Source organism: Pyrgilauda ruficollis, unplaced genomic scaffold (assembly GCF_017590135.1).
Source record: "Pyrgilauda ruficollis isolate IOZ18807 unplaced genomic scaffold, ASM1759013v1 scaffold44, whole genome shotgun sequence".
Lineage (NCBI taxonomy): Eukaryota > Metazoa > Chordata > Aves > Passeriformes > Passeridae > Pyrgilauda > Pyrgilauda ruficollis.
This window is the reverse complement of record NW_024525934.1, coordinates 4760513-4901161: the sequence shown is the minus strand read 5'-3', so window position 1 is coordinate 4901161 and position 140649 is coordinate 4760513. Positions and strand designations below refer to the sequence as shown.

Sequence of the window (140649 nt, the reverse complement as noted above, 5' to 3'; positions counted from 1 at the left end):
CGGGGGCGGGCGGCCGAGCGCCGAGCGCAGCGCCGTGTGGGGGCCCGGGCTGCGCGCCGCGGCCGCGCTCCCCGCGCGGTACTTCTATGTGCAGGCCGTGGACGCCCGAGGGCTGAGGTGAGGGCGGCGGCGGCTTTTCGGGGAGATTCTGGGCACGGTCAAGCCGAGAGGCTTGCGATTTGCTCGTAGAAGGTGCAGGCTAAAAGCTCCCTCTACGTGACTCTGCATATCACTTGGCAAGAGCTAATTAATCTTTTCAAGGAGTATCAAATAACGGCGCGAGGGGATGAGATGAGAGGATGAAAACGTTCAGCAGCAAAGCGTACGTGTTAGTCAGTGGAAAAATTCATGATTTATTCTCCTTTGTCAAAACTTTAGCAGTGACTAATACATTTAATTTGTTAGGCTCAGGCATCCTGCTTGTTTCCACCGTTGGGAACATTAATATTTCTCCTACGTGCCGAGGCACAAGATCAGTAGAATAATTTAGGAATTACTCCATAAGCCAATAGGTAAACTTATTTGGAATGAAATAGGACGATGAGCAATAGCCATAAACTGGAATACAGGAAATTTCACCTCACCATGAGGAAAAACTTTCCCTGAGGGTTGCAGAGGACTGGAACGGGCTGCCGAGGGAGGCTGTGGAGTCTCCCTCTCTGGAGACATTGCAAACCCCCCTGGACATGTGCCTGTGTCCCCTGCTGCAGGTGACCCTGCTTTGGCAGGGGGGTTGGACTAGATGGTCTCCCGTGGTCCTGTCCACCCCTAACAACTCTGTGATTCTGTGATTTTCAGAGGATACTCATTGCTTTCCATTTATGTAGGAAAACTGGTCATGCAACATAGATAGGTGCTCAGAATGCTCCATCAAGGTCATCCAGATTAGGTGCACCATGGCTTGTGTGAGTATGGAAGCTGCCAATTTAGCTTTACTTGGATGGTAAATATTTCTTGCATTTAATTGAACTGGCAGCTCTTGAGTATGTCCGGACAAGTTTCAAGAAAGGTGGTAGGAGTAGCTGAACTAAGGAGTTACAGCCCAAGAGTCTGGTCACTGCCTGGAAGAAAAGTGAAAGGAAGCTGACAGCATTTTGACTGCACCAGCTTTGTTGATACCTCAATGATATGTGATAACTTCATGATTATTCAAATTATTTTATTTGAGTTTTATAGAGGTTTTTCTGTTTTGGTGTATGTTTAATTATACCAAAACATCTCATTTACACACTGAATTACGTGATCCCTGTATAATTTTTTTCCCTGGTTTTTTTTCCCATATAAGGTACCATAATGATTAAGAAGTATAACTTTGTTCTTTACTTCCTTAAATAATACCTGGAAAATAAGGTCATCTGAAAACATTTTGCTTCTGAATGTAAAATAATAGACTTATTAATCTGTTAAAGTGAACATTCGGATGTGCTCGTAGAGGTCTAACATGGCTCAGATGAAACCATGGCTAACATGGCTCTCTGGAAATCTGTTGACTTGCAAAGGAATGGACCAGACTAAGAAATCTGTTGTGTGTTTCCTTTGTTTATTAAGCTCCCACTTATTCTCTGGGTAGGTTCACTTCATCACCAGGTGAAAATGCATTCCAGGTGAAGATCACTGCTCCTGAAGAACAGTTCACTCGTGTTGGTGTGCAAGTATTGGACAGGAAAGATGGTTCCTTCCTCGTGAGGTACAGGATGTATGCGAGCTACATGAGCCTGAGGATAGAAGTCAAAACTGGAGAAAAGCATGTTGCAAAGTCTCCATATATTTTAAAAGGTAAGAGGCACCACTATACACAGGTTTCCTGTCATGGCTGACAAAGTGTGTCTCAGAATGTCTTCTACTAGAAGCATAGGTTTCTTTGGGACCTCATACTTCTCTAGACTATCAAATCCCATTGGAATTATGGATTCATTATATGTGTCCTACAGATAGTATTCAAAATAATGAAGGAAGTGCTATGACACTGTTGCCTAATAAATACAGGTGGAAGGCTCACACATAAGCTGATGTAGGTTGACATGACTCCATTAGAGTTAAAAAAAAAAATTCAGACATATCCATTTAGAGTTGCTGAAGTTTTGACCCTAAGCAATGAATGTTCAGTGCTTGACCCTGTTCTGTGATCTCAACAGCTCAATATTATGACTTATTAAAAGTAAAATAATAATTTTGTTCCCAATAGGACCTATTTACCATGAAAACTGTGACTGCCCTCAGGAGGAAAGCAGTGCATGGCTGGAAGAGATGAACTGCCCTCAAACCTTTCCACAGATTCAGAGAGATCTAGCAAATTTTCCCATTGTTGACCCAGATAAGATTGCAAAAGAAATTCCACAGAGGTTTGGACAAAGACAGAGTTTGTGTCACTACACTATCAAAGACAATGAGGTATGGAATCTGGTTGATCTGAAGTCCATATGGGAATTTGGTGGTAAGCCATGAGCAGTTTGGTTGTTCCCAATTGTAAAAGCTTCTTGTAGTGTATTCTTTAAGAACAAGACTTTGCTTGCTTCTCTGTCCTTGAATACACTGCAGTTTGTGTACGAGCTCAGCAATGTCTGTCCTACATTGTAAGTGCTTTTTTGTCCACGCTACAGCTGAAACACAGTGAAAGCAAATTACTTTCCAGGCAATCAATATGAGTACTGGGCACACACCCAAGTCTCCTAAATGCTAATTCAGTTTCCTGTTCTCTGAGCAATACTGCTGTGATGTGTCACAATCATCTAATTTGAAGTACATCAATAAATTACATCATGCATAGTTCTGGGATACCACTTTTAGCTGAACTGAGGATCAGAGCTACAATTCTTTATAAAAAAGAATTGTATATACTATACTTATTTCAGTGGAGTTTTATATGGAATTAGAAGAATGGAACACCACAAAAATAGGCAACAGTTTCTGCTTCCATGAAACAGACCTCAAACATCTGCAAAAGCAAACAAAGCTTGTAATTGTTTTTTCATCATTTTTCTGTGATGAGATTTCTATTGCTTCCCAGCTGATTCATAAATCTGTACATGTATATACTCTGTCTGAGTAGCTACTATGCGATTAAAAGAGCTCTGAATTGTGCCAGCCGTTCTCTGAAATGAAATCACCCAGTAAAAGCTTTGTTTATTTTCAGGTTTATATAAAGACATACGGGGAACATGTTGGCTTCAGAATTTTCATGGATGCCATACTGCTTTCTTTGACCAGAAAAGTGAGTACATCTGTACAGCCACTTCTTCTGGATGTCCTAATTTATAGAAGCCTGGCCTTAAATACACATCAGCATATTTGTTGCTCTTACTGTTAAAAAACTCTTGCTCTTTGATTAATTATGGAGAGGTCATGGATTTTCCTTGTTTGAAGCTGTCATGTTCTAGAATGCCATCTGATTGAGTATCATAGAAGTTAATTGAATAAGCAGGATTTTATATGTGAGTTTGATAAGCCAACAGGGTATGTTTTGGGGTTTTTTTTCTGTAAAATAAATAAATCATGCTGTAGCATCTAGCAGAAGATTATGCAGGTACATTGCTGCAAAAAGCTGAACACAAGTTAACATAACATGTTAAAGAAATATGAAGTAACCTTTCCACTGTCCTCAGGATTAGTAATGGGTCGGTTATGCTACTCTGTGTGCCTTTGGGTGTCGTGCTTTAAGGATTGCTCTGTTGCTAACATTGCTGAACTAACATTGCACAGGAAAATGGGAAAAATGACTAAATGTCCAAATGAACATTACTTTAAGTGGGGATTGTTTCATCTAACACTGCCTACAACCTGTAGCATCTAGCAGAAGATTATGTCTCTGCAGGTACATTGCTGCAAAAAGCTGAACACAAGTTAACATAACATGTTAAAGAAATATGAAGTAACCTGTCCTCAGGATTAGTAATGGGTCGGTTATGCTACTCTGTGTGCCTTTGGGTGTCGTGCTTTAAGGATTGCTCTGTTGCTAACATTGCTGAACTAACATTGCACAGGAAAATGGGAAAAATGACTAAATGTCCAAATGAACATTACTTTAAGTGGGGATTGTTTCATCTAACACTGCCTACAAGAGGACATGATGTCTAAGGGAAAACATGAATGTCGACTACAATTACCTAAAAGATTGTTCTCTGGAAGATGGAAGTAAACTGTCCTTGGTGTCAGTAGTGTTGGACAAGAAAAAATGGAGTTAAATTGCATCTAAGGACTTCAGACTAAAAGTTGAAAAAGAATTGCTAATTCTGTTTACAGATCTAGAAAACACAGTTTATATCATTCCCATTAAATACCATTAAATAAGAATGTTTATTAGGATAGTGCCACTGAGTGTCAGTAGATAGTTGGTTGGAGAAGATTCAAGCTGCTGATTGACTCTGGTGCTGAGGATGTGTAGAAAATACAATTTGTAGGGTTCATGCCCATTACAACCATTAGATGGCACCGTAGTAATGAAGTTTAGTGTTGAGCATTAGACTGTGTAGCAAGCACCCTTTGAAAGGAATAGAGTATCTTCCACCATTTGGAAGTGTTTGATACTTGGCAAATTATTAATTTATTTTGTTTTGAAAGAGGCAACTGAGAGGGATGTATTGGAGATGTATGTTTTTAAAAAATGAAATTAAGAGAGTGAACTGAGATACGACATTAGTTCTGCAATGACCTTATATGTGCCTTCAGGGTTCTGTAAAATGCAGCCATATGTCATGTTTTGCTCTCCAGACTGAACTGTCCCACCATTTTCAGTGTTTCCTCACAAGGCAGCTGGTCCTTTCTTTGGCAAAGTACAAAGCTGCCTTTCTTTCTACCTTTTCTTACTTCACTTGAAATCACAAACTCAATACAGGGGTGCATCACAGTTTCATAAAGCAGCAAAATTATGCCCTCTGTCCTGCTTCCTGGCCATCAGCAGTATTTTTCTTGCCTTTTGGCTGTGACAGTGATTTCAGGTATGGTTCCAAATATTATTAACAAGTGATGATGTTATGCTTAATAATTAACCAAAGCACTGACTAAATGTGGTCCTCCCATCATGGCTGTTTATTTCTGTTTCTTGTCTTCTGTTGGATTTAGGCATCCTGCAGACACGGGGTGAATCAGATCACTGATGTGACAAAAACTGATTTACCAGCCAGCATCAGTTTTCTATATACTAACAAGATGATCCAGCTTACCTTAGAACTATACAATTGCTGACTAGGTCCCAGTGCAAACATGATAAAAAGATTGTGGGGCCAATCATGTAAAGTATAGCAGAAACCATCCTCTAAAAAGTGTGCTCCTTTGCCTTATGTGACTTTGTACAAATCTTTTTAAAAAATACTATTCTGTAGGCTTTACTCTGTGGTCTCAGTACTTCTAACACATTTCTAAATGTCAGTGATTTATTACAGGTACATTAAGTATATTAGACACCTGGCTATTTTTCATCTTAGTGAGGTTATTTTCAAAATGCAAGATGCCAGCAGAATACTGTTTGTGCTAAACTGCATTTGTGCCTACTTTGCTTCTCTTTAGGTGAAAATGCCAGATGTAGAATTTTTTGTTAATTTGGGGGACTGGCCTTTGGAGAAAAGGAAGCCCCCACAGAACTTGCACCCGATCTTCTCATGGTGTGGGTCCAGTGAGTCAAAAGACATTGTCATGCCAACATATGACTTAACAGACTCCGTTTTGGAGACTATGGGACGGTAAGAAATGGCTTAAACTTTTCACAAAATTCACAATGAATGATCTTCCATAGAGATCTGTATGGTAACAGTTTATTAAATTTTTTCATTTACTCACTGAGACACTGGCATTCTAGGTAGACAGTAACTGTGTAATCAGTGTACTATTATGCTTCACTGTTTCATTTAAAAATCCAAATTTATCTAAACGTGGTCAAATCACTGAAAATAACACTTAAGAGTGTTTCAAGGCTAGGTATTTGATTTGTTTGCTTTGTTTTTCCCCCCATGAACTTGTTGACAACTAGCCAGGTGTCTTTCTTCCCTGATTTTGTTAGAATCTGGTTTTTTGTACCTTTCAAATCCCAACACAATTATTGGGAATTCTTGAACTAGGAGCTACCATCTCCCACTTTGATTACTACTGCAACTAGCCTTGGCAACTGCTCTTTTATGTCTTGAAACACTACAAAGACAGCTTGATTCTAAGAAATCTTTGTAATCCATCTTGAAGTTACCATTTCACTGCATTTAGTTCAGGTTCCTTTTTTTTCTCAAGAGTTTTTCTAATTTGCTATCCCTTGCCCTCTCAGTTTATGTGTTTAATTTCTTCACATTTTTAAGGATGTGCAATATGTTTTACTAAGCAAGTTACAGTACCTTGCATCACCTTCTCTGGCAACCATATCTACTTTTACCTATTTTTTTCCATGACAGCTGACAGGTACTGTTTCCTCATGCCATGTTGTTGAATGATGCCGTCATGCTACGTGCCTGTGAACTTAACATTCATTATCTGTTTCTATTGCTGCAAATGACTGATACAGTAACACATTATGAGGTGCTTATGACTTCCCTTCATCTTTGCTCTCTGCCTGTGGGTACTGTGAACCCTTAAGTAACTGCACTTTAAAAAGTTTCCAGTAGGCTTCACTATTGAACCAGTTCTTTCTGCTGTAGAGTCAGCCTGGATATGATGTCAGTCCAAGCAAACACTGGCCCATCGTGGGAAGACAAAAACACTACAGCCTTCTGGAGAGGACGTGACAGCCGCAAAGAGAGGCTTGAGCTTGTAAAACTCAGCAGGAAATATCCACAGATCATAGATGCTGCTTTCACAAACTTTTTTTTCTTTAAACACGATGAAAGCGTCTATGGCCCTATCGTTAAGCACATTTCATTTTTTGATTTTTTTAAGGTAAGCCACTAAGAATTTTTCGTAGAAGTCAGTTCTCATTGTTTCCAATTATCAAATAACTTAGTATGTATTATTGAAAATAAAGTGATTTTTAGTTTTTCAGGAGACCACCAGTAACAAGCATGACTAGACATCCCTCCAGTGGGATTAACTCCTATGTAGCTCTTACCCTCAGGATAATAATGTCTGATTTACATCTAAAGGTTCTGCAGAACCTCATGTAATCTATGTAATTTCAAGTTCCTTTTTTATCTCTTTTTCCTGATTCAGCGATCAGGACTACTAACATAACTAACATAGTGGGAAAATCAGTGGATGAAGTGGCACATCTACCCTCACATCCAAGGATAAGCACCTAAGAATTCCTGGAGAACTTAATTGATGAAGCTCTGTGTACCCTGCACTGTGATGAATTCCAGACTAGATAATAAAAGCTTCTTAGACATTGATGCTTGCCTAGCCAGTCCTACCTGTCTCAATATCGGCAAGTCAGTAACACCAGTGCCCTCAGAATATAACCTAACCAAGCCACTGGGATCTTGTGGTTTTTAATAACTTCTGGTCCTTTTCTTTCCAGTATAAATATCAAATTAATATTGATGGCACAGTGGCAGCATACAGATTGCCTTATCTACTAGCAGGAAACAGTGTGGTGCTAAAGCAAGACTCCATCTACTATGAGCACTTTTATAACGAGCTGCAGCCATGGAAACACTACATCCCATTTAAAAGTGACCTGAGTGATCTGCTAGAAAAACTACAGTGGGCAAAAGATCATGATGAAGAGGTAAAATATGCATTAAGAAGTATGCAGTAATGTTTCTAGAAGAGAACAGAAATTGAATTTCTTTAGAAAAAAGCAAAAAAAAATACTAGGAGAACTTGAAATTTGTTTTCATCAACTCTACAAAGAAGAAAAACCCTCAAAAATGCATAATATTGTCCTTAATTTGAAATCAAATTGAACTTCAGGAAACAAGGAGTATCTTCCTAACAAAACCTTAACTTTTAAAAAGAATTATTTGAGTTATCCTAAACTGTCAACTTCATTTGTAACTCCACAACCAACAGTAGCACCCTGAAATAAATACTAATTCTGGGCAATTAAAAAAATAAACCAAACTTTCATTTTCTTTGACAGGCAAAAAATATTGCAAAATCTGGACAAGAATTTGCAAGAAACAATCTCATGGGAGACCACATTTTTTGTTACTATTTCAAACTTTTCCAGGTCAGTATATTTTTAATGGCTACTGGCACAGAAATAGAAATCACACAGCAAGAATCTGGGGCAACAGAACTGCTGGACATTGGCCAGTCTGGTACTTGAAGCCATGAAGCAAGCATCAGCAATTAAAATCTTCATTTGGTTTTTACAAACATTGTATTCAATTTATATGCTATGAAACCCCTTCAGACAATGCTGGCTGTTTGAGAGGCAGTGGGATCCCATAAATCTTGATTTAATCTGCCAGAATATGTAGCCCACAATGATCAAAGAATTCCACATCAGACGCACACCCTGTGAACCACAGCTGAAAATATCTGTGCATTAGCACCAAGATACTGAACTCCAGGGAGGCACCCAAAGGGGCTCCCATCTGCAGCTGAGTGTTCCCTCACCCTGTCTGTGACAGTCTGAAGGAACAGATTGTGTAGCCCCAGAGTTTTTACAGAATTGCTCAGCTGATTTGGTACAATATTGGCAACTAGATGTACAATCTAAAAAATTCATGGATTAATGATACCTTCCTTTTCTAAAACTAGGAATATGCCAGCTTGCAAGTGAGTGAACCAAAAATCAGAGATGGGATGGAGAAGGTGCAGCAGCCTGATGATGACCTTTTCCCATGCACTTGCCACCGAAAAAAGGTACAGCCTATGCAGAGTTAAATGTAAAGTGCTGAGTGTCTTCAGTTCCTGCTCAGTCCCGCTGGAGCAGGGCTGCTCAGTGCTCCACAGTATCAGTTATCAGGCCAGGCCATTAACACCTGTCGAACTTAGAAACACTTCTTGATGTATTTGCAGGACTAGACAGTGAAAAATAGGCTTCCACTTAACTGAAACATGTTTCTTCTTTCTTGACTGCAGGCCAAAGATGAACTCTGACAGAAGTAAATAAATTTTTTCAGTATTTACCTAAATTCAGACTGTCTTCTTAAAGAAAAAAGAAAAATTCTGGGTTAGTATGCCTGTGGATAATGTCAGTGGATATTTTAAAGTTTACCATTTCATGATCTACGTATGGAAGAAAACAAAGCACCCCTGATTTCCTTTTCATCATGCAGTGGTGGCAGAGCCTTATTCAAACACATTTTTATAATTTTTTTAAAATAAAAAACATGTTTGTATCAGTCATGTGTTCCTGTCCTGAGTTACCTTGGAAATGCAGGTACTTTTTACTCATGCTTGTATATAGTAAGTCTTTTCACAAACATGAAGCTGTTCTGCAAAGAAGGGCTGATGAGAATTGTACATCGTGCCCCCTCTACTCTCCATCCATCCATTGGCATCTTTTTTCAGTCCACAACTTTGCTCCTTCTGAGAGACTCTCAAAGGCAATGCTGTGAGGTTCATAATAAATCTTGTTAACCTGAAGGAAAACCACAATTCCAATAGGGCTGTAAGCTTGGTTATACCAACAGGTTACTAACAAACAACCCACAATGAGAAAGGCTGCAGCTGCCAGTACACACTAAGTGTTTCATCCACGCTCCAGTGTCAGAGCTCAGACAGTGACCTGAGTTCCTCCTGTCACAATGGATGCAGAACTGGTTCCTGCTCCAGGAGCTCCTCCATCACTAAACTCAATTTGTCTACCAGTTTTTATTTATCAGAGAGTGTCTGTGATCAGTCCTTTAGACAAAGAACATGGGTGGACTCCTCAAAACTGAACCATGTTCTTTGTTCCACATGCCCAGCTGTGCCTGCATTACCTCCTCCTCCTCCCCACACAGGCAAAATCTGGCTCCCTAAAGTGGCAGACACTGTGACCAGCTAGGGATTCCTCTCCCTGCCTCATAGGTTTGGAAACACCTGGGAAGGCCAGCACACAACACCAAGGCAAAGCAGTACACCAGGCTTGCCAGCCTTAGGGGATGTGCTGGCAGAACCCTACCAATCAGAGGTTTTAATTGCAAGTGAGTACAGCATCAGTAATATACTCGGAAACTGAGGAACCTTAAAGATACTCTGTCCAAGTACATTTTTTTCCAGTATATTACTTCAAATACTAGTCAAAAGCATTACTTAATCCTCTGCATTCCCAAGTGTTGTATTTGGTTATTTGCATAGAAACACAGAGAACAATGCTGCCATGATATATTTTCTGTCCTTCTGGAAGTTCTTTATTGTTCTGCATTTTTTTTTCATTCATACAAAGCTTTATTTGCATTTGCACTTAGACCTCTGAAAACATCAGTTTTTAAAAAAATATGCCTCTAAAAAATAACAAACCCTTTATTTGCCACATGTAGGAAAAATGAAATTAAGATACTGCTTGAATACTGCAAATTATTTGTGCTGCAGCTGGACATGCTCTCTAAGCCAAGAAAAAACTTGTGCATTTACTTCTTCCATGACATCATCTGCTGTTCGTCCTTTGACTGCCATCCCATGGTTTGCTTTATCAATCCAATGGATTTTTTTAGGGGCTTTCATTTTGCTCACCACACCTTCTAGCAATTGCTGTGGAGAAAACAAGAATGCAAGTATTAGAGAATTGGCTGCTACCAACTCTGTAACTCCTAGATGGCTCTTGCTTTGCCTGTGTAATGCAAAATAAGAGGCTCCTAAAAAGCAGATGGATCTGTGTGCACATGAAAAACACCTTGCTAGGAAAATGGGATGTATTCTCTATTCAGGATACGAATACTGAGACCTGCTCAAAGCATTACCCTCACTCAGAGAACAGCAGAAAATCAGAACTTCAAAGGAGTCCATTTTTACTGTCAGAGGGTAGTGCTGGCAATAAAATGATAAAATTGAAGTCAGTGTGCAGAGGCTGAGTAGCAATGTAATTCCTTAGGGACTAGCTTTGACACTGTTGTAATTTCTCAGGAAACAGATCTAAGAACCAGCTCACAAAATCAAAGATTCCCCCATAAAGAGGGCACTCCAAGATCTACTTGCTGGTCACTAGCCTGACTTATTTTGGCAACAAATCCTCACAAAAGCATTATGACTCCTTAGAAACTGTCCAAGCATGGAAAATGCCAATTTTACATAGACCCAAATTCACACTGACCTGTTCAAGAGCAACAGATGCCTGTTTGCAAGGAAACATGGCAGAAAAGCACTGTTTCCCTCTCTCTGTACATCTGCTCTTCGTCTCTACAAAAATATCACTTTTTACCACAGAAGCCTGACTTGGGGGTAGAACCGCTTTGCTAGAAGAATTTGCCATGAAAAATGTCACATGTGACCAATGTGACATTGGTGGCACCGCACAGGTTTTGTAACTTGAAACGGATAAAAGAAAATAGCAAATAACTCACTCCTTCCATAGACCACTTTTAATTTATGCAATCCTATCGAAACCATTCAAATCAGGGGTATTTCAGTGACCCAAAGATGAGCTTGCTAAAGTGGAAGATCAAGCATGTTCCATTACGTTTTAAGCAGCAAAAGGAAGCACTGCCAGGCTTCCTTGTGTCTGATGAAGTTTTCTACCCAAGGCTTCCTTCAGAAGACACCTCTTTAGGCAAGGCTGTTAATCAGGTGAAATACAGGCATCACTGAGGCTCATTGCTGCTCCTCCAGACTGCCCTTTCACAGCAGGATTTACCAGGGTACTCACTTTTTCACACATCTCATCTGCTGATCCTGAGACAAACAGCACTGGACATGTGATCAGTAATAAATCCTCATCCCGGAGCTTGGACTGCAGTTTTGGTCGATGCAATGGGTAAGATAAACACACAAGACCTTGAATGAAGCCATCATCATCATCACCCTGGCTCAGCTGACGTATCACAGACGCAGCAGCTCGTGAGCCCATGGAACGGCCTTTCTCCCATGCAGAAATAAAGGAAAAAAGTATTATCTGCTGTCACCTCATCTACATTCTGGTTTAGTAAACAACTCCCCAAACCAATCCAACTGAGTGTATTTCACTGGCACAAAATTCTACGGATGGTCTACTTAATGAAAAACATTAATCCTAATTTCAACATTTTCTGCTAAGATAATTTGTCTAGTTGTAACATTTACACCCCTGTTTGAAAAAGAAGGGGAAAAGAAAGAAAATATAAATAGATAGGGATCCCTTGCAATGCTGGAAGGGACATGTCCATCCTGGGGACATGGGGAGAGGAGGACTGGTCCTATGCTCCAGAGCCTGGAAATTTGAAACAGCCATGACAGTATCCTGTATCATGATTTTCATGCAACCTCAATTTGCTCAACTTCAAAACAAAATTCTGTGCTTGATTTCACTTGGCTCACAAAACAAATCCAGCAAGAGTTTATGCACACCTTGAACTTCAGCCTAAAGGTAAAAGTAGAAGGAAGGGAAAAAAGTGTGAACTTGGAACATGAGGTCAGTCAGTAACAGCAAGGGAATATCAAAGTATCTCCTTAAAGAGGAGGCTTATGAGCTGACAATGCACTGCAATTGAGTGTCACAAGTTGCTAGTTCTTATAGCAGCACAGACATGGTTTCACTTAAGAGCAAACTTAAAATTTTCCCTATCAAGATATTCCTAACCACCCCCATCTATTCCCCTTTTCACAAAACATAGCTGACTTTTTTATCTGCCACTAGGTTTTAATTACCAAAACCTGTTTTGGGAAAACTGTTTTCCATTTATCAGGATTTTTCAAGACCTGCAGTTAAAAAGTACACATGGATAATCAGAAAACTCATGCCCTGTAAATTCTAAGTGACAAGGAAGTTTTCTCCCAAAGTACCTGGAAAATACAACTTTCTTTCCTCTTCTACAGTAAGATCTGTTGTACCATAAGGAGGGTTCACTTGCTTCTCACCAAAGTGGGACAGATTTGGAATACTTACAGATTGCTATTACTAGAGACAGTATAAGAGAGAAAATTATTGATAATAAAAACAATACCTGCAAGGAAAACACCAGAAAGTTTATAATCATCACAAAGTTTTAAGTATTCCTAAAGAAATAAGAGAAAGAGAAACATTGTAAGTCGGGAAGATGGCGATCTCTTCTGTTTGTAGCTACTACACAGAAAATGGGAAGCTCTTTCAGCACTGCAGATTAAAGAAAAGATACATACAAGGTGCTCTCTTGGGTTTTATGACATAAATGGTTTCATAACGTTTCGCAGCAACAACATAAACATAATCAATTTCACATTAGCTCTCAGCAAATCTAAAATATCAGATACCCTATAAAGTTACCAAAACATAAGTGATTACTATGTATCAACTCAGTTACAGTAACAGACCCCATTGTGTGAGGTGTGATGGGCACACTCTTGGCCCATCAAAAGGAAAAGCAGGTTTGCAAAAATGCCCTTCATTGAAATTATGTATTTGTGACACAATCAGTCATGTCCAACAGAAAAGATAAAATTCAGCAACACTTTTTCACGTTTTAGGAGATAACTAATCAGATGCTGTCTTATCAGATCATCTTAGCAGATGCCTTAAAATTACCTTTACATAGCAGCGTATTAACATAAATGCACTAACAACATTATGCTTCTTCCATAAAGACTGAAGATTCCCCTTAAAGACAGTAAAGTCTGACCTCAAATTAATGTACATATAATCATAATGACATTATACAAAATTCCTTTAGAACTGGACTTTGGTCCCCAATAAAAATGCCTCCTACTCAATGCAAGCAGATTGCCCATCCTAAATTCTTCACTCAGCTTGTTTCCATCCTAAATTCTTCCACTTTTTGCAAGCTGTAAGCTTTCCCATGAAACACCCTTGCTTTTTGTCAGGTTTTTCTTTGTCCCTGATCTCAAACCCGCACACTTGTGGCAGCTGCTCCAGCTGTTGCCCATCTAAGAACTGCTTCTGCTGTTTCTATTCACACACAGTGCTCCATTTACCTAAACATTGGTTCTCATTTTCCCACTGTTGCTTGACTAATCTCTGGCTGTAATTTGAGAAACCTGGAAGACAGCACCCATGGATCTAAGCTCTGGTCTAAGAATTTTTTCACTCCTTACCACAACTGCTTTGAAAGCCTTAGTCCTGTAAGCAACATTAAGGCCTTTACAAGTAAACCGCAGGCACAGAACTCCATGGGATGCAAGATAGGCTGCCAAGGACACTAAGTGAGGGAAATTCATGTCTCCTCCAGCTCCATGAGTAAGAATCACTCCATATGTTGGTTTCTTCTCTGGGACAGAAAAGATAGCATCAAGGTATTTGTTTCCAAAAGGTATTTTCACTTTAACCTAGAAATGAAACAAAACCCAATATTATTATTATAAAAAAACCAAAAAGCCCCCAAAAAAACCAAGGAAGTGTTGCCAGTCTCTACATCTACACATTATTATGAAAAAAACCCGAGACAATTAAGAAATAAACCCAAATTGCAAGCCTGTTTTTATTTCTTCTTGAGTAATTGAGTAACTGCACCTCTGGCTCAAAAAGTTTTCGTACAATAATGGGCAAGTCACTTTATGACTCCACACCTTATGTTCTGCATTAGAGAATGAAGCTTCAAAGCATAAAGTGAAATGATTCTGTCCCTACCTATACATCTATGTCTAGCTTTTCCAGACCTAACTAGCTGCCTAGACCATAATACGTGACATTAAGACATAGCCTAGCAAACATTTTGAAATCACACAGTGGTAACCACTGAGTGAAGCAGCAGACTGCACAGAGGCTCCAGGGGTACATCAGCACAGCCAACTGGAGGAGCTGACCCAGACACAAGACCTGCTCATGTTCTGCGGAATGAACGGGACTGGGCAACACAAGTGGCCCTGTGGCGGCTTCTGAGAGCAAAAAGGACACCCGGGGCTGGGATAAACTCAGCGTCCCGAAGGCGCTCCGTGGCAGCGCCCCGCAGAGGAGCTGCACAGGCCGAGGGAGGCGCTCAGCGGCCCCGCCGAGCCGCGGCCCCCGCAGCCCCCGGAGGGCTGGCAGATGCCAGAGCAGGAAGGGGATGGCGGAGCACGCGCGGGACAGCCAGAGGCCTGCACACAGGGACAGCCAGAGCTGCAGCCGCCACCAGCCACGGACACACCTCTCCTGGGAAGGCAGAGGCGGCAGCGCACCCACCCCGCCGCCCCTGCCCAGCTCCAGGGCCTCCTGAGAGGGGAAGGGCAGCTGTCCCGGGCTGCAGGAGCCCGCTCATCCCCACGGGCGGCAGGTGCACAGCCCAGCGCCGGCCATACCTCCGCCCGCCCGCTCATCCCGCCGTGACGTCACCGGAGTGACAGCCCCCCGCGCCAGTCCCGCCCCGCGGCCCGGCTGCCGCGGCGCTGATTGGTCAAAGCCAGCGAGGCCCCGCCCCCCTTGGGGGGGAGAGGTAGAGGCTTGCGCGGGGCACAGGGGGCTGTGGAGGGACGCGGGTTGGGCCGTGTTAAATACATGAAACACCCAGAAATAAATAAAGCCCCACGTAAATTGTTTTTATTCAGCCGTGGGTACAAAAACTCCACGGACTGCTAGGTGCTAATTCAGCACAAATAAAGCAAATTGCTTAGGGATTGTTCGGAAAGTCAGGGTTTTACTGACTTCAAGGAGTACAGATGAGATGCTTGGGATGAGTCACAGGGTCACAGAGTCATTTAGGTTGGAAACGACCCCTGAGACCATCGAGCCCAATCTATGACTGGAACCGCCATGTCAGCAAGCCACGGCACTGAGTGCTATATCCAGTCATTGCTTGAGCACCTTCCAGGGATGGCGACTCCACCACCTTCCTTGGGCAGTCCACTGTTTAGAAACCCTTTCCATGAAGAAATTGCTCCTGATGTCCAGCCTGAACCTCCCCTGGCACTGCTTGAGGCCATTTTCTCTCCCTTTTGCTGGTTGCTTGGGGGAAGACCACCCACCTGGCTACAGCCTCCTTTTAGGTGGTTGTAGAGAGCGATAAGGTCACCCTGATCCTCCTTTTCTCCCCTCCATCTCCCTCAGCTGCTCGTCCCGAGACTTGTACTCCAGACCCTTCAGCTGCTCCATCGCCCTTTTCTCCGTTGCCCTTGCTCAAGTGCCTCAATGTCTGTGTGGAAGTGAGGGCCCAGAATGGGACACAGCATTCAGGGTGGACTCGGCAGAGCCAAATACAGAGGGAAAGGTTAGATGTCCAGAGTGACATCAGGCAATTTTTTTTGGCAGCTGTCGGCACACTTGATCCATGTGACATTGACAAACGGGAGAGACACTGAATGGCTGGTTTTCTAGGTACACATCTGTCTCCAGGGCTGTGCTCTGTTGTACAGTAAATGACCTACTGTGTTCAAAATGCAGCCTTAATCTGGTGGAAGACAGCACCAACAATATATAACAGTGCTTGCAGTATTTCTATATTGAATATTTCACAGGCCAGTAAAAAAATTCCAAAATATTCTATTGCAAGGTATTTAGCCAGAGCTCATGTTTTCTTCCGGTGGTATCAGTGTATGAAGCTCACTCATATCAATTAAGATGCCCTATTACTTAGCTGATTGAAGATGTCATCACCCAGCAGAACTTTGTTTTTCATATGTTCGCCTGCTGGAAAATAAGCTCACTCTGGCTTGTGCTCCGAGTGTCTCACTGTCATCCTGCCAGCTGGACATTGTCAAACACTGGGATTGAAATATTGCAGCACTCTGAGAAGTGAACCTGGCAGGGTAGCTCAGGTTCTGAGCTGCTGTCTCAGTGACCATCCTGCCACCTCACAGGCCAATTCCCAGTCCAGGCATTATTGTAATAAGTGTGAAAGACAAAAGTGGAGAACCTGGGAGATTTACAGGGAGATTTATTTGTCTGGATTTCTACCTTGCCTAAAAGATGTCAAGCTAAAGTGAGATGCAGAAGTGTTCAGCTGAGTGAAAGTCAGGCACAGTCTGCGTGAGTTGTGCACCTTCCACTGAGTTGAGCCATAGATGGTGTCCAGGCAGTTGCTCCTGGAGCCATGGGTCCCATCTGGGGAGTCCAGCAGACTAGGGAAATGTCAGATTAATTTGTCTTGATTGGAGATCACACTATTCTAATTAGTAGTTCACACCAGTTAAGCCTTTGTAAATAAGATACTTGGCAAAAGTGGACTGAGAAGATTTGTTGTCCCAAAGTAGTTACAACCTCAACCTAGAAAACAGGCATGCAAGAAGAAGGTTAAGAAAATCTTCCTTCATATTAATTTCTGGCTTTTTTAATTACTGCTTTCATTTCTATATGTAATGGATATTTTTGTGCACTGGTGTAGTTTATATTTTTGGTGCTGTTTTGCTCCTTTCTTGGTCTGCCTTTTGCATTCTCTTTCTTTTTAATTTTTTCTCCCTCTTCAGTCTGCCTGCTGTATTTGTCCTGCTTTACTCACATACTGTCTCCAGAGCAGTCCTTGAGGAATATGTATCCCATTAAATCTACCCATGTGTTACCCCTTCCCACTGGAAAACTACTTTCTTATGCTTTCTGCTTTACAGCAAGCTGGTACCAGTTTACTTCCTATTTTTCTCTCTTCATTTTCTTGGCTCCAATCTCCTTTCAACACTTGAAACTCTTCTGTGCATAAGCACAGTCTTTGAGGTAGGGTAGCTAATACCCAGCAGAGTTGAGAACATCACAAATGCCAGGCTGGATGGGGCCCTGAGCAACCTGGTCTAGTGGAAAGTGTCCCTCTTCGTGGCAGAAGGGCTGGAACTGGGTGACCCTTAAGGTCCCTTCCAACCCAAACTGTTCTGTGATTCTGTGATGAAGAGAATGTGTGAGGAAGGAGGGACTCTGTCATTCTTTAATCCTCTGGTCCGTGGCAATGGGGTTGGACCAGTACATTCTTGCCGCACTTTTCCTGCTGTAGCTTTCTGTCTGGAGGATAATGACCCCAGGTATTGCTAGTATGTCAAAGGCAATTGAATTATAAATACATATACTGGATTCCAACTCATGGGCAAATTCTTTATGATGGATAAATTTTGGGTTTTATTGAGTTCTGCATATCTAATAAAATGCATTAATCAACATGCAAATGATTTTTTTTTAAAATTTGGCTTCATAAAGCAATTCTCATATCAAACTATTGCAAATTACGTCTTTCTGGGTTTAGGAGGACATTTAGATATTCATGTTGATTTTCAAGTGTGCTGAGTAACTATTCTGAAATCCTGTTGTATTCCTTTCCAGGAGTATTGAAAATCTTTTCTTTTTTTACACACTTAAATATTAATTAATATTGTAAGTTAAAGCTCTGCCAAAAACCCAAATATTAATCTTTTCTGAACTTCTGAATCAATGTTTTTAATTTAACATCTAAGAAAACATGGTTTCTTAGGAGCATGGCATAGTTTCATAACTTAACCTTACATCACTCCTGGAAATAGAAGTTGGTTCTGGAAACGACATAGTACATACATAATAATCTAAGTCTGTCACCAAATATGAAAATCATTTGAGGTATGTGATTTGCCATTTCTCAATGGGAATATATCTCGAGCGTTATAATCACCTATGCACTGCTGTAAGCACCTCTGACAGATTTGATATGCCAAAGGCAGCTGGGTTTGAAGAAACAGTGGCTGTTTACCAAAGAATGACATTATTCCTGGTCTAAACTTGGGACCTGATAACTTTCAGCAGCACATCAGACAATCCCTGTTCTTTTCTTTGGATTATAAATACAGCATTTCATACCAGAGGCTTAGATTAACACACAATGGGAACAATAGAGATGACCTTTTGCGTTAATCTTTTGTTGGAATATATTTGTTCAGAGAAATGCATAAAAATAAAAACATATGTTGGGGGGGGGGTCTGTATTTCAGTGTAAAATAAATAACAGCTTAAGGACATTAGGATCAGAAACATTTTTTTCTTTTCCTAAATTTTTTAATAGAAAACCATAAATATGTGTTTGTTTGTTTGTTTGTTTTCTTGTTTGTTTTAGGCTGGTAACCCAGATTTGTTCTAAAAGTTCAACTCTCCCTCTAAATTACAAACTTGACTTTTGAGCAAGAACCTTCTTGGGGTTTTGTTTTTGTTGGTTTTTTTTCCTGTGGATACACATCAGCACATGAACATGCTGTGTTCACAGGTGTCAAAAGTAACCTTTAATAATTTTCTGAAAGTGTTCAGCCAACTATTACCTGATTAGGCAGTATAGTTTCCTGTGTTTAAAAGTGGTGATATCCATAACACTGCTTAATTTTTAGCTATTGCATCATACTTATTGAGGGTCTGAAGAAGTTTTGAGTCCTCCATGAAAGAGGAAGTGATGGGCAGGCAATAAGCAGAAACACTTTCTCCAGGAAGGGTGAAGGAGTAAGCCCACCCATTTTTAGTCTATTCAGACTTACTATGTAAGTGTGTTACTGATATGCAATGTATAGTTTATAATAAATATATAATGTGTGTGTGCTAGGCACCTATTTTTATTAAATTATGTCATGTGCATGGTGCCTTTTGTAGCATTATATAGGTTACAAACTCTGGGAGCACTGATAACGTCAGGTGACAAATGTGCAGTGCATAAAAACTTCTCTCCATGGGCACGAGTCTCTTTGAGAACATTTCTGGCTTTGTAGTTGTGGTGCTAAATGAAATTTTCTTACTTTAATTAAGGAAGGTGTCATCATAACACATGCTTCTACATGACAAATTTGGATGCTATACATTTTTCAGAGTCTTTGTTAGGGACTTTGAATTCCCTCATTGTTCTTGATAAATGCAACCACTTTGTTTTCCAGTGGCAGCTGTTACAGTTTTTGCATGTGCTGGGACTGCACAGGGCACTGCTGGCAGGAGGTCGCTCTCATTATTCTCTCCCCTTGGCTGATGGTGAACTGAGCTGGCCAGGAGCCAGTGGAACAAACCATTCTGTTCTCAGTGCTGAAAGGAAAGAATAGTTTTGGCATGTTCATACAATCTTTGAGTGCTGAGCTTAATTCCATGTATGTTTTTGTTCTGAAGTTTCACTCTATCTGTTGCTTTTTAAAAAGGTTAGCATGGTTAGGGATGGTAAAAAACATCATTGCTGTTGCTAGGGTTTCTTTTGCTGTGAACACTCTTTCAAGATTTAAATCTCTTTAACATTTAATTCTCAGTTCAAAAATCAGATACCCTCTGCAGCTGTGTCATCAATCATTCAAGTAAGTTACTTATCTGGAGTTTATTGATCCTTATAATTGTAAACATTATGCTACAGCCCCTAAATATGGGCACTGTGTACATTTTGTATCTTGCTGCAAGATCCTAGGCCATTTTCACTTCTGTTAATATGATTATTATGAGATGCAGGAAGTGGCATTGCACTTCTCTTTGCCTTTAATTTCCACATAGGTTGACAGAAAATTAAGCCCTTTGTTTATCCAGAAGTTGTCAGAATGAGTAACTGCAGAGTCTCTGCAGATACGTGTTTTACCTTCTTCAATTATCATTCCTCCAGGTCACTTCTTTCATTTAAGCAGACAGAATTACAGAACCACAGAATCATTTAGGCTGGAAATGATCTCTGACACCATTGAGTCCAGCCTTTGGCTGAACACCATCACATCAACCAGACCATTGCACTGAGTGCCACATTCACTTGAAGAATTTCTGGGATGATGGCTCCACCACCTACCTGAGCACCTCATTATGTTTAACCACCCATTCAGTGAAGAATTCTTCCACATGTCCAACCTGAACCTCCCCTGATTCAGCCTGAGGCTGTGTCCTCTCATCCTGTCACTAGTTGCCAACCAACCCTCATTTGGCTACAGTGTCCTGTCATGTGGTTGCAGGGAGCAAGAAGGTCTCTTCTAAGCCTCCTTCTCTCCAGGCTAAACAACCCCAACTCCCACAGCTGCTCCTCATAAGACTAACTTAGGATGTTTCTAACTCTCTTTTCCAAAGCATTCCAGGAATTCCTTTTAGTCTCACATTACCTGTATTGTTAAGAAGTACCTTATCTATTCTGGAGTTCAAGATATTTCTAAGCATAGAGAATTCAAGAAAAGAGTGCAAGGAACTCTCTCTGATTTATTCTTCTGTTCCAACAGAATATTAGTCTCAGTTGCATTACTCAGAAATGTTTTCTGGTTTTGCATGTGTGCTGTTGAAAGTTAATTTATGCTATGACTCTCTAGTCTGATAGAAAGAAGCAGTGGAAAAGTGTAATAAAGTCAACATCATTGCTGTTCACAAAATCTATTACTCTGGGGTAGGTGGAGAAATTATTTGGTTTCACACAATTTATCAAATCCATTCTGGATATTGTTCAGTTGTTGGTAGATTTCAGTGTACACAGAGAGTGTGTATTTGCTTAGTGTATAGAACTGAAGTCAAACTGAAAGGTCTAATTGTTACCTTCTTATTTTCCCCTTTTATCTTACACACTGTCATGAATTTACATGTGTAACAGGATCTAGTTTGCTACCAGCTATATACTTTTGAATATAAACATTCCTACTCATATGCATGCACACCAGAAGTGTTAGCATGCAAGGAAATGAGCCTGGAGATTGACACATGTGGCTGTCAGTAGCCCCAAGCAGAATTTTTAAAGAACTGTTACTTCTCAGAGCAGTCTTCTAGCTCATTATGTGTTCGTAGGACAGTTCATACATCCTCTAACTGTGCTCAGGGAGTCTAAGGTGGACTAATGCTTGCAAGGCTGCCACCAGCTATTTTAAATCCTCCAGGTGTCCTGCAAAGCTGCACTCAGTGCTCAACCAGCTAGTGAATTCATCTCAGTTCCTGTGCTCCATGCATCAGTGCTTGAGTTGTTAGCATCTTGATGCACTTGGTAATCACAAAATCATGGAATGGCTTGGGTTGCAAGGGACCTTAAAGATCATCCAGTTCCAGCCCCCTTACCAAGGGCAGGGACATTTTCCACTATAGACCAGGTTGTTCAGAGCTCCATCCAGCCTGCCTGGCCTTCAACACTTCCAGTGATGGAACATCCACAACTTCTCTGGGCACCCTGTCCCAGTGCCTCAGCACCCTCACAATGAAGAATTTGTTCCTAATAGCCAATCTAAACCTAGTCACTTTCAGCTCAAAGCCATTGCCCTTTGTCCTATTACTCCATGCTGTTGCAAATCCAGGTAAGTGGACATTCTTAGTCTTGCATTTTGTGCTGTATCTAAAACCAATCTGAGCATATCTGGGCGGACGATATTTGACCACCCTTCTTTCTTATCTGCGATCTCCCTCCCAAGGAATGACCAGCCAGAAACATTTTTCAGGACCTTTCAGTCCTGATCAAGTATATTCCCAAGTTCTCAAAGTGTAAGCATTTCTTCACATCTTCTACAGCTTCCTGAAAAGCAATAATTAAGTGTGGCCTGAGTGATCTCTCCCCCACCTCTTCATGTTCTGCAGTTTTGGCTGTAAAATTTTCAACAGGGATGCATGGAAAGTATAGCATTAAATGGTGACAAAAGTGAGAATGCTCTTTGCTCTGACTAAACTGGTTTTTTTTTTGTGCCCTGCAGTTACTCAGCTGGAACTCAGTGGGAATTAATGGATCAAAGGTGTTATAAAACGGTATGGGTATGGCTCCTGCAGCCATTGCAAAGACTTTGATAGGCTGGAAGAGAAGACTCAGGAATGGTTCAGGTAGTAACACACCTGTTGTACCTGGACTCATTTAAAATCCATAATTTAAACAAAGATGAGCCTCATAAGTACTTCTCTGACATACCATTAAGAGTCCTGATCTATTTCTCCTCTGAGAATTTCTTGCTGGGTGAAATGAACCATGTCAGGTATCTGACCTCCACTTGAAGTTGTGTTGCATGTCACAAAGTGTACATTTCTTGTACACGGGCACTTTGATTGTCAAGTGGAAGATTTTTCATGAGATGCTGCAAGGGCAACAAATTGCTGAAGTCTACATGACAGCTTTCAGCCCCAGACGTGTTTGGCTCTTCTCCTCAGCTCTTGTAAAGCAATAGATTATATGACATGAATAAATTCAAGAAGATGACAAGAAGAAAGATGAAGCACAGGATTTCATCCACTGTGAGTACTCTTAAGACCCTGTAGCATTACAAGACTTTTATTTATGTGGGATTGGTCATCCCAGGGTTAACCTTTGAACTTCTGGACATGCAGCCTTGTCTTGATCACCTGAATACTTAGCATGCAAAGCCCTTTGGAGATTGGATCTAAAACCACAGGTCTCTCAAATGTCTGTTCCACAATTAATCTCATTAACTGAAAAACAAATACAAAAAAAGAAGATCATTACACTGCAGCATTCTGGGAAGACACTAAGGATAGTAACATTACACTCACAAGCTGGAGGACTTGTTTTCATGGGGAATTCGTAGGTCTTTGCCAATTGCAGCAAATCACACAGAGGATGTCTGAGCAATGACATCAGGCACACTATGGAGTCAAGAGGCAAGTTGGTGATAAAGTCAGAAGGAGGCAGACTTGGCAAACTGCGTCATGCTCATGCCAGCTTGTGCTGTGGCACACAGTGAGGTTTTGGCCTTGTGCTTGATAGCACGATGAACAGGTACAGAGATAATGAAAGGGGTGGTGAAAAGACGACCACGACCTAGGAAAAGGTCATATGCAGGATGGAATTTATGGTGCTATTTATTTTGTAGTTTAATTGCTGCTTCCAGTTTTAGATGCAGGTTTTACTTTGATTTTGGGGTTGTAGGTTGCTGTTTGGTTTTAATAGGTTTTCTTTTGCTTTGTTTTGGGTTTTGTTTATTTGTTTTGTGGGTGGTTGTTGTTGTTTTTCCTCAAAGAAAATAACTGCAGGTTCTGTTTCGTAGAATATTGACCCTTAAGAAAATGAGCCATTTCCAGGTTAGGGGAGATTTCTAAACCCTCAGTTTGGATCAAGATCAGATTTAGCCTGGAGTAGAATTGTATCCAAATCAGGTTTAGGACCCAATGGCAGCAAACTGTGTTTATGAACTTGTCATTCTCTGTCATGGATTGACTCTGGCACAGTGCCAGTGCCCCCATGAAAGGTGTATTCCCCAAAATGGTCACTGTGAGATGTGACTCGGGAACAGAACAAAGCAGGCTTTAACTTGGGAATGGAGGAAAAAAACAACACTTTATTAATCTACGTAGACACAAAAAGGAAGAAAGAAAAAACTACACACACAACAATCCACAATAGAACACTTTCAAAACACTCCTCCTCCCCCCCATTCTAACATTCAAATTCCTTCTAACACATTAATTCTCAATCCAATACCCTCCTTTCACGCAAGCCCTTGAGCTCTTGGCCTTGTTTAAATGTTGAGCTGAGGTTATAGACACTCATGTGGTCAGGAATTTATTTGTATCTGCAAAAAAAGGAGGTTGGATCAATTAATCAGTGAGGTAGGTCAGTTGCTTTGTCAAAGAAGAGTTGGAAGAAAGTAACGGTTTTGCATTGATTTTGCATCAATCTGTTAGAATTCTTAAAATGTCCCTTTCAATATTTACTAGTGGAAATGAAATGCAGCAGAAACATATGTCAGTAGATGCTTTGACATCACTGAAGTTAAATATTTTTTAAGTGGCAAAGCATTTTCCTTGAACTGCAGAAATGAGAGAATCCAGCTATGTCATCTAGCCCTATCCCTGCCAATGCAACATTATATGACATTTGCTGTGGTGACTGTTAGGAACTTTTAAGACCACGTTATGGCAGCAGCCCTTGTGTTTGCCGTGACCCAGCCCAGAGAGGGGATGGAAGAGGCTGTGCCAGTACAGGCACAATAGATAATTCTGTTTGGTCTCTGCAGCTCTCTCACTCCTGTAAGTTTATGCCTGTATCAGATTATCATTGACATCAGCTCTTTGTCCTCTTCCCCTATGCCTAGAGGAAGTGTGCAACCAACCAAATGCTGTCTTTTGAAATGGGTTGCTCGTTTTCTCTTTGCACAATCAGTGCAGGGTAGTGCATGTTTAATGTTCATAAGATAAAGTGTTTATGTGCAAGGTCCCAGTCCCAGACCTCCCCTACATAGCAATGAATGCTGGCTCACAAGGTTTTATACAGACCTGCGCTTAGAGTTTCACAGTGTTTTTATTCAGCTCTCAAGAGCATTCCTCCTTTTGTTTGGAAGGACAGGCAAGTTTCCTGCAGACTGGCATACATAGTGGGCTCAGGTCAAATGGCCTGACCTGAGCAGGGTACATTGAGTTTTGACCAGGCAGGGCCTTAGGTAACTCCAGCCAAATCATTGAAGGAGAAGCTGGAGGATGCAGCATGCCATTTTGGGTTCTTGTCTTTCATGGACTGATCTCTCTGTGTCCTTTCTGATTTGTTTCAGTGGAGCATTGTAGAGAGGAGTATGATTTCTGCCACTCTACTGTTCCTTGACACTTGCAGACCCATCTCCATATTTTGGAGTAGCAGAGCAGTCGGAAATGTCACATTGTCATCTCTTAAATATGTCCCAACATTGTTTGCTACCAAAGAAGTGAAACTGGATAGGTGGAAAGCAAATGATTAGCAGCAAAGTGTCTCTTCTGCCAGCCTGCTCTACTGGCTATGCTCTGTGTGAGACTAAGGGGTTTCACCTGCAGACCTTGCCAAGAGCCTCTGGACAATCTGATGGCAGAGAATTCAGAGTTTCATGAAGATCTGACCTTTAAGCTCCTGTGCCTATGGATTTTTGTTCTGACTTCCTTTCATGAGTTTTCTAGTTTATTGTTTGAAGCTGATAATACCTCAAATATGTCAAGTGTGGCTTTGCCTCCTCCAGTTGTTACACCCTTTTCTTTAGCTTTCCAAGGGCACTCACCTCAACTATCTGTCTTTCTTTTTTTTTTTTTTCTTTTGAAGGAGCCTTGAATTCTCCAGTGCCAGTAGCTTTTATTTAATCACCTTGAAGAAGGTTTAGTCATATGCTGCTTGTGCTGACAGTTTCCCATGCTAAGTGCAGGCAATTTAGACTGCACTATTCCTGCTCATTCTGTGGGTTATTTGTTCAGCAGAAGCACCGAAGCAACTCCAGTGTTAGCTGTAGTGGTAAAGTTAACACATGCTGAAGTCAGGTGTTCATCTGCATGGATGGCCAATTGCTGGCTCTACATCCTGAAGTGCGTGGTCTTCCCGGAGCCTACTGAGTTTCTCTCTTAGCCAGAACTGCAGGAGTGTAGTAAGTGTAGGATTCCTTCTTCTGCATCTTACAGATGTTGAGAAAGTGCTGAGAAAAATCAAGGGAAGAAAATGACTGAAATACTAATCAAGAAGGTTTTCTATTTCCCAGTTTACTCCTTCCAGTCCCTAACCAACTGTGAAAATAAGACTGCATCTTTGGCAGCTATATGTACCTTCACTACACCATTTATATGACACTAGGTCTTTTAACTAATCTTCAGGCAATTCATGAAAGGATTTTCCAAGCCACAAGGACTAATTAGAGCATCTTGAGCCTCAAGGGACCACAGGGATCATCCTTAAGGCATTGTGTTCTGTGCAGAGGAGACACAAATGGATACTTGCAATATGTACACATTGGTGAAATATGTTCACCGTCTTGGAACTTCCCATTCTTCATTTGCAGTGTTAATGTTGTGCTTATCGCAGCCAATAAAATACAGCAGGAAAAAACCCAAAACCAAACATCCCTTCTTGTGTTTATATTTATACCATTTAATCTTTGGTCAAAAACTTAATGGGGTGCTTTTTCAAATACCAGCATATGGGAATACCCACACAAATGTGCAGGTATACTGATGCACATGCAAAACAGGACTTTTTTTTTTTAAACTTATATCAGAATTCTTACAAGTTCATGGCCTGCAGGATGATGCAAACTTTCCTCTGGACAGTCTAGTACAAACTCAGCATTTAATTCTCATTAAAGCCCCAGTCTGAGAGGCTAAATAGCATTAAATGTTGCCGGAGCCTCATGCCACATCTCTGCAAGGGGAGTGGGTAGAGTTCATTCACTGTGAAGTAATGCTTGTGTTAATAGTTAGAGGTAGGATGACCGGGAATCCATGCCTGGAAAACGTGTGATCTTGATGATTTCAGTGCCCTCTCTGGCATCCTGTGAAAAATCTCACATGACAGCTTTGCAGGTGGCTGGATCCCTTGCCAGTCAGCTGCTCCCTTCAGAAAATTCTTCCCCAGATATTCTATGGATGAAAGAAATCCCCGTCAAAACACCCATCAGAAGGAACAGAGCAGCAGCACTGTGTAAACAGCCTGGGGGGTGCCCTCATTTCAGATGAGCCTGTGAAAAACACTGCTGGGTCAGTAACATGAACCCAGTAAAATGTTGCAGGTCTGGAGCTCAGCTTGAGCTGCCCATTTCATTTCTGAGGTAGGGTTTGAAGCCTAGACTGCACCCCAGGCTCCTGGGGGAAGCTTGTCCCCAGTGCTTAGGGGAATGAGCTGGAAGGTGCATCCATGGGGCAGAAACACCTACAGAGTGACATCCTTTGGGATCAATCAGTCAGAAATATATAAATAAATAAGTATTTGTGCACAGGACACTACCTTTATGAAAGGCATCTGGTCTGCGGCTTAGGCGAAAGTGCTGTGGAGGTGAAGGCAGCACCTTTCCATATGCCCCACAGATCTTATGCAAAATGCACTCTGGAAAATGCTTGCACCTGGGCAAGGTCATGCCCACCAGCAGCAGTGCCCTCCTTGCTTTAAGCATACAGATGCTGCAAGATCAGTGTCCCCAGGGAATGGGACTTTTCGGAGATGTTTCCGAGGCCATGCTTAAAATACATAGTGTTGGTAAGCAGCTTGTGAGGCAGCTCTGTGAGCAAGAGGTCAGCAAGTGAGGGAGTTCTCTCTGCTGATACAAGACTCTGTCTGAGGACATATTTGAGATAGAAGTGGCCTGAGTGTAGCACAAAGCCCTTCTCAGTATCCTCTTCCCTAAGGCTTGCAATGTGTAGCTCGGGGGGAGCCTCCCACCTGACTGCCACCATGTTCCAAACAGTAGTTTCAGCCTGCCTGGCCTAGCAGGATTTGAAATGATACCAGGATATGATTAATAAATTTCCATGTGCTTGCAGGAAGGGCAAGGAAAGCAGTGCTGGGAACAGCTGTGGGAGGTTGCCAAAAGCATGAGGTGACCTCTATCATGGCTATGGTTGAGTAGGAATGTCTCCAGGCAGAGTGGCACTTGAAAAAGTCTGACTGGATGTGACCCCACAGGTCCCACTCCCTGACTGGACTCTCCTTTTCTGGGCAAGTGGGCACCGCCGTCTTGTCCTCATCAGCCTGAGTACTATTACCAGTCAGTCAGGAGAGGTGACAAATCTCTTGGTGGCAGGAGGCAGCCCCAGAGCGCTGAGGCCTCTGTGATGGCTGTGGAGGAAGAGATGATGTCTGGTTTCACCTCTGTTTCAGTTGCTGGAGAAGAAGGATGTTCTGCCCCCACTCTCCTGGGGCCCGGCCATTCTTCCTGGGTGAGTGAAAGCAGCCCAGCAGCTCGCTGAGGCAGCAGCACCCCAAACCCGTGTGAGGGAGTGGAGAGAAAAGCACTGTCCACAGGTACACGTGGCAGATTTTCTTTTGTTGCTGCTTATTATGGGAAGTCAGGAAGTGGACTGTTCTCAGGGTATTTTTGACCATGCAGGCCTTCTCACTCAGCAGTAATCTAATCCCCACAGAGGCAGGGGGATTTTATATGCTGAGGTGCAGAGGGCAATTCTGCTGCCATTCTTCGTGTCAGCCTTTTTAACTCACTCAGCAGCTCGCCACAGACTGAAAAAAGTGAGCATAAAATGCCATGCCAATGGATCTGTAACATGGAATAAAAATGGAGAAAGGTAAATTGTGTTTCTGAAACTTAGTGAGGTGTCAGATATTGATCAGGATAACTTTAGTCTTTGGCAGTGCTAGACAATTTAATTTCCCCACTCATACTTTGGCGAAAAAAGTATGAGTGGGGAAATTAAAAAGCAAAATCTTTCTGTGCATAATGTCTCTTTTGCTTTGGAAGTATCACAATGCATTAAAAAAAGCCCTCATTCTCAATTTAATGGAAACACATCTCACAGTGATTTTATATATTTCATAGTTGATTTTAAAAAATGTTCTCTCCCAGGAGCAAAGATTTCCCACCTAATGAAAAGGCAACATCATTTTTTCCTTTGTTGCAAAGCTCATTTTTTGCTATAACTGGATTATTAACACCTCTGACACTGACTGATATCAAAGGCAACGCTCTGGCACTGAACCGGCAGGTTCTAGTTGAGCTCATGACAGGGCTGCAAAGTGCTTCTGACTTCAGGTTTCAGTTTCCCAGGGGAGGCCCATGCCAGGGTATTCCCTCTTTCCTCAGAGGTGTGGGGAGCAGCATCAGGAGTGTGCCTGGCTGGGTCAGGTGTCCAGCTTCAGTGTATTTCCTGGTACCACAGGGGATGCAGTGTCACAGTCAAAAGATACAGATATCTGCATGTGCTTGTAGTGAGATATCATAGAATATCCTGATCTGCAAGGGACCCGCAAGGATCATTGAATTCCTACTGCTGGCCCTGCACAGGACAGCCCCAGGAGTCACACCATGTGCCTGAGTGCATTGTCCAAAAACTTGAAATATTGGCAGGCTTGGTGCTGTGAAAAACCCATTTCTAATGTTTAACCCAAAATCCATTTCTAACGTTCAACCCAAAACCCATTTCTAATGTTCAACCCAAAACCCATTTCTAATGTTCAACTTAAACCTCTTCTGACACAGCTTCATGCTGTTCCCTCATGTGTATCAAAGACTTTGTGAAACCCTTTTTGAAAGAAATGCGTGTGTGTGTGTTTGTTTGTGTGTGTGGAGTCCATGTACACTCATATGGATATACATATTTCAGCCTAAACTTGGTTTCTGTTAGATGTTTGAATAGCCACTGAATGGGACAGTGAGGCTATTCCATGTGGGTTGTGCATCTAAAGCACGCTGAGATAAGGAAACACGTTATTCCCAACACTTTCAGGATCCTTCTGTACAGTAAAGTCAAAATATTTTAGGAGAAGTTGCTGAGGGAGGCTGGGAAGCTCCAGGATTCAGGAATATTTACTTGGCAAGAGTTGCACCCTGTGGTAGAAAGAAACACAGGCTCTTTTAAAGAAATAGCCTTAAATGTGAAGACCCCTAAATGCATCTACAGTTTATTGAACAGCTGATTTCCAGGCCATATTTAGCTGAAGAAGGAACTACTTACATCACATCCACATCAGATCCAAAGGAGTTCACATCTGGGGACCAAGGTCAAACATAAGCTCGTAGGCACATTCATAACTGGAACATGCCGGGCATTGCTTGGTGGTTATGGCTACCCATGCTTGAGTCATGACCACTATGACCTTTGTCAAATTAGAACTTGGGGTGCTGGCTTAGTGAAATAAAATAATGGAATTAGGTGGCTTTGTTTGTATAGTGAGCTTTAATCTAACAGGACTGTGTTTCCATTCCAGCACAGACATGTTCCACTGCCCAGGAGGCTTGGATCAGAGGTGTTACAGCACGTGTATATTAAAGTATGTAATTGAAAGGATTCATTGCTTCCCTCCTTGCCTGTGTCTGAAGGAAGAAATCCCTGTCCAGATGTGACAGCTGCATGGGAGGAAAGGACACTTGGCTATGGCAAGCTCAGTATGCTGAGTGCTTTACAGGCAAACAGACATGGTCACTACTGAGGAAAACTAAACACTGTGTGATCCAATAAGAAGTCTTTGACAGTAGGAAGTGAAAATGAATAATGCAGTTGCTGAGGTACCAATTTAGCAGGCTTGGGAGGGCCACAGTCTCTGGTCTGCTGAGGCCAGGTTGCATTGTAGATAAAATAGGTAGTGCCCCTTCATGGTTTTTTCAATTACATTTTGACAAGTTTTAGTCATGGCTTTCCATCAGGAAACTACCATTCTCTTTGCGTAGAGAAACAGTAATCCTTGAGACTCCTTGTTCCTGGAGTCTCAAGCCACCTGGGTGAGCTGGTATGACTGATCCATCAGAAAAGGCAGCCTGACTTAGTCACTGTCCTCTTGCACTGGAAATGTCATAATAGACATGGCAAATTATTAGGCATCTGGTCAGAGGTTAAAATGCAGACCTTTAAAGTAGGGAGAGAGTAAGATTAGAAAAGGTGCTGTATCTGTGAAAGGAGTCTTTGCTGATGTAAAACTGCCAGTGGTCTTCTCTAGCCAAGAAATGAGGAGAGTGTTCTGGGAGTGAGAGAGTAAGAGGGAGGTTGGGGAAGAAATGGACAAGTGAGGTGACTCCTCAACATCTCTATTGCTGTCAATGTGCAATGCAAATGTGCTGTATCTGTGTACTGAATCTGGCTGGCAAAGGGGCTGCAGCACTCCTGCACAGGACAAGCCCTCAAACCACAGGCTGCATTCCTGGTGTCTGAATACCCCGTTGATTGATTTAAATGAGGCAGCTGCAGGATTCTTGGTGGGGTGGGAGCCTCTGTGCCAGCGCAGAATGCTGAATGGAAATGAGAATGTGGTGCATCTTCCTTCTTCTGTTCCTCTTCCCACTGCTTCCCACCACACAGTGCCACTGTTTCCTTGCCCTTGGGTGCTGGTCAGCCATTGTGGCACACACTAACACTCTGCAGGAGAAGATCCCTCTCCAGTGTGGAGAGGCTTACCAAGCTCAGTGATGTCACAGCCAGTGAGTGCCAGGGCCACCTAAAGGCTGGGAGGTGGCTGGAAAGGCAGGCATGGCCACGAGGAACAAAACTTCCTGCTTGCAGTGGTGGGACCACCAAGGGCATTCATTTTTTTATGTGGAGTTGGGTGCATAAATGGGTGCTACTCTGCCAAGCTCCCCAAGACCTGGATTGCTGATGGCTCCATGTTGTGGAAAAATCCTTGATCCACTGGGAACCATCTCAGGTGCCCATTCAGGCTGTTCTCTCCTGCCTCACAGAGAGCTGAGTAGGTCGGACCTAGGACTGAGTGATTGGAATTTTGATGCTTGACTTAAGAGGGTCTCATGGCTCATTTGAAACTACTAGTTAGTCCCTGAAGACAGCAGTTCAGAAATAACCTCTGGGAAAGGACGAGGAAAGCTCATCTCTCCCATTCTGTGCTCTCGCCCGGCACACGCCATGAGGTGTCTTGGCTGGCTCCAGCCCAGCCCTGCCTTTTCTGCCCAAGAGTGAGGGATAAAGGATTTTCTAAATGCTTTTTCCTGAGTTATTCTGGCTCTGCCAAAAGGCTTGTTGTTTTGTGTTCATCTACTGTCATTGCTCCCCTGGATTAAAAACCCGAGCAGGTTCTCCCTGCACCTGCTGGCACTGTTTGGGTTAATCCCAGGTACTCAGTCAGCTCTGGCAGCAAGGGCAGAGCCTGCAGAGCCACCACCTCTTTCTTCCTGTTCCTGGGGGAGACACAAAGTGAGACAGCCCCTGGCCTTTGCTTCACTTCTGTCCTACCTTTCAGCAATGCTTTAGAGCCCTAAGCATAGGAAAGGGATGTTTCCAGAGACAGGGAACACCAGGCTTTTCAATGTTTCTGATAAATTGGTATTCACAATGGAAAAAAATAATACCACATTTGTATCCAGAGATAAGAGCAATGGAATGAGTGCAGAAGTCTCTTATTAAACAACCATCAGCCTGATGCTATAATTGGTATTTTATATAGATATATATATATTATATAAACCATTATATATATATTAAATATAATTATTTCCTTCTTACACTTAACAGCTCTGTTCTGATTTTTCCTCCTCTGGATGAGGCAGGCTGTTGCTCTCTTGCTATCTTTATGATTTTTAACTTGGCTTCTGCAATGAAATAAAAAACCAGTCCTCACTTCAAAAATATGTGGTCATGTTTCTTAAATGAAACAGTGTGATGCTGAGAGTACCAAGACTGTAACTCAAGTTGCTGATCACAAACTGCCAAAGTGATTTTTCTTTCAGGATATTGCCTTTCACTGAACCTGAAGATTGACTTACAATTTGTTGGGCCGTGGATATCTGTTACATTTAGGAAGAGTGATTAGCAAACACTGGCAAGGCATTCTCCTAAGTAATATGGCACTATTACTCACTGCTGAATTTAGATGAAAAGATAAATGTTACACGTCACAAGCCTAGCTCTATGCAGGTTTTGCTTCTGTTGTTTATTACATATTTCTAAAGTAGCAGATAGAATTCTGGTGTTTTCGAAGCTGTACTTAAGAACCAATAAATCAAAGATCCTTAATAAGGAGCTACTTGTATTCAGAGCGGCATAGCCAGACCTTAAGCTAGGAGTGCAAGAGAAAACCTTTAAAACACTGCAAGATAAGAAGTGCTTTTGTAGAAATTGTCCCCTTCAACTGACAACTGAAACGATATTTGTTTTGTCATAAAAAATAATAATTTGAAAAATTGAAAGTGTTATTCTTTTAAATGGATTTTATACTGCTTTGGCTATTGCTGCCCTGGTCCTGGGAAGCAGCTGACTTTAAGAAGCTGTGCTACAAGGCTCAAGATAGTCATGCCAGCAGTACTGCTCTTAGGAAGATGCGTTTTGTCACCAAGAACTAAAGCAATTACCATCTGGTCCTGAATTCTCCCATCAGTCAAGCAGCAGAGAAATGTTTTTCTAGTCAGACCACACACAAACCAGGGACATGGCTTTCTGCAGAAGAGTGGCCACTCTAAGAAGATGCTCTTACACAAGTCTTTCTGCTTGTAAAGGTGTGTCAGAGCTCATGAGACCCGTCGGGTAGTAGCCCAACCTTTAGAAGAGAGCCCATAGCAGTTTGGTGTTCAAAAGAAGAGCTTAAAATTATGGAATAGCTTGAATGTGCATGGGGAAGCTGAAAAGAGTTGGTAGAAGCAACCTTATCCTCATTAGCAACATCTTAAATCACTGCATGAATGTCCTTTCTCATGTTTCCTGCACAGATGCTGGAGATAATTCTGAGTCTATAAAACTTTGCTGGATATAGCTCGGTTTGAAGGCTCTCATTCCAATTTTGAGGAGTAAGTACATTCTTGTCCGGTCTTCATAGTGATATAGTTTGGAAAAAACAACATGCCAAAGCAGTTCTCTTCCATGTGGTTCTCCTTCAGCATAGATGGCTGCAATATCTGTGCCCACCAAGTGAGTCACACACTCACACCTTTCAGTTTACAAACGTTTTGGAATGTCGTGGGGATGGGAGTAGGGTGTCTGCCTACCTATGCTATTTCTTCTCTTTAAATGAGCATTTGCCCTTTAACCTTGCAAAGAAGGACAGTTTAACTCAGAGGGCACTCAACTGTGGAACTTGTTGGCTCATAAGGGGTTGGAACAACTTCTTGCCATTTAAGTCTCAGTCTAGTGAGGTACCAAGGATATGGAAAGGTGTCAGATAATGCCACCTCATGCTCAAACACAGTTGTGGTTGTCATTCAGCAATGAGCTTGCATATATTTTTCAATTTAATGGGATTTGGAGTGTCCCCAATGTTTGTGCTACAGCTGTGCAATCATCTGACTTGGAGCTTCAACCAGAGGCTGCACAAAAGCAAACTGTGCAAACCTGCTTTCACCCTTGCACCCAGCACCTGTGACATTCTCCTCACAGACCTCACTAAAATGAAGACTGCACCTCTTGGCTGGTGTTGAAAAGCAGGTTAGTCAAATGTCTGCTAGGAATGGCTCAGGTGTACTTTCTTCTGCCTTGGACTGGAAGAATGGCCTTCCACAAGCAATTGCAACCCACTTTTCTGAAATTTCTAGGAAATTATACCACGTGATGGTTAGATAATTAGATGGGTGACAACTACAGCTACTAACTAGTAGCCAAAATTAAAACAAATATTAATTATTCAGATTTTTCTGTAGCTGTTAAACCTTTCTAACTTCACTTAGGCATCACTTCCAAGAGGAGGAGACTGGGGGAAAGAGAATGTTTTCTTGTTGGATAGAGAATGCTTTTCAGCTTACAGATTAGAGGACATGACATACTTTCTATCCCATTTTACCTGTCACTTCTCTCAAGTGTTGACAAAGACAGAAAAATGTCTAGATCATAAAAGGCAGTCGTAAACCCCTTGGGCAGCCAAGTCCAATGCCAGTCTTGTGAACTCCCACCCTAAGCTGTTTGTCTCTGTTTGTCTCTGGCTAAATCTGCCCTGTAGCTCTGTTTCCATAGTAAAATTTCCATCTCATCAGATGCTGGCTGTAGATGCAATTAGTCAAATCAAAATGTTTTTGTCAAAAAAAAAATCTCTGGTGAATTTCCCAGCGACACTTTCCCACCTCTTTCACCTTGCAAAGGCAAGACTTAATTTTAAGTCTACTTCTTGCCTCCTGTCATACTTTGCTTCTGAATCCCTAGCTGGCAACCTTGTCTAGGTGACAAGGGATTCTCAAGCCAGTTTTGCATCAGGGTGCAGTTACAGCAAGAGGGACTCTGAAAAACTGCCTTAAAAATAATCATTGCCCTGTAAGCTGGATTGCCATTTGGCATGGTAAGAGAAGGATGGAATAGAGACAATTGCACCCACAAATTATCTAGTTGTCACTTTCAGTTCCCAAATGTTGTTATTTTTCCAGTGAGATAGCTTTATTTTGGGGAGTCAGGCTTATATCTTATCTCAAAATTTAGTACTTTGGTTCCTTCTTTAATCAGCAGAGATCAGTTTGATGCAGTCAAGGGAGCCTGAAGGAGGAATCAGATGCCCTACCAGAACAGATGGGCTTCAGCTCTTTAATGCTGGCTCCTCCTGCCATTCGATACTCCAGGGCAGATGAGACATCTGCACAGGGCTGGTAGATGTGATGTAAGATGGAGAAAGCCCACGTTCTTTTTGGTGAAGCAACTGGATGCCAAGTGGGATACTCCACAACACCTAAAATAACACATTAGACATTTGCTTTTAGGCTACTGAATCCTGGGTTTAGAGAGTTTAATTATTTTAGATTCATCAGTAATACAGAATAGATCTCCATGGACTGGAGTGAACTGAACTCCCACATTAATGCCTGAGTTTAGATGTTCTCCCCTGGTATTGAGTCCCTTCTCCCAGCAGGATTAAGTGGCCTAAATATGGTGTCTAGAACAAGTTAGTCTTTCCTTAGTGAATTTGCAGATGACACTAAGCTGGGAGTGTGTGTCGATCTGTTGGAAGGCAGGAGGGCTCTGCAGAGAGACCTGGAACGGTTGGGTGGATGGGCAGAGTCCAATAAGATGAAGTTTAATAAGTCCAAGTGCCAAGTCCTGCATTTTGGCCACAAAAACCCCCTGCAGCTTTATAGCCTGGGAACAGTGTGGCTGCACAGTGCCCAGGCAGAAAGGGACCTGGGGTTGCTGGTGACAGCCAGCTGGACATGAGCCAGCAGTGTGCCCTGGTGGCCAAGAAGGCCAATGTTATCCTGGCCTGTGTCAGGAACAGTGTGGCCAGCAGGAGCAGGGAGGTCATCCTTCCCCTGTACTTGGCACTAGTGAGGGCAAACCTTGAGTGCTGTGTCCAGTTCTGGCCCCTCAGTTTGGGAAGGACCTTGAGACCCTTGAGGATGTCCAGAGGAGGGTAACAAGGCTGGTGAGGGGCTTGGAACACAAGCCCTGTGAGGAACAGCTGAGGAAGCTGGGGGTGTTTGGCCTGGAGAAAAGGAGACTCAGAGGTGACCTTATCAACTCTACAACTTCCTGAAAGGTGGCTGTAGCCAGGTGGGGTTGGTCTCATTCGCCAGGCAGCAATGGACAGAACGAGAGGACAGTCTTAAGCTGCACCAAGGGAAATACAGGTTGGATATTAGGAAAAAGTTTTTTTTTATGGAAAGAGTGATATAGTACTGTAATGGTCTGCCCAGGGAGGTGGTGGAGTCACCATCCCTGGATGTGTTTAAAAAAAGATTGGATGTGGCACCTGTGCCATGGTTTAGTTGAGGTATTAGGGCTGGGTTGGACTCAATCTTGAATGTCAGTTCCAACCTAGTGATTCTGTGATTCTGTGCAATGAAACCTCCCTGCCAAGGTGATTTCTGTGCTCTCACGTTGTCCCCAGTGCCTGTGTGACATTGCAGAATCAGGTCAGTGAGGACTGAAAAACCCCATCACAGGTGCCTTTGCAATAGATACCTCTGCAAGTGCACGGCAGGAGGACCAACAGCTGGGAGAGAACCACATCATATTGGTAATACCAATACATCAGCAATGAGCAGGCACCTCAGGCTGCTCACTGTCTCCTAAAACACATGCAGGGGGAAGCACTTAATCAGTGGAGGAGCTTTACTATTTAGCTTACACGGCACTACCGCTAGCAATATTCTTTAGAAGAGCTGCATTGCAGAAGTGATAATTAAAACTAAAGTAAGACTGTAATTCTTCTAACTGAGTTTCATTACTCATGCATGGAGAACTGCCTAGGAAAGCATTTACTGCATAACATCCATAATAACTATTTACATTTGAAACAGCTGGAGAGAACTCCCTGTGATCTTAGCAGTACATTTCAGTGTTTGACCAGAAAGAGAAACAACATAAAAATATCCACAGAACGGCACAGTTGTTGTGAGTAATAATACATGAGTAATAATTTCCCCAAAGAGAGGCTTCATGCAGAGCAGTGACAGTAGAGCAGGTCACGAACACTCAGACAGGTGTGAGCATCACTCCCTCCCACCCAAGGACACAGGAGCAGAAAGGCAGAGCGCCTGCCAGTGACAGCAAGCATGCAGGCAGGAAGGCTGGAGCTCTGGGATGGAGGAGAGGATGAGCAAAGGACACAAAATTGGAACACCAGATGTAGCTGTCCAGGACTGCTACTGCTGTAACACTGGATTAGCCTGTGCTATGTGACACAGTATTGTTACTCATGGCATACATTTCTCTTGATGATAATTTCCTGTACTGCACAGCTACCCTTCCTCTGAGCATCTGTCTGTGCTGCAGTGCTGCAATTGCAGTCCTAAAGAGATTTTAAAACAATTGTGGTTTTGACCAATTGGCATGAAAATGAAGGCCTGGAACCATGTCCTGGGAGGGGAGTGGGCCAACAAAACATTTGTGGGGCTTGTCACTGGTGTGAAATGCATAAAGTAACCCCTCATCTTTTTGGTGGTGCTGGCATGGAATCATTTTAACCTTGATGTAATAGCTATCCCAAAATATCTTTTCTGAATAGCCTTACAAAAGCTGCCAGGCAAATCTTTCATAGCTTTAAGTATTACTGGTACTTGCTAGATAACGTAATTCTGCTTTTTCTGGGTCATTCCTAACATACTACAGGCAAGCTGCATGACTGCAGGGGCACAACAAAAGATTTGCCAAGGCTGACTTCTTCCCTGGCACCGAGTTCCTGGGCCTTCTGGCCTCTCACCTTCACAAAACACACCAATAAAGTAGGTGAAGCTGAGGAAATAAACTAAGATTCAGCTGTCCCTCTGATAAAATAAAAAAAGCCAAGTCTCTCCCTTCCAACAGTCAGACTTTGATTTATGTCTCTTATTTGCACTTCTGCACTTTAGTGAGCTAGGAAGGACTTAATGATCACTTCTGACTGAAGATGTTTGCTGAATATCCACATGGCAATCCTTTTAAACTTCTACAGAGCCAAATCAGCATCCTATTCCTGCCTACGCGATGGAGAGCAAACACACAGCAGGATACAGCAGATACGGATACATGGAATTTATAGCCCATTTATAGCTCCAGCAAGCAGTTAAAAAGAAGTGATGATAGACAATGGAGATAATTTGATTTTTTAAAAATAAATATTATTAGTGACTCAGGATTAAATTCTGCAGTTCTTGCTTGGACAAATCTGCTGAGCTTTCAGATGTGGCACACCACAGCACACAGATGTTGATTAAATCTGAGTGAAACTGGAGGTCTCAAAACTATCCCTTTTGCACCCAAACTAATTCTATACATGCAAAAAAGGAGAGGCAAGAAAAAAAACTTTTAAAAAAGCACAATGTCAAATATACAAGAGCCCTTTTAAAGATAAACTTGATAAAAATATGAAAATTATTTTTGAAGTCCAAGGCAAAAAAACCCACCGTCTCTAATGACATAGAAATTTACCTTATGGCAGCCATCTGACACTTCCACTATGGTTTCAATAATGTCATCAAGAGTCTGAGGACTAATTCAGGCACAGAGCTGCTTTGATTTGCATTAGATTTTTTTATTTGCACACACAATAGTTACGGAAACACACTCTGTATTTATATTGTGCATCTGTATAGTGAAGCTCATACAAGTCCAAGTTTGTTAAAAATCACAGGGATTAATGGTGGGGTTGGCAGTGCTGGGTTAACAGTTGGAGTCTGTCTTAGAGGTCCTTTCCAGCCTTAATGATTCCAGGATGCTAAGTCATAATAGAGATGATTCCATCTAATTTTTTTAAATACTTCTAGTATTAGTCTGCAAAGTCTGATTTCTGAATACTTTTCTCTGTTACAAAACAAATTGATTCATTATAATATTGCTTGGGCTACTTATTAGTCATTCATTTGAAATTACTTTAAATACATCTTTATTTTCCTTCTAGAGAAACACCACATTTTTCACAAGTGGAAGAGAAGCAAGGGGTTTCTTCAGTACCATACCATTAATCAGAACCTGCATTCTTGTTATTCAGCCATTTAATCAACCCTCACCTTGACACAATCCCCAGTGGCTTCAGGAGCTTTACCTGAATAAGAAATTGAAGAATTTATTGCTTGGCAAATATTGTTACAAGAGGGAACAATTAGATATCCCACAAAAAAAAAAAAAAAAAAAAAAAAAAAAAAAAAAAAAAAAAAAAAGCAAGCAAAAGCAACAACAAAACAACAACAACAAAACCACAATAAAAAACCTCAAAATCCAACAAAATTTAAAAAATCAAACAGCCCAACAAAAACAAAAAAGTAAGCCAAAGTCTGTAGCCCTGAGAGCGTTCATCCTTGACACAGCCAGCTTCAGCTGGTCCCTCATTTGTGTATATAGTAACCAGCCCCAAACAGATCGAGTAAGGGCAGCCCCTGCTGTTAAACTTCCAGTTCAGCATATTAAGACCATCACAGTCTTAGCTCTATAAAAAGCCACATGGAATTAGTTCAAGATCATTCCTTGCCATTAGGAAAAAATAGCAGATGGTGTTGAGTCCTCCTCCAAACAACTGGCTGAGAAATGGTAGAGGGACCACAGGAGGTAAGACAACACCCCACGGCAAGGCAGGGGGCTCCTCCGTGAAGAGCTTTGAGAGAGTTCAGAGGAAAGTTCAGCTTTAGTGACTTCTCTCTGCAGGGAGCAGCAGCTCTCCAAACAGGTGGGATGAATAAGCAGATGAGAAAGAGGTGGCACCAAAGGGAAAAACCTATCCCTATTTAAAACAGAGAAGAACTGAGATTAATGATGAAATTCAAACTAAAACAATATGGCAAACAGCTTCAGATTTTGCAAAATTAACTACAGAAGGTTTGAATATATCCTCAAAACTCATTGCTGAAGGAAGCAGAAGTGTGTGACTTTATAATTAAACAGGAATTAATCAGTGTCAAAAAAAAAAAAAAAATCCATGGAGGAGTTATATTGCCTCTGCTGTCAAGATATGAAACTGAGGGCAAAGGATGTGATTTGCCCATGACTTCATGCAATCAAATGCACTTTTCACATCCAGCAGTGCCTGAGGTTGTGCCTCTCTGTTCCTAGCAGTTCTTCTCTCTAGCCAATCCCTTTGTGCAAGTGCATGGCATCTAAATGGTGTCCATGGCATCTAAAGTGCATGGCAAGTGCATGGCATCTAAATGGTCTTTACCGTGATAAGAGACACTTAGAGAAGCTGGGCAAATAACTCAACAAGGAAATTACTAGTTAAAAAACCCCAAACAACCTGTTAATTCTGGTATTACAATGTGTGCTTAAATAATACTCTAGGGCTCTTCACATAAGAAAAGTGAAGGAAGGTCCTACTCAGCCCACAAAAAAAATTTTGACTCACCCGTCCCCTTGTTTTTCTTGCAAGACAGGAAGACATCTTGGTTCAACAGACAACACAGATGGGCACAGAAGGTACAGAACACACCCATCATCACATGAATGAGGCTCTTCAGGTTAATCCAGAGCAGCCTAAATTACAGAGGAAGGTTAGATTATGGAAATAAACACTCAGTTTAGAATCCCATTCCTCACCATCTTGGTTTTTGTGATAAATCCAAGTGATGCAGCACTGGTTTCCCCAACAGCTCTGCTAATGAGCTGCAGTGCTTGCACTGCCAGAGAAGGACAGAGCAGGCATTAAATGCACTACACACAGCTGACAGCAGCCAGGAGCTGGTGACAAGGTGGGTGCAGCCTGGTGGCCCTCTTCTCAGCATAAATCTTGGAGCATTTCTTCACCCCTTCATGCTCCTGAACATAAAGATCCCCTACATGTCAGCACAATTTATTACTTAGAAGCTTCTCAGAATGGCTTGGGTTGGAAGGGACACAGCATCTAGTTCCAACCCCACTGCCATGGGCAGGGACACCTTTCACTAGACCACATTGCTCAGAGCCCCATCCAGCCTGGCCTTGAACACTTCCAGTGGTGGGGCATCCACAACTTCTCTGGGCAATTTGTTCCAGTTTTCTTACCTAGCAACACTCAGCTTTGCTCCCTTCTTTGAGATGTGTGCCATCTCATTGTACGTGCAAATAAGATTAATCCTGATTAACATGAAATATTGAATCAACTAAAGAAAAAAAATAAAACTTTTGTCAAGCACTGAAATGGGCTGCCCAGTGAAGTGGTTGAGTCACCATCCCTGAGCCAGGCCAGCAGAAGAAGGCATCTACCAAGGAGAATGTATTTCTTATTCTAAAAATAATGAAAGCAGTGTGTTTGTTTTGAGGTTCATATTCAGTGTTATCCTACACCTTTTACTGCCCTTATTCAGGAAGGCCACCAGAATTAACTTCAAGTATTAGTGACCTTAAGCTGAGAATTCATTCCACAGCCATAATGAATTGGAAAAAAAAATGCCAAACACTGAAGATCATGCTTTGGGTTGGAAGGGATCTTTAAAGGTCATCCAGTGCAATCCCTCCTGCGATGAGCAGGGACATCTTGAACTAGATCAGGTTGCTAAGAGATCTGTCGAACCTGACCTTGAATGTTTCCACGGATGGGGATCGGTCTGTCCCCCAGCATGTATTGGCACCCAGGGTTGCCCCAACCCAGGTGCAACATCTTTCACTTGGTCTTGTTAAATCTCAGGATATTCCCATGGGCTTACTCCTCAAGCTTGTCCATGTCCCTCTGGAGGGCATCACATCCTTCAGGTGTGTCAACTACACCACTCAGCTTGGTGACATCTGCAAATTTGCTGAGGGTGCACTCGATCCTTTTGTCTATGTCATTAAGAAGATATTAAATAGCACTTTTCCTAAGACAGACCTCTGAGGGACTCCACCTGCCACCAATGTCCATTGAGCCATTGACCGTTACCCTGTGGATGTGACCATCCAACCGATTCCTTAGCCACAGAACAGTTCACCCATCAAATCCATCTCTCTTCAATTCAGAAAAGGTTGTTGTTGAGGATCCTGTCAGAGACTGGATCCAGATAAATAACATCTGTAGCCCTTCCCTTGTCCACTGATGTAGTCACTCCATCACAGAAGGCCACTGGGTTGATCAGGCAGGACTTGCCCTTGGCAAAGCTCTGCTGCTGTTTCAAGTCACCTCCCTGTGTCCTCCATGTGCCTCAGTAGAGCTTCTAGGACAATCTGCTCCATGATTTGCCCAGGCACAGAGGTGAGGCTGAGAGGTTGATAGTTCCCAGGGTCCTCCTTTCTACGCTTTTAAAAGATGGGTAGTATATTTCCCTTTTTCCAGTCACCTGGAACTTCATGTGACTTTTCAAGTATCATGGGGAGAGGCTTGACAACTGCATCAGCCAATTCCATCAGGACTCTGGGATCCCATAAACTCATGCACAATCAGATTTCTCATGTGATCACGAACCTGATCTTTGCCAACAGTGCATGAGCGAACTAGTGCATGAGCAAGAATTAGAGAGCTTGTTGCTCTCTAGTTCCTGTCTTGTGGTCCATTCACTTGACAGGTGTGGGAAGAAAAGCTGTCAGTGAAGACTGTGGCAGAAACATTGTTGAATACCTCAGCCTTCTCTTCAGCTGCTGTTACCAGTGTGTCAGCCTTGCTTGTCATGGATGGTAGTTTCTTTGAACTTCCTTTTCTGGCTGAGATATCTGCAGGGGCCCTTCTCGTTCTGTGCATGCCTTAAAAAGCTGGGCTCCAGCTTTGCCTCAGCCTTCCTCATCTCATCCCTATACAGCTAGACTGTATCTGTACTCTTTCCAGGACACCTACCCTTGCTTCCAATGCCCATGAACTTCCTTCTTGCCATTTAGTTTAACCAGCATGTCCCAACTCAGCCATGCCACTCTCTTGCCTTCTTTGCCTGATTTCCTGCTCCTGGAAGGTTCAATCTGTGGAAGGTGTCCCTAAATATCTACCAGGTCTGTACTGCTTCCTTGTCCCTGAGGGCACTTTCACAGAGGGTCCTATTTACTAACTCCTTGAAGAGCTGAAAGTTGTCTTGGCCGAAGTTTGCTTTCCTAAAATTGAGGGGCCTTACTTCACGGCTGACGTGACCCATATCTCTCAGGACTGCATATGATCACTGCAGCTGAGGCTGCCTCCTATATTGACATCCCAAAATAGCCTGCTTCTGTGGGTGACTACGAGGTCTAATATCTCATCTCCTTTGGTAGGGCTGGCTATTACGTGGGTCAGGAAGTTATCCTGCACACATTCCAGCTTTGCCTACAGCCATCATGCAACTTTCCCAACAGATTTCAGGGCGGTTCAAGTCTCCCTGCAGGACAAGAGCCTGCGAGCACAATGCCTCCTGTAGCTGGAGCAAGAAGGCTTTATCAATAGGTTCCCCTTGGTCCAGGGCCTGTAGGCACCAACACCAAGTTTCTCTTTGCTGCCTTGGTCTCTGGTTCTTGTCCCAGACTTCTGACCTGCTCATGTCTGTTCTTGAGAGACAACTCTCCACACTCAATCCAGCTCTTGGCATACAGGGCAGCCTCACCACCTCTCCTTTCTCCCCTGTCCCTTCTAAACAGCCTGTAGCCATTGGCAGTCATATTTCAGTCAGGGGATTCACCCCACCAAGTTCCAGTAATGGCAGCTAGGTCATAGATTTCCAGCAGCACAGTGGCTTCCAACTCCTCCTGTCTGTTTCCCATGCTGCCTGCTTTGGTGTAAAGGCACCTCAGCTGAGCTGTCGGCTGTGTCATCTTCCTAGAGAAACATTCCTTAATTCCTGTGAGATATTTCACTGGTGTTTTCCTGTCAGGGATGTCAGCCGAGAACAAATGCACCTTGCAGTCGTTTGTACTTCAGCAGACCATGCCAAGACCATGCTGTAGACATTTAGCTGGCTGCTGACAGATGCCTCCAGCAGTAAGAATGAGGAGAATCTGCTGCAGAAGTGTGACTCTGCCAGTTTTCATCAGTCATTCACCAGGTCACCCAGGCCCTCCAGCAAATCCTGCAGAAGCTCCAAGACTATGAATGTTTTAATCAAGGATTCGAGGCACACACTGAAAATATGAGATAATATCTGAATTCCTGTAGTGGAAAAAACAATATTTCTTTTTCAGTTTTTGTTTGATTGGTTAATTGGTTGGTTGGACTTTTCCATTTTTTTTATAAAAATGCAACAATCCATTTGTGGTTTTGGTTAGTGATGTGGTTTTGCAAGTATATTGCTGTCTCTGTCTTCTTGAAGATCTCTTTCCTAGGTGCTACAGTGTTAGGGACTGTGTATTATGTGGTACTTGTCAGCACTGAATTTCATTTATCACATTATCACCTCTCATAACATGCCAGAGATCCTTCTGGAACTCTGCAGCTTATTTTTCTTTTCACTGTCTTGAATAATTCTGCATTGTCATCACATTATTTTCTACTACATTTTAGGAATGCACTCAGCAGCACTGGTTCTTCTGGATCATTGAAAACCTGACCACTTATGGCCTCCTTGCTGTTAAATCATTAAAACAAAATATAAAACTCCTTATCCCAACAAAACTCAATTTCTGTAGGGATCTTTAGTGAGTGACCTATGAAAAGCTTGTGGAAAACCACGTACGCTGTAAGCTGAAGGACAATTCATGACATGCTTGTAGACACTGCCAAAGAACACACAAAACCTTTTTTACAGTACCTCTTATTTATCACAGCACTGCTGTTCCTCTCAGTTTAACCAGCACTGCCAGACTTGCCCCACTGCTCCCTTTTTGGCTCCAAGACTCCCTTAGAAATAAAACTCACATTTGTACAATTTCCTGTGCTTGGTTATCAAGCCTACTTTTAGATGCAGGCACCACACTTTGGTCTGGAGCTGATAATACCACTGTGGAGTTCTGAGTAATTACCATCTGGTCCTGCTCATCTGTGGTTATCAATTTAATTGACAAGACTGTCATTTAACTTTTCTGGTTTAACTCTGCTGTCCTTTGGCACAAATCTGGCAGGCTTCTTGCTCCTGATGGGTTTAATGACCGTGACATTTTCATTCCTGTTTATCACAACCTTTTAAAGTTTTGATAGTTTGACATAATTTTATGCTGTAATTGGTACTATTAACAGCAGAGGAACTTTTAAATTTGTTTTAAAATTGAAACCCTGTAATCTATAATCCAGTAGTAGGAATGTAGTTTTACTCTGCCTGTACATGGAACAGAATGCTACTGCTGAGTTCAGTAACTCAGGAAAAATACTCCTCCCAGCTTTCCTGATAGTTTAATAGACCTAAATGGGAAAAAGACCCACACTACCAATTAGGTTTCACATTACCAGACCTAACACACCCCCAAACCTACACAATTCACGTTAAAATACATACATTCTAAAAATACTTTAAGTTTGCTTTACTTCATCACATTTGGCAGCCTGCTGCATTTTGTCTTCTGCCAATGGTCTAGATGGCGAAATTCCCATGAGTGTTTAAAGAAACAGAAAAGCCAACCAAGTACTTCAGAGCTTTGTGGAATTGGATGTTGAATTAATAACTGAAAAATGCCCTTTTACATGTAGAGCTGAGGTGCTGTATTGCCTTCAGCCTGCCCATTCACAGAAGTCTGGAGAAATTTTAATTCCATGGGGCTACCCCTCCAGACAACAGTAGTTTTCAATGTTAAACAAGAAATACTTGGAAATTGAGTGTGGAATAAGAAGTATTTATAGAAAGTATATAGTAAATATATTCAACAAAAGCTACATTTCAGAGTATCAGTGTTGATTCCTCCATGAGTTATAAACAAGAAATGAAGCCATGCCTGCATGATTCATAAATAAATGGTAATACTGTTCCTACAGTTTCCACCCGTGCTACAAGAGACACATTACAGAGTCAGCCAACTCTTCTGATTTCATTTAACAAATAAACTGTTTATGTCCAGCATCAGTCCCATTCCAAAGCTTAGGACAGAGCTCTGACAGCAGCACCAGTCTGAGCTGCATTCACCCCTGGTGATAAATACAACAAATATGACAGCAGGAACATGCCTGCTAAAAGGACCATATCTTAAAAAAAGCCATGACAGTCATTCCAACAGCAGCCTATCTTCTTTTCCAATAGCAGCTACTCACCTGCCTCAGGACCACTCATTTGCACTACTTGTAAAGTCAGGCAGGTCTGTGGAATGCAAAGTTTACAATATCAACTTAATATAGTTAATAGCTTAATACTAGTTCCCAAGTACAAATTAAAAAAGTATATTTTAACTATCACATTTCAGAGGAAAGAAGCTGGTGAGCATTTGAATGTGGAGACAAGTGTTTCCTATCCTTGGTGTGACTCCTAGAGACACACAGCAGCCCACATATGGAACAGCTGCTGTGACACAAAAAGGTTCATTTTTTTTAACCTTGCCACTCTTCAGGAGAGCATTACCAAAATTCAAAAGCTTTTCACCTCAAAATGAAAATGCCTATAAATTGGGTTAAAAATCCACATTTCCTCTGCCTCCCCCATTTCTTTCGCCAGCCTTTATCCGTTCATTAATTAGCCAGGGGTTATTTTCTAGCTTTATGACTTTCAAAGTAGCTTTAAAATTTTTCTGTCCTCTAATGGAATTGAATTTCTTTTGGCAGTCTTTGCAAAGAAGAAGGGAGGGCAGAAGGGCAGCAAAGGAATAAATGTGTATAAACCTCTCCAATTCTTGAAATGTATAAGGAATACACATCTGGTTCATCTTCAACACCTATGACATCCATCTGTTTTAAAATAACCTACTGGAAGATCTTCTGATAAAAGTGGGATTTTAATGAGTTTCATTTGTTTTTCATCCTCTTTCAGTCCATACAATATTTCCTATGGTTATGACCTGCAGTGAAGATGATGAGAAAGTTGTTTTTTCCTCAGGATTGACACTTCCCCACACTGTCTGTGACTCAGGGCAGGGAGGGTACCCAGAGCTTCCCAAGCCAGACGCTCAGCAGGGCAAGGAAGACCTGACCTTTTCCTGGTAGTGGGAGCTTCATGAACTTTTCCCTGTGCTTGGGCTGCTGCCAAGTTGCCACACTCATTATTTATGCGCTAGTTTGCCCACAGTAAGTTGCTGGCTTGGTTCAGCTCCGCTGACGTAAGGCGAACACAGGGAATGGCGTCGTCTGCAAAAACAGAACAAGAGTCTGGAGGAGCCGAGAAAGGTTTGTATGCCTGGGGCTTCAAAGTCTAACAGGGTTTTTGATTTTGTACTGCACATGTGGAAGTCTTAAGTGTAACATGGTAAGTGTAAGTTCTTCGAGCGCTGCCTGGTAATGTTACTCTAAATAACCTGCAATCTGACTGGCTGGAGGGGAAAGTTATTCTTTTCAGGTGCACGCCTGTATAAAATACCTCTGGAGCGTGCATCCACCCACAGGAAACTTCCCATGCCCTCTGTCACATCAGGTACCCACACAGCTGCCCAGCTAACCTCGTCTGACGTGCCTTTGTGTTCCCTGCTAACTAACGACAGAAATACCTTTGAATTCTTGTATTTCAGGTCAGCTCAGTGAGCCCACAGAATCCAGCTCTCTGTCTCGTGCGGAGTGACAGTCACTGCGGCATTTGGGTGCGTTTGTCTTGTAGATTCAGTATTTACTATAGTGATGTTCCTAACATTGACTTTTCCTTTGTTTCCTAGCATTTGTAGTGTTGGTGTTTATTTTTTTTAAATTTAGATCAAGGTAACATGAGAAAATTGCATGAGTTCTAAAACAGATGTTAATGTATGGTTAAACCTGATCTTGAAAAGAACAGACTGCACTTGCAAAGACCAGACCACACACGTGAGCAAATGAAATTGGCTTTTGCCCAAATATTTTGACTAACACAGACTACACTGAGCAACTCTGCGCTGAGATGAAACACATTTCAGCAGAGTTGTGTTTGCAGCTGAAGACCCAGTGACAGCACTGCTCACTAACCTACTCTTTTTTGGCCACATAACTGGATATTAAAAGCTCTTTCCAAGCAATTGATTTCAGCAGCTTAAGAGGCACAAAGTTTATTCTTATAGGGGCCTGTTACCTTAAGGTTTATCATCGTCTTACAATTTTCCCCTAAGTGTTACCTTGTTAATTTTATGTAATATTGTCAAATAGATATAGTTTTGTGAATTCTTCTTTCTTCCTTAGGTTCTGAAGAAATCCAATGTGATTTTCTAAGTTTTGTTCACAACAGCTTAAGATGATTAATGAAGTCAATACTGGTTTAAAAACTCTGAAAGAATTTAGATAATCATTTCCCAACAAGACTAATTTGGAAAAAAACCTGGCTGCTAACACTCAGAAAGAGCCAATGTTTTCTAAGGGAACAGATTTTGCTTGCAACATTATCAAACCAAAATTCTTTTAGAGATATATAATTTTTAGTAAAATATGGATCAGGAAAATGTCAAAATAGTGAGAAATGTTGGTATTTGTAATTCTATGAACACTGCACCAACTTGAACATATATTGCATAAAGAATGCAATAATGCAAACACCACCTATTTGCAAATAGCCTCTCAATATTCACTTGTGCCTGTAGCCTTCAGGAAGTTTGTCATTTAAAATGACAAATAAAGCTGTGCATCATTAAGGCCAAGACACTAATATACTTGACTTCTTGCATTCATAAGACTAAAATGGTCCTGTAGTTTGCAGCTAAGAAAAGACTTACTTTTAACTCCTATGAAATATGTCATTGAATAATTATGGCAGTAGAATGAGCATGCATATATATGCATATATACACAGTCATAAACCCCTTTCTGTTTAGCAAAAGCTACACCACTACAAGATATTATTATAGCATCCAGAAGCTCCAGCCGAAAACCAGAGCCCAGTGTGTCAGGTGACATACAAACACAGAGTGCATAGTGTTTATCCCCCCAAATCACCACCTCTGAGCTCAGGCAACTTGTGGACTTAAGGACCACACCAGCAGCAGGGTAACCACTGGTGTGGATTTTAGGCCTCCTGATCATTTTAATGAATTTACTAAAACCAGCAAGGTTTCTTTGTAAATATTTAAGCAGACTCCCATTTTAGAGGAACTCAAAGGACAAAGTGAGGGAAAGCATAACAATTTTCATCTTGAAAATGTAACATAATATATCTAATCGAGTTAGAGCTCAGTCTGAATGAGTGATAAATAGGGTATAGATATATATCAGGATCAGAGATACAATTTTATTTGCTGCAGGTTAATAGCAGCAAATAGCTGATAAACAAATTTGTATTTATCAAGCATGTTTCCAAGCTATTTTCTGGAATTCACTGCCACCCACAGCCAACCAAAATTTTGGCCTGTTGTAGTAAGAGCTTGCTTAAGCAAGACAAAAAATACAGGGGGATCATTTTCCACCCAAACTGACAAATTAACAGTTTAAACAAGGCTTATGATTTTATACATAGTAGACTACTGGACAAGGTAAAGTTTTATACTACTTTTTAGTTTCAGGATTGTTTTTTTCACTTAAATAGCACAAATCATTTTTGTAAGGCTACAAGAGCCTTACAAAAAACCCCACCAAAACAAACACTCACCCCAAACCCCCAAATATGAGAATGTAGTGCTCTGCAGGTTTCAACACAAAATGTTCAGAAGACTGTGTCTTCAACCAAATGTCTTCTGGCTGTAGCCATCACCAGTTCTGACAGATTCTTCCCTTTTCATTATGTACCCTCCCAATTGCACAAGTCTGAAAATATTTTTCACAGAGATTTCCTACAACATTAAAACATGAGCAGATTTTATTCTAGCTTAAGGCATGAAAAGGAGACATTGCTCAAATCCAGAATGCTACTTTTGATTAAATGAAAAAACCCATTACAGTTGGAAGGAGGCACACTGTGACATGTGGAATGTGCACATGGACGCACTCACTCACGTCAGGGAATGCAGTGACTGCACCATTAACTTCAGTCTCTTACCAACCTTCATCTTACCTCAAATCATACACCACAGAGGAAAGCTAGATCTTGTTACTAGCCAGATGGAGGCCCTCTGAAGAAAAAAAAAAAAAAGTGCAGAAATCTATTTAAAGCACTTTAAAACACTTTTTTCTGTTGCAGTACAAAATCACCGCCAAGATGGCGAAAATGCAGTGTCAGAGGAATTAGAACAGAAATCCTGTCCTTGTCAATAAACAGAGCAGCAATAAGGAATATATCAGGTATCAGTAGAATTGCAATGGTGTCAATATCATGTGCAAATTAAATCACTCACATAAGTCAGCAGTCACACTGCTCCTTAAAAAATACCTGCAGGCATTGCTAAACATCTTGGCCACTGCCAAAGATTTATCCCTTCCAGTGAGGATATGTGAAACAGCCTCCTGCAGTATGATGCAACCCAAATGATACAACACTTCGCAGTGCCTGTGGCTGGAGAGAGCAAATAGGCAGTCTCAAAAATGAGCAGAGTGGACAAATGTTTTTATCATGGATAAAACCACAGCTCACTCCAGCCATCACGTTATGTGGGAAAGTGAACATGTACAGCCTCTGGCCAGAGCAAGTTATGAACCTTTTGCTCTTTACATATAGATGTCTCTGTGTATATATTTATATCTATATCTAATTTTCACACACTCACAGAGATATGTATATACATAGGTGCTTCACTGAAGAAAACTCTAGTCAAGCAAAGAATTTCACTGACCTATGTCTCTCCAAGCAAATCTGTATTAAGTACTGTTCCTGCTTTTATTGATGCCAGCTGGTATCAATCAGTTCCTTCTTAGACTGGGTGCTGCCCTGTATCCTGGGGATAACAGAGAGAGTTATCCAAAAATCTTATGGATTCAATCTTCTCACTGCAATGATTTCCTGACTGCCATCTGCACATTCTGCAGTTCTGCAGTATAACTGGGTTGGCTGTTCTGCAGGAAAAGACAGGGAAGAGAAAGCAACTCTATGCAAGGAGACAAAATCAAGAGCACTGACTGCAGCAAATGAAACAGTTTTATCTCTGGAATCATGTCGCAAGTTTTTTGAAAATAGTAAATTACACAGATAAAAAGTCACCGATATTAAGAGACAGTTATCTTCCTCAGCTATTGCTTCAACTTATTCGAGTAGCTCAATTTTCAGGCTGACTAGAGGTATCAATTCAGTGACATAATTCTAAGGTTCTGCATAAATTATAAAATAAACATGATGGTAAAAATTATAAATGAGAGAGAAGAAAAATTCTGACAGCGTTACTACATTCCCAGAAACAGCTCGTACCATGCAGTGGAGTGGAGATGTCCCATCTCATCCTGTTTCTTCAATCCATCACTGAAAAAAACTCCAAAAGGCCACCAAAGGCCACCTAAACTACTCACTGTCTTTTTCCAGACATATTCCATATGAAGAGAGTGCCTGGAAGATTTTATAACATTATTTTTTCCCTTCTGTTTCAGCTCTTTTGCCATGATCTCAGCACAGCAGCCACTATTCCCCAGCAAAATTCAAAGAACAATGGACTGCCAATCTGAGGAAGAAGCAGCCTGTGAAGAGCAGTACAACTCAGAAAACTGCACTTGCAGCTCCGAGCATGCAGAATCTGACACAGGTTTAGTCAAATTTAAATGCTGCAATTGCTATGGCATGCTAACATATCATATTTTGATTTTTGTCAGTCTTCAAACATTAGATGTCATCATGCAACTTTTCCTTTGATATCCAATTTCCCCCATTTTTTCCCCTCATGTTTGCATATATTATCAGATGAAATCTACAAGAAATACCCCTCTATCTCAATAATTAAGAAATATATTTAAAAAGGTCTCTGGATTTTATTTAGACAACTAAGAATTATTTCTCAGTTAAAATCTCTTACAAAAGAGATATGGTTATAATATGCATTGATTGGGCTGGCACTGTTGAAACCATGTTATTGCAGATTTTAACAGGCTAAACTGCTCCAACAGCTACTAAGGATTCCAGGCAGGCATCAGTTAAAATCCAGAGCAAATTTTTCCCATAATTCTATGCATATCCTTGCAACAAAAGTTCAGCCATTCAGAATAGTGTCCTTGTGTTCAGTGAGATCAAATGGAACAGCCTCAGCACAGATCTGAAGAACCTCAGCCATGAGTCTCCTCACTATGATGAGACACCCTAGGACAACTGTACCACTGACTTGCTGAACTATTGTGTATGCCAACATAAAAAGCACCTTACAACCCTCCTTCTGTGGAAGAATGCTTAAAAAACAACCACTAAGAGTTAGGTTTTCTTCAGTGTAGGATGTAAATCCTAAGTCCTTATGTAAAAAGCAGCTTGCTGTTCTAGAGCTGCTGGCCTCACAAATGAAATCTACAGCACAAACACCAAAATACAAGCCTGAAAAAAAGCCTCTGGATGTTATTAGCAGAGTTTTATATTTGAATTGGTAGCTTTTCCTAAAAGGCTCGTTTCTATATATGAATTGCTTATGTGAATACCTGGAATGGCAGGAAATGACCATTGCTCCTTTCACTCCCTGGCCACCAAGACTGTCTGGTTTTGGACAGCAACTAGCCTTCACTGAAGGGGTGGTCAGGCATTGGAACAAGCTGTTTCAAGGAAGTGGTAGAATCACCACCCACGGAAGTGCTCAAAAGATGTGCAGATGTGGGGACATGTTTTAGCAATGAACATAGTGCTGAGTTGGCTAATGGCTGGATTTAATGAACTTCCAAATCTTTCCCAACCTTAATTATTCTATGATTCAAGACCAATGTCTTGAGAACTTTTCTAGTCCACATGCCCACATACTGTTTTTGTAAAATACTTTTTACCCTTTAACAAGTTGCACACACAACCATGACATTTCAACTTTTCTCTCACAGGCTCACCAGTAACTCTTAAAATACTGCAGAACTGGGTTCCCAGAGTTTCACACTACTTTGATAAGGAGCACTATACGTACGTTGGCCACCAGATTGTCATTCAGGAGTCCATAGAACACTTTGGAGCCGTGGTATGGCCAGGGGTAAGTACACAAGACCACATGCAGAAAGCTCACGTGACACAAGAGCAAACCAGGACAAGAGCACACAAATATTAAAGAAGCTTTCTTAGATGATACTTCTGACATTGGAAGTTTCCCTATGCAAAATGAAGTCCTTCAGCAGAAAACTCTGCCTTAGGGTAATTTGCCAGTTCATGCCAAAAGGACTATGGCACCAAAGCATTTGTACACTGGATGTAGAGATTGAAAAAAAATTCAGTAAGGGAACTCAGGAAGAAACATTCAGCTTCCTCCATGCTTCCAATCAGTCACTGCTGGGAAGTAAGTAATCAGCAGTACTAAAAGGAGGCTGAAAAACAAAACTGTGAGAGATGAAATAAATAAAAGATATTAAAATTACTAAATGTGCTTCTTTTAAAGAAAAGGCTGGAACAGTTTCATTACAGTATGGAAAATCATACTTGTAAGCAGTTCTTCAGTCTCTGCTTCTCCCACTCTTAAAAACAGAATTTTACGCAGACTAAGAAAACTTGCCTTTGAGGGAAGAGAGATACAACTGATAAAGACAAGAAAAATCAGGATTTCAAAATTGTTCAGATCCACATTTATTTAAAAAGCTCACAAGAAAATGGCAGACAATTTCAAAACAATAGAGAGCATATGGGTGGGTGAAACAGGATCTTATTCTGAAATGTCAGATCATCAATTCGCACATTAATCAAGTGTCAGAATGCAGATGGTAAAACTCTCCAAGAAAATTGAGAGGTTGCACAAATTGGACTGGTGATTCATTAGCTGTCAGCTTTCCCAGAGCAGGTAGACAGTGTTGCATTATGAAAAGCACAAGAGTTAAAACAGTAACACAATTCTAAAGAAGAGAAGCAAAAAGGGGAAGACAGTTTCTTTGGCATCAGTTTATGTTGTTAATAAACAGCCCACTTATATTCTGCTGATAAAATCTTTACAAAGGCCTAATAATATTTTCATACAGTGCAGTTTTGTTTTTTCTCAAAGGTTATACTATTATCAATAAACAAGTGTAGAGTTTGTAAATAACCAATTTTCAATATCTTCTTTGCTAAAAAAATGGAAACAAAAAAGTTTATCAAAAATCTCTGCTGAAGCCTAAAGTTACTGTATAATAATGATAGTACAGCATAACATTTATAATAAACCAGACCATTACTTCCTACATATTGTTAAACTTTGCTGTTTTGACTGTATGGTTCACATCTTAACACTGCCTATCCTTGTGGGTCCCTTCCAACTCAGCTTATTCTGTGATTCTGTCTTGAGCTGTCAGAGGACTCATGTAGAAGTGTGTAGTAAATCAGTATCACATAAACTTAAAATGAAAAATAAACTGCTTTAGGGTATTTTTTTATATTAAAAAACCAGGATGCATCACAATTCTTCCCATCTTACATTTCTGTTACACCCTTCAGTGTTTCTCATTATACTAAAAAGACACAACACCCTTATATAAAAACACCTAATGAGTTTTTGTGCAACTTAGCTCTTACCCTCTTATGGATATGTGTTAACCATTTTAGGCACTGGCTTTATCTCAGTATCTGGAATCAAATCAAGAACAATTCAACCTCAAAGACAAAAAAGTTTTGGAAATCGGAGCTGGAACAGGCTTGCTTTCCATTGTGGCCTGCATCTTAGGTTGGTAAATTTGTATTTCCTTTTGAATTTCTAGTGAATGATGATCTAGATCTGCCATTGTCACTTTAAGGCAATGAAACAACAGTTGAAGTAAACTTTGTAACTGTTCATTTGTTGTTGTTGTTTTTAACGAAAATCACTGTAAAATACTGTTTTGTTAACTAAATTACCCTCGTTATGGGGAAGTGGGAGGCTGGACCAGTTATGCAGATAAAGCTTCAAACATGTTCAACTACATACCTATGAATTTTGCCCTGTCTCAAGTGAAAGGATAAGAGCAAACAGCCCTAAGTTGTGCCAGGGAAGTTCAGATTTGATATTAGAATTTTTTTTATTTTACAGAAAGGGTGGTTAGATACCCTTAGAATAAGTTGGCCAGGAAGGTGGTGGAGTCACTGTCTCTGGAAGTATCCAAGAGGCATCTGGATGTGGGACTTGGGGATATGGTTTAGGGGCAATTAGGGCAGTGCTGGGTTCATGGTTGGACAGATGATCTTGAAGGTCTCTTCCAACCTTAGTGATTCTGTGGATTAACAAACTCATGTCTTCTTTAGGGGCTCATGTTACAGCTACTGATTTGCCTGAAGTTCTTGAAAATCTCTCATACAATATTTCAAGAAATACAGAGAACTTGAATATGCACAAACCTGAAGTGAGAAAACTGGTATGGGGAGAAGGCCTCAATGAAGACTTTCCTGTATCAACTTACCATTATGATTTCATACTGGCAACTGATGTTGTGTACCATCATGGAGCTCTGGACCCCCTGCTAGCAACAATGGTGTACTTTTGTAAGCCAGGAACAGTATTACTATGGGCAAATAAATTCAGATTCAGTACAGACTACGAATTTTTGGAAAAAGTTTGCAGTATATTTAACACAACCATTCTAGCAGAATTTCCAGAATCAAATGTCAAGCTGCTTAAAGCCACAGTAAGAAAGAATTAAAGAGAAAACTATTACTGATCTTGATTTAGCAGCAGCACCTCACAAATTGGAATGCTTCCCAAGATTATGTTGAACCATCTGTGCATTTATGGTTGTAAAGTTGCAGTTGCATCTAAGTTTTGCATTGCAAATAGAAAAAAAACCCAGCAAGGAAAAAGATATAGCAGTTTGTCTCTGGTTGATAAATATGACCTGTTCAAACTGACCAACTCCCCTCCACTGAAAGAACAATGTTAGTAAGAAGGCTTTAACAAAAAGCATTGATCTTTTGGGCTGCACTGAACCTCTGCTGTTTGTAAGCTTTCTTTCACCACATTTTATTTAGGTACTCATCCAGAAACCAATACAATTTTAGCTTCAGTATTTTTATTCATTATAAAAACCTTTTAAAGTATCAGAGTGAACATGGTGGTATTTTGATCTTCATTTTTGCACATTTATTCTGCTGTGTTTTGTATTTTTAACATTAATAAACATCTATGTATAGCTTTACAATATCTGATCAACATGTAACTGTCTGGCACTTTTATACACGTATCAGCCTGTCCTGATACTCAGCTTAACCAGGATTTCTAAGTTTACCTGAAATCACTCCAAAATGAAGAGTTTTGAAAATTTACAAGAGTACCTATGCATCAGCAATTCTGAGAAACATTGTAACCATTTGAGAGGTTGAATTTTTCTCAAAAACATTAAATGTAAACTCTTGCAAATAATACAGGTGTCCATTATTTTCATCTAATAAGTAAGATTTTAGCTACTCTTGAAGTAGCTTTAAGGCCTTCATACAATTGAAATTAAGATCAAACATGTTAAAATTTAGTGTACCATAAAAAATACAGAACTTTTACAGGTTTGCAGTTCAAAGTAACAATTTGGAACATAACATGCATGCAGTAATTCTTTCCAAACTAATTCCAAATCCTTGATGTTGGCAGTTCTGGCACATCCATTGCCAGCAATGGGATGCACAATAAAGAAACTCCCTGATGGCAGGAGTTAGGTTAACAGGTATTAAGCCATACCCAGGTGCCCTTACTGATAAATACACACAATTTAATAATCAGCATTCAGTAATGAAAACATGCGTTCTAATAAAAAGTCAAACTTCTCTTTTCCTATCCTGTCCCATATAAAATAATTTTGATTTTACAATTGTTGATTCTCTAGAATACACAATAATCAGGTGGATACATGACAGGAAGCCAGTTTGCAGTGAAAGTTGCACAATGAGTCCATCCAAGCAACTTCATCAGCTGAAGAAAAAAAGCACACATTAAAAAAATGAATCTTACTTTTTTTAACATCTAAATCTAAACAAACACTGCACTGATATCAACACATTACTAAAAATGTCTATAATCAGAAAGACAACAGATTGGAGATCTGGTAAGCTGTGAATTCCTCAGTCCTGAAGAAGACCCCTCCTCCCCATTCTATATGATCCACATTCTTTCAACACAATGCACAAGAATTTAATCTTAGGAATTCCCATTAATTCTCCCTTAAGTTCTACGAGCAGTAATAATTGATTAATAATAAAGTAATAATGATTAATAATAGTAAAAAAACCCCCAGTGGTAAAACAGCAACATAAGGGGATTTTTATGCAGGTATCTTTGACTAAGTTGTCTCTACTTCCTTTATGCCCCAAAGTATGTTCCAAAAAGTAAATCTAAAAACAACAGTTACTCACAAACAAGTTATTCTAGAAAAAGGAAAAAAAAAATCACTGTTTCAAATGAAGGCTGAGTTACAAAACCTGGATAAAGTTAAAATATTACATTTAGTGCTTTCTAAAATGAGAAGAGTACAAAAAATTCCAGAAGACTTATATCTTACTTCTGAAAGGTTATGCAGCATGAACACAGGCCCCATTCCTTGGCCAAGCACTCCTTACCTGAATGCAGTTTTTTAAGTTGTCTTTTGTTGGCTTTTCTTCTGCAAGTTTTGTGGCAAACTTGAGCCCTCTTCCATACATTTTATTTACCAATGCATGCTTATAGGCAAAAGTCAAAACCTACAATGCAAATTTTAAAAAAACAAAGCAAATTAGTTATTTTAATATCTTACAAGGTTTAACAAGTGAGATCAAATTTTGTTCAGGTAGCAGAAGTGATGCAAAATAAAACATTTACACAAGATATTTGCAGTATAACAGATGAATCATAGTAGTAGTCATAAACATGAACTTCCTAGAGACTACTTCTGACTTCACAAACATATTTGACTTCAGAACTTATGTAACACAGATGTCACTATTTTAATTTTTTGTCACATTTCTAGCTTTTTTGGATTTTCAATCTCTACAGGCAACTGTAAGGCACATTAAAAAGATAATTAAAGAATCACCAACCAGGCAGGTATATTTTTGACCCAGAGAAGCAAAAACCAAATTGAGAATTTTAATTCCTAGGTAGTCACAAACTTACTGCAGAAACAAGTATGGATGTATACGGTGAATGATATATACAGACAAAGACAGAGAAATGTACATAATTATAAACAAGCAATGAAGACAGGTAAGCATGAAGACAAGCCTCAGGTTTTAGGTCAGCTCTTCACTATTGGTAACTTTTTAAGAAGTGATGATAAAAAAAGCTCCTTCTTGACAATATTCATTTCAAAAAAGCAGTCCTAACCAATGCAGTAGTTCATGTGAGCAAATGAATGTGTCTACCTAAGACCTAATAAATGTAGGTTCTTAACACCCGACCACTGACAGCATTCAGGGTGTTGCAAGATGGTTCAAACCATTTCACCAGTTGCAGCACTAAGAATTAGAGCAATCAAGACACTTTCATATAGTCCCTTTGGAACACTCACAGTAAACAAGATACTTTTTATTTTTACTGAAGAGTGACATAGCAGTATATTTGGTGAATATGGCGGTGTGTCTGTTGTTGGTAGTGTTTATGAAATCTTATTAGAGCTTGCTATTCATTTCCCCTCATTCACTACAACACTTTTCCTTTGCTCTGACTCCGCAATAAAGGTTGAAGATTTCCCACTTAAAATATCCCATCAAGAAAAGCTAACAGAAACCCTTCAAGGATGATCAGAAATACATTTTGCATTACAGAATAAAAATTAAGTATTTCTCAAGAATATAAACATTAAGGAACCAGAGATCTGAATCTTGCCAGGAGTGAAGAACCTGTCTAGTTTTAGCAGCCTGAATACTTCCACTTAATGTTAATGTTAATCACATGCACAAGTCTTTGCAGAATCAATAAATAGTTAAAATATAAAAAAGAAATAAACTTAATTATCAAGCAAGTCAAGGTGTAATTTTAAAGCTTCAAGACAACTATGCCAAAGTATTCAAGAGTTGCTCGTTCTTCTTCTGTCTTCAAATACTTATTTTGCTGTATTGAAATATTCACTTAAGCTGTTGTAGCTTACAAAACACACATATATGCAACAATGAGCATACAGCACCATTCACATATACAATTTTCCAAATACTGCTATTGGAAAAATACTCTGCATGCTGCATTCTCAATCCAATTATTTTGGATATTTTCCTAAAGCAAGACACATTAGCAAACATTTCTGAATAACTGCTCAGTGGATCTATTAGCAAACTTAGTTGGCTAGCTAAACTTAAAAAAAAAAATTTCTCTTCTGTAAAAGATGATAGAACCACAAAACAAAAAAAACAAACAAACAAAAAAATCAAATGAAAAATGCATTGGAGCTCTCAGCAAATATAACATTTCTGAGGCTAACCAGAAATAATGTCACTGCTCTATGAAGAAAGCTCTTACCTGACCCTGTAAGTTTTGAATGGTTATTGAACATCAGTGATAAAGGCAGGAGGAAAGCCACTTGACAGCATTTCTTTCGTAACAGGGCTTCCTAGAGTTTTTGTGGCAAGAAAACAAAGCATTTTACGAAATACCCTTGCTCTGGCTAAATAAAAGGTTGGGTATTTCTAAATGAGAAAAAGGTTCTCTGCTGAACCAAAGGATTTAAGACAATGCTCCAAGAGCTCCTAACATAATAATTTCTGTCTTAGTGTTCGGAAAAAAAACCCCAATCAACAATCAAAGTTCAGCAAAACTACTAAAAATTCATTAGCACTTCAGAAGTTATGAACAATGCATGAGTTGCTCTGAAAATCAGAATTTGTTTACAAACAAAAGATGTTAGATAAGAAATAGTACTTTACAATTTCTACATATATTGGCCAAATTAAGTCTTATAGATAAAATACTGCAAGCTTTATAAGATCACAGAAGTAAAAGTTATGATTCCTTGATATGTGTAAGGAAAACATAAATTGGAGTGCTATTAAGATATAACAGAGAAAACAGCTGCTATCTGAATGTATAAAACCATGAAAGAAACCTATTTTTAGTATCCAAAACCAAATTGTTAGATAACAGTAATGACTTTGAAGTATTTGATATTATTTCATAACTATATAATGAAATAATAAATTATATAATAAATATAATGAAGGCCAACTTTTGCATAAAAGCAATATGAGCCAGAAATTGTACTGAGAAAAGGCAATGCATGCTTCTAGGATACTGGGGGAAAAAATCACTGTTAAGATACTTTATTCCCCAACTAATGGCCTGGAATACTGCGTGTGCTAGGACACAGACCCATGAATGTGTTTGGTTGTCCACCTCCTAACTAGCCATTGGCTATAAAGATGCATATTTAGGACAGTAAAATGCTGAAATGATCTCTCTGAAGACATCTGGGGAGCTGAAGTATTTAAAAGCTAGAAAACACTCTTTAAAAAAGTATGGTTGAATCCAGCAATACTAAAATGCCTAATGAAACTTTCCTAGTATCCTAATGTTGTTACCTATGGAAACAGACTTGTATAATCAATTAATTAACCATTTAAAGAGCTGATTAAAATATTCCTACATTTATCTATAGTTAAAATACAAGGTTAAACAATACAATCTCTAGGTAATATACTCCAGCTATTTATAAGAACACTAAAGTTGTAATATTTACAATTCCCAACAAATGAGCTTTTACAGGTTCATATACATCTATAGTAATAAACTAGGCTTTCTTAGCTACGCTTGTTGATTCTTCTGTGCTCTACTAACTGCCCTATTATAAATAAAAACGACATCAATAAAAAAAATATTCATTTTCATGGAAGCAAGGGGCGTTAAAGGAATCAAATATCTAGCAACACATTTTTGGCAGTGACTGAATAATATCAGCTGGAAGAGACAGCTGCATCTGACAATATAAACTGTATCAGGAAAAACAATCCAGGTTAAAGATGTTTAAAAGATAAGATGGAAAGGTATAGGCCTTTTACTTGTTTTTAAACTTATTTTTAAGTGTGACTTTTTGTTTTTTTCCCACAGCCAATAAAGGTTGAGGGGCATTACATTCTACAGATTGGTCATTCCCAATAACAAACACACAAAATCCTACTACTCTTCTGTAGCAGTTGTGTTTAAAACAGGATTTTGGCCTAGAAAATTTAAAGCCATGTTCTAGGAAAATAAAGTGCTACCATAATCATGTTTGCATAATCTATCAAATACCTGCTGCATAAAGCTGTCTTAACTGGAGTTTATTTAAAATGCTTTTGTGTACACAGGGGACATAAATATTTTCTTTTGTGTTTAGTTTAAAATGAACGTTCAGATAATAGCTGAAAGTATGAACAAATGTGCTTACTATCACAATTAAAGTTACTTCCCTACATACTTGCTACAATATGGTGACAAGCAGGTTACTTCAGTGACAAACAGACAAGTCAAAGGAACTACCAAATGCCCTGTGGCGCCCGGGTGCTACATCTGCAGAGGAGAGATGAAACAAGGGACAGTACTTTATTTACTAGAAGGTGAGAAGAAACAGACAGAAAAGTGATGATGCTCCTGATTCCACTTTAACCTAAAAGAAAGCATGGTCTCTCTTGGTTTTCAAAAATTTACTTAGCCTTTTAATTACTGACAGCTGCATGAACTTTATAGGAAGCTTAGAGCTAAATGCACTTAGAGCAATGCTTCTATCTTAAATCATATCAATATATAATTCAATGATCAGTGCAGTACTTAAATGCCTGATTTCCATCCTTTCTCACCCAGATGTTCCATCTTTCGAGTGCCAGTATTACACAGCCATGTCTACATAAAAGTAGAGCTCCACATTTTCATCTCCAACACACTGCTTCAGAATAAGCTGGCTGTCTCTTGACAACTCTTCTTTGAAGGAATTTCACACAAGGTCTATCCCCTATCTGACTCGGCTGTTCCACTTTCAATCTGTGCTGGTTTAGGATGGGCTAATTAGTTTTCTTCACAGCAGCTGGTATGGGGCTTTGTTTTTGATTTGTACTGCAAAGAGTGTTGATAAGGCAGAAATCTTTTAGCTGTTGCTGAGCAGTGCTTGCAGAGTCCAGACCTTTTCTGCATCTCATCCCACTGCACTAGTGAGAAGCTGGTGGTGCACAAGGAGTTGGGAGCAGATACAGCTAGGACAGTGATGCCAACTGACCAAAGGGATATCCCACACCATATGGCACCATACTCAGCAAATAAAGCTGGGTAAGAAGGAGAAAAGGTGGAGGTTTAGAGTAATGGTGTTTATCTTCCCAAATCATGGCTGCATATGATGAAGCCTGGCTTTCCTGGAGATGGCTGAACACCTGCCAGCCCATGGGAAGTGGTGAATGAATTCCTTGATTAGTTTTGCTTGTGTGGAAGGCTTTTGTTTTACTGACTGTTTTTGCACCTTACAAGTAGCTCTGTAGGTCTCATAACAGTCAATCAGTTTAGATTTCAATTTGAGTAATAAAACTCAAAGTATGAAAAAGAAGACAAACCTACTACATAAACAGGATGGAAGTTATTTCCATATGAAATGCTAAAAAAATCTAGGTAAGTTTTGATCTTTTAGTACCAATTTAACAATACAGAAGAATCAATTTTCAGAGCAAAACTGGAATATATACTTTGACAAATCCATGGTTAAGACAGTCAAAGAGAGAGGTTCCTAATCCATAGAACTCAAATCAGAGTTACTTATTCAAGGCCCAAAGCACACAGCTCAGCAATGCTATCTGTCTTGAAATAAAAGCCAAAGAGTAAAACTCCCAACAAAATGTCTATATTGGAATTCTTCCACTGAAATTATTCCCATCAGCTTTAAAAAAAAAAAAAAAAAAAAAGAGCAGGAGACAAATAAACCAGGGGTTACTGTGCTGGAGCAAAGTACTGCATTTACAAACAGACAGCAAGAAAATCATGTGCCAAACAACGTGACTGAAGCACAAAATCTGCTACCACATGATATTATCGTCAGTTAATGATTAGAAGAGATACGCTGAAAAGATGTATGTGCACAAGGACATATACATTAAAGTAAGGAGGGTAAGCACCATCAACCTTCCTGACCAGGCCTCCACCAAAAGCACAAGTTCTTACAGGAAGTTTATCTACTGTGAAGGAAGTTAAATGCTTTACCTTGTTTGTTTTTCTCTACTTGTATAAGTTTTTCTTTTGTAACAATCTGAAGCACTTTGGTAATTTTACATAATTATCAACAAATACCCTGGTCACTTCATCTTCCACTAAAACCCAGCCATATGTGACAGTTAAGTTCAGAAACTAATTAACATCAATAGCTCAAAAGTTAAAAATACCAAGTCATAACCTCTCTAAATTAAAAGCTACATAATTAATCGCCTACAATGGATTTTTTTTCCCTTCTGAAATTGCTGCCTTGAACAAAGGAGAAAAAAAATTTAGACCTTGGGGTCAGGAATGCTGAAATTAGAGGGAAGTCTGTGCTAATAAATATGTTAGTGTAATTATTTCCAAGGGTTTCTTCCTTTACCTCTACAGACATTACTGACAGCAAAACACAAAACTTCTCTTGTCCATAGTGTGGAAGAGGCTACAGCATGCAGGACTGAACAGGGTGGGGTGCTGCACACCTCTGTGTGTACAGCTACAAGAGCGCAGAGGTTAATCGAAAATATTCCCTGGAAAGTACACAAAGAAGCAATTCAATAAAGGAAGCAGCTTTTTTGTGGAAATCTGGTACTGTCTTACACCCTTCCCTTAACTTCTACATTCACTTGAACAGGGATGGGCCTACCATGGATTTGACAGGCTTGACAAAATCTCTGTAGAAAAAGGTCATAAAGGAAGCACAAAGTACAGGCGGGACATCATGGCAAAGTAGAAGGGAGGAATGTACAAGGCTGTGCATACAAAGGCCGTGCATAATTCCAGAAGAAACCATCAGAAAACCCAACAAGCAAATGAAAAAAAAACCTGCTCTGGTCTCTTACCTTGCTGTCAGAAAGATCAGTCCATTTTGTTGTTTCCCAGAATGTCTCTGTCAAAGCTTCTGAGCAGCTTTCATGATCCTCATCTTTGCCTTCTGCATCACTGGAAGCAGCCCCTTCTTGGGTCTGTAGATGAAGAAGTTGGTCAGCCAGCGCACTTCCCTTTCGACAAAGTGCATCCACTAAAGTACTCTTCTGTTTTTCCATTTCACTAGGAAGAAAAAAAAAAAAAACAGTATGAAAAATACTTAGCATCTTTTGTGGATACCTCCTTAAGAACAGAAACAGTGCTAACTCAGTTCAAGCTCAAAAGTTCACAGTCCCACCCAAGGCTATTTACTATAAATTAAACTAACCATAAAAGATTACCCAAAGACACTATGCATTTAAAGATACTCAATCATTCTTCTAAGTATGAAATGCCTTAGATGACTTAAGGCAAGGGCAACTCAAGATTCTAAAAGTAAGTCAGCATCTAGAAATACAGCTTTATAGTTCCTGGCATTATAAACAGAGAGTTGAATCCACCACTAACATAAGCAGATATAATTCAGCTGACTTCAAAGGAATTGCATCCATTTAAAGCACCACTGAATTTGGTATTCAATTTCAGCTGTTATATTCAAAACACATGACCTAATGGATCAACTTACCAAGAAATGTCTAGAATTAAGTTTATTATGTCAAGGCTTTGCTTTTATATCAGCAACTCTAGAATTACACACAAATCTAGATTCAGGATAGCTAGAACAGACAGACTAGCTTCTCTATTGAAATCTGCTATTTTATAGATAATCCACAAGGATGCATCTCCCATTTTAAGGGCCTAATATTCACAGCTGCCATTCTTTTACTAAAACAGCACCATGCACAAATCCATCACTTATTCTCCAGACTAAGGTGTCACCTTCAAAATACTATTTTCCTAAGGATATACATACTCATAGTACAGAAGAGCAATCTAAAACTAAAGAAAAACAATGGGTCTCAAATACTCTGAAGCATGGCCATCACACTTTTTGAAACAAAATCTCTTGCAAGCAAACAGTTACTTCTGTGGCTGATATAAATTTTGTCTTCAAATACAGATGGGAAAGGTTGCAAAATATAAAGAAAAGGCAAGTAGCATTCAATAATACTCCAGTGGTCCCTCTGAGCTTAGACTAAGCTTGGTACAACAACTTAAAACCCCATTTTTCTGATACCTTTAAATCCTGAAAGAACCCTTCTTTATTTTATTGAATAAATAAAAAGTTGGAAGTTTCAGTGTCCCTGCATTCTGGAGATATAATAAGAGAACACAACAATTGTGTTGTCATATTTTAAATTGTGTGTACCACACAAAAATAATACAAGTTATCAAAAAAAGTTGCAGTCATTCCATTTCTTACATGCAGAGACAAAGTACATAGACTACAGAAATAGGATGCAAGAAAATTATTTACTGGGTAGGTACTTTTTTATAGTAGTTGCATCAGGTCTGGGATCAGTCTTCATGGCAAAATATACTGCTAATGCTGTTTGATCAATATGAGAGATTACTGTATTTGCAGCTTCAATGATTTCATCTAGCCTTTTCATTCGTTCCTAAAAGAAGAATATAAAGATGTTCAGCACCATAAAATCACTTCATTGTTGATTCTACTAACATTAGGGTGATTGCAAAGCTATGCAGAAATAACACTTGATCATTCAACATGTTACTTTCTCCATTTCGTTCAAATTTGGCTTAAAACACCCTGGAAAGTCTTCAAGATTTCCTGCGTACTTAGTCCATTTCACTGAAAACAAACTGTGAAATATAGTTGGAGATTGGAATATGCAAAATGCAGAGTTTACAGAAAGAAAATCACCTTTCAGTACAAATCAGTACTTCTGAATAATGTAGCAGTTATTAAATTCAGAAATTAATATAAAATCAGAATGAAATGAAAAATATTCAAGCTGGCAGCACATGCACAGAGGTGTTTGTCTTCAAGATATAATAAACACAGACAAACTGCTCTGTTGACAGTTCCCATTTTTGAGGACAACACTGAAAACCAGATTTAGCTGTGTCACTTTAGGGTGTTACTTTCCTCAGCTGTCTCAGTCATGCTGCTAGGAGAAATTACCAGTCCAGAAGAGAAACAGAATAGGATGTGTGTTTGTCTCAGTAAGCACCATTGAGAATAAAACTATTGTAGACTACATAAGTATGAAAACTTAAAATGTGCTTAACTGAACAAGGCATAACTTGATGAGCAAACACACTCTGGTGAGGCATATTTTCTTTTATTCTGCTGTGGAATTAAATAAATCACAGTCAAGGGTGGTACCTGTCACTCTAATTAGAAATTTCTGCTTTTTAATACTGTGTACTGTAACTTCAAGTTCAAATGTGCAAAAAGAAAGACTTAGTTGTTTAGGCTACATGGGTGTACTGAGACAAATCAAGTTTAGGAAGTGTTAAATAACCTTTTCAGAATCCAGCTGATGAAGTCTTGCAACGTACAGAGGAAGATGATTAGGAAATGCTTCTTTCAACTCACTATACATATCAGTCGTATCCAGCCTAGAAGAGAGGAGGATATAGCATGAAAGTATAGATTCTGAGTATTTCTGTGAACGTCAAGCTTGTGTAGTAATGACAGCAGACATACTTGGTCATCCACTGTATTTTTAGGTCTCTTAAAGCTTCAGCAAATTCTTCTTTTGCATCTTTTTCTTTTTCCTGTTCTTTTTCTTTCTCTTTGCTGCCATTTTTACTCTTTGATGGTGATGGTATCAGATGATAATGAACAGTAAGGACATCCTGGAGGTGGGAAAAGAGAAACACATTCAGAGGGATACAGTACACGTTTTTTTCATGTCATATGAAAGATAAATCATAGCCAGCATCTACTCTGAGCTACACATACAGTGAGTAAGGGTTCTGAGAGCAAAGATATTAGACAGTAAAAATTCAGGAACTGCTTTAAGTTTTTATTCTAAGCAATGCAAGGATGTAAATATTAGAACAGCACACTAGGCATAAGAAAAGAAAACCTAAAATTTAGCTAATTTGACATTTTTACATTCACATAATTTTACATAATATTAGTTAGGGAATAAGGTAGGTGTTTTTTTGTTTGTTTAGTTTATTAAAAAAATAACTTGCTTAAAAAGATAAGGGAAAAAAGAGATTCTATCCTACAAATCTGGCAATAAACAAATGAATAAAAATGGCTGAATTCTAAAAAACAGTACCACAGTAGGAAAAACATGAAACATGTCATAGGATATCTTTATTACTCCCAGGATACTATTTCTTCCATGTGCATACTGAATTAGCTGATGCATCCACAGTCAATTGATTTCCAGTTTGCTGCTGCAGACTGTCCAGTTTCACCTGAATCTCAATTCTAATTAAGTGTACACAACAGCAAGATTTTTTTTTTAAACCTTAAATGGTAGCATAGAAATATGACTATAGTTTGAGTTTATGCTACACTAGACAATAACCAGCAGGAGAGAACCAGTTACAGCTATTTAAAAGGAAAATCCTAACTCAGACCATGTTCTTGAAGTCCATTTCCTGACAATTTACATACAAGTTTGCAAATAAGGTAGCAACAGATTCCATCCACTGCTTCTAAAATATCAAAATGCAGGGTGAGGCCATTTGTTTGTTTTGGTTTTAATGTTGCAGTCTTTAAACAAGCCTCTCCCTAACCAGGGAGGGCAAATGTCCCATTACTTTACATACAGGATAATTCACAGAAAAGATAACATAAGTTTCAATCCTCCAGATACCACTACTCCAGATACCAGGTTGCAACATGGTGCAAAATATTGAGTTGCATGCTCAATTACTGTGGCAATTTAATTATTCCTAGCAATTATTCCAGAATACGTTTGTGAGAATGCGTCCCGTAAACCAGGTCAGTGTTGTGTAGTGAAATTAACCCTTGTGTATAAGATGGAGTTAAAGCTACTTAAATAGCAAGTAAAATGATGACAGAAACTGCAATAATGGACTTCAACACTACACTTCTGAAACATTCAAAAACCATGCTGCAGAAAAATTTTATTTGAACTCGCAGTTCAAACAGACCAGCATCTTGCTGTGGGTTACTGAATACAATACTGGGAAAAGTGACTTCAATAGTCCCTTAAAAAAAAATTTCCAGCTACTTAATATGGAATCATAGAATCACAACATGGACATTTGAATAATTTTTTTGAAAACTAGTTCAGATAACTAATCTGCATTAAAGTGTAGCTTTCACAGGAACTATCCTGCACCCATGCATTTCAAGTATGAAGTGCACAACCAGTCAATACACCTAAATGAGCCTCCAGCAAGACCTAGGCCAGAGCACAATGTAACAGGTCATGGAAATACGTACACACAGGAAAATACAGAGGTCAGGAACATGGCGTGGGGCTTACTAAGGTACTAAGAACAGTAGAAAGCAACAATACAGTTCACTAAAGCAAACCAAACATTTTAAGAAGTCTAAGAAGCAAGTTCAGCACAAAAATTTACAGTATGTTCTAAAACATGTTCTCCATTGAGACTAGTATTTTCCTAAAAAAGAAACCTGCCTAAGAAATATTCTTCCAAGAGTTGAGGACTTCCTTTTTCAAAGTCCATTTTCATTTCACTTGCCAGCATATTTCTGGAGTTATATATGTAGATGACCTCTGCATTCTCAAGCCTTGTCTATATAAGAAGGCTCTACAACTCTGGTTTGTTTCAAACCAAACATAACTGGATTAACAAAATCTCACTTACATGGATGAACACCTGCATTTTGAGAAACTAACCCTATGTAGCTAAACCATCAACAGTAAAATATCATCTCCCCATGATCTCACATAGGTACTTTTGGTCTCATGAGGTTCTGCAAGCCTTACAAGCTATGACCACTGAAAGGAAAACAATGAGCTTCAGGATCCAGGCACCCTCCTCTCGAAAGAGCTTACAGAGCAGACTTCTCTACAGACCTCAAAATTATTTCATGGGATAAATAAAGTTTAGGTTATTATCACATTTAACTAATTATTACAGGGCATTAAGAAGGATTGAAGGCTTATTTATGTTATCTGCAAACACTAGGATCACTTATGACACTTGGCAACTCCCTAGGTAGCAGAAGATCTCAGAATGGCACTGTCATTGCCATTACAGAAACATTCATCATTAGAGAATAAGGAGAACAAAGGCTGCTCTTCACAATTCAACTCCATTCTGTTTTCTTATTCAAATTTCTCTCTGACAGGAACAGAATTCCTAGAGTAGTGTACTGGATTTCGTTTTATATATACCTATAAAAAGATAGAGAGCTAAAGACAGAAAAAGACAGCAAGTGAGCATAATATCCACTGAAAAAATTACTTTAAGGAAACTTTCAAATTTATCCTCTAAAAAGACATGCAGCATTGAGAAACTGGGAAGCATACAAGATACACACTTTGGCCAGTGTACTCTGTGGAGACTCGTAAGCCTCACTGGGTTTACTTTTAACTGAACTACAACCTACACACATAAACAAGCACAGTGCCATCAAAACAGTCACCTCTTAAAAGAGCTGAATTAACAGTTAATTTGGCATCAAGATTTCAATTTAGATTTCTGTCTGGAGTTTTAACATCTAGTACTTTATATGTAAAACACATATAAAAGTATTATTATTTGTACTTCAAAGCATTCACAGCAGAGCTAACCACAGGATAAAAAGCTCCCTCTAGGAACACATTCCAGGTCTCATTTTCCATTTAATAAGTATCTTCATATTAATCCCTACTTGCACATACAGATGAATATACATATGGAATTTTAATCTGTCTTAAGATGTATGCAATTTGTGCAGCGTTGCTTATTTTTATGGCAACTCTCATTTAATGGAAAATTAATTAAGCTTCTTGGAGTCACCAGGCAGGCTTACACAAAATTGTATCAGACACACACTTCATCCCATTTTTGAAGGCCTGATGGTTAAACAGGGATAGTATCTTAATGCTCAAAGGAAGTCACCCTTCTACATTTGACTTCACAGTGGTATTTATTAGTGTTCCACTAGTACTTAGCAATATTTGCCTAATACATTTCTTACTTTAAACTGGAAGAAAGGATAGCAGAATAGGGAAAAAGGTGTAGAAACTTTCCACCCCTTGGCTAATTGTTACAAACTGCTGTTCAAAAGCTGCATTATGTAAACCAACAAAAAACATTCTTACAGACCTGAAAAAGTCAATTATATGTTTTTCATTCTAACTATGTTCTGTACAAAGCTTGAAGACAAGGAGAAAAAGTAATCAGATTGTAACTGTGTTACAAATGAAAACAAAGACACCTGTTTATTATGTGGCAAGAACCCCTTGACATTTTTGCACAGTATAAAAGAATTAACTATCTTTGGAAACCTAGGCTGCTATTTCCTGGCATAACCACAAACTGCTTTTATGCAAAACAGAGATGCAGTCAGGTGGATTGAAACCTGCTGATCATCGAGGTCCAGAAGGTGGTCAATGGCACACAGCTGGAGGTCAGTAACTAATTGTGTGCCCCAGGGGTCAAGTCTGGATTGAACCCTGTCTGATGTCATCATTAGTTACCTTGGATGATGGAGGCAGAAGGCATCCTCAGCACATTTGCTAGTGACACCAAACTGGGAGGAGTGGCTGAGATGCCAGGGAGTCTGCTGCCATCCAGAGGGACCTCAAAAGGCTGCAGAAATGGGCTCAACAGGAGCCTCATGAAGTTCAACAAAGATCAGTGCCAGAACTAGAAAAGAATAAATCCAGGCACACTACGTGCTGGGGGCCATCCAGTAGGAAAGCTGGCATCCTGCTGGACACCAGGCTGAATATGAATCAGCAGTGTGCCCTTTTGGCAAAGAGGGCCTGGAACTATCTTTGAAAAATATGAAAAATCTACACATACTTTTTTGACTGACTGCATCACTGAAGAAATATATAAACAAGTTTTCTGTGCTGGAAAACATCTTAACTGCATGTAAACTTATGACTGGCAGGGTAAATACCAAAATTTTTAAACTAGGAAGTTCTCTGAGTTGCATTCTCAGCAAAACGCATGAATTATTGGAGCTCTTACAGAACAATGCTCTGAAATACACTGTTTTATTTCACAGAATATGCCGAGTTGGAAAGGACTGAAGGATCATCAAGTCCAGCTTCTGGCCCTGCACAGCACTATCCCCAAGAGTCACACCACGTACCCAAGAGTATTGTCCAAACGTTTCTTGAACTTTGTCAGGCTGATGCTGTGACTTCTCTGGGGAGCCTGTTCCTATGCCCAACTACCCTGTGGGTAAAGAATCTTCTTCTAATATCCAACCTAAACCTCTCCTGACACAACTCCAGGCCACTTCAGGTCCTGGACACCACAGAGTAGAGACCAGTGCCTGGGGCTCCACTTCCCCTCATGAGGAAGTTGCAGACTGCAATGAGGTCTCCTCTCAGTCTCCTCCAGGCTGAACAGTCCAAGTGACCTCAGACACTCCTCATACAGCTTCCCCTCAAGGCCCTTCACAGTCTTCGCTACCCTCCCCTGGACACTAATAGTTTAATATCTTACTGACATTGTGGCACTCAAAACTGTACACAATATTCAAGGTGAGGCCACCCCAGTGCAGAGCAGGACAATCCCACTGGTGCTGCTGTGCCTGATATCCCCCAGGACACACTTGGCTCTCCTGGCTGCCAGGGCACTGCTGACTCACGTTCAACTTCCCGTCAACCAGGACACCCAGGTCCCTTTCCATAGCACTGCTTTCCAGCCTCCCATTTCCCAGTCTGTACTGTACATCCAGGGTTGCCCCAGCCCAGGTGTAGAATCCAGCACTTTCCCTTCCTGAATTTCATATGGGTTGTGATTGCCCAGCCCCCCTTTTGTCAAGGTCTCTGCCTGCCTTCAAGGGAGACAACAGCTCCTCCCAATTTAGTACTGTCTGCGGACTTGCTCAGTGTCCCTTCCAGTCCTGTGTCCAAGCCATTATGAAGATGCTGAAGATGGAGCCCTGAAGAAATCCACTAGTTTATCTGCTGCCAGTATACTGATGAGTAATAGATGGAAGTAACAAGGAGGACAACTTCTATTTTGGCTTGGGGGGGTTTTAGTGCTCAGATCTGAAAACAAATCTCTGTTCTAAAAGCAAAGAGGGGGAAAAAAACCACAAACCAACCAAAAAACTGCAATCTCTGGAATCTGTTTAATAGGTTTTGTTATTCAAATTATATTATTATTACAGTTTAATTCCCTTGTTAGAGATTCACTTAGTGAAGATCTTATACCCTATTTACCAGGAAGTCATGCATTCACATGGGATTTTAAATTATCTCTCTGAAAGCAATCTGCATGATTTTCAGGTATGAAAATAAAACTCAGCAACATACACTAAAATCCTTCTTGGAAAGCCTAATCTCACTCCTTCATGGTTATTACACCAAGATGAGAGTAAGTTAGCAGATTCAGGTTTCAGCTTACTATTCACAAAATAATGGAATATGACTATAAACTATGTTATTCATGGTTCTCAACAAAAATCCTGGCTAATCTGCACGTAACTCCAGAACACAGTACCTTGAAATCAACAGAAAGTAAATACCTTTACAACTTAAGAACAAGAAAAAACCCAGTAACCTTATGTAGGTAGTTTAGTGAAATATATTTTTGCATTTTTTTAAACAAACAGTTTTACACTGACTCCTGGTAAAATACTGTACTACCTGATGTGAAAATACAAGAAAGCACAATACTAAGCACTGTTATACTACAAGTCACCCCTTTTCTAATCTGGTACATGCTCCAAAATTCATACTGTGAATACTACTACCTGCTATGTGACTGTATAAACTCTAGCTTCCTTGTATGTTTTTTTATGACTGTGAAGAAGACAACTCTCAATTTAGTAGACTGGGGATACAGTTAGATATTCAATTATTCAATTCAAAGTGTTAGGTTCATATTTGATTTTCAATCTGCAGACAGAATAGGCAGAAACACTTGCCACAAAAAAATCTTGACCACAAAAGCTGAACATTCCTGTGCATTTAAGAACAAGAAAAATTGCAGACCACTAACAACACATGCATTTTTACAGCACTTATTGCAGAAGTATACAGATGCTCACGTGCCCCTCAGCTATGTGTTACAGTAGTGTTTTGTCATTCTACCAGTAAACATACTTAAGATGCTGAAGTAAATAACTCAGGTCTAAGCAAGTAGATGAAGGAGACAAATTAAAAACCAAGACTGGTAGACAGATTCTTTAAGTCATATGCAAAAAGACTTCAGTATATCTTTTTCAAAAACTAACATTCAGTACCTTTTTAAATTTTCCTTGTCGCTTTGCTGCAGACTGCCCCTGGGAGTTAGAATAACATACTGTAAGAAAACATGCACACACCACACAGGATGGAGACACCTTCTCTGTACAATTATGGTTATACTTCCAACCTACAGATTTTCAACTTTTAGAGAGTCACATGTATGATCAAACATGCTCTTAAAGCATGCTCTTTCAGGTTTTGAAAATTAATAACCAATGCATTACTATATACAATCCATTACTCCTGCAATATAAGCAAGTGTTGTTAACCACTTAGCTTCAATTAATAAATTACAGAAATTCAGCCTCAGAATTTCATATTTTTGACTGTTTAGTAGCATTGTTCTCTTTCATAATAAATACAGAGAAATTAGATATCCCTTACCTTGCATCCACCCACTGACTTAGAGACAACTTTGCTGCCTAGTCCTCCTTTTTTGTCTCCTGGTACGTACTGAGGTTCACTAAAGGCAGCAGAAAGTATCAGATGCTATTTGATGCCATCCTTTTTCCATTGAAATATGACCATAACAATAATGCCTTCAGCTATGACATGAGGAACACTTCAGCTAGAATTTCTTCCTGTGTAAGGTCTTAAGTAGTCTCCATCATATGAAATTTGACAGGCTGTATCTACCTATCTCCTGCTTCCTATCCCAGAAACCATTGTATATAGCCACTTAGTCTGGTTTTAAAATAAAATATTCAAGATTGTAACCAATAGTTCAAAGAAGTGCACAATTCTAGCTAGGGAAACTAAATTATCATGGATTTCATCCAAATACACTTGCGACCTTGCAGGTATCACAAAGAAATATTAAACTAGGTATTTTACAACTCCTAGTTACTGGGTTTTTCCTCACTGATAAATAAATTCTCCTGATACATGCAATCTGCCCCGAAAGTACAACCATTCAGATTGAATTAACTAAACTTTTATGCTTAACAATATCTAAAGGTACATGACAACCTACTCTCAGAAACTTATTTCCTATGAAGAGATACTCTAGTTTTATACATGGTGTTCAGCCACATCTAGTGGTATATGCACTTGTATCAACTACCTCTGAGTACTAACAATCATCAGGATTGACTAAAATTTAGTCTCAGGCTTACCATCTGTTTAAAAACAGCTAAGGAAATATTTTAAACACTAGCACCAGATACACAGAAAAGTGACAGTTACTATAATCACTGTTGCATTATAGAATCATACAAGTTAAAAACCATTTTTCACAGGATGCTGTGTTATGAGCAAAAAAAGATCTTTCATCTTTTTTTTCTAGCTTCACACACAGAGATCTTATACCCTTCTGCTGAAGCATACAATCATACTAGTGGTTGACAACAACAGTGTATAGCAGGTAAGAAAATCTGTTTATGCATTTGAGTCAGCAAAATTCCTACTACTTGGTAACAGTAATATATATGTGTTTAGAAAGCACATGTTTCTGCTGAATATTGCATGCATGCAACAAAAAGTATTACAGAACCAACATGCACATAACACTATATGCATGTATTTTTCATTCAAAAATTACATTAAGCTAGGGAGTTACATAAAGTCAATTTTAAAGCCTCCACACTAACAAGAAAGCAGTTGCTTCTAGAAATATTTCAGAGCAAAAAATATGTCACAGAAAAAGACTTAAAACTCAATTTAGAAAATGCAATTAAATTTGAAATTAGAAGATGAAAACAATACTAGAACTACTTAGAAGTTATGCTGACTTTATATGAAACAACTGCTTCTAAAATGTATTATGTTACCAAACCTAATGCTCTTTAAAGTACTAATCCCAAACAGTACAGCACTTCCTGGCATGCAATTTGCTTGCTAGAAAAAAATTCAGAAAAAAAACCCATCATCCATTCCATATACTCACAGCTTTCTTTCCAAGTTCTGTTTTAGACAGAGTAAGACTTCCTGCAAGGTAACATCCTGGTCCTGCTCCTTTAGGTATTCTGTTCAAAGAAAGTAAATTCAGTGTTAAAACCAGGATCACTAAGGTTCCATGGAAACTACAATAAAGATGCCAAACAGGGAAAGAGCAACATGAGGAATAACCAAGCTGGACAGGCAGACACTACTAAAGCACCATTTTAGTGGCGTGCAGAGGCAGCTGCCTAGATGCAGATGAGAAAAACAACACTTCATAACTTACTTGTCATCAGGCAGGGATGTAACAAAGAATGGCTGACTGTGTTTCGGTGGTAATGTCAAACTGTTGGATTTCTTCTTCCCTAAGAGGGCAAGGCTATGGTTTTCATAAATGTCTAAGCTCAAGGTACTAGACAGCCTATGAGAAACAATAAATGGCAGGTCTTTGATGCGATCCAGCTCACTGTTCTGCTCATGACGAATTTGTAACCGAATAGTGTAATCTCCTTTTTCCAGTTTCACGGAATACTGAAAGAAAGAAGTTCTCATAAATGCCAAGATGCAACACTTTACCATTCATAAAAAAACTCCTCCAAACCCCAGAAATAAGACTGTCATGTTTTGAAAGCATTCTTTTTTTTTTTATCAACCTGACAGGGCAACACATGGTTGTTTCAGGCAATAGTATGCTAAGTCTCCTTTCTGATACAGCTGCAGTGAAACAGAAAGCAGCCCCAAGTAGAAAGGTACAACAACTCAGAACTACCCTGCTCCTAGAATCTCCCTCTCCTGGACTAGGGAGTCACGCCTCCTGTTGGTATTTCTTCCTAGATTAAATAATGTAGAATTGTTTTAGAATTGTCCTATGATGCACAACACCAGAGATTTACAACATGATAGTCCACCAGGTGTAAGTAACAAAGCACTAGGGTGATGTTTAGATTTTACAGTATCTTAAAAATGCAGGTTAAGGAATAGAAGCTTACACAATGCAATTTCTGAAAGTAACTTATGAACTGTAAAGCATGTCTCTTGAAACCATCTTTTGTACAGTTCCAGAATAATCAATCTGTCAAAATTACCATTACATTGATGATGTTCAACTGTGATTTTATACTGGTAAAATGTAGTTTTAAACCAATAAATAGTTTTAAACCAAAACATTATAAATGTTTAAATGTTTATTTTATATTTTTCCTTTTTAATTTTTTTTTTTTTATTTCTCCCTAAAAAACCCATGATCCAGACACACAGCCTGTTAAGGCAGAAAGAGATTCCTGCAGAGGGTAGAAAAAAGGGTTGTGGAAAAAAATTCTGTTTGAAAGATGGCAACGGGAAACAAATAAAGCTGAAGCATTAAAAAGGCTGTTTGAAGATATCAACAGCGTTCATGAACACAGAAGCCCCTGCTCTATCAGCACACAGGTCAGACCTTTCCACCTTGCATACAAAACTTTAAGGTATTGTCTCTGTAATAAAACAAAACAAAGAACAACATGATTTTGAACTCATTTCTTGAAAAGCACCAGGCAAAATCACAAGAAATCAGAGAAAAAGCTGTTAACTTCTTTCTCCTTCCTCAGGAGAGAAAAAAAAAATCATGTTCTATTTTATGGATACATATCTTTTGTTGATACAAACACATCACCACGGAACCTTGTATGACTTCTTGTGAATACATAACATTAAAATTATACATCAGGAAATAGTCAGACCTTTCCAACTTGCATAGAAAACTTTAAGGTATTGTCTTGGTAATAAAACAAAACAAAGAACAACATGATTTTGAACTCATTTCTTGAAAAGCACCAGGCAAAATCACAAGAAATCAGAGAAAAAGCTGTTAACTTCTTTCTCCTTCCTCAGGAGAGAAAAAAAAAAATCATGGTCTATTTTATGGATACATATCTTTCGTTGATACAAATACATCACCACGGAACCTTGTATGACTTCTTGTGAATACATAACATTAAAATTATACATCAGGAAATGTAAAGAGCTAACAGGAGGCCTGGGAGGTAAAAAAATTTAACATTTTCACAGTCTTCAGCAAAAAGAAGGTAAAATAAATACATTACTCTGTACCTGGTGTGGATAGGCATCTCCTGAACCCATTTGTCTTTTGTTCTGGTCAAAAATAATCCAGAGTTGACTATCAAATTCAGATTCATACAACAATTCACAAAGAAGTGGACAGCTTGGAGTTACTTCTCCACTCTTAGGCTATTAAAAGAAAGGAAAAAGCATTTAGTCTACTACAGAATAAAACAAGTACAATCCTTACATACATATTCAAAAAGATAACTGAACCGTAGCATGTTCCAAACAACAGTAGCTTTTAAAGTGGACCAAATCAGAATTTTGACTGTAGGGAGTCCAGAGTGTGACTCTAGACCTCCTTTCTGAGAGAAAGCTAGCTAAAATTAAGACTTGGTTAAAGAAAACATGATGTGTTTATCAATAACTTAAAAAACCCCCCAACTAACGTAACTCTTACCTGATGGAAGTTATAGGTCAAAATCATCTCATACAGTTGACGATTATTTGGTAAAATATCTCTGGATCCCAAAGGTTTTATTTTTGCACTCACTGGTCTGCAGTTAAACAACAAAAGGTTCTCTTGAGAAACATGTATCCTCTATCAAAATTTGTCTTGCTTAAGTAGAAGCATGTTCTGAGATACAACTGAATTCAGCACGTCATAACATCTCATATATTGTAACTATCCAAGCAGCATAAATTCCTCAGTTAAAATTAATTTAGGTCTAAAAACAAGGTTTAGTGACACTACAGACACTGCCAAAAAAAAAAAAAAAAAAAAAAAAAAAGAAAACAATGCAGTAGGCATGCCTGAATGCTCAAAATTAAAAGCCATTAAGTTTAAGGGGAAAAAAAAAATCATGCAGTAGGCATGCCTAAATGCTCAAAATTAAAAGCCATTAAGTTTAAGGGAAAAAAAAATCAGGTTATATTTCTAGTATCCATGCTGAAATCAACACTTGTCTTCATAACTGATTAACAACACTGCAATTAGAAGACAGAACAATTGATAATTCTTTGTTATAGAAGGTTGTGTCTTCAGAGAATGTAAGAAGCCTTACAGTAATCTGAGTAGTAACACGGAAGAATGTACACTACAGAGTGTGTATGTTAAGTCAGACACACTTGGGAAAAGCAGTCAAAGTCCAGGGCAGCCAAACATTTTAGATCTTAAACATCATAAAATGTAAACAAAATAATGATATAGGAAAAATCAGCTTCAGAGGTAAAGAATAGCAGAATCATGGGGGTCTGGCATCATTTAAATTTACCTTTCATTTATTAAATCAGATAACCTCTAACTACATGATCAGAATTTGTCTCCAAGGTTCTGCCTGCTCTTTCATTGTCAAGGGCACAGACTAGTCACCCAGTAAGATATGGGTGCTGGGTCAGACCACAAGTCTGTTTAACCCAGGTTTCCTAGTCTGGTGGACACTGGATAGACTGCTGACAGAAATCTTAAGAACTGAGTAATACCACACATGACATGATATGCCTCCCTAACATTCACCCTGCCTCCAAGCATTTGAACAAGAGACAGAATGAAAAGCCATTGAGTAATTCTCTCTCTGTGTCATGACTCATTAGTTCATTCAAGAGACACTATTCCTGCCCTAATTTAAATACATAAATATTTCTCCATAGTTTACTTAATTGCAGTTCATTTACTGTCAGATGAGGGAGTAAAGAGCATGTCCATTTTTCCAACCAAGAATGAGGCAAATATTAAGGGACTGTTTTATTACCTCATTTACAGCACATCAAATGGATTATTTCTGAATCTAACATTAGGTGATATGTTCATTAAACTCCTGGCAATTCCAATTAGTCAATTCCAGTTACAAGAACCCAAAAGCCCCAGACAGAGCCCAAAGTCTCCACTCACAGGCCCAAATAATGGATTGGATTACTGACGACAGTGAAATTGTCCCACATCTCAAAAGTACCACTTGAACCACATGGCATTTCTTTATCTTTCTGAAGTGACCAGCTTTAATCACCGCTGCACTGTCTAGAAATTTTCCAGCAAAGTTCTTTCCCTAAAACTGCAAGTGTTAAATTAACAAGGTAAACAAAACTTTTCCCCAGAAAATCTGCACCAGATTCTACAAAAACATTTTAAATCAAGCAAGAGAGAGAGAGGACGATTTTCCCAGGACAAAATTTGGCAGGATCCCAAGCAGCTGTTTAGGTAAAATAAACCAAAACAGCCAAAGCAAAACAACAGGACAAAAAAACCAAAACAACAAACAGTAGCACATAATAACTCCAATACATCTACAATTGTTTTCTTTAGATTTTAAAGTGCCTTTTACCTCTAAATGTCCGGAAGCAGTGGAATATTTTTGTAAATTTTTCTTCTTTCATATTAGCTCAAGGAAAGTAATTTGTCTTGAAAAAGTCACCATAAAGAAAAGAATGCTGATGAATTAACTGATGCTAACAAAGCAATTCATGCTTCCAAAGCTACTTTAAATTTGACAAGAATATTTTTGTAATCCTGAATTGCTAATGTGTTACTGTTTTAACTCCACATACAAGTTTCCCCAGTCTCCCAGAACAGTTCCCCAGAAACTCTACCTGAGTGTTTGAACCCAGCTTTTCAGACTTATGCATGGAGCAATATCTTCGTATTTCAACAGGGACTGAACATCAAACCGTACAATGCCTTCTGAAGCGTGCTAGAAGAAGAGTATAGAACAATTATGCTTCTGTGCACGTACAACAGCAAATGGGAACCACCTATTACAACCCTCAAAAATACAATAAAAGCTGCAATTATTTATACTTTAGCAAGTAATACTGTGTAATTTTGAAAGCATCACAAGTGCATCTCTATTTTACAACAGCAGGTAATACTGGGACTTGCAAAACATATATAAATAAAACTTAAGCTCCAGTTGCTCATCTGTTCCCTTCCTAATTTAAATACTTTGTACAGAACTGCTAAGTCATACTACAGGCAGGACTGCACTTGTTTGTGCATTTAGGATGATTTAGTTTGAATATGTAATTCAATATATACAGCATAGAATATTAAAACAAATATTTTATGGTGCTTCCTAGGACTATTAATACAGAATAGATTAACTTTGCAAAAACGAAACAATACTGCACACAAACTTGGTGATGGGCAAAATAATTCAAAAAGTTTATTTCTAGCAGTATCCCATGACAAAGACACTAGTATATGAGCGTTATTGAAATTTATTTTATGGAAGCTACTGGTGCTCAAAAAAGGAAGAGCAAGACTATTTGTATTCTCTTACTTTTCAGTGTCCATTATTCATTTGGTATAATCCTGCTGGGCTGGGGGCGGCTTCTATGCACACCTCCACCAACAGCTCTTTCTTTTGATGTTCTACCAGTTCAAGACCTGGTACCTCAACACACTACTCACTCTCTCTTCCTCAGTTTATTCAGCTCTTAGAGCCTGAATAAATCCGAATTCACCCACAGGAGAGCTACAACTTGCTCTGGCCTTTAGCTGAAAAAAAGGTATGAGCCAAGACAGATGAGCATGCCACTGCTTCATGTAGGCGCCAGTTCTCAAAAGAGCTCTCTCCTGAGGGAAGCAGCGTCAGGCCAAGCCAGGTTGCATAGGACGGCAAAGAACACAGGACCCAGACAAAGTACTGTAGATATCACAGTAACATTTTAAGCAACTTTTTCAATCCTTTAGTATCAGACTATTAATGAATCATGACACTGCCCCACCCACTGTATTTTCAACTGCCCTTAATGATGACTCTCATGCCAATCACCATATCAACAGAACACTGAACAGAAAATAAATCTTAAGGAAATTTTACTCTGAATATGGTATTCAGAGTGCTGTTGTTTTAGCAATGGTAGTCTAGATATTTAAGTGCAAGAACTGTGATCCCAGCAAAGTTTATTTACATAAAACATTTGGTACTGTAAGCATATTTATATTTTCAGCCTTTTAGTATGTTTTAGGTGTTGAGTTTAGCTTTTTTGTTAGGGTTTTTTTTTTTCCTTTCTTTCACTAGTGGTTTATAATGAAAAGGCACAGAAAAAAAATCATAAATAATGCTAACTGGCATTTGTCTGGGACTGAACTCCAACTTAATTTTTAAGAGAGAACATGGAAGTCTCATGTACAAAAATACTTCCACTGTTTCTAAATTCAGGCAAGAAAGAAGAAAAGCTGGTTTTGTTTTTTTTCTGAGAAACCGTAGGATTTCACAGTAATTCAATATAAGCACTCTGGAAAACTTACCATGTTTAGCTGAGGAGCACCACAAAGTACACCATGGAAAGAAATTGTGTAATTAATGCTAACATCACTAAGGCTTGCCCACCACCGAGCAACGCAAAATTCAATGGTTTTTCCAGCCTGGGTAACAAAAAGCACAAAGTTAGAGTCCAGCTCCCATCTTCCTCTTCTATTGATCCCAGCCTCCCTAAACCCAACCAAAAAAAAAAAAAAAAAAAAAAAAAAAAAAAAAAAAGACCTTTTCTGTCCAGTTTACTCCAACTGTACAGATTTGTACAGTACCAAGTAAGACTTCGTTCAGAAAACATAAGACAATTCCAACAAAACAGCATGACTGAGAAATGCTTCAAAACAAGGAGTGCCAGGGTATACCCTACACAGAAAATACACAGAAAGGTACTGCTTTTAAATGTTCTGTCTTCCATTCTTATCCCTCAAACTAGGCAGACAGGTTAGTTCATAGATACTTCAGTGTGTGTGTGCTAAAAAACATGTATTAGAATAAGAGATCTCACTCTCTCCCTAATTAACGTGACACAAAACTTGAGAGGTTTGGGTTAGTTTTGTTTTTGCCTGGTTGGTGGGGTTTTCTGGGTTTTTCCTGTTTCAGTTTTTAAATAACATGACAAAATAATGTGTCAATGGGACCAACATAGCTTATGGTCCCCCACCTGGCATTTCCACAGAGGATAAGGGACTGAATTGCACAGAAATTATAACTACTCTTTGGCATTAGAGCTATACAACTAAACTGAACAAAGCAGGGGACAAACTTGAAGGAGGCTCTATTATCTACACCCCTGAACTGCTAGTTCATTCCCTGACTGTTTTGGACTCCTGAACTAGCATTATCCAAGCTAAGACTCCTGTACCTAGCATGTATGAATGTGAGCCAGTCAGTTACCCCTGGCTTCAAGATGAACATGTCCCAGACTACCGCATTAACCACAAAAGGCAAAATATGCTGAACTATCTAACAAGGCACAGCTCCTATTTGAAAGGGAAACAAACTGCTCTGCATAAACAAGTACAAACAAATTGCAGATATTAACATGTATTATATTACTAAATAGCTCAGAAATATTAGCAAGCTGTTAGAAATCTTTTCAAAACTGAAAATCAGATGCATTGCCTACTGTAACAATCAAAGTCTTGGGTTTGGGGTTTTTCTTAGGAAAAAAAATCCCAAATAAGTTATGTGACACTGCACTGATACATTATTTACCCCACCCTAAGGTAACTTACTAAGACAGGAAATGCTTCAATCACAGAGCCTTTTTCTGGTAAGGATGAAAACTTGTAGAACTCATGACTTCTGTATGCTTTTTGCTTCACAAGTTGAACGGCATGGAGCACAAACTTGGCAGTCACATCAGCTGAACATGAACACACTGTCACTTCTAGATTAAAGAAAAAGAAATTCAGTCTGAAGACACAAGAATTTTAGAAGAAAAGCAGAGAAACACTACTTTCACAAGCAATTTGCAATTTAAGAAGTTATGCAGTACCCCAAGTGGCTCCACATGTGAAAAATGCTTGTACATCAATTAATTTCAAAAGCTCTTTCAGGTTAAAAAAAACCAGCTAAATTCAGAGGATGGTTAAAGAGAAACATGTCTCAATTATATGGTGAAAATTAATCAGATAGTACAGATGTATCAGCTGCATAGGACAGAGAGCTGAATTGCAAAATAAGAGTCCTATCACTAACTTCAGACTAAATGAAAGATTTTTCAAAGGACTAATGTTTAGTAATTTCACAAAGAAAGACAAGGAAAAAAAACCCTTTCTTTTCCTTTTTGCAAAATTGTGAAAACCAAATTTTCTTCAGTTATGACTTCTTTCAACACTACATCCATACACCTTAAAAACTATGTAAGCCTCAGACAGTGATACTTTTCCATAAACATGGGGCATTCCTCCAAGTATACCCAACCACTTTAAATTGTTATTGGCTGGTTTCTTTAAGACTTAGAATCAAGATCCCACTATGCCAAAAACCATGAAATAACTCAAAATCACTCATCTAAGAGCTTAAAAATCAAACAAATATTTACATATGGGACAAACCCTTCAGTATTTATTCAGGCAGAACCCAAAATTAATATTTAAAACCAACTTTGTCAAGTCTGACAGACGCAATTTTTTATTTAGTTAATGTGGTCATTTTCCTTACCAGCCCATGTAGCTCCCTGGGGAACATCAATGAAGTGCCTTCGGATCTGACCAGGTTTAAAATGAACATCTGTGTATGTCAGGTCATAGCTTGATGATTCATCTACTCTGTATGTCAAAAGGAAAACACAAATAGTAGTCAAACTGTGAAGCCAATTTTTGAAGCATTTTTAAACGCAAAAATACTCTAAAAATGTGTACAATGAGGATATTTGTTCTTTAACACCAATTATATTAATCCTACTAATACAGAATCTGACAGCACAATGTATCCAAAAGATTTAAAATGTCAGCTCCACCACACTATGTAAACACCTTCCCCAAAATTAGAGTGCCTAAACAGAAGTATCAAAAAATCCTCATTTCCAGTGGATCTGCTTTTCCTGGCTGAGTGAATTGCCACTGAAGTGAGCTAAGGTATGGAATATTTCCATAAATGAGTTAGAGAACAGTTACTTTGTCTTTCCCCCTCAGGGACAATGTCCACCAAACAGGTCTAGTAAAATACTCTCCCTCCTTCCTTATGACCATCGCTTAAGTCTTATGTTTAACCCAATGATGGGCGCAATGCCAGTCTAAACTCACTATTGAAGTAATGACCAAAGCTTATCCCAATGTATGCAATGGCTAAATAATGCCCTCTGGCTCTATGTACTCTAGTTCCTGTGGCAGAAATGAAAAACCAAACTCCAGTTGACCTACACATATGAACAGTACATTCATTGATACTTTGGTCAACAAGTCAGAAGGCATCTTTGTGCTGACAGACCAGGAAGCTGCTGCCACTGTGGCTAAGCCTACCAGGACACACTGCTGTCATGACTAAACTATAAAGAAATGTCACAACTGCATAAGCCTGCTGTAAGAATCTTTCCAGGTTTTTGTAGAAAGTTCAGGAACTCTCAAGAGTTCTGGATTTACTCACCTTGTTGGTATAACAACAGTGATTGGAACTCTGAACAAAGGGCCTGCATTAGGCATTGCTGTATCATATCCACACACCTAACAAAATAAAATACAACAACTCAATATCTTTTGTTAAAATCCAACTACAGAAGACAACATTCCGCTTAAACCAGTGGCAGAGTATTTTGAATCTTTGTAGTTGTCACTGAGGAGAAAAGGTCATTTGAGCACTGTCACACTAGAAACAGTAAAACACCAACAATCACTGAGGAAAAAAAGAATATTTTTCCCATTTTGACTCATTTCACCAGAGGAAAAAACCTTAATCAATGGTCATTTATTTGGCTTATGTTTTCTATATGCTCTTATTTTTCAAACACAGATACTCAAAGTTGTACAGGCATGTGCTATACAACATTGTATAGCCCAACTATTGCTGCTCCCTGGCTTCAGTCTGTATAGACTGAAATACACTGTGGCACTACTTTCTGCTCTGTAAACCTCAAAGATTTTACTTCCTTAAATACTATTTCTACAAAAAGTTGTCAGAGACCCCATAAGGACACACAGGCACAAAATCTTGCTCAGAATACCAGTACTTCCATACCTCTGTATAATGTACTCCTCCACTCAGGCCACGTGGATCCACACGAATATTTATGTGTCGACACTGGTTCATGAGTTCTAAATGACTAGGACACTGGACCCATGGTGCATTTGAAGTTAAAGCTAAATGAAGCTGGAGAGAGATTCTTTCAGTGTTTTCTGTCAGGAAACAAATTATAAAAACAAGTCAATAACACAAACATGTGCACATAGTCACCATAACAGTATTTGCCATTAAAATATACATACTGGTAAAATATAATAGGAATCAACCTTAGGGCCCCTGTATCTCAGATTCTGCACAAAGGGAGTGTTCTATATTACTTCTTTTGACTTGACAACACAAGAATAGAAGCAGTAGGCAGTAAAATAAAGGTGGTATCCAGCTTTGAAATTCCTCTCCTCTGAAATAGTGAAAGCTGACAAAGTCAAAGGTAGGGCTGGTAAGCAAGGCTTCAGTTACCCACAACATAGTCTGGGAGCAGGTATGAACTTCCTTCTATAGAAAAAGTGTTGCCTAATGCAGAGAAATACAATAAAAAGCAATCACATTTATTCTGAATGCTATAGTAATTACCAAAGTACATTATAAAGCATACTAAGCAAGAGGTGAAGTCTATTAAAATGACTATGATAATCTAGTCAGATTTTGCAAACAGTCTGGCAGATTCTGTAAAGTAGCTTTTTTAATACATAGACAAAAATGCTATGTATTAAAGCACAGCTTCCAGAAAAGCAACCAGAGCAGCTGAAATGTTTTAGTTCTTAGCAGCTTCCTCCTGCTCAGAAGATTAATGACACTTCAAAAATTTTTTTCCTTTTTCTTAGTCATAATTAAGCTTATCTTAATTTTCAGACATTTCATCATATCTAGATTAAGCAGAGAAAAGGACACTCTATTATAAGTACAGCAGAAGCAATAAAAGCTTGAAGAGAGCTTCAAGAGACAAACTGAGCAATCAGCCTCCCTAAATTTGCATTTACAGTTTCTCAAACTCAAATCTTGTTGAAGACACCAGACACAGCACAGAAATAACTAGGGAAAACAGGTACCAGGGAAAGCTAGGGAAACAACATCTATGTGCCAGTGCCAGTCATTCATTGCAAATGCCTGTTTTTAGATTGCTTGTTTCCTGCTGAAGTCTAGTGAACAATTATTTTGTGTCACATGTTAAATTTAAAATGCACCGACTGCAATGCAAGCTGTCAAGCAATTAGATGAAGTCCAAATTTATTATAGTCTTTAAATAACTGAGAAACTAATTTCTGCGTAAGTGCTTTCATCTTCAGAACAATCATCAACCTTTGCCAAAAGTTATCTACAACACAAACCCTGAAGTTCCATAATTTCATGAAACATCAGGGACCTATGGTTATTCTCTGTTTCTCCAAACAACAACTTGACTTTAAATTTCTACAGAACAAAGAGATCTTTTTCAGTGAGAGGAAGCACTGAAGCAACAGTCTCCCCAAACAACCTGAAAGCCCTGCATGTAAGTCTGAGGTTGAAATGGAAAAGTTGTTTAATTTGCACATCTTCCTTGAGCATCAAACTTACGGTTACACTGACTCCTTTCACAGTACAGATTCCTATCACTCATCATTATCACAGCTTTTTGTTTCAAGTCGACATTTGTATTTCTCTGCACCTCCTCCTACTAAAGCTCTTTCCTACCTGTATTCTCAGGAAAGACAGGTTCTATGCCAACCCCATGATCAGATGGTGCCACTGTCTGGGCTGGATCTCTGAGGTAGATTCCACGGTTGCTGCCGACAGTAACTGTGAAGCCGATGTTACTTGTGAATGATGAATTCTGAATGAGGTAGTCATAGGCTTTATCAACCTGTTAGAAAGAGCAAGTTCTAAATTAACCAATTTCAACTTAATAGCAGTTTATGCATATTGTCTTCAATGTGAAATGTTCAGCAAGCACAGCAAGAAACAGTGAAGTACCTCACATGCTACCTAAGCAACGCGTGATTGCACGATACTCAGTACAGAAAATGAGGCAATTTTCACAGTCTGCAATGGCCACAGAGAGCCCAGAAAGCCAAGAACATTTGAAAAAAACAAACAAGGCCAAGTCTCCTCTGCTATAAATCCACAAAAAGATTACTATTCAGAGATGACACTGAAGAAGAGGACTTCAAGGCCCAAACCTACTATTCTAATTTAGGTGACTTTTTCATAAATGGAGCAACACTAGTTAAAACACTTAAAACTTTTATACAATAAGAAATGGAGCAATTCAAAAAAGACAGGCAATGAAATAAACATACAAGTCTTATATATGATATGAAGTAAAAGAATCAGGTCATGAAATCCAGCCCTGGGTTTAAGTACATGAGCTGTCACAAACTCACATAACAAATTCATCTTCTGGTTTTAAAGAGACACCTTTCCACCTCGCTTGCTATTTTACTGACTACAAAAATCTTAAATTCTCTTCTACTTGACAGCAAGGTACCTTCACCAGTGAAGATTAGGGTACTCTCCTTTGAGACAAGTGGACATAAAACACCTCGTCTCCAAGATCAATTCTATTCACATTTTAGCACATGGTTTAATCACAGGCTACTAAAACACCAAGTATGATTGATGCATTTTACTTTTTATTTGATATAGCTACCACCACTGCTGCCTTCTGTATCAAACTCAGCATTACAGACATGCTTAACAGGCACTACCTACTAGGTTCTAGCATCTCCAGAACTTGAATTTTGGGCTAAGCATTTAATATCTGACATTTTGAAGCACAATAGAAAAATCTTCATACTCCTATTAGACTAGGACAGGAGTGACCGTAGGCAAAAACCAGGTCCAGCTCTGTAAGAACATCAGCTTATGCATAGGGAGACACTCAAGTCACTATGCCTTTACCATACAGAGGATCACATCACAGATTTCCAATAGAAAATCCCATAGGAAACAATGAGCACTCAGACTGTTCAGTGCAGGCCTGCAGCAAAGTCACTGTACAACTGCAGCTGTACTTCTTTGTGGACCAGCGTGGGTATCTGTTTTCACTGCCCAGAACTTACACTCCCAGCTTTTCTCTGGACAGAACAAGTTCAGCCATCTCTGACAATACTTAAAAACATTTTTGGACATTAGGACAGAATTTAGGTGCCCATGTGGTGCCTAAATCCACATGTGGGTAACAAAAGCCTACATCCCACTTTAATGTCCATGTATCTTTTTGATCAGCCTAAGAATGTGTCCAGTTATCACATTTATTTTACAGTAACTGCGTGCTGAAACTGGGAGAACCTTCTCATTCCTCCTCCTCTCCCACTACATTCCCTTCCTCTCCCCCAGTGAGATTTGAGAATCAAGTAGCATGGAACATACTGAGTGAGATCACCTCAAAAGCTGTTTTGGCTGTTTTGTGGGTTAGTTTTTCACCAGCAGTTATTTATACTATACTGTTTTTTTTGGTTTCAAGTACCTGAATAATACCATGTCCTTGTGCAAATACTTCTATGTTTTCAGCTTTCACTGCAGTATTTTCTAACGCTCTTCTGACAGAATGAACAGTGTAATGAACATTATTAGCTTTGAGTCCTGAAATTAAAAATAAGAGTGTTACTGGATACAACAAATATTTGAAAGTGAAACCATTTTTTTAAGAGGAAAAAGTATCTAACCTCTTTTAGATGATGCATTTACGTTTAACATTGTAGCACTTTACCTGACAATACTAACGCAATGCCTCCACATGCATTGGGAGAAGACATGGATGTGCCATTCATGAGCTGTGTTCCTCGCAGAGTCCAGTTTGGAACAGAAGCAATAGCACCTCCTGGGGCACTGATACTTACTCCAAGGGCTCCATCAGTGCTAGCATTAAAAAGCAATGGTTAAAACCTACTTTTTTTTTTTTTTGTACAATTTAAGATAAAGTTGTCAGTGCACTTAAAAAAAAAGTTCTCCTTAGAGAATACTCACTGCATTTTACTTCACTAAATCCACTAACCCATTAAACCCAAGAAAAAGCATGCTACCAAGTAACAATTTAAAATGACACATTAATCATCAGCTGTGCCTGTTTTACAGTGAGAGGTTTCTAAATTTTCACTCCTTCAATATTCTCCACCAGGCTTGAGTTTAGCCAGCAGAATACTTTCTGGGATTTGAATTACAAAATGCACATAAACCAACCTATTAAACACTTCAATAAATAAATTAGCATTCCATGTAGCCTATTCAATGGTTATTACTTCTAAAGAAAAACAGTAAAAGGGGGAGGAAGGCTAGTAAAGATCCAAAACCTAGACTTCTAATTTTGCATGCTGACAGTTCACTACCAGGTTAAGTTTTGAATTTACAAGCCTGAGACAAGAGGGCAAGGGGAGGACTCATAAAAAGTAATGCCAAGAGGTAGATCAGGATCAGCTGGGTCTGATCCCTAAACCCCACTTCTTTCACATGCATATTTAAGAACAGAGCAACTGTGTACTTATGGCACAGTTAGAATAGCATCTAGTTTTCAACTCTGTGAGCCAGATATGCACCATCTTTCTTGCTCTGGATAGACAAAAATTGCACTGCTTGAATTAGAACAGCCCTGAGCCTGAGCTATTCAGTTCTGTAGAGAGGTAGGCTATTTTAGGGTACTTATATCCCACACTAACAGCTTCGTATGTCTAAAATCAGACTATTCCAAGTATGATATGGCAATATGACGTTTGGACATATTTTATGACAGCCATATATAAACTCATAAAAAGGTTCTGCATCCCAACACCTCAGGACAAGCAGTGCACAGCATATCTGCCTGAAAGCCTCTACTGCTTACTGTGACAGACTGAACCCTACATCAAGACTGCTCTAGCAAACTTTAGGAACTCTCCAGTCATCTGCATATTGCACCCTAAACAAAGAGAATCCTTTTGGCCAGACTTGGCCTTTCAGTTGACTATTTTAGAGGGCACAGCGACTAAGCACACAAAAAATTTCATTTGTGCGTGTGTGTGTCTATCAAAATTAATTACAAATCAATCTCTTTTTCTCAGCAGAAGGCAGACAGCACATTTCTCTTTTCCCTACACAAAACATGACAATCCTTCATAGTAACATTCTTGAAACAATATACTTGCCTGTACACATACAAACACCATAACAGCTAGAGGACAATTCCCAAGAGATCTTACTATTTTTTTTCTTTGTTTATCTATCACATTACTATCAGATGCTTCTGAGAAATGAAATAAAAATTGGAGTTTACATTGCCCTTAAAATTTCTTTCACACATGTTCCAGAAAATTTTCTGTAATATAATGTAGAAAGCAATTATTTCTGCCTACTCACACCTCTACTGAACTCAAACAAAACCTGTGAGTAAATTACGCCATCACAGCAATGTCACTGAAGCCAGAAGTAACATCACTGCAATAACACTATTTTAATCTTCATCACTCATAGCACATTTAACCACACTAACCTAATGAAATAAATGCTACAGAAAAAAAAAAAATTAAAAAAACGGAAACAAATTTCCAAACAACCTTTCAGTAACTTTTATCGTCTTTGAATAGATCTGCACCCAAATAGTTTTCTGGAAAATACAGGCTGTGCTGAGGCAGTTCCATGCTATTCCCTCTCCTCCAGGAGTTCCAGATCCCAACATACAAAGGTGTTATCAGAAGAGCAGGCTAGTTATGCTTTTTCCACAGGAAAGAAATCCTTTGATTTTGGTATTAGTGACCAATCTTAGATTTTGAGTTATATCACCTGAACCCCAAGGTAGTCAATTGTTCTTGGAATATAACCTACCTAGGCCCTCTGGATGACCAAGTGTACTGATTTGCTGGCAGTTTTTCTCTCAAAGAGTACTCAGCAACCATCATGTCAGGTGACACGTAGGCACCAACACCTGTAAAAAACACTCAAGCATTTTAGATGTAATATGAATTTTTATGAAGAACTAAAGTAAAATTCTTCTGTGGTTTAAATTCTTTATGAGAAGAATTCTTGCTTAACATCTTGACATTTAAAATGGAAATACACATGTTCCATCTCATTAAATCCAGGTATTTTTGCAAGGCAAGCGTAAAGTATCATGCTATGCAGTAACAATGCTGATGGGCACACTGTATAATAGTAAAATATCATGCAAACTTCCAAGTTTCACTTTTATTCAGCTGGAATATAACCTTCTACACTTCCTTCTTAACAGGTAGTTCATACATGTCTTCTCTCTCTCCTGCCTCCCTTTCCTCTGTTTACACTGCTCTGCCACAAACTACAGCTGCACGTCAGAGCAATCCATGAGAACTGGTTCATGTTCATGTGGCTCCCAGCTACACCCCCTGGAGCAAATGGCCACATCCACAGATCCCAGGGAGGAGACAGTCTTTACTGGGTATCAGTTCCAAGTACACAGAGTATGTAAACACCTACATCAAAGCTTGATAAAGTAGCAACTGTAGAAGAGAATGCCAAGGATGCACACTGCAACTATGATTTTGTTTACAGCACAAGCACTACCATGGTGGTACAAAACTACCATACCAAGCTGACAAATTTGGCAAGGCCTGTGTCTGTCTCTGTGTTAACTAAGCCAACCTGTCAGCTGTATTTTGCTTTACCCTCAAAAAACCAAAAACTCTATCTGCTTCACTCCAGATGGAGGACAGGAGCAAACTACTTGGCATGCAGTGAATAATCACGCTGTCTCTAGAGTGATACAACTAAGCTGAATTGACAGAGTAGATGCACTGTAAGAGCAAAGCCAGTGCAGACCTGAAAAGAGCTTGTTAGTTCCAGTTCCAACCCCCAGCCTCAGTAGTGAATTAACAGCAGATTAACTTTCAGAAAGTAATCAGCATTAATTCTACCAGCTGCCCTGGAATAGCAGCTCTCCAGCTTCCAAGGCTTCATGCTAGTCTCCTTACACACTGGTCTCCTCGCATAAGAATTCTGACACTTAAAAAGCATCGTGCGTAATGCAGTAATGAGATCATAAAGGATTTCTATAAAAATTAAGACTAAGGAAGTTACCCCTGAATGCTAGGCATTTTGCTCCATCTTATAACTCAATCTTTCACTAAAATATCAAAACCATATATTAGCCTATCAGAAAAAAATTTTAATGACAGTAATAGACATGCACAGCAGTGGCACTGCAGCTGGAAAAACTCCTCCCCTACAAGGACTTGTCTAGATCCTAGCACGGGATTATTTTTTGTCCAAATTAAAAACATCTGTTTCACTAAAAATAAAAATCAGAGTATGTGATGAAGACAGATGATCAAAAACTATAGCTCTTACAATTCAAAATGCATTGCAATACTTTCTAGAAGACTAATTAGAATCCAACTGAGAATCATATTTTTGTAAGTTGCATTTACCAGCAGCTATGGGTTGGAGCAAAGTGGCGTGCTTAGACAGTTACAATTGAAAAAAATAATCCTGAAATACTCAAGTGAGTCAGATGAAAGATTTCTTTTGCAAATTTTATACAAAGTCACATTAAATCAAGACTATTTGCCTCCCACCTCTTTTCTACATATGTAAGGTCTTGAATTGTAAGAAGATAACAATCTAAATTTGTATACCTAAGCACAGAGCAAGTGCCTCTCTCAGAATTAACCTTGCAGTACAGCAGGCAATTTTTTAGATTTAGTTCAGCAATCGACCATGTAACAAAAGTACAAAGTCTGAAAAGACAGAAGCTGAATACTGTCAAATTTTTTTTCTAAATGAATTATTTACCTATTACACTAGATGTAGTTCCACCAGGACATCCAACTGTAGAAAGGCAAGGACCATTATTTCCCGCACTTGAAACATAGATTACATTGTGTTTCCACACTGCTTCATTAATCACTTCACAAATTCTCCTAAAGTAAGAGAAAGAAATGAATCATTTACTCAACAATATTGCTTTCTTCCACAGGACAAAGCTCCCATTTCTAGTACAACCTTTGACCATTCACCAAACAAGGAAGCTTATGCAACTTGCTTCCCACACCTAGCAGAGGCGGTTCCAGTACAGAAGCTGACCACGATAATATCTTCTGGTTTCAAAAAAGGAGTGAAAACTATGTAGTGATCCTAGGTCTTCAAAAAATACCCCACATATCATGTGGTGTTGCAACTATAAAAGTTCTTTATTATGCTAAAATATTATTTGTATATGTGTTACAAATCTGTGTATGATATATTTGTATACAAATTATAAATGAAAAGCTTTTTCAATGGGTTGACTTCTTTCAAAGGCAGTTTAAAATTTATACTGCACAGTTTCTAACTTATGAATCATGTGAGCCTGGATGATTTACTCTTAGCCACTACTTGACTTAGAGAAAGCTCAACAACTACAATTCCACCTCTATGAAATTAAAATACTTTAACCACAGTACTACTTACCCAGAATTTGGCCAGTGTGTTGCTTCTCCATAGCTGTAGTTGACAAGATCACATTTGTATTTTATTGTTTCTATCATCTGATAAAGTAAAAATGGAAGTCAAAATATGTGCTAGTCAAAGAATGAAAGTGACTTCAGGAATGACAGAAAACATCTGCTTAAATTGATTTGCTACATATCTAAGAAAGACATACATCTTTTAAATCTAGAAAATAATTCACTGCAGCCAGATAAGAGCTATTTTCCCAAGGAATTAAGAAAATTTTAAAAAATCTATTCCCCAAAAAGTCTTATTCTTATAGTCTTATTCTTCCCAGCCATAAATCAAGACCCAAAGAGATTACCTAAGAAATTACCCTAAGAGAAAACTGCATACAACACCAGTATTGTCACAAGAACATAAAATTCTCCTTTCCTGCACAGTTTGATTGAACTCCAAAAAGTTGCAAAAAATTTATTGTTCATGTTGCTACATCAAAATATCCTATGGACCACAAGCATAGTCTTTTCATATTCTTTTCTTGAGTAAAATTTTTCCTTATCAACTCATTACACAGAAAAGCTCTTGGGTCTTTCATCAATGAAAGGAATGCTATTTTTTCTCACTCTTAAGAAAAAGAGTTAACACAAATACAGCAACATAGGTAGATACTTGCCTCTATTTTAGATTTATTCTAGATCTGAGTAACTATAAAAGATACATGACAACACAAAGAACTTCAGCAAGTATGCAAAAGTAACTTCTCTCATGCATCAAGCTAGTCAGACACTGCAAATCTGTTAGCCCAGAGTAACTCTAAGAGCTCTATGCAACAGAAGCCTTGTTTTATATTAAAACACTAGTCTTACAATATGCTTTAAAAGACATTCTAGCTGGTTTTAGGGGTTTTGGCTGTGCTATTTATTGCTTAAGGGTTTGGGGGTGTTTTTTGGGGGGTGGCTTGGTTGTTTTTTTAATTTTTGGTATTTTTGTTGGAAATGCTGTAGAACCATAAAAACAAAGCCTAAATAAACGAACAGGGCATGAAGTTTCACAGCATTCTACACTTAAATCACACTGCTGAGATTAATAATTTATTCCGTGAAATACCCACAGCTCTTATGAGACCAGTGCCAGTTTCCATTGTACTTAGTCTCGTATCTCCAATCTTGATTGCAAGAATCTGAGCTCCAGGAGCCACACCATTCCGTTCTGGTTCTTCTGGAAAGTATCCAGCTGCAATACTAGCCACATGTGTTCCATGTGCTCCTGTGCAAAGGAAAAGCACGTATTTTTAGTGAACTTCATTTATAAGAATTCAATATGCTACAGCTCAATTAACTTTCACTTTTTGAGCTGTAAGCACATAAATCCAGTCAGTGGCCAGTCACCAGTGCTGCTGATACCAAAAGGGTGACAGTGTTCACCAGGATTCAGCAGTGGAGCCAGCTCTGGTCAATACTTTCTGATGGTCTGGACAAGGGGATTAAGAGCATCTTCTGTCATGGTGCAGACAACAACAGGCTGGCAAGAGTGCTGATCAGGTGGAGGATAGGAAGGCTCTACAAAGGGATCTGGACAGGCTGGATCAATAGGCTGAGGCTAATTGTATGAGGTTCTACAAAGCAAACACCTTTTTAAAGGGAGAAAGGAGGCAGCAGGAAGAGAGAAACACAGTATTAACTTAATTCCACTAACAAAAGTCACTTTGAAGGCTCAACACTTCCTACTCAAAGTTATGAATACTACACCTGAGACAACTCAAGTAGCAGGGATTAAGAAGAGAAAACAGAACTGCACAAAAACATAGAAAGGAACATCTCAAATAAGGCACCATCTATTTAGAAACCTGAACTGCTTATGTAGCTCTACTGAGATGGGATATTTTCATAAGAAATTAAGAGCACTTTTCAAAGCAAATGCATTCATAGCATCCCAGCCACTCAGTTTGCTTCCAAAACAAACCACGATTATTTAAAGAATACTCTAAAGCAGCTTCAGAGTGGTTTGAGCTACAGTTATAGTGACATCTGACATAACAAAAAAAAGCTTGTATAAACCTATGATCAATACCCATTTTGTTCATGGGTATTATATTTAAGATTCTTAAAGTATACAAGTACAAAGGAGAGCAATTAAAAAAATCAATCATCACTCTATATTTAACAAACATAACTAAAAGGTTTTTTTGAAAGAATGCATGTACATGTTAAAGAATACCTAAGTATGCATGTTCTATGTATACATGCGTATGTACACAAAGTTGACAATAATTCACACAAAAATGCAAGCAAGTTTGGTAATGATCCATCATTATAGATTTAGTTCAGGAAATATGAGTATTGATCTTGAAAGCCATAATAACTAATGCTGTACTATGACAGCTGCCTCAAACCATCCCAAGTATCAGAAACAAGACCCAATACAAATTACTGCTTCTCATGATACCTACTTAGCAGCAAAATGTTTTAAGATTATTTTCATTTACCTCCACTCGTAACAATAGAAAGGAGGTTTCCATCATCATATATATTCACAGAATAATTCAACATCTCAGATGTTCCAAAAGATCCATATTCCTGAGCCTCTTTATAGGTTCTCAGCACTGTACAGTTAGTTAAGTCACCACTCTCACTTGTATCTATGCAGGCTCTGTTGACAAAAACAAACAAAAAAAGACAATGTCCCAGCTGCTACAAACTTTTGGTTACCTACCCTCTACAGCTGAGCATAGCAAAAAGACTTCAAGAAGTTTGGTTCTGTGTTTATGGCATCTTTAAATGGTATCTTTAAATAGTCCTTTGAGCAACTACTTTAAAATTTGGTTGTTTATATTTAAGATTCAGAAACTACGAAGTTATCTAAATAAACTGATTTTCAAACACTGCTAAATTCAAATAAATCTGTATTTGACAAGCAGGAGTATGAAAATTTATGCAAGTTCAAGGAAGAAATTTTACTAAAGGTAGATGTTCAGTACTGGTACACAAACATTTGAAGTTTTACTGTTTTGTATGATGTACATTATCAATAAAGTGACATGTTACATCCTGAAGCCTGTGCACAGACACCTGCTTTGTTTTACTTCATATCACCAATGGATAGTCCAAACAATTTTATTCTGCTTCAGAAGAAAAATCCCATAAACTTACACTCATATCACACTGTCTTCAATAAGACTTTATTCTACCCCATCTTCATTTGGGACCAGCATTTTGTCAAGAAACTCAACTGACAGAGCAGGATTATTTTAAAGCAAAAAATACTTAAACTCTCTATAAAGAGGGTAGATATAAAAGCTAACAAGTCTTCGATGCAAGCTATTGTTTTATGTAAAGAACAGCACATTTTAGACAAGTGTAGTCATTTACCTCCAGGTCTCACCGTCATACCACACTACACAATCATATACTGGGCCAGGATCACTGTATTTTTTCTCAAAAGAATTCAACAATTCCACTTGATTTTGAAGTTCTTCCTTTATTAGCTTATTTACCTAATAAGGCAAACAAAATTCAGTTAAGAGTATTTCCAAAATTATCACAAGATATGTAATCCTATGTTCTTTTCTAGTGATATACATTTTTCCCATTACTTTTGCAGGAATGTTAGACTATCCTAGGAGTCACAAAAATCTACAAGTTCAATGGCTTTCAACAGTGCACTGTTTATTTCTGGCCTATTATGTACAACTACTTCTAATTTCTGTAAATGTAACATTATTTTCTTAAAGACTATTAAATGATAAAGTAGTATCTGAGGCATTTCTGGTACTTCATTGAAATAGTACACAGTTTACACAAGAAAGAGTATGTTCAGAAAATTCCAACTTTGAACACAGCAAGGATGGTGGCCTCAAAACATAGCACATTAAATTAAAAATAAAACTTATTGAAAATATCCAGCAATTTTTTAAAGTAATCCTATTTTCATATTTGAGACCAACTCTCAAAAGTAAACAACAAGCAAACTGAACAACCATGCATATAAAGACTTATAAAATTAATCAGAAGATACAATGGCAAATTATCTGCCAAAAGAGTCTCAAGTACCTTTCCTTCACTCATCTAATGAAACATTTTAATCCTGTCAACCAGTAAAAATTGTTGCAAGGAACAAGTTCATAAACTTAGACTTCATGCAAACCTGTGAGGGAGAGCTATGAGCAGCATCAAATTCTTCTTGCTTCCTACAAGCCTCAGCTAGAGCCAGCCTGTGAACAGGATCCCAGAGCTTTTCCTTGCGCTCTTTCTGCAAAATAAAACAGAGGTTTCTCAACATACTAAGAAATATATGGCAAAGTATGAAGTCTATAAAGATAATCTGAAAATTCTGATTTGAGAGAATGGCTAAAAAAGTTCCACATAATAGTATAAATAAGCATAAATTGCCATACAATTTAAAAAAAAGGCTATCGGTATTTTCTGTACTTCTCGCCCCAACGGACCACTGTGAGAAGGATTTCTAAGCCACCTCCTGTTTCTCTGAAAAATCACAGAGTAAGTGCAATCAATAAAAGTCAGAGAGAATAGCTTGCAAGTTCTGCTTAGCAATCTAAGTTTGTTAGCAAATCACATGCTGTAGCATTCTAACAAAATTAAGAAACAGAACTGTAAAATATGACTGTATACCAGAAAGCAAAGATAATTCATCCTTACCTGAATCCTCTCCTTAAGAGCTTTAGGATAGATATCATAGCCATTTTTTATGCCAATGTGATATTTGCCTGAAGGATTTACCCAGTTTGCTGGAATCTACAGGAGAGTACATTTAGAAGTAGGTTAACTAATGGCATTAAAAGAACTCCTCAAACAAAAAAGCCCAACACTGTGTAAGAGAGCTCAGCAGAGCAAACCTGCAAATACTGCCAATTTAATTCTCTGTCTCCATAACAGTAACTACTGCACTGTTCCAACAACATGACATGGCATTTTCAGTCCAGCTTCCAAAAAATCAGTATCAGTTCATGTGACACTGCCATTGAACATCTTTAAGCATTATTTGCTCTGATAGTCTACTTTTAAAACACAAAGCTTTACTGAATTTGCTGGGCAGAGGTCTTGGGAAATAACAGTACTATAAGTGAAACCTAACATGAGCGAGTATGGTTGGAAGCCATGACAAACACCTGAATATCTCTATAATCTGATAATTTAGAGACTGTATATCAGGATATGCTCATCCTAGTAACAAAAGTAAATGAGCAACAGATTCAGCCTTACAATCATCTTCCTTGCAAAATTAAGAAGAAAGCTGACATGGACCTCTATGGAGAGATCCAAAGACGCAATGCCCCCATATCACATCATCAATCCAATCAGGAAATCAAGATGTTCTTGATTTTCTTGTTAGCAACATCAGTTCTGTATACCCAAGACCTCTACTAGATTTCATGTCCTTTCTGGAAACCCTACAGCATTTCTGCTATGCATAGTGAGAATTCAGTGAGTCTACAATGAGGTCCTCACAGATTTTTCAGTCTCTAAAATCTATCCACCACAAGCTTAACACAATTCCTCTTGTAGCTTATGCAAATGTGGAAAATACTAGCACATTTAAAGACACTACTGTGTCTGACATTTTTTAACATAATAGCACATTTTCTTCAGCCAGTTTCCAAAGCTGTGTCAGACACTGTTTTAAACAAATAATTAAATTATTATCAGGTCCCCCAAAAAGCCCTGTACACACTCCTGTTCAGCTACAGACCGTATTAGAAATAAAGACATACAAAAAGTGTAAAAACCACTAAGCAATCTACATGAAGATGAGTAAAGGCAGCATTAGGTTTGGGTAATCAGTTGGGTATCAGTTGGGCTAGGGTTGATTTTCTTCACAGTAGCTGAACACTTAATAACTCAGGGATGTTTTAGCTGTTGCTGGGCAGTGCTTGCACGGAGTCAAGGCTTTTTCTCTCACCCATCCCAAACAGTGCGCAGGCTGGAGATGCACAAGGATTTGGGAGGGGACATAGCTGGGACAACTGATCCCAACTTGACCACAGGGATATTCCATATCATATAGCATCATGATCAGCATATAAAGCTGGGGAAAGAAGGAAGAAGGAGAGTCATTCAGAGTGATGGCATTCATATTCAAGTCACCATTTTTGTGCGGAGCCCAGCTTTCCTGGAGATGGCTGAACACCTGCCTGCCCATGGAAAGTGGTGAATGGATCCCTTGTTTTCCTTTGCTTGCATGCAAAGCTTTTGTTTTACCTATTAAACTGTCTTTTATCTCAATATGTAAGTTTTCTCAGTTTCACCCTTGTGATTCTCTTCTCCCCATATTGCCAGGGGAAGGCTGAGTCAGAGTCTCTATGGTGCTTAGCTGCTAGCTGGGTTTAAACCACAACATCTGGTTAAAAGGAAGTAAATTCTGTAAAAACCAAAACAGGTGCTAAATTTGCTGTTAACCAAAGAAGATGATGTCCTGTGGTGTCTCTGTACCACCAAATACTCACCTTTAAACTTCTTCCAGAAAGACCAGTAATTTCTCCATCTTTAGGTTCTGCAATGGTACATGTTGTTACATCACCACTGCCCGTAGTGTCAATTATATCAATTATCTTCGGTTTCCCATCAGTTGTAATCTGAAAATATGAGCACAGAATGATTGGAAAATGTACTTCTTTACCCTTCAGCACACAAACCAGGAAAATTTTGTTGTTAAAAATATCAACTAGCTTTTTCAGACACCAACTTTTAACTGAAGGACATAAAACCAATTTGAACTCAAGATAAGTTTTCAAAGAACTAAGACCAACACATCTCTCTTTCTGGTTCATACAAATCTACTTATTTCTAATAAGGATTCAGAAAATAAAAAAGTAAAAACATTGTATCAACAAAGCACAGGCAGCCTCAATTTAAAACCAAGCCTAAATTTGCAAAAATGTATTTGCAGGAACTACTATTCATTTTCATATTATTTCTTGTGTTGCTTGTGACCCCTCATTCTGACAAATTTTATAGTAATAAGTGCACAAGTAAGAAAATGACAGGTGCTGAAGTACAAGCTCTCACAAACTGTAATATCTTAACTGAGCTTAAAAGAACCCAAAAAGGGACAGAAGTTACTGTTACCTTAGTCTTCCCATTTCAAAGATTCTGCTCTGTGTTTTAATCCACTTGAACTGTTAGTAGCTACAGCTATATACACCTAATACTTTTATAACGAGTCTGGAAAGATGTTATAGCAGCCTCCCAGGACCTAAAGAGGGCCTACAAGAAACCTGGAAGCAACTTGTTGCATGTGACAGGACAAGGTAAGGAAGAAATTTTTCACTATAAGAACAGTGAAACACTGCAACAGGTTGCCCAGAGAGGTAGTGGATGTCCCATTCCTGGAAACATTCAAGGTCAGGTTGGATGGGATTCTGAGCAATGTGATCTAGTTGAAGATGTCCCTGCTCCTCGAAGGGAGGTTGGATTCGATGGCCTTTCAAGGTCCCTTCCAATCCAAACCATTCTATGATTCTATGAATTGATCATATATACATATTTTTACAGTTCTGTATCAAAGACTGATTAAAAAAAAGATGTCAATCATCTTCCTAGTATTTCCTATACATTAACTACACTGAAAGTGAAAAAAATTCATATCCAGAAAAGCAGCAACATTTGTTGTTTTCTACCATTTAAATATAAGGTATTTTTGCCTTTATTCTCTATCAATAATTTTGATGTTAGACATAACATATGGAAGGTTGTTTTGTTCCAAAAATGATCTGGAATTGTGAATTCAGCTACTGGAAGCTACCGACACATTCAAACTGTTTTATAAAAGTCACTCTGCTGCTGCCAAAAGGACAAGAGTCAGGTTCTTATCACATCTCAGCAAACAAGGATAGATACTTCCATGGTCTCAAATCCTCATGGCTTAAAAAAAACAAACAACAAACTAAAACCCAACCAAAACCCATACAACCCAAGAAACAACCTCCCAGAAACTTAACAACAAAAAACCAACCCAGACAAGTAACAAGCAACACCTCCAATGAAAACAGGCCTAAGCAGCTTAAAAAAATAAAAAGAACCAACCCCAAATATTCCCAATCCATAGCAACCATAAAAACAGCATCAATTTCAGATCAGCATCAATCCCAGAAGGTAACAAATTCTGTTTTTGAATAAGCTTGCTAGGGAAGAACTTTCATGACAGAAACCAACACTACTCTGTTCAAAGAAGTTCAAGTTCACTGGAGAAAATCTTTACAGCATCTTAACCTGGTAAAACATTGACTGAATGGTAGTTACATAGTAGTGAAAATTTACTTGGGGAACAGTGCATAGGCACTAAACCATACACTTTTCAAGCATTTGTATTTAATGTCTCCAATGTTGTCCACAATTCACACAAAACTCAAGAGCTGCTCCAATACTAAAGCAACTGCAAGCCAATCCTGACATTAACAGCACTGGCCATTTTTCAATATGCCTCTACTCAAAGCCAACTATTCAGTGATCAAAGTACAAGAAAACAGGAATGAAAATGTAAGCCAAGGTGACTTGCTTGAAGGAGGCAATTTATACAGCAACAGGTGGCCAGAACACAGATTTATGCTGCAGCAAGCTTGGATACTTTCAGAAGTTGTTTCTTAGCCCGAGAGACAACTCCTACACTATATGGCTCTCTGCCTCCTAGCTGAAACCTAGCAGGCCCACACATGCACATGAGTTTGCACTGTCAGAACCAAGAAATCAGAGTCTTTCAGTCAGACACAAGAAACTCAGAGTTTCAGCTGGTCTAAGGCTCAATTCCTAACAGCAGCAATCCCGACAGGTTCACTGTAATTTAGTGCAAGTAACCGATACGGCGGCTCCTGCTACCATGAACTGCTCTTCGGCACACTGCCCACCAGCAGCAATGCCAGAGTGAAACTCAAGAGTTCAGCTCAGTTTTCTTTCGCAAATCTTGTAATTCTGAGTTTAAAATTATAATAAAAAAATAATCAAGCGACCTTGATCAATTCCGTTATGTGAATGGAAGAGTCCTGAAGTAATGAATTGATTACAGTACCTGTTGAATGAATTGATTTTAGTATCTTTTGCATTAAAATTAAAAAAATAATAATAATTTACATAAGTAAAAATATTTTATACTGTGTTTAGAAAAAAAATCCCCAATCCTACCTTAATTATTATGGCTCGCCTATAGGCATTTGAAAAACAAATCAGTAGTTTAAAACTGAAAACTACTTTGCCGTTTATACATTTCTGCTTGAAATTTTAAAATCCTACTTACAAGTTAGTTCTAACTTGGTAAAGCAGATAAATTAGTAAATTGAGAACACTAAAATTAATCTATGTGCATAATACTGGCAACTGATCAGTTATAATAGAAGTTGAGGACCACCAGCATCTATGACAATCACAACACAAGAAAAAGGAAAGGCGGATGAATTTTAGCATGTTTTTGCCAGCCCATACAATCACTAACTCCAATTGACAGCTACTGCAGCCACAAGAGAGGAACAAGTTCTTCAGCACTTGGGTCATGGGACAGCTGATCATCATCATCATCACAAATAAAATAATCTCCAAGCAATTTTTTAAACTCAGTGCTGAAAACCAAATAAAACTAAACTATCTGCTGCTTCTAAAAAGATGTCTCATAAAAGTACAAGTTAGTGATAGTAAATAATAATTCCAAATGCTACTTCACAAAATAAATAAATTTGCAAGAAGCTAAGTAAACTGACTTACCTATCATGAAACATAAGAAGCCACAATAGGAACAGGGAAAGGAAAAAGGACAGGGTCGGGCTGAGCAAGACTATACATATACAACCACAACACTCCATTAAATGCACCTAAAATTTCATCAGTCACTGTGCCTTAATGAGGATTACAAACAATGACTTGGCAGACAGTAGGAAATACATTCTACCAAGAAGATTGAAAGGGGGGAAAAGTTACAGGAAAGAAGCAGACAAACTAAACTTTATAGCTGGTGTCAACTGGTGGAAAAGCAATGGAAGAGGAGGTGAAAGGAATTCCCTAGAGGGCACTGGTTACCAAAGATTCATAAAGAAAAGGAAAGTAAGTACAAGCCAGATTAATGTTTTATGTGTCAAAGAAAGCCAACCAACAGACAACAGATCTAAGAAGGTTAACTATTCTCTCTATAGCAGCAAGCGTCCAGGGAAGAACAGAAACATTATGATATTTCCCTGTTAAAACTCTGTCCCCAAATCTTTCTGTGCCTCAAAAAGGGAACAAACAGTGCTATCAATGTTTACAAACCAAGTCACAGAATCAACAAGCAAAGGAACCCTACCCAGGAATGAAACACTACAGAGCAGCAAAGAAACTGTTTTGTTTTGACTAAGAACTCCACTATATCCAAATCACAGTAGCTCATTTTAGTTTGTAATCATTATTGTCATTAACCAGAACTCAAAGCTGTAATACCAATTAACCTTGCTATAGGTTAGCAACTGACTCACCATCGTATAGCTCTAACTTTATACCAGGCCAGGAACTGACAAGAAGACTTACAGTAAGAAAAAGCAGCAGCAGCAAAGACAGGGTGTAAAAAAAAAATCCAAAAATTGTCCCAAAGTTAGAAACTACTTCTTGCAGTACAGCTATGCTGTGTCACTGCCTATACCCAGGACACTGATTCATTGCATTGAGGCAAAATGTAAACTGGCAAATGCTCCAGAGAGTGAGAACATTCTTTTGCTGAAGAAACACCTACAAAGCTATTCTAGACTGGGTGCTGCCTATGCCTCCTTTATAACTCCCTGTGCAGTAAGTCTCCCCAGGCTGTACTTTACCAAACCCCTTAAGCCAGGTCCATTAAGTGGGAAGTATGGAAAGATCACACAATTTCTTTACATGTTTTTCTAACAACCCTGCAAAGTTACTCTCACCCACTGCAACATGAATTCCACATCCTGCTCTCCAAATCTTACTTCTACAAATGTTTTACTGCACTACCTGAAACTTTATCCTGTGTGTAAAGAAAGTAAGTTGGAGAAAACTGATATAGTCAACACGGAGATCATGATGCTTCATAAATACCCCTTTTGAGCCTTGGGCTACCTATATCAGAACAAAGCTTGCCACAACTGCCAATAAATTCACATTGGGGTTTTGTTGTTGTTGTTGACCACTACTCATTCATAACCTCTAGAAACGTAGGATTTTTTGCTTTTATATGTGAAACTTCAGAACTATGCACATCATTCCATTTATATTCACACCTTCCTAATTGTCTTCCATTACTTTCTGCTCTGCCCATGGTATTATCATGCTTTCCTTTTGGCTAGCTTTCATTAAGATTTCCAATTGCTCTTCCACTCACCCACAACTTCTTACCAAAAGCACCAGCTTCACTTCAGCTTACATCAATCGAAGTTACACCTGGCCACTCCTTCCCTCCATCCAACCTGTCCTCTTAATTCATCCTCTAGTTTAACTGCATCCCATAAGGAGTAATTTCAGAACATGGAACTAATGATCTGCCAGGGTCAGGTCCCTGAATGAGGTCACTTAGGAGTTAATTCCACACCAAAGAAATGACAGAAAGCAACACAAGCCCTGCTTAGTCAAAACAAAACAAAACAAAGGATTCAGCGTCCAAGTGAGCTGCATACAACTCCGAATCATTCTTCCACGGACTCTTCTGCCATCACTCAGACAAAACATGTTGACAAGAAATCAAAAGCAGCAGTGACACAAAGGGCCACATGGAAACTTACAAGAATAAGAAATATTATGAGACAAGGGTTAAAAGAAATAAGTGCTGAGAAATGCCCAAACTGACATCACACAAAGAAATTTACAAAACCGACATGGAGATACAAAGTTGGCAGATCAAAAAACAAGCTGGCAGAATCGAATTTGATACAGACTGTTATTGCAATAAAACGCACGAGAAATATAAAGAGAAAGACGGGCATGCAAATTGTGCCACAAATACACTTTCCATGTAAAAGACCTAGGCGGCTGTGTGTAGCCTCGAGCTACCTACTGCCGAAGTAACGCTAAGGTTTAACAAAAACACAAAGCGCTCTTTTATAATGAGCTCCGCGCGAGAGAAGGCAGCCCAAGAAAGAGATTTAAGTGCCATAACACGCCTGTGGATTAAAGTGCCGTAACACGCCGAGGAGCAGGCACCTCACAGCAGCAGCAGCGCCCGGAGTGAGCGGCGCGGAGCCCCCGGCCACGGCATCTCCCCGCCCTCCCGCACCCGAGCCGCCGCTCACTCGTGCTGGGCGGGAACCGTGAGCGAACACCCAGCCACGAGTCCCCGCCGCAGGGACAGTCCCCGGGACAGCCCTCCGGGCCCTCCCCTGCTCTCGCCGCCGCTGCCTCGGGCCGCCCGAGGGCCATGGCCGGCCCCGCACTCGTCCCCGTCCTCCCGGGCTCGGTCCGGCGGGACCCGGGAGCTCCCTGCGAGCCGCGGCCGTGACTCAGGGCCGCCGCCGCCCCGCTCTACCTGCATGCCCGGCGCCCCGGGGTCCACGCCGGTGTCCAGCACGGCCAGCAGCACCCCCCGCCCGTCGAAGTCGGGGAAGCGGGCGAGGAAGGCGGCGGCGCCGGTCTCCTTTTTTGGCAGGAGCCCATGGAACGGGAACGGCTCCTCGGCGGCGGCCGCCATGGCGCGAGACCGGGGCGCGGGGCCGGTGGGGACAGGCTGCGAGAGGCCACGGGAGGGCGGCGCATGCGCGGTGCCGCCCTACCGGCCCGCGGGGACGCGCACCCCCTCGCGGTCCGCGGCGCGAGCAGCACGGGGGCTAAACTGACCAATAGAGCGCCGAGGAGGGCGGGGCCTGCTGTGCAGGCAGCCAATCACGGGAGGGACGCGTTCCACGCGCCGGGGCTGTGGCGGCCACGTACGGCAGCGGCGGGAGCCGAGGGCACCTTCCAGCGCCGAGGCCGCGGGCGGGGCCGGAGCCGCCCCGCTCCGCCCCGGGGCTCCCGGCCGGCAGTGGGCTGCGGCAGCGGGCTGCGGCCTCGGGCCCCGCCCGCGGCAGTGCGGCGGTGCCCGGCGTCCTCCTTGTCGAAAACGGAACTACGGCATCACTTAGCTTGGAGAAGACCGCTGAGATCATCAAGTTCAAGCTATGACCGAACGCCGTGGCACCGAGTGTCAACCAGACCATGGCACTGAGTGCCAAGTCCAGCCTTTCCTTGAACACCTCCAGGGACGGTGACTCCACCATCTCTCCGGGCAGCCCATTCCAATATCTAATCACGCTTTCTCTGGCGAATTTCTTCCTGGTGTCCAAATGAACCTCCTTGGCACACGTCTTGCGGCCGTTTCTTGTCAGGCGGCCTCTTGCTGCCTGGGAGAAGGAGCCGACCCTCGCCTGGCTGCACCCTCCTGCCGGCTGGTTGTAGCCAGCAGTAAGGTCTCCTCTGAGCCTCCTTTACTCAAATAACCGATGTGCAAACATTTATTTAGTGATTTTTTTTCTTCTTCTTTTTCTGCTGATTCATTGTCCAGCGTAAATAGGCCCCGCGGTGGCAGTTAATATTTAGCAAAGAGCGGGAAAAAAACCCAAAACCAAATACCAACCAACCAACCAAAAAACTCCAAACAAACCCCCCAATCACACAAAAACAAACAAACAAATCAAGGAAACCCACAAAAACCCCAACAAGAACAACAACAAACAAACCCAAAAGACTACATAAAGGGGAAAAAAAACCCCATCAAACGAAAAAGACTACCTAAAGGCTATAGGAAGCTCAAAATAAAAGTTTTGCTCAAGTTCTTAAGGGAAAATCTCAACCTTGAACAGAGATCAGAGGTTTCAAAGGTATTTTTCTAGCTTTCATGCTCACATACAAATTTGCAAAATAACCTGAACTATGGAGTACCAGAAAACACACAGAATGTCTTTTGGAAAGATGCCTTGTTTGTGGTGTCTGACATGTGCCCCTTCAGCCATTTTAGCTGGTAATAAGTGTAAACCTGGTTGATTTCTGGGGGATCACTTGGCTTTCTTCAGACAAGTTTCTATTTAGAGTCACCTTGGCAGACAAAGGTATTTGTGAGTTCACTGTAAAACAATGGGGATTATGACTTCTGAGTTCGTCTGTTTGTGTGTTTTTTATTTCACAGATCTGATGAGATTATTATTGAACATTTGTCAGACATTAATCTTCATTGAAATGGAGCTGGCATTTATTCCTTCACTAGAGGAAGTGGGAGAGGGTTGCTAGGAAATAGGGGTACTTCAGTTTTTCCCCCATTTTTTCAGCTACCATCAGCATTGTCTTCCAGCTTACTAATGGCTTTAGAGATCCAAGTGATTTTTATGCGAGTACTAAAATAAACCTGGAGAGCACTGCCTTAAAAATACACAGTATTAAAAAAGTGAAAGCTGTACCGTATGAATGTAGCGTGTAACTCAATCTGCTTCCCACTTTGGTTTTCAGTCATAAATCATAATTTTACATTTTGATGTCTAGATACCATGTGCTTAATTTTCTTAGAATGCTGATGGTGTCTCACTGCCATAATCACTTTTTTTTTTTAATTGCGTAAAACTTTGACTGATCTTCTACAGTGGAGAGAATTTTTCTGACAGGGTGGTTGTTCACTTGTTTAATATCTAATTCACTGTCCATTTGAGTTTAGTTTTCCTTCTGTTTATCACTGCTAGTGCACCTCAGTGGGAGAAGCTTGTATTTCTGGTAACATGTTGACATGAACAGAAGTCTTGTATGTCCTATTCCTAGTGTACTTTGAGACATTAAACTACAAAAAAATTCTCAAAATATTTCACATCCCATTCAATGAAAAAGCTCTATGTTATAATTTGGAAACATTTATTACTAGCCCTGAGAATTTCTTCCCCATTCAGTTGCCTTGGTCTCAAAGTACCACAAACAACTCATCTAATTAGCAGGTACATATTGTTCAGGTGTGTATAAATTATGTGCACTGCCAAGCAGCAGGACAGGTTCTGCAGGAAAACTCAGGATTTGAGGAAGGTGTGCCAATCAACCTTTAACAGACTTGAAAGTGATACCATGAAAAGAAAAAAAACTTAATTTCTGTGACAGCCTTCAAAAAGTAGCTATTTTGTTAATTGTATGATTACAACTGTAGTGTTAGGGCATGAGCTTAAGGATAAAGTTGTGCATCTTACTGAGACTCTGCAGATCCTGAGCATATGAGAATTTTTGAATTTTAAACTTAATCTTGTGCTTCTCAGGTTTCTTGTGTTTAGTGTGCTAGGTCAACAGCTGGACTAACGCTCCCAAGTCCTCCACTAAAACATGTCTTTAGGCACCACATCTTAATTTATTAAAATACTTCCAGTGATAGTGACTCAACCCCTTCCATCATGGGCAGCCTGTTCTAGATGGGGAAAAACTTTTTATCAGGACTTGTAGCAATAGGGCAACTAAAAGGGGGTATATTCAGACTAGATATAAGGAAAAGTTTGTTTTACAATGAGAGTGGGGGAACATTGTAACAGCTTGCCCACAGGAGGTGTGGCTGCCCCATCCGTGCATACATTGGAGGTTAGATTGGATGGGGCTCTGAGCAACCTGATCTAGTTAAAGGTGTCCCTGCTCATTGCAGGGAGATTGGACTAGATGGCCTTTCAAGGTCTCTTCCAACCCAAACCATTCTATGACTCTATGAACATCTGACCAGATAGCTCGATTTGCATGGGCATGTGATGCTCCAACAGATTCTGCTCTGAATACTCCCAATATGGATGTGCTTCTAGGTTTGCATCTGAGACCTGGCAAAGCTGTTCTGGTCTTGACAGCCTGAGTGATTCCTAATATTGCTCACATGTCAGGCCTGTCAGGATATGGAGCTGGCCAGCGATCACCTTTGATTTCATGTGCAGCCTAATGCACTATGGATGAGAAGGCTGGGGATATCTGCTGCATCTTCTGCCTGATATTATACCCAGCAGTCCCATTCTGGGCTTCAAATATCTTTTCTGAGTATGCACCTTTCTGCAAACGAAATGCTCCAGCTGCTGCAGGGTTCTCTCTGAGTCAGGCAGTTCTGTTTTGCATGGAAATATCCCAAAGTGAACCCGAAACAATATGACCTAATATCTTTCCAGTACAGGCATTGACATGAATGTAGAAGTACTGGGCTGTTTGTTCTTTCTCTAATTAATGTTAAATTATTCTATTCAAAGTATCAATTGTAGTTGCGCACGAACTGTTTAAATTTCAGTTGCAGCAATTACCTTAGTCACTGTGTTTCAGATTTCACCCACTCCTTCTTTCAACCCTGCCTGAGTTACAACATGTGGAGAGGAGAAATCATCCTACCAGTTAGACCGTGAGAGGATGTGTTTGATCAAATTGTATTAGGCAAGGCAGGCCACTTCAGTGTTCTGACTGAGGTCATTAATTACCAAGGGGCTCAGTAGATACTCTTCCCTATTTCCCCTTTATAAGGGAGAACTGGCTTCAGAGAATAATGGGAATAGACGATCCTTGAATGAGGTGGATGTCATAATGTGACTTAATTCCTGCCATTGCCTCTGTCTCCCTTCCTTTCCCATTGGCTCTTGCTATTGCTGTGTAAGCATCAACCAACACAAATCCTCCAGAAGAAGCAGTTTCCCACTCCTTCCCAGCCTGATCCTTGGCCATTCTCTCTCATTCTTCTGCTCCCCCAGTCGCTTGTGCTGTTGTGGCTTCTTGATGGAACTGATAAAGGAATAAATCTGGCTGAAAACTATCCCACATAAGTGGTTTGGAGCTGGTACCTGAGACAGGCTGCTGTACCACCTCTTCCATGCTTATGCTGGTGAAGAGTAGAGATGATCCAGCACAGTACTCATCAGGTAAACACACCATGGAACTAAGGCGCCACATGAGGGAACTTGGCCACTGCACACTCTGTCAGGGAAACTGGATTTACAGGATTTGGGTTTTGGGGTTTTTTTTTACCAAGTTCTGTACTGAGCCTTCTGCAAAGAGCCTGCATAGCTACAAGCCTGTGTAAATTTTTTTGTGTGTATCTAATAAAGGTTTTCAAAGAAGGCACATCCCAGTTCTTTTTCCCTTATTTACTAGTGAACAGTTCAGCATGGACAAGGTTATCAAATCTGCTGAGTGAACCCTTCAATGCTCTTTCTTCACAGAGAGGAAAACATTTACTCATCTTTTAGTCTTGATATCTAACCTTCCTTAATGGACAATATATCTTTAGCTTTGTCCTCTGGAAGTTATTTACTTGATTGGGTCAATTTGCCCTTCCTTTGATAAATACAAAATAAAAAGATCATCACATACATACAAAATTATGAGGTCATTAATGAACAACAGCTGGTGTTACTCTCCAACATAATCATATTTCAAGTATGTCTGTCAGTTACCAGAATGAATTCTTATTGTTCTGTGTCACAGACTCTTGTGGCCTAGCTAATGTCTTTGGGGTGTGCTTTCATTTACAAACTTGTTTAAAATTGTCTGAAATTATATCCACGTGGGCAGGATATAATAAGAGGATATAATCATAAGGGTAAGTTCATATATTGCTTTAAATACTTTCTCAGTAATGCTGCTCAAAGAAACTATTAGTCCTGAAATTTCAAGAAGGTAGGATTCATTTAGCACTGGCCTCAGCAAAAAGCTGCAGCTGCAGTTCAGTACCAGTTGAGCCTCAAACATTTAGTGGTCTTCTGTGGCAAAGTTGTTAGTAGGGTTGCATTTTAAAAATATAATTCTGTGAGAACAGAGTCGCTCCTTTAACTGTGCTGCAGAAATGAGCAAAGAAATTACTGACTATAAATGCATACTTGTTATTTCTAGAGCTGAGCATGCATATTCATTTTTCATGTTTCTCTGAAGCTTAAAACAGACTTCAGTCTTTTTCCCAGATTTGGCCTTGTATAGCTTGCAGAGATTTGTGATAGAAATACAAAGATTAATAGAAGGAATTACGGATGGCATTGTATGTATATAAAAGAAACAATATCAAACAAAGGTTAAGAACGTCACATGCTGATAACCAAGGACACAGTAAAAATCAGTCAAAGGGGTGAACAACAAGGAATCTATTGTTTACAGCAAGATCAGAACGCCTGAGTTTTCATGGGGTCAAAGCATGACAACACTTAAGTAGAAAACTCGAACTCTGCTAACAGGAGGATGACCATAAGGTTGCAGCCACAAAGATGCCCAAATGAGGATACACAGTCCATAGGTATCAGTCTTCCAAAAAGTATGTGGAGGAATCTCACAAAGTTAATTAAAACTATGTCTAAACCCCACTGTCAGCAAGAGAAATTCAAGGGGCTTAATTAGAAGTGGATAGCTAATGTCCTTTGTCCCTGTGTCATGTATAAGTGAAATTGGCCAGACCACTGGAATGCACACATCTTGGTGCAAATGAGCATGAGAATGAAGGAGAACAATTTATGAGATAATGAATATAAACCATCAAAATTGGTTTTGTTTAATGTAGGTAGCATCTTCTTCCTCCAGCTGGTTTCACATTGATTGTTGTTGTTTTAAATTTTTGCAGTGTCAGGAATACTGTACTAATAGGGTGATTGCCAAAGCAGTTGGTATTTCAAGCGCTATTCTGTTGCGTGAAAGTCATTTTGGAGTTTTTAGGCTTTTAATTAGTTGGATTTTGTAAGACACCAGAACTGCATTTCTTTTAAATTTATGAAATACAAATACACTTATGAAGACAAAATTCTGTCATTGTTTGACCCCAGCTGACAGCTAAGCCATATGCAGACTCTTGCTCACTCCTCACTGCTGGGGTAGGGGAAAGAATCAGAAAGGTCAAATTGAGAAACCTTCTGTGTTGAGATAAAAACAGTCTAATAGGTAAAGCAAAAGCCATGCACACAAGCAAAGCAGAACAAGGCATTCATTCACCACTTCTCATGGGCAGGCAGGTGAAAGCCAGGCATCACGCACAACAAGGACTTGGGAGAACATCACTCCAAATGCTCCTTCCTCCATCTTCCCAGGCTTTGTATGCTGAGCAAGACACCAAACAGTATGGGATATCCCTGTGGTCAGTTGGGGTCAGCTGTCCTGACTGTGTCCCCCCCAGCTTTTTGTGCACCCCCAGCCTACTCACTGGTGGGTAGGGTAAGAGACAGAAAAGGCCTTATAGACTCACAGAATCTCCTGAGTTGGATGGAATCCACAAGAATCATCAAGTTGAGCTTCTGACCCTGCACAGGACAATCCCCCCAAGAAAGGCTTGACTCTGTGTAACCACTGCTCAGCAGTAACTGGTATATCCTTGTGTTATCAACATTGTGTTCAGCACAAATCTAAAATACAGACCCACAGCAGCGAGTAGAAAGAAAATTAACTCTACCCCAGCTAAAACCAACAGACTTTAACAAATTTAAGTACAACAATTAATGCTTATTAATTAAGCTCTTTCTCAAGATTTCCTATGTGGGTTTAAACTCCAAAACCCCACCTGAGAAAGGCTGAAAAATGCATCATGTATCTGCATAAATATATGAAATATGTACATATTTCTTATAATGGAACTCAGGAGCTTTTGTCTGAGAAATGCTGTATACATTTGGAAGTAAATAGAGGAGGTGTTTGAAGTTAAGTTTTTTTAGTCAGAAATTACACAATATGGCAATAAGAATATTTCCAGATTTTCCCGTAAGCAATTTTACAGTATTTTTTGACAATGTTTTTGTTTCGTTTTTAGGGGTTTTTTTTAGTTGGTGAGCCTACACAAAAATGGAAACATCATCTGAGATCAAAAATTCTACTTCTTATCTCTAAGGGATAAATTTGAATATCAAATATCTTTCTTTGGCTTACTGAAATAGGAAATGGACAGCAGCTGTTGGATTTTGGTAGTCAGGATTATGGAATGTTCTTAAGGACCAACATACCCTGAAGTAAAAGAAAAAGAAATCTGCATCATGGTAAGAGAAGTTACTGTGAATTCCCTATAATATAAGAGGTGCCTTTTGTGAGAAATGTCTCCAAATGGCAGCAGGTCTTTCATTGACTATAGTGGTGTCCCTAATCCCTTCCTAAATCTTTCTTTGTTGTTGTACATCATGCAGTAGTACAAATACTCAGTGACAGTTTGCCTCTCTTTTAAAGCAGAGGCAGCTACTAGCCTTATACAAACTAGTTACAACATGTAGCAACATTTTACATCGGCAAGTAATTTCCCTAAATTTTTTAGTCACTACTTGAACACATTACTAGTCCTCAGTGTGGATATTGCTGTCTCTATTCAGGGTCATAGGAAGTCAAGTCTGTGACTTGAAATGATATGTTGATAGTGGTGAGATGACAACTATCTAGTGTGTGTTTTTAATTTTACTTGATTAAAAAATATTAATAACTCTAAATTTTTCAGACTGCAATCTCTTCAACAACATAGTCATCTGGAGGTTTAATGGCTGGGATGTGTTTCTGTTTTGCAAAACATGAAAAGAACACCCCCTCAGTCACTGTTTTTGAGTAATGTCATGAATTAGATATTTGTTAAAGTTCGCCTCTTGAGGGCAGCAAATATTCAGAGCTAAAAGTTGCTCATGTTTCTTAGTGGTGTGATAAAGAATATCCTGGATTTGAAATAGACCATAGTTAGCTTGTCCCTTGGCTCTCATGGTTTAGAGAAAGATTCACTTGCAGCTCTACAATTCTTGCACAAAGCCTGAAAGTTTAAGTGAAAAATGTAGCATATGAAATCAAGGCTTCACCTTATAAGCCAGCTGAGAAAAAAGTAACCAAGTAGAAGCATATAGAATCATAGAATCATCGAATCATCAAGGCTGGAAGAGACCCTTAAGATCATCAAGTCCAACTGTCAACCCATCCCTACCATCCATAAATTCCAGCCTAAGTTCTCTGTTAAACTAGATCAGCCTTATCCTCCAATGACTTATCTTTCCACACAGAGAGATGACCTGCTCCTGAATATTTAACAATTCTTTTTAAAAGTATATCCAACCTTCCTGAATTCCTTTGCCCTTCAGGACTGACTCCCAAAGGGCTCTGTCAATCAATGTCCTAACCAGGCCACAGTCTGCCTGTGGAAGTTCTGCTTCTTATTTCATCCCTTACAGAAAACACTAACACTTCATGGTCATTATGCCCAAGATGCCCACTGATCACCACATCACACACGAGTCCTTCTTGGTTCACAAACAAAGGTCTAGCAGGGTACTTCTGCTGGTAGGCTCATTCACCAGTTGTGTTAGGAAATTGTCTCCCACACATGCCAGGAACCTCTTGGACTACTTCCTCTCTGCTGTGTTGTATTCTTAGTAGATATCTGGCAAATGTGTTTCCATGAGTAGCAGGGCCAGCAATCATGAGACTTCTGGCAGTCACTTGTAGAATGCCTCATAGGCCTGTTCATCCTGTTTGGATGGTCTATAACAGACTCCAACTGTGATATATGCACTGCTGAACTTCTCCCATGATTTTTACCCATAGGCACTCAGCCTTGTCATCTTAATCATCATCCACTCAAATGCAATCAAAACACTCTGTAATTTACAGTAATGTACAATAAAACACTCTGTAATGTACTCCTCTCTTGCTTCACCTGTCTCTTCTCTATAGCTTATAACCGTCCAACAACACTCATTGTCATAACGTTTAAAATGAGCTTTTAAACATGACTTTATAATAAAGGAGCTCGATTGAAGTTGGTGTGAGAAGCTCAGATGCCTTAGACATCTCTGATGATTTATGACCTTTTTTACACATGTCCAGCCAAGAATAATGACACCTGTGGCTATGTTCTGTCTACTGTGTCTTTATCATGGACACAGTGCAGTATCTCCAAACAGAAAAGGAAACAACTACCAACCGCTCAGCAAAAACTACTAACATATGTTGTGGGTTTGCCTATTTATTGTTTGTGTGTCTCCCATGTGGCTTCATTCTTCAGTGAGGTCTCATGCCACAAAACAATAAAAATTATTGCAGTGGTCAGTAAGCCTGTGACAGGTTTCAGGAAGTATTTCTGCACCTCAACACAGCACCTCTCACTGTTACTTCTTGTGCTGGTCAATGTGCTGCACCAATGTCATTGTGCAAACTCAATTGTCATTAGCAAATTCAATGCAATGTAAAGAAATAATCTTTCTTTCCTCATTCATTAATTAATAAAAGAATACTTTGAACTAATGCACTGAATAGAACTGTGACTTCTGTGTAGTCTTTGAATGAAGCTAGATAAAAGACAATTTGACAAGTTTAAGTGTAACCTTTATTACTGGCGATGCTACAAATACACATTGGTATGTCTCATTTTACTGTTGCCTAGATTTTATGAATAGAAACTCTATGTTTCAAAACTTCTCTTTGCTTTTGATGCAGAATGTGTGCCTGACCCAGGAATGACCTGCTTTCCTTGAATTTACTTCAGGTACTAGCAAACATAATGCCTTCAAACTTGGAGATTGATGCAGAGATCCTGGGAATTATGGAAGGAGTTTGATTCTCCTCTTCTTGGTCTTTAGCTTACTCAGCTCCCAGGAAAGCTGGATATTGTTCTCAGTGTGGTATTCTGGTTTGTACCAAATTACATTCTCAAGGAGTACTTACTTGCAGTCTTGCAGCAAGAATGTGTATTCTAGATGTGTTATCTAAATCCCATGACTCAAATCCCCAAGTAGGTTATATGTATTTGAATTCTTCACTCATATTGTGATATTGAAGAGTTCATGATAACACAGGGAAAATCAGGGGGAAGGATCTGAAAAGAATATTGTGTAGGCCAAAGGAATAAAACTCCCTGTGAGTGAGGTGAAAGGCAGTGGGTGTTGCATGTCCATGCAGGTTTGTGGAGGAGACCTGACCTTGCAGGTTATTCTGTATGGTGTGCAGGGTGAACTGCATCTAGGCTGGGGAGAGAGCTTAGCCTCCATCATATAGAGCCCCCTCCTGCTTGTGCCTTGAAGAGAGGCCAGAGGGTAAGATCAGGATTGGATGGATCATCACTTCATCCTGCATAGGGCTGGACTGGGGAGCTGCACTATCCCTTGTCCGTACATTGCCATACACTCTCTTTTGTTGAGGAACTCAAGGACTGGATGCTGCTGGTCATTCTTCATTGCAAATTCAGGCACTGATGGCCCTGGAGCAGTCAGAAGGCCAGCTACTGTGGTAGGCGAATATGCTGGGAAAGCTGGGGAAATCAGTATTGCCTCTGTGAAATCCTTCAGAATGCTGGCCATGGGGCCCCTGTGTGATTCCTGGAAAGGTTTATTTTCCCCTTTCCTTGTCTTGGTGAATCCCTCTTTTTCCAGAAGAGCAACTTTTCCAGTCTAATCAAGATTTTTGTCCCTATGCTCTAACATGCCCTGAAGACTTAGTTTATGGAATTGTTGTATGTGCCTGCTTGCTGTAATATATAGCAAGCCTCTGCTTCCAAGGATATAAAACCCTCAAATCTTTGATTATTCTGGCTATATTGCCATTTTACATGTTACAGTTGACTAGATTAATAAAGGGCATTATACCATGCCAAAATCAAAATGTTTCCTATACTCATATGAGTACTTTAAGTGCTTTCTGGCTTTTTTTCTTACCTCCACTAGTGTTGCAGGATTTTTTGCTCTAACAGAATTCAGAATTATAAATTATTGATTTTTGCACAGATATATGTGTGCCTTTCTTATACGGGTATTTCAAATTTTAGTAATGTGCATACAATGTAAATAGAAAATAATAGCATTTGATACTCAATATAAAAAAATGTCTCAGATTTGCCATGCAAAATATACAGAAATAATTAACTTTATGACCATTAGATGTCACTGTTTCCCTGTGTATACGTGACTGGAGCATCACTCGCTGCTCTAAATTGTAGTCCTCTAAAAAAATCTCTGCTATAACTCTACAGCTTTCTAGTGCTCTGTCCTTAATGCTATACATTGAGTATTCACCATTTCTCTTAAAAATTAAACCTTAAAATTTGTAAATCAATGAAAATACATTATTTCATTATTTTGAAGTCATAATCATTAGATCTTTACATTAGAAGAAAGACATTATTTCTAGAAAAACAAAATTCTTAATCAATTAGTATATTTTTGCATGGAAGATCTGCTAGATCTTTTTTCATTCTTTAGTTTGATTAGATGCTCAAAATATTTTGCAGTTTAGATATAACTGAAAAGTGAAAAACATGGCTTTTCGTATGCTAATTCCTCTGACACAAAAATAACCCTTAGAACTAATTAAAAATACATTAAATAATTTTTAATTTTTTTTCTCATCACACCAATGACATGCCTATTTGTGCTTTCTAGATAACTAGCCCAAAATACCTCCAGGTGTCAGTCTTCTGTTTATTCCTGCCCACGAATTAGTGAGAAATACATATATGGTTAGCAAAGTGGAATCACAAAGGGAAATTACAAATCATTATGAAATAAAAACCAGTTCAAAATATGACTCAAAAAACTTTAGAATCCTCAAAAATAAAGGAGCTACTTTACATGAGCATCAAGAGATTGTGAGGCATAGGCATTACATGTTGATTTTTGTCAGTGCAAACAGTCCACAGTCCACCTTTGTTAACTGCAAAGGTGAAACTTCAGAGAAGATTAAATTCATGCCTATTGTCTCTTATCCTCCCACTGCACATCACATTGGATAGTCTGACTCCCATCTCCTCAAGCTTCCTATAGATATTGGGATAGCTGTGCAGTGTTCCCAAAGCCATCTCTGCCCCAGGATGGACGAGCCCCTGCCCCAGAGACACTGCTCCAGCCCTGACCATCACTGAATTTGCTGCAGTTTCTTGATCTTTCCTGTGTTGGAGAGCAGTATCTAGATGTAGCTAGTGAGTGCTGAGCAGAAGGGGATAACCAATGCCTCCCTGATCTCCTGGCTGTGCTGCAGGGATGCAGCCCCATATGCCTTTGGCAGTCTCTGCTGCCAGGGAATGCTGGTGGTTCCTGTTCAAGTAATTGGTTGAAATAAGAAACACAGCATAGGAATAACTTCTCAGCTCTTTAGATTTTAGGAATTAATGAGTTCTGCATGGATCTGTGTGAAACATCTACATGCACCTGGAGAAGGGAAGTGGCAAAGTAAAAGTTTTCAGATAATACCTGATCCTTGAGGGAAATGAAGGAAGAGTGTATTATACATAAATCCTTCAGGGGAATGAGGGCAAAGAAAGCATATATCATATATAAAATGCAGTATCATACATATATGCATGTATATCTACTCACAAGTGCCATTTTGAAAAGTTTTGGATGCATTGATGAAAACACTAAATCAATGCCTGACAGAGTTCAAAAACCTAAATATTAAATTGCTAGCAGAAGGTACAGAGAGTGAGGCAGAATAACATTATGCCATGGCTGTATGGTTCATTACATACAGTTCTGCTTGCTTCCTCTCAAAAAGGGAAGAATAAAATAAAATGTCCAGAGAGGAGAAATAAGAAGAGAGAAGTGTAAGAAGCCTCAGAGAAGAGCTGCAAAGATGATCAAGTTCACAGATTTCTCAGTAAACTGAGATGCTGGAAGTATTCTGGGAAAGAGAGAAATGGGGGCATAAAGCAGGAGTCTAATCAGATGAGTAGTGTGCTGACAATGAATAGGAGCAAGTTCTTCTCTGTATCCCCCAGTACAAAACCTGGCATGCAGCAAATAAAACTGGATGTATATCTTTGCACACAGAATCAATTTTCATGGCATGTTTTGGCTATTAAAATTTTAAAACATCAGAGACCTCATGGTTCTTAGTCAAGCAGCAGTTATTAATTCTTATAAACTCCTGAGTATACACCGGCCACAAAAATTTGGAGGAGTTTATTGTACAGGCAAAACATCCAATGTATTCACTGTGTTCTTTCATATTTCCATGAGCATCCCCCCTTGTTTACTGCCAAGGTAACTGGGTACTGGGCTAAAGGGACCTCCAGTGTGAGTCAACATGGCTACTGTTACTTCATCATTTAAAAAAAAAAAAAAAAGTATAATATGAAGGAATGAAGAGGGGCTTCTGTAAAGACTGCTTCATGCAAATTCAAAAGTTTATTTCTTACCTGACTATTGAAGTCCCTATAAAATGGCATTATTATAAGGAAAAAATAGCTGTAACAAAATTATACAATAAAAATCCATATTAAAAATAGTATCTAATATAGTGTCATAAAGACAAGTAATTACTAAATTAATGAAAATTATATTTCTTAATAATTTTCTACATTCTAAGTGTGGATCAACTACTGGCTGCTTTACAATAAAGATTGAGTATAGACTATGTACTAGAACATGGCTTCCAAGAAGGTTTGCAAAACTTCTTATGTGATTTCACTGGTTATCCACAAAAAAAGAGCAGTTTGGTCTATCAGTTGGACATGACTCTTTGATCCAGTTCTTTCCTTTTACTGTTTTGAGTCTGCAGTCAAAGAATTTATATATTTTTCAATATTTATATATTTTTCAAGGTTTAATTTGTCCTTTAAAAATGAATGTTCTACACGTTGACACTATTTTTGTTTCTTAGTCTTAAATTTTTTTGCAGTATTACCTAATCTTTACCTCTGCATGCCCTCACATTTCAGAATTCTTATTGTCTGCTGTCCTAAGGGAGTCACTCCTTTCAGGTTTTTTTGAGATGTTATCATTATTGGGTTTTTTTGTCTCATAATCGTCTTGTGTTTCAGTTTTTCCAGATTAAATATAACCCAAATATCAAATGTTATTTTATCAACACATAACCATTTTTTCTTATGAGAAATACTCATGTTTTCCCCAGCTTTTGATTTAAGGTATATTTTTGTTGTTCATGCCTGTTATAAAATTATACTAATGTAGAATAGAATAGAATCATAGAACCATTAAAGCTGAAAAGACCGCCAAGATCCCAGGGTCCAACCTTGTACCGAACACCACTTTGCCACCTAAACTATGGCACAAAGTGCCATGTCCAGTTGTTTCCTGAACACTTCCAAGAATGTGACTCCAGTTTCCTGGACAGTCCATTTTAATGCCTGATAAGCCTTTCAGTGAAGAAATTCTTACTGATGTCCAAACTGAAAGGGGTTTTTTGTCACTTATGTAATTCAGTATGAAATGAAGTACAACTGGAGTTCTGTCACATTAGAACTGCAAGTAGAAATTACTGTAACAGATTGTGACAGGCTAGTGTTAATGACAGGCTGGTAATTGTTGGTGAAACAGGTTAGTTAATGAAAACAGAGGGAAAATACAAAACAAATGTCGATCTCATTTTTCTCACCGCTGTGGGAGATGAACATTCGCAGTGCCAGTTTCATTACAGCTTTAATACAAGTTTCAAACTTTATTGGCAGTCCCTGGGCTTCAAACAGCAAAATATTGGGTTCTCTTTCTGACATGACTGTAAGCCTGTAGTCTGATGTCTTGCAGGGAAGGTTACCTTTCATCTCCCTTTGGGTAGCTTAAAGCTCCAAGTATCCCATTGAGGATCATCCAGCCTTGTCACTGTGAAGTCTGCTCAGTCACCAGTTTGGGATTTTTTCCTTTCCTGCCAGAAAGAACAATGGCTAAAATATCAGCACTCTCCATAGTTTTTCTCAGTCCTGTGACTAAACTCTTTGAAGTCCTACTGTAAATGACCCACCTTCCCATCTGTGAACGGTATTAAAAGGTCCCAAATGAATTGTTTAGACATAGAAAAATGCTCTACCCATGAAAGTTTTCAAAATATTCAGAGTAATCAATCACTTCCTTTGGAGACTATGGGAAAAATTATCACCATCACCTATTAGCAACTCTTCTACTTCCTACCACCACTCTCCAAAAATCTCACAGGATTCCACAATATGTCAACTAATTAGATATTGCCATGTGTCTGAACCAGCCTCTAATCCCTCTCCTTCCTTCTGGCTGATGGCATGTCATCTGCGCTCTAATTTGACTAACTGATAGTGTTCTGCCTGATTATATGGCATTAAGGAAAAGTATTAGGGGAAAGAGGACAGTGAGATAATTAAAGCTGAGACATCTCTTGAAATATGCCTGGAGGAGTTGTGGGAACAGTGCAAATCCATTGAGTGAAGTTATATCTTCCAGGTGATAACCAGGAGTAATAAAGACATTTTTCAAAGACAAAAATGAGAGTTAAAATCACCCATTTTGGAGAAATGGGATTTGGGGTGTTCCTTATGTGGACTGGGTGAGGCTCTGTCAAAGCAATCCTAAAATATGGATGCACTTCACCTTGAGCAAGCTCAAGAAGCACCTCTCCACAATTAGTTTTTTGAATGAATGCAATGAATACTGAATTGCTGTGGTTAAATTGCCTTGGATTTCGGTTAGGTATTAAAGCCACCAGACTAGAAGCCAGTCACTATCCACACTCTCAATTTAGTTTCCACAGGATGGGGTGAACAGGTTTAAAACCAGCATTGCTGACTGAGACGTCTTGCTTCCTTTTCAGTCTGCCTTGTTGCCTTCTCCAGCATGTGTGCTACTCCTGCTGAGCTTTTGGAAACAAATTTGTTTTACTACAGCAGCACACAGAAAACAGGATTTTTCTTTTGTTTGTTTGCTTGTTGTTTGTTTGGACTTTGTTCTGTTTTATTATGGAAAGGGGGCAGGACAGAGCAACAAATCCACCCACCTTTTTGGTGGTGAGAAGACATTAATAAGGGCAGCTGCCTGTGAGGGGGGATGAACCCTTGAAATCCAGTGAGACATAGTTGTTGCTGAATGTGTTTAAATAGCAGGTGCTGACTGGGAGCACTGAGAGCTACAACTCCCAACCTCTCAAGAAGAGAGAAAAGAGAGTTTCTGTCATGTGGGTACACTGATGGCATTTCTCAGGCTTCAGAAAAGCTTGCCTCTGTGATTGCGTCCCGTGCCAAAGTTCATTAAAAACCTTGTTTAAACTTGTCAAGAGGAATAAGACCCTGAGGTTATACTGGTCAAAAAAAATGACGCTGACACTTGAGACCCTCATCCTTTTGGACCCAAGCCTGTCTGTCTGGCATCTGCAACAACCCAACATGACTTGAAGGCTTAGGGTTTCAAGTAGCTTTGGGACTTGTTAAAGGGGAAAGCCCAGGCCCCTGCAGCCCTACAGCATGGGCTCTGCCTTTCCTGCAGCATTGAAGGTATGGGCTTGGTGGGCTCAGCTGGGTTTGCTGGTCATCCCACCCACACTAGAGGAAGGGTCGCATGGACACAGAGCAGACCAGTCCACCCAGGCTTTCCTGGGGAATAGCCCAATGCTACCTCCATCTTGTGGCACTGTCTGCTGGCTTGGGCTGGGATAGAGACAGTGTTCTTCATGGTATCTGGTATGTGCTGGTTTTCTTTTGTCCTGGAAAGAGTATTGACAATTCAGGGATGCTTTAGCTATTGCTGAGCAGCACTTGCACAGAGTCAAGGCCTTTTCTGCCTCTCACCCCACCAGGGAGTAGGTTGTGGGTGCACAAGGAGTTGGGATGGAACACACCCAGGACAGCTGACCCCAACTGACCACAGGGATATCCCATACCCTAGGGCATTGTGCCCAGGATATAAAACTGGTGCAAGAAGGAAATGGGGAAGTTTGGAGTGATGTGGTTTGTCTTTCCAAGTCACGTTGTACATGATGGAGCCCATCTTTCCTGGATATGGCTGAACATAACCTTCCTGCCCATGTAATGGACAATGAATGCATTTCTTGTTTTTCTTTGCTTGTGTGGATGGCTTTTCTTTTAGCCATTAAACTATTTCTCACTTCTACTCTTCTGATTGTCTCCCCCTTCCCTCTGTGGGAGGGTGAGCAGCAGTTGCATGGGGCTGAGCTGCTCACTGAGGTTAAACCATGACAGCAGACTGGAATGAAATGCGGGCTGAGGTTCACTGTAGACAGCTTGGACCTAATCAAAGAGAAGACAGCAAAGCAGCAGTCTGGTTTGCCCAGCAATCTGCTTTGCCAGCAGTGGAAGGGAGTGACTGCTTGTCATAGCTCTTTGTGTTCACAAGGAAGTGGTGAAGAGCAGCTGTTTATCGCCCCAAACCTTTCCCTGGACATTTACAGACCTTTAGCTAAACATGCCTTGTAAGCACCAACAGCACTTGTTCAAGTTCTTCCTCTCCTTCTCTCATCATCCACATCACAGCAGTGATCCTTGTGTCCCAGCAAGGTCTGCCTCATCTTCTGGGTCAGGCACCTACAGATCAATGTTGTCCCTGTGTTTCTGGACCTCCCTAAATTGCTACTAACTCAGAGCTGACCTGGGCTCCAGGTCTGTGACAGATGAGAAAAGCCAAGTTTTATGTTTTTAAGAGCTAAGTATGGAACAGCTTTAAGTTATCAAACTGTTACATGCTATTAGTGGGTTAATCTAGGAGACATGGCAAGGACAGATGAATAAAACTAAAGTTTTAGCTGCAGTTTTCCGTACCTACTTAGTGAGGGATGTTCTTGCTTAACCAAGCATGGCTCCACAGACAAACTTACATCTGTCCACTGTGGATCCTGAACTCATTGCAGATCCCTGCTCTTCAGAAGGTGTGAACCTGAGCTGCAGGCAATGTAGTGTATGCCATCTCTGAACTTCAATTAGGGGAATTCATATGTTTTATGGTGTGCTTCTGCTGAAGCCACAAGCAAAATAAATGAGTGAGTGAATAAAGTGTCTTTATGTCAGTGGAGACCAAATTATCTAACAAATTAACAATAAATACTTTGCTAAATTAAATCTTAGTTTCTTCAAATAGCCACAAGGAGTGTGAACACTCAGCAGCAAGCTGATTGCATAAAAACAAAGACATCTTAGACAGCCACCAAATATTACAATCAAGGTATCATTTAACATCCTGATACTCAGATAAGAGTATGTGAATGTGATTCAGACTTTACATAACCATTCTATTTGCTCTTTAAAGAAAATTAAAGGCACCTCTCAAAGCAAAATGGGGCTTCAAAATTATTATACTAATAAAATTGGATTTTATAATGAAAAATGCTTGTATCTTTCTATGTAATACCTGCTTCCTCTCAATAAGATATAAGCTGCTGCTCACCATGTTACATTGCCCATAGCAATTTTCTCTTCTCCCCTATGGATATACAATACATGTATGCATGCTTTCCTATCTAATATGGAGGCACTCTCATCCAGTGCTTTCACACTTCCTCAAGGGCTTTTGCAACTAATGGAACATGCTGCATCCTTAGGCTGAGATGAAATATTCAACACCTCACAGAGGTTATGCAATACTTTTTTTAAAATATGTAATTAAACTACTCTGGTTTACATGGATTAAAAAATTCATAAACACTTCACTCAGTTAAATTTACTAGTACAATGGAGTCAGTCCCTGCAAACACTCTATAACTTTCTCATGGTGTCAGTGAAACTTTTTTTCCCCCCTTTCCTCAAAAATAACATGAAGATCGTAATGTGAATCCTTTTGTACCTTTTTTTTTTCTTATTACAGAGGCAACAGTGTCTGAAGCAAGTTGTCTGTAAACAGTAATCCAACTGATTTACTGTAGGCTTTGTCCCCTCATCTGCTTTCCCCCCACATGTCCTAGCTCTCATTCTCCAGGCTTCAATGTTCATTTGCCAGGGGCAACAAGACTGTAGCTCTCTGTCTGAAGGCTGGCTCCCAAGCTGGCATCAAACTAGGTGTATTGCAGCTGAATTTTGCCAGACATTTTTTGACTGGGAACATTAATATAAGCCCCTTTCCAGAACCACCAATTTTCATATGGTTTACAAGACTTTTCTTATTTATTCAGGTTTTGCTAAAAATGCCCAGTGGGTTCAATGATTTTTGGTGGTAGTGTGACACACCTGCATGCACAAGCAGGTAGGCAGAAAAACTGTAAATTCTTTTTTGCCTTCAGAAAGCCAACCTAGGAAAGAGAAGGGATACAAATCCTGTTCAGGCCAAGCTCCAGCTAAGGGGGCATGGGAATAGAAATCCCACTGTGGAGGATCACTCTATTGCTCTATTGTGGACAATAGAGTGCAAATGATTTTCTTGTTCCAGTTACTGCTAGAAATAGGATACAGGCTAGCTGTTTCTATGGACTGATCAAAAAGGACAGAAATATTTCCATCTCATACCATATAAAGATTAAAAAAAAAAAAGAAAAAAGGAAATAGGAAATAGGAAATAGTTCTCCAAGCAGCAATACTGTTGGGTTCTGGTTTGCCTGGTGTCTGATATATTTAAGACTTCACCTAGTCTTTCATAACAAATTAAGATTGACTGGTAGCTTCAAAAATTATTAGAGAGTGAACAAACTGAGAAGTGAACACAGAGGTGGATAGGCAAGACAAAAATACCTCTCCTCTCCAATCTACACCTAATCAAAGTTTAATTAAAGTTTCTCATGAAAGTCACCTGGATGAGAATCCTGATTTATGCTCCCATGATTTAATCATATCATCATCTGGCTTTCTGACTGAGAAATTTAACTATTATTCTAAGTGTAGAGCAATCCCACTAAGTTTCTTGCCTAAGCATCAAAAGTCCTCAGGTGCTGGTTTTCCAAGCTGAGAGTAATATTTTAGAAATAAGTATGTCCTGGATTTTATTTCCTCCCCTATGATGATTTGTCCCCCATTACTAAGTTACATGAATGAATGTGTTCTGTTCATAAAGAGAGACCACACAAAACAATTAATATCAGAGCCAAATCCTGAATTCTGTTACCAGAAGCTGCCTTATTTTTCTTTTTTTTTCAGCTTTTCCTCTTTAGCTGTATTTTAAAATCAGAATAATGTTTATTTAAGTGACTTAAATAAAAGTCATCCTTAGTGACTTTGTACAGAGTAAGAGTGATTGAGAAGTTGTTCTGGGGGAGGGCGAGAGAGGAAACAAGCCCATGCAGGGCTCTTCCTGGACCTCAGAAAAAAACCTTTTTTTAACAACAAAAGTATCAATACCATAATTGCTTTAATAAGACAGACTAGAAAGAAATATATGTAGTGAGTAGATGTTATATTCTTTCGGTTGGAGGGCACAGGTATTCATACAGCATCAGAGCTGAGACTGAATGGAATTTCCCCATCACCCTGTGCAGAGCTGATCATGTCTGTGGAGGGAAGGTCACCCTTTTCAGCCATTTGAGCAATTGTATAATACAATAATTGTACTAGAAAGCTACTGTATTCCTACAGGATGCTCACACATTAACTTCTCTCTACCCTTTTTTTTAGATGAAGTCAAGGCCAGGCAGGTGCTGTGATCAGCAGAGTCAGGTGGGAGCTGCCTGCAGGCTCCCCCGGTACCGTGAGCTGGTGGAGCTCATCTTGCAGGTGATGGGCATAGATGGCACAACAGGGCCTGGAGGGCATGCTGGACATTCAGCCCAGTGCATACTGGCCTGTCCTTGCTCAGGTGTGGTGTGCCTGCTAACCTGTGGTGTGGCTCACTCCCTCTTTGATGAGAAGTGCTCTCCTCATCATCATCAATGCACAGCACCCCTTGACCCATGTAGAGTTTACCTTTCCCAAAGCTATATTATAAGTTGCATATTATATTGCTATCAAGGGGGCTTCTCAAGCCCTAAATATGAGCCCTAACAGAGCAGATGAGATCTATCCAAGATCATTGACTCCTTGAACGCAAAGTCTTCAGCAAAACTCCCTTTACAGATGTGTGTCTTGTAAGATTTTCCTCTGCACCTTCCATTTAAAAATAAATTGGTACATATGAAGTGTGCATGAATCATTTAAAAATGTCACCAGGGAGTTACATTAAAGGGTAATGTAATACTCTGTAGAAATTAGAAATAAATCTCCTAGCACAGAAAACTGCTGTACAGCAGAACAGCAATTACAAGCAAACAAAGGGAAACAATAAGATTCTTGAATATTCTGGCTGTATCTCCAAACCTAATTAGTTCAGCCTCAAACAACATCAAAGAGTGCTTCATTAATGAACCTCTGAATCATCTGTACTCATCTGTGACTGATAACCATGACTCAGTTTTACCAGTGACAAGGATGAGATGGTTTGGTAATAAAGGCATTAAATTGCCCACTATCTCCAAATTCTGCTGTGAACTTGCACAGGCAGGCTGTCATCTCTGCATCTCAGTTCTTCAGTGAAAGGCAGTACTCCTCATGTGTACTGTGACATTTATATTTCTCATAGAATGGATCATGCATTGCAATGAGCCTTGAGCCCAGCAGAGTCTCCTAGGTAGTCCTGGAATACTTGAGGATGCAAAGAGAGCATTCATAGATGGGGGTCCTCAAATACAGAATGACATAATGTTCCAGATATTTCACAAGGAAGAGATTTTGGAAACATCAAAGTCATAGCAGTTGGAAAGACAGGAACATGGTTTTAAGGAAATTATATTTAGGAGTGCATAGAGAAGAATAAAGGGGAAGAAATAGTGAGCAGAGCTAAGTCTAAATGAAGAGAGAAAAGACTGAGGCAACTTAGGGAAAGAAAATAAAATTGCTACCAGATGTGGAGCGAGATTAATGAGAAAAGTGAACATTTATTCTGCTAGGGAAACAGAGAAAGCTGTTTAATGAACAGAGGTAAAAACTACCTCCGACAGTTAATTAAAACAGTGCTGCTCCTGTAAGATGCTAGGTAAAACTCATAACGACAGATGCTGTTGTATTTAGAATTATACTGATGACAAAAGTACATTTTAGCTGCTTCTTTTCTTGCGGAGACACATCAATAATGCATACTTTAATTACATTCAACTACAGAACCTATGTATTGGAGCGGTGATGCTTCGGTGATGGATGGAGATGTCCAACAATTTGTCATTTTGCAGAGTACAGTACAGGGACAGGCCTAACTTATCTGTGCAGAGCTGTAAGTGCCATTCTCTAAAGGAAAACTGGAATGTATGTATTAAAAAGTGCATTCTATTGAATATTAGGAAGTCGCTAACATAAATATTGGGATGAATTCTGGCCTCCTCATTGTAATTAAGACATACTATTGAAGTACAAACAGTCCAAAGAGTGACAACAAAACAGAAGAAAGAGATGATGCTTCTGTGACAAAAAAATGTTGCAAAATCAAAGAGATAACCTGAAAATTAGCAAAAACAATGAAAATTTAATACTTCAGGAAAACGTTATTATAGTTTCAGGAATTTAGATACTATAAGCAGGTTTATCTGATTTTTGTAATGCTCTTGTAAGTCCACCAAGAAAAAACAAAGCTGATGTATTTTCAAATGGCGTCAAAAATTCTGCCCAGGTTTTGTTGCATATTGGCATGTACCCCTTACAGTGCTCTACTGCTAACATACATTTCACAATACAATAATGGTAAGATTGCCTGCCTGAGAAGCTGTCAGGCAAAATCCTGTTTACTCTAGCATGTCATAAAATACAAGTATAACAAACTTTTCTGTCAGTTTTAGATTTTGAATATAGCTGGATCTGACATCAGTTCCCTATGTAACAAATTCTGACTGTCAGTTTAGATATTTTAAAATGTACTTGTTGTGAAACTAAATTGAGATAGCAATGTTGGCTTTTCATTTCTTTTAAGTATGAAGTCTAAGGTTAAAATTTCTTCAACCACCAGTACTCTAACTGGAGAGCAGTAACTGATTGCTGTTTAACACCTGAAAGAATCCTGTGTGGCAGGATTTGAAGTTATTTATTGCTTTCCTCGTTTTTTTTTTTTTTTTTTTTTTTTTTTTTCTGCTTGAATGTAGAGAAAGATGTGCTTTTCAGATTTTACTTCTGGTGAGAAAGACATTTATTTAAATGTGAAATACTGGAGATGGACTGTATGGGCTATGTCTGAGACATCTGGTAGGAGAATTTCTAAGATTGTCTTCAGGACATGATGACATGTAGCTTCTGTTGGCCTGGAGACTGTCTTTTGTAGAGGTAGGAGTGTTGAAGAGTGGCTGCTTTTGTACATTGGGCATCTGGTCTATGGCCCTCCCTCAATCCTCACAACAACTTTATATCATAGAGCTTCCCACACCCACAGGTGGTCCTCATGAGCTTCTGGGATATGATGTAGCCCACCACACCTCATGCACAGAATCCCTTTAAAATGGCCAAAGGGCAATGGCCAAAAATGCAACTTTTCCATTTCTGGGTGCTAGGGATGTTAAGCCAAGGGTAAACCGCCAAGAGGGACTCCTTCCCTGCCCTGCTGCACAGAAATTTTGATCCTGGAAAACACAAACCTCTACAGTGACCAGAGCCTCACTCATCATGGACATTGTCAAATGTTTGCGAAACATTGTTCAGAGAGGGCTGCATGACACAGAATGGCCACACTAGGGACAGTCAGCACATTATACTTTCAGACCCCCTACTTCTTCCAGGCACTAACCCCCTTGGCAATCCCCCAGATTTCTGACAGACTCCTCTAGTCCTACAGCCCAGCTTCCATGTGTGGTTCAATCCCAGCAAAGTCCAAGTCATAGAAGGCAAAGCCTGTCTTCATATGGGGAAGGCTCCATGGAGGCCCCTCATATGGGGTCAGAGAGACCCCATCACAAAATGGCAGTAGGAACACTGCCCCTAGTTACTGCTCACTCAAGGTTTTCCCAGTCCCCTTCTGGGATGTCTTCAAAGCCTCCTCACCTCCTCGCTCACAGCTGAGTGAAACCTTTGCAGGCATTGTGGAGTCATGCACAGCCCTGATGGAGCCTGTGGTGCTGTTTGTACAAGGAAGCTCTCCTATCAATGGAGCGTTCAGACACTTCTGTGTCCATAAGTCCTCAGTCTGTGCCAAATTCTAGTTCATTTTAGAAACCTGTAAGCTGCTAAATCTACGGTACTTCTGCATGCAAAAAGATGTTTGGAGTAGAATCTACTTCAGAATGCTAGCTTTCAGACAGCTAGCAGCTTTTTGGGGTACACATTTCCTGACTCCTGCAACCTACTTCCCACCTTTGTTGCTGCATTTCTGAGAGATACTTCTAGGTTATCACCTGAAGTCAGTGTGGAAATACTGCAGAAAACTGAGCCAGATTTATTGGTTATGCTCCTTCTACCATTGAAATGTCCCAGTCCAGTCAGTGCAGTAGAAGGGACCACAGGAGACATTGTAAATCCTAGACTCAGTTACTTGTTTGTAAGGCCAAGATTTTGACACCAATGGAACAAACATGAAAAGTTTCTATTGGAAGCTATCCATGTAAAGGAAAGTTTCAGTGCTGGAGAGATCTTAAGGAGATGGATGGTTGGTTTATGTCAGTCCTGTTAGTCTCTACCAGGGAATTGGATATCTGGTATTTAGTTTTGCTTTACTTTACTCCTCAAATAAAATTGTCTTATAGTCAAGTTTCTTCTCCTTTTATTCCCAGACTGCAAGGAGCACCAATCAGACACATATGTGGCTTTGTCCCCTCTATCAGAGCACTGTAACATCTTATTTTATGCTTCCGCTCTCATCTTTCCTTGAAAGCCCATTCATGTGGGCTTTTGTTTTTGTTGAACATCCTCAATCTCTCTCTTCTACAAGTCTGAGCTCAGAGAACTTGAAGCATTTATCATCATGTGAGATCGCACTGATCGCACTGGAGTGATGTGAGGTGTTACCAGTGAATAATTTTTCATTCTCAGTAATCCATCATATGAAGTCAGACAGCGCAAGCACCACAAGTTTTGTGTGGCAGCAATAGAGTGGCAGAAAAATAAAATTAAAATATCATATAGTAAATCTTGTAATTCTTTATTCATCCTTAACCTTGAATACTAGATGGACCCCTCTCCCCATATTGAGCTCGTGAAGAAAGAGAGGCGACTTTTTGTGAATGAAAAGGAACATGCATGTGACTAAAATCTTCTATTGCTTTTTCCTGTCAATAGTATTCCAGATAGAATACAAATTCAACAAGGCCAGAATTTTTGGTGAGTGAGACATGGTAGTAGATGCATGGAATTTGTGGGGGGAAATGACTGATCAGCTCAAGCTATTTTGTATGAAGTGGAAGTCCACTAGAACAGACAAATGCTAAAATGGATGGGTGTCTTCTGTCCTCTATGATTCCATTCTGGGAATTACAAGTACAATTACGACAAAAAGTGCTGTTCTGAGGAAGGTAGAATAGTTATTCAGTGTTCAAGTGAGCAAGAAAAAAATGTGTTTTGTAAAGATTGTTCATTCTCTGCAGCTCCTGTAGTGCAGAATCATTCATTAAAATTTGCTCTGTCATTTAAGTCTAAGACAAATATTTTAATCAAAATATTATTCTCACTGAAGTTTAAACATAGAAACAAGGAATGTTAAAAACCGTCTTATGACATGAATGCTTTGATATTAAAATAAATATTACTTGGAGAAATAAAAGCTATATGAAAAATACAATTTGAAGGAAACAAATTTGAAGTAAACACATAAACCATTTTGCACAAGTGCCAAAATTACCAATATCTTTCATATATAAAAGGATAAATTGCTCTCCACAGCGATACAACCTGAAAATACCATGGCTCCTGTCCACTAGGCAATGACCCAGGGAATCATTATTGGACTGGAATGCTGGAGCTGTAGCGAGACATGTTCCTTAATGCACTCTAAGAAAATCACTAAGCAGAGGGAAGAATATAGACGAAACACAGCACTGTTGGCTGGCCCAACAGTGGTTGCTGTCTTTGCTTCCTTCCACAGTCAGTGGAGAGAGCAGGAGGGTCCTGCCAGGCCAGCTGAGAACAGGAACCTGCCATGTATCCTGCATTGTCCACACCTCCACTGCTTTAAGCTAAGAGCTACATGAAAAACTTCCAAAAGGGGGAGAAAGGCAAAGAAATGAATAAAATAGATGGAGAGCAAAAAAGAGGATGTACAAGCCAGAAGGGCACTTGAATGAGGAGAAGACCCACAGTTACACAGCAACTTGGTTTTTATTCTCAGTAGGAGAGGGTACAGTTAATGCTTTATCTTGCAAGAGATAAGGACCCAGCTGAGGATCTCAGATCTCATGTCAACTGTAGTTTGGAGCAGAATGAATTAATGTTTCAAGATAAACAGTTGTAAGAATAAAATGTTCAGTGAGGGGGACTAGAGACGGTAAACTTGGGAAAAAACAAAAGAAGGAAAAATGACATGAAGTTTTGCTGGTGGAGGTGTAAAGAAAAGGATGGATTTTGAAGGATGCTGAAAAATAAAAGTTAACCATAAGAAGCCTAAGACGGGTCTGCACAGCTGGAAATCTGAATTACTGGAAATACATCTGAAATGTCTGTGGCAATTGCATAAAAGAGAAGCATGAAGAAAGAAAATTCAATTTTAGTTGTATTAAGCTAAGGAAGTACAGGCCTGAACAATAGTCCCATGTCTCTGTTGGGAGAGTCACAGAGTATGACAAACCATGCACCTAAGCAGGCTTTTATCTTGCACTTAACATTTAGGCAGACAGGTCCTTCTCCTGAAGGCTTTTAAAAGTACATGCTTCACTCCACTAGATATACAGGAAACATACAATTTACAAGAACTGATGAGCTAGGAACAAAAAATTGAGGCAAAAATCTGGTTTCTGAGTTATTTAGTCTAGATCTGTGCACCTTGTCCTGCTCCACTTCCCTCCAATATTTGGGCAGAGGAGTAGACACAGGTCTGTGAAGCAAGATTCCACAAAAGGAAGAGAATTAAAAATATAGCAGTATGCTGATTGAGGAATAGAAAGACTGCAGAGCAGACAGGATATAACATTGAGGACTGGTGAATGAGGGAGAAACTGAAGAAAAGAGTCAGTGACAAGAGCAGAAGAGATACTTTTGCATCTCAGTTACTCAGAAGGACAACAATCCCTTCAAAAACAAGTCAAAATTTGACTAGAGTAGAACTTAGCAGAGGATCCCAAGTTTTTTGTGCCCTGGATTAAGTTAAGCAAGGAATGATTGTAACTTTGTAATTCAGCTGTTAAAGAAAGGTTTGAGTCACATAAACTCAGATCCAGTTCTAAATTTTCCATGACTTTGAAGGGTATTTCCATTTGGATTTGATTCGGCACCACTATTACTTTTAGTGGAACTCCATTGCATATTGAAATCTGGAGATATCCTAATTTTAATGGCATTTTTATTCACATTTAATGCTCATTAAAGAAGGGGATACATAGGATTTATTTGAATTGGAACTTATTTTGTCGGTGTAAGATAGATCACAGTAACATTAAATCAGCTCATGTATACATTTGTCAGTACTATGAAGATAAATGAAAGCTGATCATATAGATTAGAGAGTAAAATTTGGTTGCAGTTCTATGGACAAGGCTACCCCTCTGCAAAGCATCAAAGACAACTTCTCTAAGAACTGTTCTCCAAAGAAAGCAAATTTTTTTATTCCACAAAAAAAACCTGTTAGAAGGCTAATACATCAGAGATGGTTCCTATGGAAGTGCAGTTTGGTTAAAATCTGTTGAGAAAGTCAGTCAACCATGTTTTCACAGCAGTTTTCACTATTCATTACTGTTATGGTGAACTGCAAAGTAGCAGTGTATAATCACATCCTGCTCTGACGTAAAAATGTAATCTTTTAATTTAAAATAGGAGTTCTCACACTGTCTTCTCACCAGCGGAATATTTTAAGCAGATCTGCATATCATGGTTCTTCATGCTATGATCTGTAATATTAAAATTCAAAGTGTGAGAAAAGGAGATTGATTCACATGCCTCGACTATGAAGTACCTATCCGGTTATTGATTATTTTACTCTAAAATCTTGATCTCCAGAGGAACACTGTCAGAAGAAATGAGGTGCGATAACTTTGAAATAGTATTTTATCAGTGGAAGCCTTTTTAGATTCAACCTGAAGAAAATACATGAGATCACCACACTTTTCAAAAAATCTCCTAAGTCTATCCCATTTGTGTTCACTTAAAATCAGTGGGAAGTAACTAAATGACACATCAATTTTTAATCAAAAATATTTCAGCCAAATATATTTCTTTGGGAAGCTACAAGAAAATGAATTATACAGTTCTTTCACTGTACAACTCAAAAGAGAATACTTAATACCACCATGCAGCATGAATTGTGCTTGCACAGCAATTTTCACAGGATGTCTTAAGGAAAACTATACATAAAGAGTAAAAACCCACAAATTTAGATCATTGAGTGGAAGCCAAGGAGAACAAATAAAATTTAGGGCTAGATTTATAATCAGAAATTGAATCAACAGAACAAACCTCAGTAGGCAATATGCTCCAGATGTGAGAAATAGTACCCCAGCAAATCTCTAGCTTCCAACAAATGTTATCATACCATTAAAACAGCTGAAAAAAAATAGCACAGTTATTACCATAGTGACATTCTGCCACATATGTGAACAAAAGGCAGTGGGTTGTGCTAGGTAAAAATAGCACAAAAGATGAAAAGTAATATAGCTCTTTTCATAACAGACGTACTGGCTGAAAAATGGAATGATGAACAAGAAGATACTAAACTGTGGTAATCTGTGTTGGTTAACATGTATGTTGAGGTCCTTGTAACAGACCAAAAGCTGACTAGTAACAGTAATCCAGAAAGGAGTAAAGTTTCTGGACCTGTTGGTGTTTATGTATCTGGTGATAATGCAAACCCAAGTTTTAATCTCAGCAAGCTTCTGAGATAGTGACTTCACAAGTGGATCCATGGTTTTCTAACTAATTTATACACTGGTGTCATATAAATTTAATGTTTTCACTAACAAATAAGTAAGCCCTCTGTCATAAGTAATAGCATTGTCACTCAGAAAATTTTGAGCTCTCCCAGTGCCCAGTAATTTAAATTAAAGCCTTTAATCAAAACTTTTAAGCCTTTGAGCACAATTGGGAAGGTATTCATCAGAAGCCACATGTGGTATGACAAACACCTCTAACAATACTTCAGTCACATTGTGGCTATGACAAATATTCTCTCATCCTTTGCCAGCAACCTGTAGCTGAGCTTTTCTGAGCTGGCACTTTCTCCACTGCCTCCTTCACTGCCTCTTCACTGCACGAGGCTCAGATACATGACCAGACTGCTGCAGGGTACAATGTAAGTACATGTCAGCTGAGAAGCAAGAGACACTGGTGCACACATTCCTAGACCATGGCAATGTTCAGGAAGCCACTGGCTGCCATCCTTCCTCACGGAGAGCTACATGGAATGGTATTGCATCACATTTGTCTTGAGCTGGGCACGTTTGTCAGCTCAGCCATGCAGCTGTTCCAGTGGCTGTGGCTGAGCTCGGGCACTGACACTTCCTCACTTGCTTCTAGTCTGAGCTGATGCTTGTGTCAGCTCCCCAGTTAATGTCACAAAGCACTCAGGAGGACATCAGTCATTGCATCTAGTCAGAAAAATCACAGATGTCAGGTCGAAGAAACTTATCAGTAAACTACTTCATTGCTCTCCAATTCCCAAGAGTTGCTATTAGGGAAAAAATACCCCCACCAAACCCACAAAACTCTAGAAATATCTATGGATGGAAAAAGAAAAGAGAAAAAAATCTCCCTTTCCTTTGAGCCTGAATGAGACTGGAAAGCTGAAGGGGCAGGAGTTTTGTAGTGTTTTATCATTAATTTGGAGGGCCATGCTTTTGCCTCCTTACAGCCTGATAGGTGATTTTAAATGGTTGAGGTAGGATGGTATCATGAATTCTATTTGCCTCTGTAGGTCTGATACATTTTCCTTTGGAAGAGTGGCTTGCACAAAATCATGGAATGCCAATGTTTAAAGGAGAACAACTGAAGTTCTACTGAATCTGTGGTTACTTTTTGCTATGGTTAAACAGAATGTCAAAATATAAGGGCAGTTGATTTACTAAAAGAACATATAAGATAGCATATTAAAATTTACATCAAAATGTCAACAAATCAGAGAAGGAGGTTTTATCAGAAGAAAAACAAAAGTAATCTATTAATTTTGCATGCAGTAACACATAAGCATATGCTAATTTAAGCACAAAATGCTGCTATCTTGGGAGATACAGGTTTTTTCAGATAAAAAAAGCCTTGCTGTCTCCAATGTGTGGCAATGCACAGGTAATGTGTGGTTCCTTACGGAATACAGAATATGAATTCATCCATCTCCCCAGGGCTGACACTTTAGCAGATGATGAAATGTACATTACTTAATCAACAAGACTTTTGTGGTCTCTGAATGAGTGAATGTTGGAAGGCTTACCATGGCTGGGCCCTCACCTTGCATAAGCATGAATGAATCAAGCAACAGTGAGTCAATAAAACCAGCTACAGAGGTTTTGTTTTGGTTATGGTTTTTTTGTTTGGTTGTTTGGTTTTTGTTTTTGAAGGGTTTTTTGTTGTTTGGTTTTTTTTTTTTTTTTGGTTTGGTTTTTTTTTTGGTTTTTTTTTTTTTTGTTTTTTTTTTTTTTTTTTGTTTTTTTTTTTTTTTTTTTTTTTTTGGTTGTTGTTGTTGTTTGTTTTGGTTTGGGTTTGGTTTTTTTCTGTTGTTTTTTGGGGTTTTTTTTGTTTGTCTTTTTTTAAAATTTCAAACATGATTTTTTTTTTGAGTGAAATTAGGAAGAACTGCCAGTTTCCTTATTGACATGTTATATTACTTTGACAATTTACCTATATGCATATGCATATATATATATGCATACCTATAGCTATATGCACAAACATAATATTATGAAATGTTGTTTCATAATAACAGCAAATTTACTGCATGGTTAACCTGTCAAAGTCATTATTTTGCCATGGTATTTTATTAAATAATTAGAAAACTGATCACAAAAAGAATAATAATACAGCATAGTACTGATAATTAGCACTTTGTGAGAAACCAAAGTGTTTAAGATGTTTGTTTCTTGTGAAGCATCTTTTCTGATTTACTTGTGGAGTTATAAAGCATAGTAATGATGCCTCAGAAATCTGTTTCATTCTTTCATTGAAGGATGAGGATTTAATTTTTAGAGGAGAGTACTGAGAGATGAAAGGCCTGGATATTTGGGGAAATTTCTTCATATCTCAAAGTCTTGATGCCACCCATTTCCTCAGTAATCTTTGGAAAGTGCCAACCACATGAAATTAAACACTGACAAAAATACTGTTCTTAAAAAAAAAAATCCTTATGTCTGATACTTACATGGTTGATTCACCATTAGCTGGGGAATAAAAAAAAAACCTGAATGACTTTCTGCTGCATGAATTTTATTCCAGACTTCCTCTTTTTCCTCACACATTTAACAAATGTTACAGTAGCAGGATTTATAAGTTCATTAACAGAGGGCTTAACTGTGCCTTCGTTATAACCAGCAAGAGAAACTTCTGGAAAAGTTGGGCCAGCAGTAGCTTAGTATAATTTTGCAGTTTCTGTATTAAGGAACATAAGTTACATGAGCTTAAACACTCAATTAAATGTTATCAGTATTATTAATGTTAAAACTGAAACCTGAGTCGATACCATCTCCATTTCATTCCAGATGGGACCTTTCATCCTGAGATCCCTCCCAAAGCAAGAAGAATGTCAGGTCTTAATTAACTCACAGGAACATTACAAGTCTCCAGTATTTTGTAAAATGCTTTGAAAATATCAGAAGTTTAATGCTAAATTAATGCTAACAGTCCTTATTACAATAATTATTAACTGTTTACAGTTGTAATCAGGTTGCTAAATGCCCTGCTCATTGCAAAGAGGCCGGAAAAAGTTCAATTTGTTGCATAATCAGCTATCTGCTCTTCAGTACACAAGCTAAATATAGTAGAAGATGTCAGCTACTAAATATGTGAGACTTGACGAAACAGCTCCTCTCTAACCTCAATTCTTCCAAACAAGTGTTATCAAATTCTGCAGAATTTTAACTTTATTTAAATATCAGCATGGAAATAAACAGGCTCAAGCCTGTGTAATTTAGATGAAAACCCTCTTTACATGAAGCAGGAATGACCAGAGCAATGCTGTCTTCCTTGAAGGCACAGGCACACAGCTGCCTGTGCTTCTGTTGCAGCTTCCAGCTCTCCCAAGGGTTATGGTTGGATGAGGTCCTTGACACTTATATCTGTCCTAGATGTCTATTTTAGAATAGATGAATTGGTGCTGCCAGGATTGCTGTGGACAGTGGCAATGCCGGGATCCCTGGGGACAACTGAGCAACTGAGAAAACTTGGGTCAGAATCATCCTCCATCAGCTTGGAGGAGCTTTGAAGAAGAGCCACAGTCTGGAACTATTTACAGCAGCAGGAGATACAAAATAGGATGAGAAGAGAAAGACAAGCTGTGGCTTCCGGCTGAACAATAAATAGTTCTGCATTTCCAAAACCAAAGGTGGGAGAAACAGAAAGAGAACACTCCATCTGGCTTGGAGCAGTTGGGAGAGCTGACGGGAAAGAAGGACTTTCTGTTATTTATCAGACTCTTACTGAAAAATGCAAATGAAGGGTTTCTCCAGCAGTGACAAAAGCCAACAGCTTCTTAAGAATCCATGTGTTACATTTTAAGGAGGGGAGACCTGATATTCCCTCAGACCAATAAGAGCTTTTGTTTTGAATCAGTTTTATACAGAGTGAAAAAAATGAGAAAACTTTAGCCTAGTCCATGGAGTTGGCAGATGTGAATGGACTATTAACCTTTTGTTTATTTGTTTGCACAGGTTTGGATTTGCCTACTATGAATTCAGATTCAGCATAATATCCTCATTATTCTTGGAGAATGACATTAAAGTGTCAGATGACACCTGCAAATGAAGGTGAATATTTTTGGAATTGCTCATGTTTCTTTGCCCTTCATCTAACAGTGAGGAGGGCAAGAGTGAATAACTCTAGTTGAGATGGAATTAATTTTGCCTAAATTCAGACACTCAAAATCTAGACATGTGCAGAAGGGTCACTCAGGTAGTGGTCTCAATCACACTTCTTCCTGGATTTAGTTCAAGACATAAATATTATCTGCATGTACCCAGACAAAAGAAACAAAGAGTAGGCTGTTTCCAGATCTTAAAGGCAATACTAAAAAGAACTGTAACTTGAAATAAAACTTCGAAGAAAGCAAGCCTTGCCAAGAAATGCAGGTATGATTAATTGCAGTAACAGTGATCTAATGGACAATTATCAGACTCAAATAAGGAAAATTATTAGGAAAGTGCAGTGCTCATACTAACAATTTTAAGATTTTTATATAGGGTTATCACCAATAGGAGATGTATATAAGAAATTGTAGGCATAGCTGACAGTCCCTCCTACAGTTCAATTTTCCTGACACATTCCTTTAGAAGACTCTGCTTCCAGTTACTTAAAATGTTACCAAAGATTAACCAAAGTTCTGGGTTAATTTTTTTTCCCAGGCTGTGAATTTGTAGGTTTTTTTACAAGATTTTATGTAAGAATGACCCTAGGGACAAGCTCTTTTTCTTTCTTCTATTAAAATTATATTTGTGAAGAATTTATTAATGTTCCTACACTATAAAGAAGAACCTTCAAGTTTGTTGGCAGAGTGTGTTTTCTCTCTCATAAGGATCTCTACAAATTTAAACATCTAGAAAATTACCAAGCATGCTTAGTTTGGTAGTAAGGCAGTCGAATTTTATCATTGCAGTGGCTGAAGTTACCTATACAATGCCTTGGATAGATGGATCTACAGGGCTCTCTGCATCCTGCAAAATTAGTGTGCTGGCTTCACTATAGAAACAGATTGAGAACCCAAAGCAAGCACTGTGATGCTTTTATGAGAAGTACTCTCTGGCTAGCACTCCAGATTTGTTTCAATTGTCTCTCACATTAACTTTTATGAAGCTGGCCCCGATACCCGTATGTCATGGGCTGCAAAACTGTAACAACTTTGAAATACCATAATCTGATTTTGTCGGACTGAGCACCAAAACCAGTGGTGCTGATACCACTTTACCTCTGGATATCTATGCCTAAACAATAAAGGCCAGATTTCCCTCCAGCTTCAGGTGGCAGATTCATATCCAGTTGTGTCTGGCCTTTATATTAAGATAAGATCTCTGTCTGTGTTTCCTTCATTCCCTGCCCACAGGGCTGCTTTCTGTAGAAGAAAGGTCAGGGTAGGAACCATAAGTTACTCAGTAGCTCCGTGTGATGATCGGGAAGCAGAACTGGGAACTTCTCTGAATCATTATCTGCTTCATGTCCCTGCATGCACAAATAGACTCTGAAACCT

General features: G+C 39.4%; 4 protein-coding genes and 1 long non-coding RNA gene across 15 annotated transcripts; 2 read left to right on the top strand and 3 right to left on the bottom strand.

Annotated features, from left to right (window-relative positions):
• The first annotated feature begins 6 nt into the window (after positions 1-6).
• POGLUT2 (protein O-glucosyltransferase 2) lies at positions 7-9206 on the top strand. 2 transcript variants are annotated; one of them, XM_041478325.1, is made up of 10 exons: positions 7-117; positions 1605-1776; positions 2186-2391; positions 3134-3211; positions 5503-5675; positions 6615-6852; positions 7430-7639; positions 7994-8083; positions 8620-8724; positions 8944-9206. In XM_041478325.1, exons 2-10 carry the CDS (start codon positions 1695-1697, stop codon positions 8959-8961), a joined length of 1200 nt encoding a protein of 399 aa, XP_041334259.1. In that variant the 5' UTR covers positions 7-117; positions 1605-1694; the 3' UTR covers positions 8962-9206. The 2 variants fall into 2 exon arrangements, with proteins under 2 accessions (XP_041334259.1, XP_041334256.1); XM_041478322.1 differs by having other exon boundaries at positions 1571-1776.
• Positions 9207-10222: 1016 nt separating this feature from the next.
• TEX30 (testis expressed 30) lies at positions 10223-15228 on the bottom strand. Of its 5 annotated transcripts, none has more exons than XM_041478281.1 (5): positions 15190-15228; positions 14008-14238; positions 12924-12975; positions 11651-11859; positions 10223-10539 (listed from the first exon to the last, which is right to left on the bottom strand). In XM_041478281.1, exons 1-5 carry the CDS (start codon positions 15205-15207, stop codon positions 10366-10368), a joined length of 684 nt encoding a protein of 227 aa, XP_041334215.1. In that variant the 5' UTR covers positions 15208-15228; the 3' UTR covers positions 10223-10365. The 5 variants fall into 5 exon arrangements, with proteins under 5 accessions (XP_041334215.1, XP_041334214.1, XP_041334217.1 ...); XM_041478280.1 differs by having other exon boundaries at positions 15039-15203; XM_041478283.1 differs by having other exon boundaries at positions 15074-15193.
• Positions 15229-39817: 24589 nt separating this feature from the next.
• Positions 39818-47406, bottom strand: LOC121359355. The gene is made up of 4 exons (XR_005956038.1): positions 47318-47406; positions 46449-46494; positions 40779-40906; positions 39818-40160 (listed from the first exon to the last, which is right to left on the bottom strand). It is a non-coding gene; the product is annotated as an uncharacterized LOC121359355 (long non-coding RNA).
• A 13-nt stretch (positions 47407-47419) lies between these two features.
• On the top strand, positions 47420-56289 carry METTL21C (methyltransferase like 21C). Of its 4 annotated transcripts, XM_041478258.1 has the most exons (7): positions 47575-47589; positions 47667-47754; positions 47849-47917; positions 51741-51902; positions 53152-53296; positions 54829-54946; positions 55501-56289. In XM_041478258.1, exons 4-7 carry the CDS (start codon positions 51751-51753, stop codon positions 55893-55895), a joined length of 810 nt encoding a protein of 269 aa, XP_041334192.1. In that variant the 5' UTR covers positions 47575-47589; positions 47667-47754; positions 47849-47917; positions 51741-51750; the 3' UTR covers positions 55896-56289. The 4 variants fall into 4 exon arrangements, with proteins under 4 accessions (XP_041334193.1, XP_041334194.1, XP_041334192.1 ...); XM_041478259.1 differs by lacking the exons at positions 47575-47589; positions 47667-47754 and adding an exon at positions 47420-47510; XM_041478260.1 differs by lacking the exon at positions 47667-47754 and having other exon boundaries at positions 47496-47589.
• TPP2 (tripeptidyl peptidase 2) lies at positions 56183-106430 on the bottom strand. Of its 3 annotated transcripts, XM_041478254.1 has the most exons (30): positions 106158-106428; positions 100171-100299; positions 98366-98461; positions 97854-97958; positions 97079-97203; positions 96196-96359; positions 94822-94976; positions 93729-93805; positions 93072-93199; positions 91131-91230; positions 89047-89195; positions 88804-88919; positions 87030-87198; positions 85356-85513; positions 84768-84844; positions 83844-83950; positions 82913-83067; positions 81671-81787; positions 80008-80108; positions 77882-77978; positions 77470-77607; positions 75668-75912; positions 75389-75467; positions 73500-73538; positions 66828-66979; positions 66643-66739; positions 65642-65772; positions 64189-64396; positions 57796-57915; positions 56183-57151 (listed from the first exon to the last, which is right to left on the bottom strand). In XM_041478254.1, the coding sequence occupies exons 1-30, from the start codon at positions 106317-106319 to the stop codon at positions 57062-57064; spliced, it is 3786 nt and encodes a 1261-aa protein (XP_041334188.1). In that variant the 5' UTR covers positions 106320-106428; the 3' UTR covers positions 56183-57061. The 3 variants fall into 3 exon arrangements, with proteins under 3 accessions (XP_041334188.1, XP_041334189.1, XP_041334190.1); XM_041478255.1 differs by lacking the exon at positions 73500-73538 and having other exon boundaries at positions 106158-106426; XM_041478256.1 differs by lacking the exons at positions 56183-57151; positions 57796-57915 and having other exon boundaries at positions 64221-64396; positions 65631-65772; positions 106158-106430.
• Positions 106431-140649: the final 34219 nt, after the last annotated feature.

Coding starts and splice junctions, on each gene's coding strand:
- POGLUT2 (XM_041478325.1), top strand. CDS start 1,695: ATGTATGCGAGCTACATGAGCCTGAGGATAGAAGTCAAAACTGGAGAA. Junction 1,777..2,185: donor GTCTCCATATATTTTAAAAG/GTAAGAGGCACC, acceptor TGTTCCCAATAG/GACCTATTTACCATGAAAAC. Junction 5,676..6,614: donor GTTTTGGAGACTATGGGACG/GTAAGAAATGGC, acceptor TTTCTGCTGTAG/AGTCAGCCTGGATATGATGT.
- TEX30 (XM_041478280.1), bottom strand. CDS start 15,149: ATGAGCGGGCTCCTGCAGCCCGGGACAGCTGCCCTTCCCCTCTCAGGA. Junction 14,239..15,038: donor CCTCTGCCTTCCCAGGAGAG/GTGTGTCCGTGG, acceptor TTTCATTTCTAG/GTTAAAGTGAAAATACCTTT. Junction 12,976..14,007: donor AGGCTTTCAAAGCAGTTGTG/GTAAGGAGTGAA, acceptor TTATTTCTTTAG/GAATACTTAAAACTTTGTGA.
- METTL21C (XM_041478259.1), top strand. CDS start 51,751: ATGATCTCAGCACAGCAGCCACTATTCCCCAGCAAAATTCAAAGAACA. Junction 53,297..54,828: donor GAGCCGTGGTATGGCCAGGG/GTAAGTACACAA, acceptor TAACCATTTTAG/GCACTGGCTTTATCTCAGTA. Junction 54,947..55,500: donor CATTGTGGCCTGCATCTTAG/GTTGGTAAATTT, acceptor TGTCTTCTTTAG/GGGCTCATGTTACAGCTACT.
- TPP2 (XM_041478254.1), bottom strand. CDS start 106,319: ATGGCGGCCGCCGCCGAGGAGCCGTTCCCGTTCCATGGGCTCCTGCCA. Junction 77,608..77,881: donor TGACCTATAACTTCCATCAG/GTAAGAGTTACG, acceptor TTCTTTTAATAG/CCTAAGAGTGGAGAAGTAAC. Junction 66,980..73,499: donor GACAAGGAAAATTTAAAAAG/GTACTGAATGTT, acceptor TCCCACCTCCAG/GATGTCCTTACTGTTCATTA.